We start from the raw sequence: 144179 nt of genomic DNA, 5'->3' as shown, positions 1-144179 counted from the left end.
AATCATATGGTGTTTCTCTTTCTCTTATTTCGCTTAGGATTATGCTCTCTAGCTCCATCCATATTGTTGTAAATGGCAAAATTTTGTTCTTTTTTATAGATGAATAATAATCCAGTGTGTGTGTGTACCACATCTTCTTTATCCATTTATCTATTGATGGATGGTAGGGGTGCTTTCATACTTTGAATATTGTAAATAATGCTGCTATAAACATAGGGGTGCATGTATTGCTTTGAATTGGGTGTGTGTGTGTGTGTGTGTGTGTGTGTGTGTGTGTGTGAGTGTGAGTGTGTTTTGGTAAGTACCCAGTAATGCAATTATTGGATTGTAGAGTAGTGCTATTTTTATGTTTTTGAGGAACCTCCCTACTGTTTTCCACAGTGGCTGCACCAGTTTGCATTCCCACCCACAATCCACAAGGTTCCTTTTTTTCTACATCCTTGCCAACATTTGATCCCTTCTTATGTTGTTGATTTTAGCCATTGTGGAAAGTGTGAGATGATATCTTATTGTAGTTTTTATATGCATTTTTCTGGTATTGAGTGATGTTGAGCATCGTTTTATGTGTCTGTTGGTCATATGGATGTCCTCTGGGGAAATGTCTGTTCATGTCTTCTGCCCATTTTTTTAATTGGGTTATTTATTTTTTGAATGTTGAGTTATATCAGTTCTTTATATATTTTGGATACTAACCCTTTATCAGATATGTTATTTGCAAATGTCTTCTATTCAGTAGGTTGCCTTTTCAGTCTTGTTGATTATTTCCTTCACTGTGACAGAAAGAAGCTTTTTATTTTGATGTAGCCATAGTAGTTTATTTTTGCTTTTGTTTCCCTTGCTTCAGGAGAAATATCTAGAAAGAAATTGTTATGACTAATGTCAAGGAAGTTCCTGCCTGTGTTCTCCTCTATGACTTTGATGGTTTCCTGTCTTGCATTTAGATCTTTCATGCATTTTGAATTTATTTTTGTGTATGGTGTAAGAAAGTGGTCCAGTTTCATTTTGCATGTTGCTGTCCAGTTTTCCCAACACCATTTGTTAGATACTCTTTCCTGCTTTGGCCATATATTTGTAAGTCCATTTCTGGGTTCTCTATTCTATTCCATTGATCTATGTGTCTCTTTCTGTGCCAGTACCATACTGTTTTGATTACTACAGTTTTATAATATAATTTGAAGTCTGGAATTGTGATGCCTCCAGCTTTTCTTTTCTTTTTCAAAGTTGCTTTGGCTATTCGGGATCTTTTGTGGTTCCATACAAATTTTAGGATTGTTTGTTCTAGCTCTGTGAAAAATGCTATTAGTATTTTGATAGGCATTGCATTAAATCTGTAGATGGATTTGAGTAGTATAGATATACTAACAGTATTTGTTTTTCTAATCCGTGAGCATGGAATGTCTTTCCATTTCTTTGTGTAATCTTCAGTTTTTTCATCAGTTTTTGACAGTGTTCAGAGTACAGATTTTTCAACTCCTTGGTTAATTTTATTCCTAATTTTATTATTTTCTGAGCAGTTGTAAATGGAATTTTCTTAATCTCTCGTTCTTCTAGTTCATTATTCGTGTATAGAAATGCAACAGATTTCTGTACATTGAATTTATATCCTGTGACATTCTGGAGTTTATCACTTTTAGTAGTTTTTTTTGGTGGAGTTTTTAGGGTTTTCTGTATGTAGTATTATATCATCTGCAAATAGTTAAAAGATTTACTTCTTTACCAGTTTGGATACCTTTTTTTTCTTATATGATTGCAGTAGCTAGGACTTCCAGTACTATGTTGAATAATAGAGTGGACATGTTGTCTTGTTCCTGACTTTAGGAGGAAAGCTCTCAGTTTTCCCCAAATGAATATACTGTTTGTTGTGGGGTCTTCATATATGGCCTTTATTAGGTCAAGGTATGTTCCCTCTCTCTATTAGGTCAAGGTATGTTCCCTCTCTCCCTACTTTGTTGAGGATTCTATCATGAATGGATGGTGTACTTTTCAAATGCTTTTTCTGTGTCTATTGAAACGATCATATGGTTCTATTTTAATGTGTATCACTTGATTTGTGAATATTGAACCACCCCCACAGCCTAGGAGGAATAAATCCCATTTGATAGTGGTGATGATTTTTTAAATGTATTGTTGAATTCGATTTTCCAATATTTTATTGAGAATTTTTGCATCCATGTTCATCAGGGATGTTGACTCAGTTTTCTTTTTTAGTGGAGTCTTTATCTGGTTTTGGTATCACAGGGTAATGCTGGCCTCAGAAAATTAATTTGAAACTCTTCCTTCCTTTTTTATTTTTTGGAATAGTTTGAGAATAATAGGTATTAACTCTTTAAATGTTTGGTAGAATTTGCCTGTTGAAGCCATCTGATCTTGGACTTTTGTTTGTTGGGAGTTGATTACTTGTTGATTACTGATTAAATTTCTGAGCTGCTTATTGGTTTGTTCAAGTTTTCTATTTTGTCATGTTTCAATTTGGGTTAATATATATGTTTCCAGAGATTTATGCATTTTTCCAGGTTGTCAAATTTGTTGGCATATAGTTTTTCATATTTTCTTATAGTTTGTATTTCTGTGGTGGTGTTTGTTATTTCTCCTCTTTTACTGGTGATTTGGTTTGGGTCCTTTTTCTTCCTTCCTTCCTTCCTTCCTTCCTTCCTTCCTTCCTTTTTGATGAGTCTGGATAGAGGTTATCAACTTTGTTGATCTTTTCAAAGAATCAGCTGGTTTTCTTGATCTATTGATGTTTATTTTTGTTTCTATATTATGCATATATACATATACATGCATTTTGTTTCTATATATATGCTCGAATCTTTATTATTTCCTTCCTTCTGTTGGTTTTGGGTTTTGCTTGTTGCTCTTTTTTCTAGCTCCTTTAGGTGTAAAGTTAGGTTTTTTGAGATTTTTCTTCTTGAGGTAGGTAGGTTTTCATTTTCATTTGTTTCCGTGTACTTTTTTATTTCTTTGATTTCTTGGTTGACCCACTTATTGTTTAGTAGCATGTTATTTAACCTCCATGATTTGCATTCTTCCCAGATTTTTTCTTGTGGTTGATTTCTAATTTTATAGTGTTGTAGTCAGAAAAGATGTATGGCATGACTTCGATTGTGACCTAACAAGTGATCTATTCTGGAGAAAGTTCCATGTGCACTTGAAAACAATGCATAGTCTGTTTTAGAATGGAATGTTCTGAATATATCTGTTATATCCATCTGCTCCAGTGTGTCATTCAAAGCCACCATTTCCTTATTTATTTTCTGTTTAGATAACCTGTCCATTGATGTAAGTGGGACATTAATGTTCTCTATTATTATTGTATTATTGTCAGATACCTCCTTTATATTTATTATTAGCTGCTTTTATTTGGGTGCTTCCATGTTGGGTACATGTATTTTTATACTTGCTGTATCTCATTGTTTGTCCCCTTTATTTTTATATAATGTCTTTCTTTTTACAGTCATTGTTTTAAAATCTATTTTGTCTGATATCAGTTTTGCCGCCCTTGCTTTCTTTTGACATCCATTTCTGTGGTAAATGTTTCTCCATCCCCTTACTTTACTTTCTAATTTTTTTTAATATTTGTTTATTTTTGAGGGGGGGTGGACGAGGAGCAGAGAGAGAAGGAGACACAGAATGTGAAGCAGGCTCCAGGCTCTGAGCTGTCAGCACAGAGCCTGATGCAGGACTTGAACTCACAAACCATGAGATCATGGTTTGAGCCAAAGTCAGATGCTTAACTGACTGAGCCTCCTTGGCTCCCCATTTCCATCCTCTCACTTTCAACCTGCACGTGTCTTTAGGTCTGATATGATTTTCTTGTAGGCAGCATATAGATGGATCTTGGTTTTTATTTTTATTTTTTTTTAATCCATTCTGTCAATCTATGTATTTTTTTTTCAGTCTGTGAAATAAAAAACCTGGAACTTTATTTACATTCAAAGTAGTTATTGATAATTATGCACTTACTACTATTTTGTTACTGGCCCTGTGGTTTTTGTAATTTTTCTCTGATACTTTCAATCTTTCATAGTTTGCAGGTTTTCTTTAGTGAAGGATTTCTTACTCTTATATTTTGCGTATCTTTTTATTTATGATTACCATTAGATGTATATATAACATCTGCATGTAGCAGTTTATATTAAACTGATGGTTGCTTAATTTTGAACTCATTCTTTATTCCCCACCACTATTCAGATATTCAGTATCATATTTTATGTCTTTATTTTGTGCTTTTCTTGACTTATTTTTACAGATATAATTTATTTATTTTGCTTTTGTGCTTCCTACTTTTCTTACTCATGGTTTTTGTTTTATACTCAGAGTCCCCCTTAAAATTTCTTGTAGGGCTAGTTTGGTGGTCACAAATTCTTTTAACTTTTGTCTTGGAAACTTTGGATCTCTCCTATTCTGAATGATACAGCCTTGCTAGATACAATATTCTTGGCTGGAGATTTTTCCCTTTCAGCACTTAGAATACATCGTGCCACTCCCTTCTGCCTTACAGAGTTTCTGTTGAAAAATCACCTGATAGCCTTTTGGGGTTTCCTTTGTATGTAATCTTTGTCTCTTGCAACCTTTACATTTATGTGTCTATCAGTATTTTTTGCTATTTTAATTACCAGGTGTCTTGGTGTAGACCTCCTTGGGTTGATTTTTGTTGGAGGCTTTCAGTGTCTCCTGGATCCTGATTGGTTTCCTTCCCCAAATTCTGGAAGTTTTCAGCTATTATTTCTTCAAGTGCATTTTCTGCCTCCTTCCTCTCTTTTCTTGTTCTGGGATCCCTATAATGCAGCTATTATTACTCTTTATAGTATTTCTGAGTTCCCTAACTCTCATTTGTTATTATTTTTCACTCTTCTGTTCAGCTTGCTTTCATTCCTGTTTCCTCCAGATCACTCAACCAATTCTTCTGCTTCCTTTGGTCTATTTATTTTCTTTACTGTATTTTAAATTTCAGTTTTTCATCTCTGATAGGTTCTTTATGTTTTCAGTCTATTAAGAGTCTCACTGAGGTCCTGTACTCTTTTTTTCAAATCCAGTAAATACCTTTATGATCATTACTTTAAATTCTCTAGCGGGCATATTACTTATGACCATTTTGTTTAGCTCTCTTGCTGTGATATTGTCTTGTTCTTTCTTTGGGACATATTCCTCTGTATCCTCATTTTGTCTACTTCTCTGTGTCTGTTTTTATGTATTAGAAAGGTCAGCTATATCTCCCACTCTTGAAAGTTGTGGCCTTTTGAAGAATAGGCTCTGTTGGATCTTCCTGTGCAAAGTCTCCCACTCACCAGAGACTGGTGCTTCAGGGGTGTCTATATGTGTTGTGTGAGCCCTCTTGTTATGGCTGAGCCACTTTTGTCTTCAGTCATCTGCAGTGGCTTTCTTTGTCATGGGCAGGGTTTGGTCCCTGTTGTTGTTAGTGGGCCAGTGTTGGGCCACTGTGAGCTTGAGTTGAGTCAGACCAGGTATTTGCCAGAGATACAGTAGCACCAAACTACAGGGTGATTTCTCTGTGTTGTCCCCTGAGAAGCTTTTGTTGGTGGGCCTGGCCATTCCCACAGATGTCTGACCCTAGTGCACAGCTGGGTCCACATTTGGACTGTTGTGTGTGGTCATCTTCCCCCTCTACCTTGGACAGGAGTCACTTTGGAGTGGTGCTGCCTCCTGTCAAGGCTGCTTGCACACTGCCAGGTTTGTGGCATCACTTTGCATGGGCTTGGGCCTAGGGTGTATTGGAGGGCTGGGTCCACAAGAGAACACAGGGTGTGGGTGCTGTCAACACGCTAGGCCAAAAGTGTTTGCACTGCACTGGTTCCCATAGGGGGTCCGTGTGTCAAGGCTTGGGCGGGCAGGGGAGGGAAATGGCATCTGGCAGCTTCTTTGTTCCTGGAGAAGCCCCCCAGAGATCCCTGCCCCTCCAGCACACACATGAGATTAGTAAACAAATGTCCCTCCTGTACACCCCTAATGGTTTTCAAATTGCTGCTTCTATGCTGTATCACCATGGTGCCATTTTTTCTGTCTCTTTAAGGGCAGGGACTCATTTTCCTATTGCCCATCAGATAGCCACTCTTCCAGAGTGGAGCCCACTGATTTTTAAACTTCCAGTGTTAAGCCCCACAAATTACACAAACTCAAAATATTAGGCTCCTCTGGTTTTCACAGCCAAATATTACACAGACTCGTCTTATGCAGGTCCCCCCATGCCTGGGGTGCTTGGTGTGAGAGTCTGTTTCTCTTCCCTCTTCATGTATAAGGTGTTCCTCCCTACTAGGGATAGTCCCATGGGTCTATTTAACTCTGGACTCTGTTTCTACCCTTCCAACCCTCTTTTATGTGGCTTCTTCTCTACATTTAGCTTTGGGGAGTCTGTTCTGCCAGTCTGCCAGGTGTTCTCTAGGTGTATCCATGGGATAAGGTGATCCTAGTATCCTCCTACTCTACCATTTTCCCCAGAAGTCAGCCATTTTTAATTTATTTTTGTGTATAGTGTAAGAAAGTGATCCAATTTTACTCTTCTGCATCAGCTGATTTTCTCAGCACCATGTATTGAGGAGAGTGCCTGTTAACCGTTGTGTGTTTTTGCCTCCTTTGTTGGAGATTAATTGACCATATAAACTTGTTATTTCTGTTCTGTATATTTTACTGAAGTATATGTCTCTTGTGTGCCAGTACCACACTGTTTTTGATTACTACAGATTTGTAGTATCTCTTGAAATCTGGCATTGTGATACCTTCTTTGTTCTTTCTCAAGATTGCTTTGGCTGTTTGGGGTCTTTTGTGTCTCTATAAATTTTAGGCTTATTTTCTAGTTCTAAAAAAAACACCATTTGTATTTTGATAGGAAGTACATTCAATCTGAAGATTGCTTTGGGTAGTATGCACATTTTAACAATATTAATTTTCCCAGTCCTTGAGCGTGGTATATCTTTCCATTTGTTTATATTCAGTTTCTTTCATCAGTGTCCTGTAGAGTGTAGGTCTTTCACCTCCTTGGTTAAATTTATTCTAGGGAATTTTATTCTTCTTGGTACATTTACAAATGGCAGTTTTAATTTCTTTCTCCTACACTGTTCATAGCATATAGGAACACAAAATTTCTGTATATTAACTATGTATCCTGCAACATTAATGAGTTTGTTAGTGCTGATAATGTTTGTGGAGCCTTTCAGGTTGTAGTATAATGTCATATGCAAATACTGACAATTTAACTTCATTTCCTTCTTTTTCTTGTCTGATTGCTATAGCTAGAACTTCTAGTAATGTATTGAGTAAAAGTGGTAAGTAGACACTTTATCTTATTCCTGATCTTAGAGAAAAAGCTTTCAGTTTTTCACTATTGAGTCTGATGTTAGCTGTGGGATTTTTGTATATGGGCTTTATTATGTTGTGATATGCTCCCTCTGAATGCACTTTGTTGAGAGTTACTAGCATGAACCAGTGTTGTATTTTGTCAAATGCTCTTTCTCCCATATTGAGATGACTGTATGGTTTTTATCCTTCCTCTTGTTAATGTGATGTATTGCATGGATTGATTTGTGAATATTGAACTATCTTTGCATTCCTGGAGGAATACATTCCACTTGATTATGGTGAACGATCCTTTTCTGTAGCGTTGAATTTGGGTTGCTAATATTTTGTTGACATTGAGCCTTAAGTGTTAATTGCTGTGGGCATACTGGTGGGAAGGACTGGCTGTAATGATCTCCTCTGGATGCTGAAGGTGTATTGTGGACAGGTTTTACTCCATACACTAGTGGCTGAGAGGTCCAGTGCAGCTGCTGTAGGCTCACTGGTGGGAAGAGTTTCTCCCTGTGCTTCTGAGAGGACTGGCTGCATTCACCATAAGCTTGCTCTTGGGCATGACCAGCGCTTAGTCTGGTTGTCTGCAGTTACCTGCTATGATACCAGGGGCAACAAAAGGCAGGGCTGGCTCACTGCACACCCAGGTAAGAGCCCTACCTGCAGGAGCTACAGCCATGTTAGTGTATGGGGTTAGCTACCTACATACTCAGGGCAAGAGTTGTTTTGCAGGGGTGTTGGTACCAGTGGGGTTGCCTGCTGGATGTGGCAGGATAGTAACTGCTTTGGAGGGGCATGTGCTGGGATGAGTTGGGTGGGGTTGGTCATCAGAGGAAGACATGGGCAGGGCATGTGGTGCTAGCAATGTAGATGGAGAATGTTAGAACTAGCTCCTACAAGGTCCAGTTATCTAGGCTGCGGAAGGGTAAGAAAAATGGTACCTGCCAACACTTTTGTTCCTGGAGAAATCTGGAGATCCCTTCCCTTCTACCCCATGTACTTCAGGCACTTTTGAAACTGCTGCTTCTGGGGTTGTCTTGGCATAGTTGTTTAGCATGCTGGCTAAATATGGTGGAAGCTAGATTTCCTGTAGTTTTCAGACACTTTTAGAGTTAAGCCAGACTGATTTTCAAAACTAGACATATGGGGACTCATCTTCCCAGTTCATGTCCTAAGGGTAGTGGTGCCCATTGTGGGATCTGATTCCCTCACTCCAAGCTTGTGATGTCCCTTTTGTTGCAGTCATTCACCCTGGGGACCTGGTTCCCAACCACTTCTCTGCCCCTCCTGCCATTTGTGATGTCGCCTTCCCTCTGTGAGTCGCTGTGGAAGATCTGTCAGTTTTCAGGTCATTTTCGGAGTGAAATACATCTTTGTTGTTCCCTCAGTGTGTCCGTGGGATGAAGTAAGCTCAGGACCTTACTACTCTGCCATTTCCCTTTCTCCCCCACTTTTTAATGTTTTTAATCAAATCTGAGAAGTTTGCAATCACTATTTCTTCAAATGCTGTTTCTGCCTCTATATCTGTTCTGTCCTTCTGTATATCTATTTATGTACATTTTGGCATGCTTGATGGCATTCCACAGGTAGCTCAGGCTATGTTCTTGTTAGAGTTTTTTTTTCAATCAGTTTCTCAAACTGGATAATCTCAGTTGACATATCTTCAAATTTTTTGATTCATTCTTCTGCCAGCTTAAGCTTATTATTGAACTTCTGCATAGAATTTTTCACTTCAGTTATATTTTTCAAATCTAGAATTTACATTCTTTTTCATAATTTCTCTTTATTGATACTGTATATTTGTTAGGACACTGTTCTCCTGGTTTCCTTAAATTCTTGTTCCATGTTCTGTGTTATAAAAGCCTAATAAACAATAAGTGAGTGCTCCAACACAGAGCCAATCTGTAAAAGACTGAAGAAGTATTTTTTCCTCTTTTATTCCTTCCTTTCCTCTTTGTTTCCTTCCTTCATTTCCTTTCCCTCCTCCTTTCCTTTTGTGTTTGCCCCTCCTTCATTCCTCCTTTCCTTTGCTTCCTTCCTTAGGAATTCAACTGACCATGCATTAAAGAAACAGAGACTTTAGAGACTATCCCACAAATAGAAACTTTATCAAGTCACTAAACAAACTACTACAACCAACACTAAGTAACAAAAGCAAACTTTAAAGAGGGGGAAGAATCTGGGGTCCAGAATTACCAAATTATAGTATTTAAAACATACAGTTCTCAACAAGAAAAATGACAAAGCATGCAAAGGAACAAGAAAATATGGCTCACAAACAGGAAAAATTAAGAGACACTGAGCTCCAGAAGCACAGAAATTGAGCTTGCTCTACAAAAACTTTAAATCAGCTATCTTTAATATGCTCAAAAGAGCTACACAAAATCAGGAAAAAGTTTCTCAACATAAAGGATTATATAAAGAAATTATAACATTCTAGAACTGAAAAATACAATAACAAATGAAAAATTCACTAGAGTTTTTAAAGATGATTTGAACAGAAGAGTCAATAAACTTGGTAAGACAACTGAAATGATCAAGTCTGAGGAGCAGAAAGAAAAAAGAAAAGTGAACAGAGAAGAGACCTGTAGAATACCATCAAGAATACAAACATATGGGGGTGCCTTGGTGGCCAGTTAAGTAGCCGATTCTTGATTTTGGCCCAGTTCATGACCTCGTGGTTCATGGGATCAAGCCCTAATTTGGGCTCCATGCCAACAGCATGGAGCCTACTTGGGATTTTCTCTCTCCCCCTCTCAAATAAAGTTTAAAATAAAATATAAAATAAACTTTAAAAAAAGGAATACAAACATATGCATCATAGGACTCCCAGAAATAAGAGCAAGAAAGGGGCAGGAAGAATCTATGGATAAATCATGGCCAAAACTTCCCCAAAGTGATAAAAAAAAAAAATAATGCATCTTTAAATCTAAAAAGCTCAGTTAACTCCCAAGTGTGTAAACCTCAGGGTCCTGCACCAAAACATAAAGCATCAAAAGCTAAAAACAAAAAGAATATTGAAAGCAGTCAGAGTAACATCATATAAAAGGGATCTTCAATAAAATTAAGCCAGTTTCTCTCAGAAGATTGCTTTAGCAAGAGGTAGGATGATAATATATTTAATAATTGCTGAAAGAAAAAAAAACCTGTCAACAAATAATTTTGTATCTGGTGAAACTGTCTCAAAAGTAAAGGAAAAATTAAGGCATCACAAGATAAACAAAAACTAAGGGAGAGTGTGGCTGTTGGATATGCCCTGTAAGAAATGTTTAGGGGCACCTGTGTGGCTCAATGGGTTAAGTATCTGACGCTTGATTTTGGCTCAGGTCATGATCTCAAAGTTCATGGAATTGAGCCTTGCATCAGCTGGGGTAGCACTGAGCAGAGCCTTCTTAGGATTCTCTCTCCCACTGTGCCCCTCTTCCACTCAAACCCTCTCTCCCTCAAAATAAATTCTTAAGGTGTCCTTCAGGTTTACATGAAAGGACACTCGACAGTAACTCAAAGCCATATGAAGAAATAACACTGATAAAGATAACTACACAGATAAATAAAAAATCACTGTAATCAGAAGGAAACTAAGATGGCAGCATAACAGGAGGACCCTAGGCTTGCCTCATCCCTCAAACACAGCTAGATAACTATCAAATCATTTTGACTACTCAACAAATCAACCTGAGTTGGATAGAACAAACTTCACAACTAAAGGGAGAGAAGAGGCCGCTTTGAGGAAGACAGGAAATGCAGAGACATGGTTTGAGGAAGAAATGGATCATGGTGCTGTAGAGAGGAGGGAGCTCTGGTCACAGAGAAAGGCGAGAGAGAGTAGAGAGCACAAGGATAAGCACAAGGAGAGCACTTCCCCCAAAGCCATTGGCTGGGAAAATGACAAGGGCTGATTTTCATGAGTTTTTGCAAGCAGCAGGGCTCAAAGCAGTATCAGAGTTTCCTTAGCTTGGCTGGGATAGAACCCTGAGGACATTGCCTTACTCAAGAGACAGAGGCAGGGCACGCTGTGCAATCTAAGGAACACCTAAGTGGCAGAGGGAGAGCCTGTTCATTCTCTTTAGAGCACAGCTATGAGAGGTAGCATTACCTCTCTGGGGACAAAAGAACTGGTGGGTGCCATTTCCCTACCCTGCCCCTCAGCATAGGTGCACAGACACCTGCTGAGGGCAGCCAACCCAGACACTTGCTTTGCTCCATATTGCATGCCACTGTGCTCTGGCACAGCTGCCCTTCTGGGTCAAACCTGCATCAGTCCCAGCATGGTGAGACCCTTTACCAGAGGATCAGTACAGATACCCACCATACTAGGTCCTGGAAATCTGGAATTTTAAAAGTCAGCTGGCCTGGCTGTGATAGAGCCCAGGGTGCACTGAGCTGCTCCAGGAAGGCAAGCAGCCCAGAGACTGAAATTAGGGATCTGAAAAATGTACAAGGGGAATTTATTAATTCCTCTGAAACTGCCTCCCTGAGAGCAGCCAGCATGTACTCCTCTCTCCAGAGAGAAGCTGGCTAGTGCCATTTCCCTCCCACATCCCTAAGCATAAACCAACTTCAGCAAAGAGCACAGCACCAATACTGGCTGCCTGATCTGCTTACACCAAGTCCCACCCCCTCTGCACTCTTCTGGTACTTTCTCAGGCAAGTGTGCCTAAAGAACAGTGCAGCAGACCCCTCCCCCAGAATACCAGCACACACCCCTGTACATGTTTACAGACCATAGTTCTTCAAAGCTTCAATTCTAGTGTAAGTAGCATCAGGTCTCTCTTAATGAGCAGAGCAGAGCACACCTAGTTAAAACTTGCCACACTCTGGCCAAGGTCCAAATACTGCCCACTTCAGGTAAGAAGAAACTCTGTGGGCAACTTACCTGAGGGATACAGCACCAAAACACAGCAGCAGAGTGTATGCAGGACACTTCCTGGAGCACGAGGCTCTGGACATTTTATCACCTCTTCTTTGTAAAGCCATTACTCTCAGAAGCTGGAAATTAACAGGCTTTCTTAACAGAGAAGAAGACAGACCTAGACAAAATGCCAAGATGGGGGAATTCATGCCAAAAGAAAGAACAACAAAAGGTCACAGCCAGGCATCTAATAAAAACAAATTCTGATCCAGAATTTAAGGCAACAATCATAAGAATACTAGCTGGGCTTGAGAAACCATAGAACACAGCAGAGAGACCCTTACACTTGAGAAACCATAGAACACATCAGAGAGACCCTTACCAGAGAGATAAAAGACCTAAAAATAAATCAAGCCAAAATGAAAAGTGCAATAAGAGTTTTGAAACTGAATGCATGTAATGATCACCAGAATGGAACAAGAATAAGAATCAACACACATACAGGCAAGAGGTCTGAACCAGAATTTAGAGTCAAGATAATAATACTATCTGGAGTTGAAAATAGATTAGAATCCCTTTCTGCAGAGATAAGTAAAAGCTAGTCAGGATGAAATAAAAAATGCTACAACTGAGCTGCAATCTTGAAGGATGCCACGACAGCAAGGATGGATGAAGCAAGAGCAGTGAATCAGCGATACAGAGGACAAACTTACAGAGAATAATGAAGCAGAAAAGAAAAAGGCAAAAGAGTATGGTGTAAGAATTAGAGAACTCAGTGACTCATTAAAAAGAAATAACATCAGAATCATAGGGGTCCCAGAAGATGGAGAGAGAGAGAGAAAGGAGTAGAAGGTTTATGTGAACAAATCATACTGGAAAACTTTCCTAACCTGGGGAATGACACAGATAACAAAATCCAAGAAACAGAATTCCCATTAGATTCAACAAAAGCTGACCATCAACAAGGCATATCATAGTCAAATTCACAAAATACTCAGGCAAGGAAAGAGTCATGAAAGCAGCGGGGGGAAAAAAAGTCCTTAACCTACAAGAGAAGACAGATCAGGTTTGCAGCAGAACTATCCACAGAAACTTGGCAGACCAGAAAGGAGTGGCAGGATATATTCAATGTGCTGAATTGGAAAAATATGCAGCCAAGAATTCTTTATACAGCAAGGCTGTCATTCAAAATAGAAGGAGAGATTAAAAGTCTCCCAAACAAAAATTAAACGAGTTTGTGACCACTAAACCAGCCCTGCAGGAAATTTTAAGGTGTACTGAGGGGAGAAAAGTCGAAAACAAACAAACAAACAAAACACTAAAAAGACAAAAAGGAACAAAGAATAGCAAGGACCAGAGACCACCAGAAACTCCAACTCTACAAGAAACATAATGGCACTAAATTCGTATCTTCCAGTACTCACTCTAAATGTGAATGGACTAAATGTACCAATCAAAAGATATATGGTAACAGAATGGCTAAGAAAACAACATCCATCTACATGCTGCTTATAAGAAACCCATTTTAGACCTGAAGACACCTTTAGATGGAAAGTAAAGGGATGGAGAACCATCTATCATACTAATGGTTGCCAAAAGAAAGCCAGAGTAGCCATATTTATATCAGACAGTCTAGATTTTAAAATACAGACTGTAACAAGAGATGAAGAAGGGCATTATATCATAATTAAGGGGGTCTATCCACCAAGAAGTTTTAACAGTTGTAAACATTTATGCTCCAAATGTGGAGCACTCAAATATATAAATCAATCACAAACATAAACTCATTGATAATAATACCATGATAGCAGGGGACTTCAACACCCCACTTAGAGCAATGGACAGATCATCTAAACAAAATCATCAAGGAAACAATGGTTTTGAATGACACACTGGACCGTATGGACTTAACATATATACAGAACATTTCATTCTAAAGCAGCAGAGTACACGTTCTTCTCCAGTGCACATGGAACATTCTCCAGAATAGATCACATACTGGAACACAAATCATCCCTCAACAGGTACATAAAACATCATGATCATACCACATATTTTCAGACCACAATGCTATTAAACTCAAACCACAAGAAAAACTTTGGAAAGATAAATACTTGGAGATTAAAGAGCATCCTACTAAAGAATGAATGGCCTAACCAAGAAGTTAAAGAGGAAATTAAAAAGTACATAGAAGCCAATGAAAATGATAATACCACAACCCAAAACCTCTGGGAAACAGCAAAGGTGGTCATAAGAGGGAAGTAAATAGCAATCCAGGCCTTCCTAAAGAAGGAAGAAAGATCTCAGATATACAATCTAACCTTACACCTTAAAGAACTGGAAAATGAACAGTAAATAAAACCCAAATCAGCAGAAGACAGGAAATAATAAATATTAGAGCAGAAATCAGTGTTCTGGAAACAAAAAGCAAAACCACAAACAGCAACAACAAAAGAACAGTAGACCAGATGAATGAAACCAGGAGCTGGTTCTTTGAAAGAATTAACAAAACTGATAAACCCCCTAGACAGTTTGATCAAAAAGAAAAAGGAAAGAACCAAAATAAATAAAATCAAAAATGAAGGAGGAGAGATCACAACCACACAGCAGAAATACAACAATAGAATATTATGAGCAACTGTACACCAATAAAATGGGCAATCTGGAAGAAATGGGAAATTCCTAGAAACATATAAACTACTGAAACTGAAACAGGAAGAAATAGAAAATTTGAACAGGCCCATAACCAGTAAAGAAATTAAAGTAGTAATCAAAAATCTCCCCCAAAACAAGAGTCCAGGGATGGATGGATTTCCAGGGGAATTCTACCAAACATTTAAAGAGAAGTTAACAGCTGTTCTTTTGAATCTGTTCCAAAAAATAGAAATGGAAGAAAACTTCCAAACTCATTGTATGAAGCCAGCATTACCTTGATTCCAAAACCAATGACCCCACCAAAAAGGAGAACTACAGACCAGTTACCCTGATGAACATGGATGCAAGAATCCTCAACAAGACACTAGCCTGCTGGATCCAACCATACATTAAAAGAATTCTTCACCATGACCAAGTGGGACTTATACCTGAGATGCAGGGCTGGTTCAATATCTGCAAAACAATCAATGTGATACATCATATCAGTAAAAGAAAGGACAATAACCACATCATCCTCTCAATAGATTCAGAGAAAACATTTGACAAATACCACGTCCTTTCTTGGTAAAAACGCTTTAGAAAGTAGGGATAGAAGGATCATACCTTGAGATCATAAAAGCTATGTATGAAAGACCCACCACTAATATCCTCAATGGGGAAAAACAGAGCTTTCCCCCTGAGGTCAGGAACACGACAGGGATGTCCACTCTCACCACTGTTATTCATCATAGTATTGGAAGTTTTAGCCTCAGCAGTCAGAAAGCACTAAGGAACAAAAGGCATACAAATAGGCCAGGAGGAAGTCAAACTTTCACTCTTTGCAGACGACCTGATACTCCATATGGAAAACCCAAAAGATTCCACCAAAAAACTGCAGGAACTGATCCATGAATTCAGCAAAGTTGCAGGATATAAAATCAATGCACAGAAAATTGTTGCATTCCTATACACCAGTGATGAAGCAACAGAAAAAGAAATCGAGGAATTGATCCCATTTACAATTGAACCAAAACCCATAAAATATCTAGGAATAAATCTAACTAAAGAGGTGAAAAACCTATACCGAAAACTATAGAAAACTTATGAAATAAATTGAAGATAAACAGAAAAGAAAACTATTTGACGCTCCTGGATTGGAAGAGCAAATATTGTTAAATGTCGGTACTACCAAAACCAATCTACATATTCAATGCAATCCCTACCAAAATAACACCAGCATTCTTCACAGAGCTAGAATAAACAATCCTAAAATTTGTATGGAATCAGAAAAGACCTTGAGTAGCCAAAGCAATCTTGAAGAAGAAAACCAAAGCTGGAGGCATCACAATCCCGTACTTCAAGATGTATTACAAAGCTGTAGTCATCAAGACAGTATGGTACTAGCACAAAAACAGACACTCAGATCAATGGAACAGAATAGAGAACCCAGAAATAGACCCACAAATGTATGGCCAACTAATCTTTGACAAAGCAGGAAAGAATATCCAATGGAATAAAGACCGTATCTTCAGCAAATGGTGCTGGGAAAACGGGACAGCGACATGCAGCAAAATGAACCTCCACCACTTTCTTACATCAAAGACAATAAACTCAAAATGGATGAAAGACCTCAATGTAAGACAGGAAGCCATCAAAATCCTAGAGGAGAAAGCAGGCAAAAACCTTTTTGACCTTGGCCGCAGCAACTTCTTACTCAACATGTCTCCAGAGGCAAGGGAATTAAAAGCAAAAATGAACTATTGGGACCTCATCAAAATAAAAAGCTTCTGCACGGTGAAAGAAACAATCAGCAAAACTAAAAGGCAACTGATGGAATGGGAGAAGATATTTGCAAACGGGTTAGTATCCAAAATCTATAAAGAATTTATCAAACTCAAACACCCAAAAAACAAATAATCCAATGAAGAAATGGGGAAAATACATGAGTGGATACTTCTCCAAAGAAGACATCCAGATGGCCAACTGATACATGAAAAAATGCTCAACATCACTCATCATCAGTGAAATACAAATCAAAACCACAATGAGATACCACCTCACATCTGTAAGAATGGCTAACATTAACAACTCAGGCAACAACAGATGTTGGCAAGCATGCAGAGAAAGAGGATCTCTTTTGCACTGCTGATGGGAATGGAAACTGATGCAGCCACTCTGGAAAATAGTATGGTGGTTCCTCAAAGTTTAAAAATAGAACTTCCCTACTACCCAGCAATTGCACTACTAGGTATTTATCCAGTGGATATAGGTGTGCTGTTTTGAAGGGGCACATGCACCCCAATGTTTATAGCAGTGCTATTGACAATAGCCAAAGTATGGAAAGAGCCCAAACGTCCATCAACGGATGAATGGATAAAGAAGATGTGGTATATATACACAATGGAGTATTAGTCGGCAATCAAAAAGAATGAAATCTTGCCATTTGCAACTACGTGGATGAAACTAGAGGGTATTATGCTAAGCAAAATTAGAGAAAGACATGAATTCACCCATGAATTCACTCATATGAGGAATTTAAGATACAAAACAGATGACTATAAGGGAAGGGAAGCAAAAATAATATAAAAACATGGAGGGGGACAAAACATAAGAGACTCTTAAATATACAGAAAAAACAGAGGGTTGCTGGAGGAGTTGTGGGAGGGGGGGGCTAAATGGGTAAGGGGAGTTAAGGAATATACTCCTGAAATAATTGTTGCACCGTATGCTAACTAACTTGGATGCAAATTAAAAATAAATTACTTAATTAAAAACAAAAACCCACAAACCTGAGATCATAACCTGAGCCAATGTTGGATGCTCTACTGACTGAGCCACCCAGGTACCCTTGAATAAAAATATTTTAAATCTTTTATTTTTTGAGAGTTCACACAAGCAGAGGAGAGAGGCAGAGGGAGAGAGGCAGAGGGAAAGCAGGCTTCACACTCAGGGCGGAGCCCGACATGGGGCTTGATCCCACAAACCTGGGATCATGATCTGAGCCCAAATCAAGAGTCAGATGCTTGGGGTGCCTGAGTGGCTCAGTTGGTTGAGCATCTGACTTTGTCTCTGGTCATCATCTCACGGTTCATGAGTTCAAACCCCACATCAGGCTCGCTGAGCTGAAGCTGCTGTCTGTGCAGAGCCCACTTCAGATCCTCTGCCCCTCTCTCTATGCCCCTCCTCTGCGTGCATGTGTTCTCTCTCAAAAATACAGAATTTAAGGGGCGCCTGGGTGGCGCAGTTGGTTGGGCGTCCGACTTCAGCTTGGGTCGTGATCTCACAGTTCTTGGGTTTGAGCCCCATGTCGGGCTCTGTGCTGACTGCTCAGAGCCTGGAGCCTGCTTCAGATTCTGTGTCTCCCTCTCTCTCTGCCCCTCCTCCACTCACTTCTCTCTCTTCTTTCTCTCTCTTTCTCATTTCTCTCTTTCTTCTTTCTCTCTCTCTAAAAATAAACATTAAAAAAATTTTTTAATACAGAATTTAAAAAATTCAAATTAAAAAAAATATAGGTCATTAATACTAAGTGAAAAAACATGGAGAAAACTTGACTCACATGATGAAATAAAGAGCATCAGCAAGTATTAACTACAGAGAGGTAAATATAAAAGACAGTACAAATGTATTTGTTGTTTTTATTATTTTTTGTTAATTTTTTTTTTCAACGTTTATTTATTTTTGGGACAGAGAGAGACAGAGCATGAATGGGGGAGGGGCAGAGAGAGAGGGAGACACAGAATCGGAAACAGGCTCCAGGTTCTGAGCCATCAGCCCAGAGCCTGACGCGGGGCTCGAACTCCCGGACCGCGAGATTGTGACCTGGCTGAAGTCGGACGCTCAACCGACTGCGCCACCCAGGCGCCCCTTAATTTTTTTTTTTCAATATTTATTTTTGGGACAGAGAGAGACAGAGCATGAACGGGGGAGGGGCAGAGAGAGAGGGAGACACAGAATCGGAAACAGGCTCCAGGCTCCAAGCCATCAGCCCAGAGCCCGACGCGGGGCTCGAACTCCCGGACCGCGAGATCGTGACCTGGCTGAAGTCGGACGCTTAACCGACTGCGCCACCCAGGCGCCCCTGTATTTGTTGTTTTTAACCTACTTGATTTTTTTTTTTTTTCAACGTTTATTTATTTTTTTGGGGACAGAGAGAGAGCATGAACGGGGGAGGGGCAGAGAGAGAGGGAGACACAGAATCGGAAACAGGCTCCAGGCTCCGAGCCATCAGCCCAGAGCCTGACGCGGGGCTCGAACTCCCGGACCGCGAGATCGTGACCTGGCTGAAGTCGGACGCTTAACCGACTGCGCCACCCAGGCGCCCCTAACCTACTTGATTTAAAAGAACTGCATAAAGCACCAATCTGTGTTGTTGGCACAAAATATACAAGAGATTTTGTGTGACGTAACAGCACAAAGGAAGGCACAAGGACAAAAACCGTATATGAACAAGTATTTTGGACACTATTAAAAGAATTTGGTGTTAATGCAAGCTAGGTTGTTATATTACTAGTAATTCCCTGGAAAATCAAAAAGAAAACAACTAAGAGATGTAGAGCGAAATAAATGACAAGATTGTGGGGAATAAGCTTAGGAATTCCCTGAGCCTGCACTGATGGGTTAACAAGGGATAAAGAATTACAAAGCTATAGGATGCTCACACCCACGCTTGGGAAACAAGAGTGCCCCCAGAATAGAGTCGGGGGGGGGGGGGCAAAGGCCCCCAATACAAAGGTATATGAGGTAAACAAGATTAGGTATTCAGGACAAAAGTGCACCCCCAATTTAGTACTGTAGTAGAAAGCTGCTTTCACAGGAAGGAAGGACCAAATTAGGCAAACAGGTAAATAGGGCTATAGACCACTGCACTGTAGATGAAACTGCCCAGAGCAGAGCTGATTAGCAAAAGAAAAGGTGCATTGTTAACCCTGAGGTTACTTGCTCTGTCTTATCCCCTAGGCTGGCTAAGACAAACAGATAGGGCACCTCCTGTCTGCTGTTAACAACCATCTGCCCAGAGCCAGGATTTTGTTTCATATTTTTTTTAACGTTTATTTATTTTATTTTTATTTTTTATTGTATTTTTAACAGCATGAAGAGGGGAGGAGCAGAGAGAGAGGGAGACACAGAATCTGAAACAGGCTCTGAGCTGTCAGCACAGAGCCCGACGCGGGGCTTGAACTCACGGACCGTGAGATCATGACCTGAGCTGAAGTTGGACACTTAACCGACTGAGCCACCCAGGTGCCCCATGTTTCATATTGACCCAAACCCCAAACACCGTATATCTTCAAAACCCCCTTTCCCTCATGCCCATGAGTTCATGTTCACCGATTCATTGTCTCTTTGTGCACGCCTACCACGTTTGTAAGCCTTCTGATCTTAATAAATACGGGGTAAGGACCCTTATTTGGGGCTCTTGTCTTTTCCCAGACATTAGCCATCTCTCACTTTTAATCCTGCATCTGCTCTCTTGCTGGCCAAGAGAGAACTTTAGACTTAGAGTCTACAACAGATGGTGACCCTGAGGTGAAAGAAGGAAAGGGGTACTATGGACCAACGTGGGCAAGGAGCCAACATGGCCAAGAGGTGGTGCGACACGAGGACTGCATGATGCTGCAGAACGATTAAGGGGCTCCAAGAAAACAATCGCACCGGATACAGTCTCTATCTGACAAGGTAAGGGATAAAGCGGAACTATATTAGGATTTGCTGCCACAGGATGTTTTGAGAGCTCTACCATGGGAGGCTCCCTAGCCCCTAAACAAAAGTGCTGTATTCGAATTCATCAGTCCCTAGGAGACACAGCATGGACTACTCTAAATTATAAGGCTCTCCTTAGATTACTGCTGACTGTCCAACAAAATTGCCCTTGGTCCCCAGAACAAGGAACTTAAGATCTTGAAGTATGGGAACAAATAAAGAAAACATTGAAGGCCTGGCATTCTGAAAAGGCTAATGTCCCCCCTGAGGTAATCCTCACCTGGTCCATCATCCATATTGCTTTTCTCCCCTTGAGATTGGACAATGTATATGAAGACACAGAGTTATCTAAAAGGGAGGAAAAACCTCCGTCCCCCTATAATCAGGCTGTGCCTCTGGTGCCTGTGCAGCCAAAAGATACACCTCCTCCCCCAAAAGGGTGGGGCGATATCGAGCCTCTAAAAACCTCACCAGCCGGCTCTGATAAAGTCCTTAGCCCAATGAAAAAGTACATTTAAAAAGCCCATGAGGCCAGTAAATTCCAGCTGTTTCCCATTATCAGGAAAAATAGGCACTACATCCATGAAGGCCTGCTCTTTCCAATAGTAAAAGAATTGCAAAAATCAGTTCAGCTGTATGTTCATCACAGCCCTTTTACAATTGGCATTTTAGAAAATATTTGTGGTGCTTATTCCATGTGTGTCTGGGACTGGGGCTCTCTTATGGACATCATTCTGACCCTAGCCCAGTATGCTATCTGTGCCCCAGAGTTTCATGTGCTTGCATGACTCGTGCTATGCAGAACTTTGCTGCTGTTGTTCTGGGGTCTTTTTAACAACTGTCTGGCACAGGGCAATATTCCCATCCAAGGCAGCAAGCCCAGCTTCCTATCATTGTCAGTAAAACAGTCCACTACAATAGTGCAGTGTATTTTACACAGGTTATCCCTAATATAGGAGACTCTAACTCTATCTCTTACTGTTTCTCCCTATACACACTAGTTACTTTTAACTACATGTGAGGGCTTCTCCCTCATTCATTTCCTGGATTAATGAGTATGATGACTAGAGCTAATTGTCTCTGGCTAGTCTATCTCTGGATAGAGATTTTAAGGAATATTCCCAAGCAGCTGCCAAAACTCCTTTTGTTTCGGGGAACTTCCCTGTCTTCTCTGGCCTGACATAGACTGCCTAATTCCACTAGTGGAAAACAAAACAAATAATACAAAACAAAACAAAAATTGATATCTGCTCACCTATCTGATATGACAGGCTTTAGGACCACGTGAACTCTTTTCTCTGCCTTCTGTGCCTTTGTCTGCCTTCAGGCCTCTTGGAGGCACCTTACTTTTTCTGCCTTCCCTTCCCACTCCTCCTGTTTCTGCATTACCTTGGGTGCAGCCTTCAAATCTGGCTCTTCAGTGTCTCATGTAGCATCAGCTCCTCCTCCCCACACTGTCAAAAAGGAAAAAACACCCCCTTAAACTTCAGATTTCCTCGCTGGTTCCACAGGAAGAAAATTAACAATGGTAAACTTTTAAGGGGACACAGATGAGATGTTAAGATAGGCATATCTTTTAAATTATAGATCCTTATTCTATTAAGGTCTATTAAAGGTCAAATAAGCTCATGTTATCTCTGTTCCAATTTGTTAACATAAAGGATGACTTAATGGTTAACTTTTTTTGCCTTATAGTTTTCATGGGTAATTGTTAAGATAGCTTTCAGGGTCTTTGGTAACCTAAGACTTGAACGTTTTGCTTAAATGATAAATTAAGTTCTTCAGACATTTAGGCCTCTTCTAAATCAAATGGAATGTTGAAGCATTTTGTACTTAACATAGGTTTATGCTTCTGACTTAAGTCAAAAAAACTAAGAATATTTAAATCCATTAAAGGGGCGCCGGGTAGCTCAGTCGGTTGGGCGGCCAACTTCGGCCCAGGTCATGATCTCACAGGTCATGATCTCAGAGTTCGTGAGTTCGAGCCCCATGTTGGACTCTGTGCTGACAGCTCAGAGCCTGGAGCCTGCTTCAGATTCTGTGTCTCCCTCTCTGTCTGCCCCTCCCCCACTCACGCTCTGTCTCTCTCTGCCTTTCAAAAATGAATAAATGCTAAAAAAAAAAAAAAAAAAAGATAAATCCATTAAAAAAACATGCTTTATGCTTAATGGATTCATAAGTCTACCACCTAAAGAATTTTCTCATATAACAGACAATTCACAGTTGGTTACTACTTAGTTTTCACTGGAGATTGAAGTTTCTAAGAATTAAAATTTATCTACTAAATGTAGTTAAAACTGACAAAAATAAGAAAAGCAACTCCGTATGTAGAAAAGTAGATATGAAAAAAAGACATAAGAAATGGAAATATAATTTTGTTGAAGGTAAAAGAAAGTAATTTTGTCCTAAATAAGACTGGTTATTTGAAAAGAAATGCCTTGGGACAAAATCTAAATGCAAAAAAAGTTGTAGAAGTTTCGTGAAGAAAAATCTTTAAAAAGAAATTTTACATGTGCTCAGAACAGACTAAGGTTAAAATAAATACATTTTAAAAACACACAGGGTTACGATTAAGATTCCCCCTCCTTTGATCCAAAGTCTGGGAAAATGATGGCAATACTCTTGGTGCCAGCCTCCAAATCCTCCACATTTGTGTTGTTCCTGTTTAGCAGAGGAATGGATAATATATGAAGGGCTTTTACTAAGATACATGGAAGCCATTTTACTAAACATAGCCCATTGTATGCCACAAGTGGGTATCCACATGGCTGAAACATATTTATATGGGCATTGCTAAAAAAGGCAGGGGAATAGACCCTGACTTTGGTCATTTAGCCCCCTCCCCCAATTGCCGATGGATGATCAATATATAAGTTACTGCTGAGCCAAAATAAAATTAGTGCATCCTACGACAACCACAGAAAGATATATTTTTGTTAATGGTAATAAATAAGTAAATAAATAATTTTAACAAAAAGGGTAAAACAACAGGACCACACACCCTTTTGTTTTACTTAAGCCTTGGTTGGAATTCCCCATTCCTTATAATCCACAGGTGAAACAGTTGTAAAATAAGCATATATTACTGTCAAAAACATGTTAAAAAAACAAAAAGGGGGAGATACCCCTGGTTGTCTGCATTACAACCTCAGCTCCTTCTTAATCATACTATGATTACTCTTAGCTTTTTAAATCTTAATCCTCAAGGACTAACTAGCTGAGTGACATTCTTCAAAATAATATAAACCCTCTCACCCTATGGTGCTGTGCAAAACCCTTGAAAGGGGCCCACACGAACTGGGCTCACTAAACTTCTCACCTGGGGTCGAGGATATGCTTGTGTTCTTTCAGATTCCGGACCTCTGTGGATCCCCTCTCGGGGTAAGGTGAAGCCTTACCATGGTATGGTGGAGACCTGTAGGATATCTTCCAATGAATCAAGACTTCCGGAGAATGACTGAGTGAGCGGCCACCGCCCCTCTTTTTCAAGATGGAGGAAGCCTCTTCACGGACTCCTCATCCTGAAGCCAGTCCACAAATGCAAGTCTTTGCCCCTCATATAACATGGGGAAGCCTTAAATGCCTGTCTAACCAGGCCGGCATCCTCTTATAACACAGTGATGTTATATATACACCCCTGATTCACATCTGATGGTCATGATTTCTGTCATTAACAAAAATTCGATTTGTGTAACCCTGATTCTTCTCCTTGCCCTCATTTGTCCAGGCCAAGCTCAATATTCATATTGGGCTCATCTCCTTAAGCCATCTATATTTGATACCTTAACACTCCTAGCCTGAGATATTCCTATTAGCATTAATGACAGAGTTCATGGAAGGAGCCAGTCTTAACCCGCCCTTCCAAACGGAACAAAAACATTAGCTTTATATGCCAAGACTGCAGTGATGGCTTACTTCAGCGTCTCCTATGTGTGTTACTAAGTTCAGCAATTTATCTGCTTGTCTTAAAAATCAACAGGCTTTTGCATATATAGCCCAAACCCTCTACAAGGCCAATTTTACTTTTTTTCTCAGCCATAAGCTTCGATATGCATTCCTGTTATAGCTTGCTCTAGTCTCAAATATTCAGACAACCCCTGGAATAATATTCCTTAGACAACCTGTTATGGAGAGACTGAGCATAACCTTCACTGGGGTAATTGGACTATTATTGACAGGGGTCCTAGAGGACATCTTGAAACAAAATATTCAAAAAAGACCATATCCTTTAACCAGTTTAGTAGGGAGAGTATTTTTTGGAAAGATGGAGGTTTGTCTGGACCTACAATTTCTGCACATAAAGGAAAATTAAAAGGACGTTGGCTTGTTAACTTTTGGAAGCTAGGTCTTCCCTTCTTCATTCGTACCATTAGCCATGGTGAAGTTTATGTAAATCAGCATACTAACCTAACTTGGGCCTCCCTGCACAACAATCAATTAGCATGGACCACTAGTTGTGTCCCTTCTCCCTATGTTTTCTTTGCTACCTCCACTTTACAGATCCAACAACTATCATATCTCTACCTCCCAGAGTTGGTTTATATCCTGCGTAAGTACTGATAACATCACCCAATTAAATATCTCCTCCTTATTAGTAGTTAGCACGTCTCAGCCTGGGTTCCTGTTAATAGCTCTAGAACCCTATATGCATCTATCAGGAGTTAGGTGCGCTTTCCAAGCCTGTTTAACACTGGCATTCTGCTGTAAGGCAAAAAAGATTTGCTGGCCTACTGATCATGGGCATCCTAGCAGCAGTAGGTGTTATTGCCTCTGCCACTGTAGCTGGAGTCAGCCTGCATCATACTATCCAGACAGCCCATGTCCTTAATAAATATGGTCAACACTACCAAAGAATTTATAAGCCAGACTTCCATTGATAAACAAGTTTCAGCCTGCCTTGAAGCTCTTGAGGCTGCAGTGGAATTTATTGGAAAGCAACAGGAAGGCTTGTTCCTCACTCTAAACTGCCCTGTGACCCTAACTACCAGCATATCTGCATGACTGGCATTCCTTATAACCACCCCTAGGCTTGGGATGCTGTCCAGGCACACCTTCGCAGTGTCTTTTCTTCCTAACTCTCTGACAATACAGAAAATTTAGATACGACATTGTGCCAACAGCTACAATATGTAGAAGATCAGCTGAAAAATGGGCTGATTCCTGGGAAATGTGGCACAACGTAAATCCTTTCTCACAGCTAGCACCCATCTCAAATTCTGGATAACTCTGGAAAGTGGAATGCTTTTACCGTGTCTCTTTTTATGTCTTTGCAGAATCACCCTCCAAGCCATCCAAAAGCAAAAGAAGGACCAGGAGCTTGTCATGATGGTCCTCAAACACAAAACTAAAAGAACTAAGAAAAACAAAAAGGGGGCACTGTGGAGAATAAGCTTAGGAATTCCCTGAGTCTGCACTGATGGGTTAACAAGGCATAAAGAATTACAAAGCCATAGGATGCTCACATCCACGCTTGGGAAACAGGATTGCCCCCAGAATAGAGGAGGGGGGGGGGGCACAAAGGCCCCCAGTACAAAGGCATATGAGGTAAGCAAGCTTAGGTATTCAAGGCAAAAGTGCCCCCCAATTTAGTACTATAGCAGAAAGCTGCTTTCACAGGAAGGAAGGACTAAATTAGGCAAACAGGTAAATAGGGCTATAGACCACTGCACTGTAGATGAAACTGCAGAGCAGAGCTGATTAGCAAAAGAAAAGGTGTGTTGTTAACCCTGAGGTTACTTGCTGTGTCTTATGCCCTAGGCTAGCTAAGACAAACAGATACGGCACCTCCTGTCTGCTGTTAACAACCATCTGCCTGGTGCCAGGATTGTTTTATATTGACCCAAACCCCAATCGTATATCCTCAAAACCCCCTTTCCCTCATGCCCATGAGTTCATGTTTACCAATTTATTGTCTCTTTGTGCACTCCCATCATGTTTGTAAGCCTTCTCATTTTAATAAATATGGGGTAAGGACCCTTACTTGGGGGTCTTGTCTTTTCCCGGACATTAGCCGTCTCTCGCTTTTAATCCTGCATCTGCTCTCTTGCTGGCCAAGAGAGAACTTTAGACGTAGAATCTACAGCACAAGATAATTAAAATATGTATTTCAAAATACTTAAAAGATAGATAAAAAGGCAATAGAGGGGCGCCTGGGTGGCGCAGTCGGTTAAGCGTCCGACTTAAGCCAGGTCACGATCTCGCGGTCCGTGAGTTCGAGCCCCGCGTCGGGCTCTGGGCCGATGGCTCAGAGCCTGGAGCCTGTTTCCGATTCTGTGTCTCCCTCTCTCTCTGCCCCTCCCCCGTTCATGCTCTGTCTCTCTCTGTCCCAAAAATAAATAAACGTTGAAAAAAAAAAAATTTAAAAAAATAAATAAATAAATAAATAAAAAAAAGGCAATAGAATATGGAGGAAACACAGAAATATGGCAGAAATCCTATGTTGTGAGTAGTTACAATTACTGTAAGTGGACTAAAACATCAATCTAAGGCTGTTTTCTGCCAAATGTGAAATAGAATCATAAAATCAAAAAATCATTGGTTTACATTATAACAGCTGGCATGGAGATTAAAACAAAAGTAGTAAAAATGTAGTAAAATCAATTAACATCTACAAAAACTAGTCAAAGGACACATTAAAAAGATAAAATATATACATAAAACGGGGAGTAAAACTTCAGTGCTTTTAAAATGTATTTAAGCTTAAGTGATCATCAACTTAATCTAGACTGCTAATCATATAGGATCTATATGAACCCCATGGTAACAACAAATCTAAATCTATACTAGATGCCCAATAAAGACAAATCCAAGAATAATGCTAAAAAGCAGGAAAGCAGAAGAAAGGAACAGAGAACTACAACACACACACACAATTTCGATGGCAGTAAGTACATAACCTATCAATAATTAAATGGAAATGGATTACATGCCACATGCTCCAATCAAGACTTACAGTGACTAAATGGATAGAAAAGACTCATCTACATGCTACCTAAAAGAGAGTCACTACAGACCTAAAGACACATACCGAAAGCAAAAGGATGGAAAAAAGATATTCCATGGAAGTGGGGGAAAAACCCATGGTAGCAATGCTTATTTATCAGACAAGGTAGACTTTATAACAAAGATGGTAGCAAGAAACAGAGAAGGGAATTAACCACGTAATGATAGAGGTCAAACTAAATGATACAACAATTATAAATACTTATCCACCCAAAATAGGAGCATCTAAATACATAAAGTAAATACTAACAGACATAGAGAAATTGACAGTAAAATAATAGTAGGAAAATTTAACACGAATGGATAGATCAGACAGAAAATCAATAAGGAAACAGTGGCCACAAGTTACATATTAGAACAGAGGGGCTTAACAGATAATACATATACACATTCCATCCCCCCAAAACAAAATATATATTCAAGTGCATATGAAACCTTATCCAGGATCATGTTAAGCCTCAAAACAAGTCTCAAATTTAAGGTTAGCATTGTATCAGGAAGCATCTTTTCAGACCACAATGATATGAAACTGCAATTCAATCATAAGGAAAAAAAGGAAAAACACAAACACATGGAGACTAAACAACATGCTACCAAACAACTAATGGGTCAGTGAAGAAATCAAAGAGCAAATTTCAATATACATGGAGACACTTGAAAATGAAAACACGATGGTCCAAAATCTTTGGAACATAGCAAAAGTAGTTATAAGAGGGAAGTTTAGAGTGATACAGTCCTACCTCAAGAAACAAAAATCTTGGGAGGCTAGGAAGGCAGAGCAGCATGGAAGTTCTCTGCCTCTCTTGTTTCTGAAATACAACTAGGTCAGCACCAAACCATTGTGCACACCTATAAAATTGGTCTGAGGATTATCTGCATAACTTGACAGGTACATGGCACAGAGGTGAAGTGGAGGAGAAAGAAGCCACAGAGGGTAGGGACCTGTTTTTGCAGAGAGAGGACAGAGAAAGGGGGTAGAGTACAGGAAAAGCATTCCCAGGGAAAGTAGGTGGAGAGAAAGAGAGTGGAAACACCCACAAGTGAACAAGAAAGGGAGATAGAAGAGGGTTTCAATACCATTAGGACTCTATAAACAGGGGAAGGCAGAGTCAGAAATTCTGCAGCTCAATACCTGGCGGTGCTCTGGTGGGAAGGATGAATCCTCCAGGAGCAGGCAGCGAGGTCTGAGGGGTCCACAAGCCACATGGGGAGAAGCAGTTCCCATGCTAGAAGGGCATTTTGTAGAGGCTGTATGGCCTCTCCCATAGGCAGAGGACCCAGAGGATGCAGCATTGAATACAAGAGAAGCTAATGTCTGGGAGGAGACAAGAGCCCCAAACAGGGGTTTCACCCCCATATTTATTGATCTCTCAAGATCTTACTGCGTGAATGTGAAGAAAACAGATAGTAATCATTAACCTGTGTAAGAAGCAGAACAGCAAAGAAACCCAAAGGCCAGAGAAGGAGAGAAATAATAAAGATTAGAGCAGAAATAAAGAATATAGAATAAAAAAAACCCAGGAGAACACATCAATGAAACCAAGAGCTCAGTTTTTTTAAAAAATAAAATTGATGACCCCCTAACCAAACTCAAAAAAAAAAAAAAGAGGAACCAAATAGATAAAATGAATGAAATTGGACATATCACAATGAACCCCTGAGAAATACAAACAATTATCAGAGAATACTATGAAAAATTATATGCCAACCAACTGGACAACTTGGAAGAAATGGAAAATTCCTAGACACTTACACACTACCAAAACTCAAATGGGAAGAAATAGAAAATTTGAACAGACCATAACCAGTGAAGAAATTAAATCAGTTCTCAAAAATCTCCCAACAAATGAGTCCAGGACCAGATGGCTTCCCTGGGGAATTCTACCAGACATTTACTGCAGAGTTAATACCTATCCTTCTCAAGCTGTTCCAAAAAATAGAAATGGAAGGAAAGCTTCTGGATTCTATGAAGCCAGCGTTACTTTAATTCCCAAACCAGACAGAGACACCACTAAAAAGGAGAATTGCAGGCCAATATCCCTGATGAACATGGATGTGAAAATTCCCAGTGACATACTAGCAAATCGAATTCAACAGCATATAAAAAGAATTACTAACCATGATCAAGTGAGATTCATTCCTGGGCTGCAGAGCTGGTTCAACATTTGCAAATCAATCAGTGTGATATATCATGTTAATAGAAGAAAGGATAAGAAACATATGAACCTGTCAATAGATGCAGAAAAATCATTTGATAAAATACAGCATCATTTCTTAATAAAAACCCTCAAGAAAGTCAGTATAGAAGGAACATACCTTAACATCAAAAAAGCCATATATGAAAACTCCACAGCTATTATCTCCTCAATGGAGAAAAACTAAGAGCTTTCCTCCTGAGATCAGGAACACGACTGGGATGTCCACTCTCACCAGTGTTGTTTAACATAGTGTTAGAAGTCCTAGCATCAGAATTCAGACAACAAAATTAAATCAAAGGTATCAAAATCGACAAAGAAGTCAAACTTTAACTTTTTGCAGATGACAAAATACTCTACATGGAAAACCTGACTCCACCAAAAAGCTGCTAGAACTGATCCATGAATTCAGCAAAACCCTAGGGTACAAAATCAATGTACAGATATCGGTTGTGTTTCTATGCACCCATAATGAAGCAACAGAAAGAGAAAGCAAACCTAACCAACCAAATAATAGTAAACCTAACGAAAGATGTAAAAGATCTGTATGCTGAAAACTATAGAAAACTTGCGAGAAAATTGAAGAAGACACAAAGAAATGGAAAAACATTCCATGCTCATGGATTGGAAGAACAAATATTGTTAAAATGTCAATACTAACCAAAGCACTCTACACATTCACTGCAATGCCAATTGCACTAGCTATCTTCTCAAAGCTAGAACAAACAATCTTAAAATTTGTATGGAAACACAAAAGACCCCAAATAGCCAGAGTAATATTGAAAGAGAAAACCAGGGGCGCCTGGGTGGCTCAGTCGGTTAAGCGTCCGACTTCACCCAGGTCACGATCTCGCGGTCCGTGAGTTCGAGCCCCGCGTCGGGCTCTGGGCTGATAGCTCAGAGCCTGGAGCCTGTTTCCGATTCTGTGTCTCCCTCTCTCTCTGCCCCTCCCCCGTTCATGCTCTGTCTCTCTCTGTCCCAAAAATAAATAAACGTTGAAAAAAAAAAATTTAAAAAAAGAAAGAGAAAACCAAAGTGGGAGGCATCACAATCCCAGACTTTAGCCTCTACTACAAACTGTAATCATCAATATAGTATGATATTGGCACAAAAACAGACACATAGACCAATAGAATAGAGAACCAAGAATTGGATCCACAAATGTCTGGCCAACTAATCTTTCACAAAGCAGGAAAGAGTATCCATTGGAAAATAGTCTCTTTAGCAAATGGTGCTGGGACTACTGGATAGCAACATACAGAATAATGATACTGGACCACTTTCTTACACCGTACACAAAACCTCAAAATGGATGAAAGACCTAAATGTGAGCCAGGAAGCCATCAAAACCCCAGGAAACAACCTCTTTAACCTCAGCCACAGAAACTTCTTGCTTGACACATCTCCAAAGGCAAGGGAATTGAAAGCAAAAATGAACTATTGGGACATCATCAAGACAAAAATCTTCTGCACAGCAAAGGAAACAATCAACAAAACTAAAAGGCAACTGACAGAATGGGAAAAGATACTTGCAAGTGACATCAAAATCTATAGAGAACTTACCAAATTCAACACCTGAAAAACAATGCAGTGAAGAAATGGGCAGAAGACATGAATAGATACTTTTCCAAAGAAGACATCCAGATGGCCACGAAAAGATGCTCAACATCACATCATCAGGGAAATACAAATCAAAACCACCATGAGATGCCACCTCATATCTGTCAGAATGGCTAAAATTAACAACTCAGGAATGAACAGATGCTCATGGAGATGTGGAGAAATGGGAACCCTCTTGCACTGTTGGTGGGAATGCAAACTGGTGCAGCCACTCTGGAAACAGTATGGAGGTTCTTCAAAAATTAAGAATAGAATTATCCTATGACCCAGCAATAGCACTACTAGGAATTTATTCAAAGGATGCAGGAGTGCTGATTCATAGGGGCACATGTACTCCATTGTTTATAGCAGCACTATCAACGATAATCAAAGTATGGAAAGAGCCCAAATGTCCATCAACTGAAGAATGCCTAAGAAGATGTGATTTATATGTACAACGGAATACTACTTGACAATGAGAAAGAATGCAGTCTTTCCATTAGCAACAACGTGGATGGAACTGGAGGGTATTATGGTAAGTGAAATAAGTCAGTCAGAGAGACGTATCATATATTTTCACTCATATATGGAATTTGAGAAACTTAACAGAAGACCATGGGGGAAGGGAAAGGGGAAAATCGTTTCAAACAGAGAGGGAGGTAAACCATAAGAGACTCTTAAATACAGAGAACAAACTGAGGGTTGATGGGGGGGGGGGCAAGGGAGAGGGGGAAATGGGTGATGGACATTGAGGAGGGCACTTGTTGAGATGGGCACTGGTTGTTGTATGTAAACAATCATGGGAATCTACTCCTGAAGCCGAGAGCATACACTATATGTTAGGTAACTTGACAATAAATTGTATTTAAAAAAAAAAAAGTATTGCCCTGGAGGTGCTGGTTAATTGTAAAATTTTTTTAAAATTCTAAAAATATTAGAAATGGATATGTTTGTTGTAATTTCCAAACAGTACCTTCTCCCTTAGAAACCTAAGCATTAGAATTAGCAAGTCAGCATGATTTGAAAATAATATTTGAAGTCAGTGTAACATATTGAGATCAGTGTAATAATAATTAGAAAATATGATAGGAAAATTATCCCATTTGCCACAACACTGGCAACTATGATACCTTGGAATAATCTAAAATGAAAAAAACTTTATGAAGAAAAAACACAGCTTTTCTAAAGGAATAAAGAATAGAGAGATAACCCATGTTCATGATAGAAGAATTACTACTTTTAAGAGGCCATATATTGAAAGCAATACTGATAAAATTGCTACCGTTTAAAAAATAGAATGTAAAAAGATGATTATCTGGTTTATGCATCTGTACAAGAGTAGTCAAGACAATCTTGCAGAAACAAAAAGGCAGAGGAAGGGGTAGACCTGCCCTGTGAATTATGAAGACAAAGTTAAATTTTATCATTGAGACCAGCAGCATCAGTGCATGAATAGACAATAGAGGATCAAGAAACAGACCTATGTATAGTTTGAAATTTGGTATACAATAGGTGACATTTCAAATCAGAATGGAGAAATAATGCTTCAGTAAGTGATCTTGGAAAGACTGGCTATCCACATGGAATGAAGCAGATCCTTTCCTCATACTGTGCACAAAAATAAGTTTTTTATGTGTGAAGGATCTAAACTTTTTTTTAAGTTCTAGGGAAAAAATTAGAAAAGAGTAGGCTTTTTTTTTTTTTAATTTTATTTCTGGGACAGAGAGAGACAGAGCATGAACGGGGGAGGGGCAGAGAGAGAGGGAGACACAGAATCGGAAACAGGCTCCAGGCTCCGAGCCATCAGCCCAGAGCCCGACGCGGGGCTCGAACTCACGGACCGCGAGATCGTGACCTGGCTGAAGTCGGACGCTTAACCGACTGCGCCACCCAGGCGCCCCAGAAAAGAGTAGGCTTTTAAAGCAGGATTAAATAATACAAAAGCAAAACTTACAGCAAAATAGTCTATATAAAGATTTAAATCTTTTGTACAAGTGACACCATAACCAAAATTAAGACATGCTGTCCCCTAAATTAAGCAAAGAGGAAACATAATTTGTAGAAGAAACCAAATCCTAAAGTACAGGATAAAGTGCTCAAAATCATTAGTAATCACAACAAAATAAAACAGTAATGACCTATCACTTTGCACTATTAGGCTGGCAAAAAAAAAAAAAAACACACACACAAAAAAAAAACAAGCAAGCTAGCTGGATGATGCCGAGGATTTGCAGATGCACAGGGACACAGGACACAATGATGGAGGCTGCCTCTACCTGGCTCACATCTGAACGTCTTTGGCCAATCCAAGGTTATGTGTTCCCAGGAGTGCGGGTTCCGTGTAACAAGTGTTTCTTTAGTAAATGGTGATGGGAGAACTGCAGCGTTATGTACAATAGCCAAGATATGTTAAGCAACCTAAGTGTCCATCAATAGATGAATGGATAAAAAAGATGTGGTGTATATATACACATTGCTATATAAAGAATGAGACTCTGCCATTGGTGACAATACGGACAGACCTAGAGAGTATTGTGTTAAGTGAACTAAGTCAGAGAAAGACAAGAACCTTGCCATTTCACTTAAAATTTGACTTTTTACCAAGTCTATAGTCATAGAGTGCTGCAAAGCATCAGTTTTAGGGGAAACAGTATCTAGCTTCCTTTGGGTTTGTTTTTATGTCTCTGGATTTTTTTTTTTCCTGGATACAGAAAGAGCAAATTTTTATTTTCTTTGTTTAATTTTACTTCATCTTTTTCTTCCTTTTTCTGTCAAGCAGACTAAAACCTAGAATCTAGCTTCCTTTATTTATTTATGTTTTTAGCTTTTTAAATTTTATTATTTTTTTGTCTCCAAAACGACAAAACAGAGGAATTCATCCCAGAAGAAAGAATAGGAAGGAATCATGGCCAGGGATTTAATCATTACAGAGACAAGTAAGTTGTCTGAAGTAGTATTTAAAACAATTACAAAGATTCTAGTGGGCTTCAAAAAAGCATAGAAGAACCTAGAGAATCCTTTCCTGTACAAATAAAAGCAAAGTCTAGTCAGGCACAAATTATAAATGTATAACTGAGCTGCAAACCTGAATGGGTGCCACAACAGTGAGGATGGATGAAGCAGAGGAACAATTAGTGATATAGAAGATAAAATTATGGAAAATAAGCTGAAAATGAGGAAACAAAAGTCAGGCATCATGAAGGTAGACTTAGGAAACTCAGCAACTTATTAAATTGGAATAACATTTGATCATAAGAGTCCCAGAGGATGAAGAGAGAGAAACAGGGGCAGAAGGTTTATTTGAACAAACCGTACCTAAAAACTTCCCTAATCTGGGGAAAGATAGACATCAAAATCCGAAAAGCACATAGATGTCCCATTAAATTTAAGAAAAGCTGGTCATCACCAAGGCATATCAGTCAAATTCACAAAATACACAGACAAGGAAAGAACCCTAAACGCAGAAAAGGAAAAAAGTCCTTAATCTAAAAGGGAAGAGAAGATTCACAGATCTGTCCACAAAAACTTAGCATGCCTGAAGGGAGGGGAAGGATATATTCAACATTCTAAATGGGAAAAATATACAGCCAGAATACTTTATCCAGCAAGGCTGTCATTCCTAAGAGGAGAGATAAGAGTTTCTCTGACAAAAACTAAAAGAATTTAGCACTAAACCAGCTCTTCAAGAAATATTAAGGGGGACTCTTAGAGTGGGACAAAAAAAAAACCCTAAAAGCAACAAAAACCAGAAGGGAACAGAGAACATCACCAGAAATACCAACTTTAGACATAACACAATGGCACTAAAGTCGTATCTTTCAGTAATCACTCTGAATGTAACTGGACTAAATGTTCCAACCAAAATACACAGGATATCAGATTAAAAAAACCACAAGACCCTGGGAATGCAAGCTGGTACAGCCACTCTGGAAAACAGTATGGAGGTTCCTCAAAAAGCTAAAAATAGAACTGCCCTATGACCCAGCAATTGTACTACTAGGCATTTATCCACGGGATACAGATGTGCTGTTTCGAAGGGACAATGCACCCCCATGTTTATAGCAGCACTATCAACAATAGCTGAAGTATGGAAAGAGCCCAAATGTCCATGGATGGATGAATGGATACAGAAAATGTGGTGTGTATGTATGTGTGTGTGTACACACACACACACACACACACACACACACACACACACAATGGAGTATTACCCAGCAATCAAAAAGAATAAAATCTTGCCATTTGCAACTACATGGATGGGACTGGAGGGTATTATGCTAAGTGAAATTAGAGAAAGACAAATATCATATGACTTCACTCATATGAGGACTGTAAGGGAAAACATGAACGTTAGGGAAGGAAAACAAAAATAATATAAAAATAGGGAGGGGGACAAAACAGAAGAGACTCATTAATATGGAGAACAAACCGGGTTTACTGGAGGGGTTGTGGGAGGGGGGAATGGGCTAAATGGGTAAGGGGCACTAAGGAATCTACTGAAATCATTGCACTATATGCTAATTTGGATGTAAATTAAAAAAAATTTTTTTTAAACCCACAAGACCCATCTATATGCTGCATATAGGAGACTCATTTAAATTTTTTTTAATGTTTATTTTTGAGACAGAGACAGAGCATGAACGGGGGAGGGTCAGAGAGAGAGGGAGACACAGAATCGGAAGCAGGCTGCAGGCTCTGAGCTGTCAGCACAGAGCCCGACACGGGGCTCGAACTCACGGATGTGAGATCATGACCTGAGCCAAAGTCGGACGCTTAACCGACTGAGCCACCCAGGCGCCCCCAGGAGACTCATTTTAGAACTAAAGACATCAGCAGATTGAAAGCGAGGGGATGCAGAACCAGATTTCATGCTAATGGATGCCAAAGAAAGAGTAGCTATACTTATTATATTAGATAAACTACATTTTAAAAGAAAGACTATAAGGGTGCTTGGGTGTCTCAGTTGGTTAAGCATCCAATTTGGGCTCAGGTCATGATCTCGCTGTTCATGGGTTCGAGCTTTGCATCGGGCTCTGTCTGACAGCTCAAGGCCGGGAGCCTGCTTCAGATTCTGTGTCTCCCTCTCTCTCTGCCCCTCCCCACTCACACTTTGTGTCTCTCTCTCAAGAGTGAATAAGTGTTAAAAGAAATTTAGAAACAAAGGCTATAACAAGAGATTAAGAAGGGCATTATATATCATGCTTAAGGGCTCTGTCCATCAACAAGATCTACCAATTATAAATATTTATACCCCCAACATGAAAGCACACAAATATGTAAATCATTACTAACAAAGAAAATCATTGATAATAATATGAGGGGACTTTAACACCCCCTTACAAATTAAATAAGCAGAAAATCCACAAGGAAACAATGGCTTTGAATGGCACTGGACCTGATGGACTTAACAGATATATTCAGAACATTCCATCCTCAATCAGCAAAATACACACTCTTTTTGAGTGCACATGATCTCCAGAATAAATTATATACAGGGTCACAAATCAGGTTTCAACATCTACAAAAAGATTGAGATCATAGCATGCATATATTTGGATCGCAACACTATGAGAATTGAAGTAAACCACAAGAAAAAAATTTGGAAAGATCACAAATACATGGAGGTTAAAAACAACTTACTAAAGAACCAATCAGTTAACCAGGAAATTAAGAAAAAGTACATGGAAGCCAATGAAAATGAAAACACAACAGTTGAGACTTTGGGGAGGCAGAAAAGACAGTCCTAGGAGGGAAGTATATTGAAATACAGGCCTATCTCAAGAAGCAAGAAAGGTCTCAAAAACACAATCTGCCCTTACACCTAAAGGAGCTAGAAAAGGAACAGCAAATAAAGCGTAAAGCCAACAGAAGGGAAATAATAAAGACTGGAACAGAAATAAACAATGCAGAAACGGACAAGAATAGATCAATGAAACTGGAAGCTGGTTCTTTAAAGAATTAATAAAATTGATAAACCCTTAGCCAGACTTATCAAAAAGAAAAATGACTCAAAAATCACAAATGAAAGAGGAGAGATCAAAACCAACACTTCAGAAATACAATTACAAGAATATCAGGAAAAACTATATGCCCACAAAAAGGGCAACCTGGAGGACATGGATAAATTTCTAGAAACAAACTACCAAAACTGAAAGAGGAAGAAATAGAAAAATTTGAATAGACCATAAGCAGCAAAGAAATTGAAACAGTAATCAAAAATCTCCCAACAGGGGCGCCTGGGTGGCGCAGTCGGTTAAGCGTCCGACTTCAGCCAGGTCACGATCTCGCGGTCCGTGAGCTCGAGCCCCGCGTCAGGCTCTGGGCTGATGGCTCAGAGCCTGGAGGCTGTTTCCCGTTCTGTGTCTCCCTGTCTCTCTGCCCCTCCCCCGTTCATGCTCTGTCTCTCTCTGTCCCAAAAATAAATAAACGTTGAAAAAAAAAATTTTTTTTTAAAAATATAAAAAATCTCCCAACAAACAAAAATCTAGGGACAGATGGCTTCCTAGGGGAATACTACCAGACATTTAAATTTTTTCTTTTTAACATTTATTTTTGAGAGACAGAGTGTGAGTGGGGAGGGGCAGATAGAGACACAGAACCTGAAGCAGGCTCCAGACTCTGAGCTGTCAGCACAGAGCCCAACGCGGGACTCAATTCCATGGACCATGAGATCATGACCTGAGCCAAAGTCAGATGCCCAACCAACTGAGCCACCCAGGTGCCCTTCCATTTAAAAAAGAGTTAATACCTATCCTCAAACTTTTCCAAAAAATAGAAATGAAAACTTCCAAACTCATTGTACGAGGCCAGCATTACCTTGATTCCAAAAGCAAATACCCCACTGAAAAAGAGAATTACAGGCCAATATCCCTGATATACACAGATGCAAAAGTTGTCAACAAGTGCAAAACGACTCCAACAGTACATTAAAAGAATGATTCACCAAAATCAAGTGGGATTTATTGCTGGGCTGCAAGGGTGGTTCGGTATTTGCAAATCATTGTGATACATCACCCTACTAAAAGAACGAATAAGAATTATATGATCCTCTCAATGGATGCAGAAAAAGTATTTGACAGAATACAGGATCCATTCTTATTAAAACCCTCAACAAAGTAGGAATAGATAGAACATACCTCAACATCAAAAAGGCAATATACAAAAGACCCACAGCTAATATCCTCAATGGGGAAAAACAAAGCCTTTCCCCTATGGTCAGAAACAAGACACAGATGTCTACTCTCACCATTACTATTTAACATAGCACTAGAAATACTAGCCTTAGCAGACAACAAAAGAAATAAAAGTCATCTAAATCAGCAAAGAAGAAGTCAAACCTTCACTATGTGCATATGACATGATATTTTATGTAGAAAACCCAAAAGACTCCACCAAAAAATTGCTACAACTAATACATGAATTTAGCAAAGTCGCAGGATATAAAATCAATGTACAGAAATCTCGTGCATTTCTATAAATCAGTAATGAAGCAATAGAAAAAAAATCAAGGAATAGATCCCATTTATAACTGCACCAAAAGCAATTAGATACCTAGGAATAAACCCAACCAAAAGGAAAAAATCTGTACTCTGAAAACTTATAGAAGATGACACAAAGAAATGGAAAAGCATTCTATGCTAATGGATTGGAAGAACACTGTCAAAATGTCTGTTCTACCCAAAATAACCTACACACTTAATGCAATTCCTACCAAAATACCACCAGCGTTTTTCACAGAGCTAGAATAAACAACCCTAAAACTTTTATGGTACCATGAAGGATACTGAATAGCCAAAGCAATCCTGAAAAAGAAAAACAAAACCAGAAGCATCACGATTCTGGATTTCAAGCTATACTACAAAGTTGTAGTCATCAAGACAGCATGGTACTGGCACAAAAACAGACAGATAGATCAATGGAACAGAATAGAAAATCCAGAAATGGACCCACAACTATATGGTCAACTCATCTTTGGCAAAGCAAGAAAGAGTATCCAATGGAAAAAAGTCTCTTCCACAAATGATGCTGGGAAAACTGGACAGCAACATGCAGAAGAATGAAACTAGGCCACTTTCTTACACCCTACACAAAAATAAATTCAAAATGGATGAAAGGCCTAAATGTGAGACAGGAAACCATCAAAATCCTGGAAGACAACACAGGTAGTAACCTCTTTGACTTTGGCCAGAGCAATGTCTTAGTAGACACGTCTCCAGAGGCAGGGGAAGCAAAAGCAAACATGAACTATTTGGACCTCATCAATATGAAAAACTTCTTAACAGTGAAGGAAACAATCAACAAAACTAAAAGGCAGCCTACAGAATGGGAGAAGATACTTTCAAATTATGTATCTGATAAAATCTGTAAGGAACTTATCAAACTCAACACCCCAAAAAGAAGTAATCCAGTTAAGAAATAGGCAACAGACATGAACAGACATTTCTCCGAAGAAGACATACAAATGGCTGACATGAAAAAATGCTCATCACTCATCATCAGGGAAATACACATCAAAACCACAATGAGATAACACCTCAAACCTGTCAGAATGGCAAAAATGAACAACTCATTAAACAATAGATATTGGCAAGGATGTGGAGAAAGGAAACTCTCTTACACTTTTGATGGTAATGCAAACTGATGCAGCCACTCTGGAGAATATGGAGGTTCCTCAAAAAATTAAAAATAGAACTACCCTACAACCCAGCAATTGCATTACTAAGTATTTACCGAATGATAGAAAGATAAAGATTTGAAGGGACACATACACCTCGATGTTTATAGCAGCATTATCAACAATAGCCAGGGGAGCATGGGTGGCTGAGTCAGTTAAGTGTCCAACTTTGGCTCAAGTCGTGATCTCATGGTTTGTGGGTTTGAGCCCTGCATCAGGCTCTGTGCTGACAGCTCAGAGCCTGGAGCCTGCTTTGGATTCTGTGTCTCCATCCCTCTCTCCTCCCCTCCCCCACTTGTGCTCTCTCTCTCAAGAATAAATAAGTAAACATTAAAAAATAGCCATACTATGGAGAAAGCCCAAATGTCCATTGACTGATTAATGAATAAAGATGTGGTGTATATTTACAATGGAATATTACTCAGCCATCAAAAAGAATGAAATCTTGTCATTTGCAGTGATGGGGATGGAACTAGAGTGTATTATGCAAAGCAAAATAAGTCAGGCAGAAAAAGACAAATATATGATTTCACCCATGTGGAATTTGAGAAACAAAACAGATGAACACTGTTGAAGGGAAGGAAAAATAAGATAAAAACAGAGAAGGAGAGAACCCATAACAGACTCTTAACTAAAGAGAACAAACTGAGGGTTGCTAGAGGAGAGGTGGGTGGGGGGATGGGCTAAATGAGTGATGGGCACTAAGGAGAGCACTTGTGATGAGCACTGAGTGTTATATTAAGTGATGAATCACTAAATTCTACTTCTGAATCCAGTACTACACTATATGTGAACCAAGTGAATTTAAGTAATACGTTGGAAGAAAAAAAGAGAATGTTAGTCAGAAAAAAAAAGAATATACTAAAAGGATACTTCACCATGATCAAGTAGGATGTATTCTGGGTATGCAAGGATGATAGTGATTTGCCCCTCAATCAACATGGTACACTACATCAATAAAACAAAGGAAAAATTTATATAATCTCAATAAATTCAGAAAAAGAATTTGACAAAATTCAACATCCATTCATGATAATGACAAAGTGGGCTTAAGGGAACATAACATATTAAGGCCATATATGAAAAACCCATTGGGGTGCTTGGGTGGCTTAGTCGGTTGAGTGTCTGACTTTGGCTTAGGTCATGGTCTCATGGATCATGAGTTCAAGCCTCATATCAGGCTCACGGCCATAAGCACCAAAGCTGTTGGCACAGAGCCTCCTTCGGATCCTCTGCCCCTCTCTGTCTCTCCTTTACTTGTGCTCTCTCCAAATCAACATTAAAAAAAAACATAGCTAACACCATACATACTCTGTAAAAACAGAGGTTTTCTTTAGGATCAGGAAGAAGACAAAGATGTCCACTCTTGCCACTTTTAGTCAACATAGTACTGGACATCTTACACTCAGAAATCAGACAAGAAAAAGAAATAAGACACATTATTGATAAAGAAGATGTTAAAATGTCATTATTTGCATACATCATGATGCTATACACAGAAAACCCTAAACATTCCACCAAAAAGCTTCTAGAATAAATACATCCAGTAAACTTGCAGGATGCAAAATTAATATCCAGAAATATGTACACTAATAACAAATCAGAAAGAAAAATTTCTAAAAATCCATTTACATTTGTACCAAAAAGAATACCTAGGAATAAATTTAACCAAAGAATGAAAAGACTTGTATTCTGAAAAATGCAACATATATATATATATATATATATATATATATATATATGAAATAAATTGAAGCTGACACAAAGAAATGGAAAGATATTCTATGCTCAAAGATTGGAAGAATTAATATTGTTGAAATTCCACACTATCCAAAGCAATATACAGATTCAATGCAATCCCTATCAAACTACCAATAATATTTTTTTTTCTCAGAACTAGAAATAATCCTAAAATTTGCATGGAAGCACAAAAGACCCTGAATAACCAAAGCAATCTTAATTAAAAGCAAAGCCGGAGGTATCACAGCCCCAGGTTTCAAGATATACTACAGAACTGTAGTAATCAAAGCTGTATGGTATTGGCATAAAAACAAACATGTAGATCAATGGAACAGAATAAAGATCCCAGACATAAACCCACACTTATATGGTCAATTAATCTATCACAAAAGAGGCAAGAATATACAATGGGGAAATGACAATCTCTTTTACAAATGGTTTGGGAATCTGGACAGCTACATGCAAAAGAATTAAACAATTTGCTAACATCATACACAAAAATAAACTCAAAATGGATTAAAAACCTAAATGTGAGACCTGAAACCATAAAAGTCCTAGAGGAGAACATAGTAATTTCTCAGACATTGGCTATAGTTAGTGAGATAAACAAAAGCAAAAATGAACTATTGGGACTACATCAAAATAAAAAGCTTTTGCATAGTGAGGGAAGCCAACAAAATAAAAAGACAACCTTGGAATTGGGGAAGACATTTGCAAATGATATATCTGATAAGGGTTAGTATCCAGAATACAACTCATTAGCAAACTCATCATCATCAACATCATCATCATCAACATCACCGTCATATGATTCAAAATGGGTAGAGGACCTGAAATAGCTATTTCTCCAACAGGCTCATGAAAATATTCTCAACATCACTCATCATCAAGGAAATGCAAATCAAAACCACAATGAGATATCTCACACCTGTCAGAATGGCTAGTGTCAAAAGACAAAAAATAACAAATGTTGACAAGGTTGTGGAGAAAAGGGAATCTTAGTGCACTTAGTGCACTGTCAGAATGTAATTTGATACAGCCATTGTGTAAAACAGCACTGATATTCCTCAAAAAAATAAAAATAGAAATACCATATAATCCAATAATCCCACTACTGGGCACTTACCTAAAGAAAATGAAAACATTGGGGCGCCTGGGTGGCTCAGTTGGTTAAATGACCAACTTCAGCTCAGGTCACGATTTCACAGTTTGTGAGTTCGAGCCCCGAGGTGGGCTCTGCGCTGACAGCTTGGAGCCTGGAGCCTGTTTCGGATTCTGTGTCTCCCTCTGTCTCTGCCCCTCCCCTGCTCACGCTGTCTCTCTTTCCTTCAAAACATTTAAAAAATAAACATTTAAAAAATTTTAAAAAGAAAATGAAAACATTAATTTGAAAGGATATATGCACCCTTATGCTTACTACAGCATTATTTACAATAGACAAAATATGGTTACAATCTAATGTCCATCAATAGACAAATAGATAAACTGATAAAGATGATTGTGTGTGCATGAGTGTATGCGTGTATTTCACCTCAGTTTTTAAAGGAAAATGAAATAACACTGAAATATATCAATCCTAAGTTAAGACGGTGGAGAAATAGTGGGACCAGAATTTTCCTGATCCCTCAAACAGCTGTTTTGAGATCGGATCACTTGGAATATCCAGGAAAGTGATGTGTGGAGCAGCATAAGGATCTCCACAGTTGAAGGGAGATAGCTTGGCAGGATAGAGGTGTATGTATGTGAATTGGGGGAGATAATATGGCATAGCCACAGAGGGAAGGAACCCTTTCTGTGGAGAGACAAAAGGAGAGAAAGAGAGGGGTTGTGAAAGTGCAGCATCGAGCTAGCACAAGAATAAAACCTCTCTGGACCACATACTGGGAAACGAGAAGTACAGAGATTGCCAGTTCTTTTTTGTAAACAGCCTTGGGAGCTGAAACTTGGAGGTTTTGGAAGTGGGCAACTTTGTCTGGAGCAGAGCCATGGCATGCACTCCTGGGGAAGAGGGAGCTGGCCCCAGAGTGCATAGCGTGGTGTAGCAGTCTCCAGGACACACTGGGAGAGAACAGTCCTCTTCCCAGAGTACTTTGGGAAGAGAAGTTATTGCCTCCCCAAGGACAAAAGACCCTGCAGATGCCAGCCAAAAGCATTTCATCAGCACAGTGTAAAGGTTCTACTCCAGAAGACAGGGGCAGATCCATGTGGTGCTGGGTCTATTAAGACATCTGGTATTGAATCCTAGTCAAGAACCAAAAGGAAATCTCAGGAGAACTGTGGCATGGGGCAAGCTGACCGCCCTCACTATTCTGTGAAAGCTTCCTGAAACAACGTGGGTTGAGAGTCCCAGTCCAGGGAGGAGAGATTGGAGTGATGGTCATTTTTCCTCCCACCACCAACACAGTGGGCCTTCAGAGAGCAGCACAGCGGCCCCCAGTGAAGGTGGGACCCATTTATATCAAACCCCACCCCTCCATGCCTGGCAAGTGCTTATTTACTAGAGCAAGACTGACTGACCCAAGGCAGCTGGCTTCTCCCAACCAGCACAACCACCAATCCCCAGGCACCAACAGACAATTTTTTTTCTCTTTTCTTTCTTTCTTCCCTTTTTTTTCTTTTAATCAGGCTCATAGTTTCTGATTTTTTGTTTTATATATATATATATATATATATATATATATATATATATATATATATGTAATTTTTTTTGATCAGGCTTTTTACTTCTATTCACGTTCCATCTTTTTTCTTCTGCTTTTATTCTTCTTTTTCTTTCCTTTTAATTAGCCTTACAGTTTTTTGATTCTCTGGTTTTCTTTTCTCCCATTCCTTGTTCTCTTTTTATGGGATCAGGCTTCCCATCCCCCCCCCCACCTTTTTTTTTCTAGGGTTACTTCAACAAATCAAAGCACACCTAGATAAAAGTCCAAACACTCCACCATTGCAAGCAAGGAGGAACTCTTCAGAAGACTGCAGTGGGATTGAGCAGCCAAATGCAAAAGCAGAGTGCATGCAACATATAACAGAAACAATTTCTGGAGCATCAGGCCCCAGACACTGTATGACACCTTTTTAGCAAAGTAGTACTCTCAGGTGCAGGACACATAACAAGCTTTTAAAATACGCAAAAGACAGAAACTTCGTCAAAATGACAAGATGGAGGCATTCTCTCCAAAAGGAAGGTCGAGAAAAAAATCATAGCCAGGGAATTGCCCAAAACAGATATAAACAATATATCTGAACAAGAATTTAGAACAACAGTTATAAGACTAACAGCCAGGCTTGAAAAAAGCATAGAAGACCCCAGAGAAACCCTTGCTGCAGAGATCCAAGATGTAAGAACTAGTCAGGATTAATTTAAAAACGTGGTAACTGAGATGCAAAACTAACTAGATACAGTGACAGCGAGGATAGAAGAAGCAGGGGAGAGAACAGATGAAACAGAAGATAAAATTATGGAAAGTGATGAAGCTGAAAAAAAAGGGAAAAGGAATTACTAGATCACAAGGGGAGAATTAAAGAACTAAGCAATGGTATGAAACAAAATATCTGTATTATAGGAGGTCCAGAAGAAGAGCAAGAGAAAGGGGCAGATGGTTTATTAGAACAAATTATAGCTGAGAACTTCCTTAATCTGGGGAAAGAAATAGGCATCCAAGTCCAAGGGACACAGAGAACTCCCTTTAAAATCAACAAAAACAGGTCAACATCAAGACATATCAAAGTGAAACTTGCAAAATACAAAGATAAAGAGAGAATTCTGAAAGCAACTAGGGACTAAAGGTCCTTAATCTACAAGGGTAGACATGTAGGTTAGTAGTAGACCTGTCCACTGAAACCCGGCAGAACAGAAGGGGATGGCAGGAAATATTCAATATACTAAATACGAAAAATATGCAGCCCAGAATCCTTTAACCAGTGAGGCTGCCATTTAGAATAGAAAGCGAGATAAAGACTTTCCCAGACAAACCAGAACTAAAGCATTTCGTGACCACTAAGCCAACCCTGCAAGAAATTTTAAGGGGGGACTCTGAGTGGAAAGCAGCAAAACTACAAGGAGCAGAGAACATTGTCAGAAACACAAAATCTTCAGATAACATAGTGGCACTAAATTCATATCTTTCAGTAATCACTCTGAATGTAAATGGACTAGACTCTCCAATCAAAAGACATAGGGTATCAGAATGGATAAAAAACAAGATCCATGTATGTGCTGCCTACAAGAGACTCATTTTAGACCTGAGGATACCAGCAGATTGAAAGTGAGGGGATAGAGAACCATTGCATCATACTACGATGTCAAAAGAAAGCTGGAGTAGCCATACTTATATCTGACAAACTAGAGTTTAAAACAAAGACTGTAATAAGAGATGAAGAAGGGCATTATGTCATAACGAAGGGGTCTATCCATCAAAAAGAGATAACGATTGGAAAAGTTTATGCCCCCAACTTGAGACATCCAAATATATAAATCAATTAATCACAAACATAAGCAAACTTAGTGATAATACCATTATTGTAGGAGACTTTAATACTTCACTCATAGAAATGGACAGATCATCTAAGCAAAAAATCAACAAGAAAACAATGGCTCTGAATGACACACTGGACCAGATGGACATAACAGATATATTCAGAACATTACATACTAAAATAGCAGAATACACATTCTCAAGTGCACATGGAACATTCTCCAGAATAGATCACATATTGGGGTCACAAGTCAGGCCTCAACCGGTGCAAAAAAATTGAGATCATACCATATTGTCAAACCACAATGTTATGAAACTTGAAATCAACCACAAGAAGAAATTTGGAAAGCCTTCGAATACATGGAGGTTAAAGAATATCCTACTTAAGAATGAATGGATTAATCAGGAAATTGAGTAAATTTAAAAAATACATGGAAGCAAATGAAAATGAAAACATGACAGCCCAAACCTTTTGTGATGCAGCAAAGTCAGTCCTAAGAGGAAGATACATTGCAGTTCAGGCCTATCTCAAGAACCAAGAAAGTCCCAAATACACAACCTAACTTTACACCTTAAGGAACTAGAGAGGGAGCAGAAAATAAAACCCAAAGCCAGCAGAAGGGAAACAATAAAGATTAGAGCAGAAATAAGTGATATAGAATAAAAAAAAATGAAACAAAGTGATTACTTTTTGAAAGAATAAACAAAATTGATAAAACTCTTACCAGACTTCTCAAAAATAAGTGAGGAACCAAATAGATACAATAACAAATGAAAGAGGAGAGATTACAACCAACACCACAGAAATATAAATAATTTTGAGAGTACTATGAAAAATTATATGCCAACAAACTGGAAGAAATGAACAAATTTCTAGACACTCACATACTACCAAAACTTAAACAAGAAGAAATATAATTTTTGAACAGGCCCATAATCAACAAAGAAATTGAACTGGTATTAAAAATCTCCCAACAAACAAGAGTCTTGGGCCAGATGATTTCTCAGGGGAATTCTACCAGATATTTAAAGGAGAGTTAATACCTATTCTTCTCAAACTGTTCCAAAAAAAAAAAAAAAAAAAAGGAAAGAAATGGAAGGAAAGCTTCCAAACTTATTCTATGAAGCCAACATTACCTTGATTCCAAAACCAGGCCAATAACCCTGATGAACATGGATGCAAACATTCTCAACAGGATACTAACACATCAAATTCAACAATACATTAGAATAATTATTCACCATGATGAAGTGGGATTTATTTCTGGGCTGCAGGGATGGTTCAATATTCACAAATCAATCAACATGATACACCACATTCATAAAGTATAAGAGCCATATGATCCTGTCAATAGATGAAGAAAAAGAATTTGAAAAAATACAGAATCTTTTCTTAATTAAAACCCTCAAAATTAGGAATATAATAAACATATCTCAAGATCATGAAGGCTATATATGAAAGACCCACAACTAATATCATCCTCAATGAGGAAAACCTGAGAGTTTTCCCCCTAAGGTCAGGAACACGACAGAGATGTCCACTCTCACCACTGTTGTTCAACATAAAGTCCTAGCTAGCCTCAGCAATCAGAAAACAAAACGAAAAGGCATCCAAATTGGCAATGAGGAAGCCAAACTTTCACTCTTCATAGATGATATGATACTCTACATGGAAAACCCAAAAGACTCCACCAATAAACTGCTAAAGCTGATACATGAATTCAGTAAAGTCACAGGATATAAAATCAATGTACAGAAATCCATTGCATTTATATACACCAGTAATGAAGCAACAGAAAGAGACATCAAGAAATTGATTCTATTTACAAATGCACCAAAAGCCATAACATGCCTAGGAATAAACCTAACCACTAAACCAGTGAAAAATCTGTACCCTGAAAACTACAGAAAGCTTATGAAAGAAATTGAAGAAGACTGAAAGAAATGTAAAAACATTCCATGCTCATGAATTGGAAGAACAAATATTGTTAAAATGTTGATACTACTGAAAGTAATCTACACATTCAATGCAATCCCTATCAAAATAACACCAGCACTCTTCACAGAACTAGAACAAACAATCATAAAATTTGTATGGAACCACAAAATACCTGAATAGCCAAAGTAATGTTGAAAAAGAAAACCAAAGCCGGAGGCATCACAATCCTGGACTTCAAGCTGTATTACAAAGCTGTAATCAAGACAGTATGGTATTGGCACAAAAAAGCAGACAAATAGATCAATGGAATAAAGAACCCAGCGAAGGACCCACAAATATATGGCCAACTAATCTTTGACAAATCAGGAAATAACATCCAATGGAAAGAAGACCATCTCTTTAGCAAATGGTGCTGGGAGATCTGGACAGCGGCATGCAGAAGAATGAAACTAGACCACACTCTTACACCATACTCAAAAATAAATTCAAAATGGATGAAAAGCCTAAATGTGAGACAGGAAACTATCAAAATCCTACAGGAGAAAAGAGGCAGCAACCTCTAGTTGCTAGGCTATAGCAACTAGCCTATAGTTTCTAGCCTAACCTCTAGTTTCTAGGCTATAGCAACTTCTTACTTGATATGTCTCTAGAGGCAAGGGAAACAAAAGCAAAAATGAACTATTGGGGCCTCATCAAGAGAAAAACTTCTGCACAGTGAAGGAAACAGTCAACTAAATGGGAGAAGATACTTGCAAATAGCATATTGGATAAAGGGTTCATATCCAAAATCTATAAAGAACTTACCAAATCCAACACTCAAAAAACAAATAATCCAGTGAAGAAATGGGCAGAAGACATGAATAGACATTTTTCAAAAGAAGACATCCAGATGGCTAACAGACACATGAAAAAGATGTTCAACATCATTCATCATCAGGGAAATACAAATCAAAACCACCATGAGATACCACCTCATACCTGTCAAAATGGCTAAAATTAACTCAGGAAACAACAGACGCTGGCGAGGATGCAGAGAAAGGAGAACCCTTTTGCACCATTGGGAATGCAAACTGGTGCAGCCACTCTGGAAAACAGTATGGAGATTCATCAAAAAATTAAAAATAGAACTACACTATGACACAGGAATTGCACTACTTGGTATTTATCCAAAGGATATAAAAATGCTGATTTGAAGGGGCACATTGATGCCAGTGTTTATAGTAGCACTGTCAACAATAGCCAAACTATGGAAACAGCCCAAATGTCCATTGACTAATGAATGGATAAAGATGTGGTACATATATACAATGGAATGCTACTCGGCAATGAAAAAGAATGATATCTTGCCATTTACAACAACGTAGATGGGCTAGAGTGTATTATGCTAAGTGAAATAAGTCAGAAAAAGACAAATATATGATTTCACTCATACGTGGAATTTGAGAAACATGGGGAAGTGAAGGAAAAATAAGATAAAAACAGAGAAGGAGGCAAACCATAAGAGACTCTTAAATATAAAGAACAAACTGAGGGTTGCTGGAGGGGTGTGGGTAAGGGGTGGGATACATGGGTGATAGGCATTAAGGAGGGCACTTTTTAGGGATGCCCTAAATGCTCATCATTAGGGATGAGCACTGGGTGTCATATGTAAGTGAAGAATCACTGGGTTCTAATCCTGATGCCAGGACTACACTGTATATTAAGTAACTTGAATTTATATATATATATATATATATATATATATATATATATATATATATATATGAATGGAATGAAAAAAGAGAAAAGAAAAATTGTAATATGTCACCAAAAAATGAATAGTTCTAAGTTTTAAGTATAATATTGATATTTGAAGTACTTAAATACTGTGTGTACCAAAAACCACCATAAGAAGGTTATCAGCAGTCCACACTGTAAGAAATATTAATAACACATATTAAGTCACAAAGGGCTCTTTGCAAGTATATATAAACAACTCCTGAAAATTAATGGAAAATAAGAAACATGGTAGCAAAGTAGGAGACTCAGACAAAAGTAAGGTAAGTAATTCCTATCATGACAGGGAAATTATAATCTCAGATCTATAGTTCCAAAGGTACAATAAAGGGGCACCTGGGTGTCGTTGAGCATCAAACTTCAACTCAGGTCATGGTCTCACAATTAGTGAGTTCGAGCCCTGCATTGGGTTCTGTGCTGACAAGCTCAGAGCCTGGAGCCTGCTTCAGTCTGTGTCTCCCTCTCTCTCTATCCCTCCCCAACTCGTTCGTTCTCTCTCTCTCTCTCAAAAAAAAAAAAAAAAAGAATAAACATTAAAATTTTAATATTAAAGGTACAATAAAACATTCACAAGGATAGTATAATCCCTCCCATAAGTAATATAATGCTTGAATGTCAAATATTTTTAATATTGAGATTCAGTACTATGGAAATAACATACAAAAATACAATCTCACCTCCCTAACCTGTTCTTCATTCCTTTATTTTTTTTCTCTCAAGTTTAGCAAGGAAAACACCTGTCATCATCATTACTCTCTTCTTCAGTATACTAATCCTCCTTCAAAATGGAATGGTCATGGCTCAGGAACTTCTGGGGAAAAAAAAGGAAAGATGTGTATTATTAGCTTTTTTCTTTGAAAAAAAAATCTCATGAAAATTTATATATCTGTGGGCTGGGTAAATTTCATGACAGGAAGAAAAGTGGCTTTCCTGCCCACATAAAATTATAAAAACAAAATATGAACAGCTAAACCTAAGAAAGAATATAAATTCTTGAAGAATTTCAGGGATCATAATGGCAATAAGACAGAGTGCATTTCCAAACTAATGGCAAAGGCAGTGTACAAATGAAACACTCTGATTCAGAATAATTGCTAAGAAATGTATACAAATGCACTTTAATGAAGAAAGTTAAATAACAAACTTCATACCATATGCCTATCCCATACTCTATTACATAATTTAGAACCTTCAAAAATAAAAATAACTACGTGGGTGGGGAGTTATAAGTATCATCAGAAATACAAAACAAAAAGGAGCAATACTCAGAAACAAGAGGATTCTTTCAAATGACCAATACTTAAAGTTTGTATAAACTGTTCACTGACTTTATGGCATCAAATTCAAATAAATTGCTTTACTATAACCACCAATGAAGGGCCATGTGGAGAGTTTCTCTATCTGGGCAGAATGCAAACAAGTGATAAATTAAATCTTAATTGTGGATGTCACTTTGCCTGAAATTTCCTGACACAGTAAACAAAATAAATATCCTTTCAGCTCAGTTTCTTACATTAATGTCAGGGCTTCAAAAATATGACACCTACCAACCCCTGTGATTATTCAAATATGAAAAAAGAGAATTTAATAAATTATCTTGTATACTGGAATTCAAAGCTCTACATTTGTAGGGAAAATTGAAGACTGACAAATAAATTTACATGGAGCAATTTTCCAAACCTGTTAATGTAAAAGGTATTTGGTAAAACATCATCCCTGAATCATCTTGAGCCTCATAATCACTATCATCTTATTTTCACTTTAAAATAAAATATTTTACAATGACTCAGAGTTCTATAATACAAAATAAGCACATGAAAACAAACCTAGGTCACTTGCAGCAGTTGAAAGCCAATTTCTCTCTCCCTCTCCCTCCCTGTTTGTCTTTCTCTCTCTGTCTCTGTCTCTGTCTCTGTCTCTCTCTCTCTCTCTCTCTCTCACACACACACACACACACACACACACACACACACTTTATATTGATATAAAATGTGAATATTTCATAATAGGAGTTAGTGAGAATACTCCCATCTGATAGAGGATTATCATTATTGAGTATTTCTACAGGAATCTAATGTAACCAAGGCTGCTTTGACACAATTTTTGCTCTGAGAGGAAAGATTATCACAGATTATAAAGATTATAAAGCAAATACGAATAATCCATGAATTATCCAATTCATAAATAAATAATATAATAAATTTCATGAAGACAATAACATACAGTCAACACTCAGTATGCTGTCTGTCACAAAATAAGGTTCCTTGCAAAGCACATTGTGTTAAAGTTTATTAGATATTATATTCAACCAATCACAGCATGTGAACTTTGGAGATTCTGAGAATATCCACAAGGTACTCCTTACCTTGGTCATTAAAGTTCAGGCATATCCTGGAAGAGGAGTAAAGATGGTACAGGAATAGGAGGACCCTAGTCTTTCCTCATCCCTTAACCACAGCTAGATAAATATCCAATCATTCTGAATACCCAAGAAATCAATCTGAGGACTTATGGAGCAAGCTGCACAACTAAAGGGAGAGAAGAGGCCACATTGTGGAAGGTAGGTGTGGAGGCGTGGTTTGGGGAAGAAATGGATCACTGGTGCTGTGGAGGGGAAGGGGCCCTGATCACAGAGAAAGGTGAGGGAGAGAACATATAGGGGAACATACAAGGAGAACACTTCACCAAAGTCATTAACTGGGAAAATGAGAGGGGCTTATTTTCATGAGTTTTTGCAACTAGCAGGGCTCAAAGACTGGAGTTTAAGAGGCCTGCAGTGTGGCTGGCATATAGCCCTGAGGGTGCTGCAGTGCTCCAGCAGAGGAGGCAGGTAAGTAACCCAGGGACAGGTGGCACAATCAGGATCACTTAAGATACACTGGGAGAGATTGTTCCTTCTTAGAGCACATCTGAGAGAGATAGCATTGCCTCTTTGGGGACAAAAGAGTCAGTGGGTGCCATTTCCCTTCCCCAACCCTCAGTATAGGTGCAGAGACACCTGCTGAGGGTGGCTAACCTGGACACTGGCTGCTTGCTCCAAATCCCATGCCTCTGTGCTCTGATGCAACAGATCTTCTGGGTCTTTATCAGTCTGTATCAGTCTGATCAGTTTGATCAGACTGTATCAGTCCCAAATCAGTGAGACCCTTTCCCAGAAGACCAGCACAGCTCCCCACCATACTAGGTCCCTAAAGTTTGGAGTTTTTAAAGTTAGCTGGCCTGGTTGGGATAGAGCCCAAGGTGCACCGAGCTGCTTTAGGCAGGCAAGGAAACTGGACACAATGTGAAAAGAGCAATCTTAAAAATGTCTAGGAATGGGGCGCCTGGGTGGCGCAGTCGGTTAAGCGTCCGACTTCAGCCAGGTCACGGTCTCGCGGTCGGTGAGTTCGAGCCCCATGTCAGGCTCTGGGCTGATGGCTCAGAGCCTGGAGCCTGTTTCCGATTCTGTGTCTCCCTCTCTCTCTGCCCCTCCCCTGTTCATGCTCTGTCTCTCTCTGTCCCAAAAAATAAATAAACGTTGAAAAACAAATGTCTAGGAAGAACAAGGGGAAATTATTCACTCTTCTGGGAGGGCCTCCCTGACCACAGTAAGCATGAACTCCCCTCTCCAGGGACAAAGGAGACGGCTGGTGCCATTTCCCTCCCATCCTCCCCCTACCCACTACCCCGCATAGACAAACTTTAGTAAACAGCACAAAGCCAATACTGGCTGCCTGCTTACACCAAGTCCCACCCTCCCTGTGCTCTGCTAGTGCTGCTTTTCTCTGGTAGGTGTACCTTAGGACGAGTGCAGCAGGCCTCTTTCCTAGAAGACCAGCACAAACCCCTGCACAACACCATGTCTACTGGTCACAGAGTTCTGCAAAGCTTCAGTTCTAGTGGAAGAGCATCAGGTCTCTTTGAAAGCAGCTCAAAGCACACCTAATTAAAACTCACCACCATGAGTCCAAGGTCCAAACGCTCTGCATTGCAGAAAAGAAGAAACTCTGCAGAGCCACTGGCCTGTGGAAAAGAGCAGCTGTAATATCAGCAGAGTGCATGCAGCACACACCAGAGACACTCCCTGAAGTTCCAGGCTCTGGATAGTATATGACCTCTTCTTCATAAAGCCATTACTCAGGAGCAGGAAACATAACAGGCTTTCCTAACACAGAGAAGAAGGCAGAGACCTAAACAAAATGCCAAAATGGAGGAGTCCATCCTAAAAGAACAAACAAGAAAAGGTCACAGCCAGGGATCTAACTGAAACAGATAGAAGTAATATGCCTGATCCAGAATTTAAAGCAACAACTATACGGATACTAGCTGGGCTTGAGAAAAGCATAGAAGTCATTAGGGATTCCCTTACTGCAGAGATAAAAGAGCTTAAAACCAATCAGAATGAAATCAAAAATACAATAACCAACATTTGAAACTGACTGGATGGAAAGACCATGAGGGCAGAAGAAGGAGAGGAATGAATAAGTGATACAGAAAATAGAATTATGGAAAATGATGAAGCTGAGCAAAAAAGGGAAAGAAAAATCTTGGGATCACAAAAATATACTTAGGGAACTCAGTGACTCCATCAAATGTAATAGCGTTCAGATCATAGGAGTCCCAGGAGGAGAGAGAGAAAAGGGGGGAGAAGGTTTATTTGAGGAAATTATAGCTGAAAACTTTCCTAATTTTGTAAAGGAAACAGATATCCAAATCCAGGAGGCACAGAGAACTCAGAAAAATCAACAAAAGCAGGCTAATAAACAAAAGACATATTGTAGTTAAATTTGCAGAATATAAATAAAAAATCCTAAACACAGCAAGACAAAAGAAGTCCTTAACTTACAAGGAAAGACCTATAAGTTTAGCAGTAGATCTCTCCACAGAAACTTGGCAAGCCAGAAGGGCTTATATAGAAAATGATATAGAAAATGTGCTGAATGGGAAAAATCTGCAACCAAGAATACTCTATCCAGCAAGGCTATTATTCATAATAGAGGAGAGATAAAGAGTTTCCCAGACAAACACAAATTAAAGGAGTTCATGACTATTAAACCCACCTGCAAAAAATATTAAAGGGGTCTCTTTCAGTGGGAAAGACCAAAAGCGACAAAGACTAGAAAGGAAGGGAGAAAATCTCCAGAAACAATGACGAAACAAGTAATAAAATGGCACCAAATATATATCTATCAATAATTACTCTGAATGTAAATGGACTTAATGCTCCAATCAGAAGACACAAGGTGAGGGCGCCCTTGTGGCTCAGTTGGTTAAGCACCTGAGTCTTGGTTTCAGCTCAGGTCATGACCTCATGGTGAGATTGAGCTCTGCAAATGGCTCTATGCTGATAGCACATAGCCTGATTGAGATTCTCTCTTCCTCTCTCTCAAAATAAATAAATAAAACTTAAAAAAAGACATAGGATGTCAGAATAGATTTTTTAAAAGACCCATCTAAATGCTGCCTATAAGAGAATTGTTTAATTCACTTTAGACCCAAATACACCTGCAGACTGAAAATGAGGGGATGGAGAAACATTTACCCTGCAAAAGGATATCAGAGGAAAGCCAAAGTAGCCATAGTTATATCAGACAAACAGGATTTTAAATCAAAGACAATAACAAGAGATGAAAAAGGGCATTATATCATAATAAAGACGTCTTTCCAACAAGATCTAGCAATTGTAAATATATATGCCCCCAACTTGAAAGAACCTAAATATATAAAACGATTAATTGCAAACTTAAAGAAACTTATTGGTAATAATACAATGATATTAGGAGACTTTAACACCCCACTTACAACAATGGACAGATCATCTAAGCAGAAAATCAACAAGGAAACAGTGGCTTTAAATGACACACTGGACCAGATGGACTTAACAGATATATTCAGAACATTTCGTCCTAAAGCAGCAGGATACACATTCTTTTCAAGTGCATATGGGACATTCTCCACAACAGATCACATACTAGGTCACAAATCAGGCCTCAACAAATACAAAAAGATTGAGATTATACTATGCATATTTTCAGAACACAATGTTATGAAACTTGAATTCAGCCACAAGAAAAATTAGAAAAGACCACAAATACCTGGAAGTTAAAGAACATCCTACTAGGGTGGCTCAGTTGGTTAAGCACCTGACTCTGGCTCAGGTCATGATCTCATGGTTTGTGAGTTCAAGTCCCACATCAGGTGAGCTCCTGCTTTGGGTGAGCTTGAGCTCCATATCGGGTGAGCAGGAGCCCTGCATTGGGTGAACTCCGCTTCTCTCTCTCTCTCTGACCTTTGTTAGATTTCTCTCTCTCTTCCCTCATTCATTTGCATCCTGTCTCTCCTCAATAAAAAAAAAGAAAGGGGCGCCTGGGTGGCGCAGTCGGTTAAGCGTCCGACTTCAGCCAGGTCACGATCTCGCGGTCCGTGAGTTCAAGCCCCGCGTCAGGCTCTGGGCTGATGGCTCAGAGCCTGGAGCCTGTTGCCGATTCTGTGTCTCCCTCTCTCTCTGCCCCTCCCCCGTTCATGCTCTGTCTCTCTCTGTCCCAAAAATAAATAAACGTTGAAAAAAAAAATTTAAAAAAAATTAAAAAAAAGAAAGAACATTCTACTAAAGAATAAATAGAAATTAAAGAAGAAATTGAAAATCACATGGAAATCAATGGAAATGAAAACATGAGAGTCCAAAACCTTTGAGATGCAGCAAAAATGGTCAGAAGAAAGAAGTATATAGCAATATAGGTCTACCTCAAGTAGCAAGAAAAATCTCAAATACACAACCTAACTTTACACATAAAGGAGTTAGAAAAAGAACAACAAATGAAGCCTAAAGCCATCAGGAGAAGGTAAATAATTAGAGCAGAAATAAATGATATAGAAACAACGACAACAACAACAAAACCCAGAAAACAATAAAACAGCAGTGAAACCAAAGCTGTTTATAAATTAGTAAAATTTATAAATTTCTGGCCAGACTTACCAAAAAGAGAAAGGAAATTGAAAATAAAATCACAAATGTGAGAGAAATCACAACCAACACCATAGAAATACAAACAAATATAAGAAAATATTATGAAAAATTATATGGCAAAAAATTGGAAAATCTGGAAGAAATGGATAAATTCCTAGATACACATAAACTACCAAAACTGAAACAGGAAGAAATAGAAAACCTTAACAGACTGATAATCAACAATGAAACTGAATCATTAATTAAAAAGCCTCCCAAAATACAAAAGTCCAGGGCCAGGTGGCTTCACAGGGGAATTCGACCAAACATTTAAAGAAGAGTTAATACCTATTCTTCTCAAACTATTCCAAAATATAGAAATGGAAGGAAAACTTCCAAAGTCATTGTATAAGACTAGCATTACCCTGATTCCAAAACCAGATAAAGACTCAAGTAAAAAAGAAAACTACAGGGGCGCCTGGGTGGCGCAGTCGGTTAAGCGTCCAACTTCAGCCAGGTCACAATCTCGCGGTCCGGGAGTTCAAGCCCCGTGTCAGGCTCTGGGCTGATGGCTCAGAGCCTGGAGCCTGCTTCCGATTCTGTGTCTCCCTCTCTCTCTGCCCCTCCCCCATTCATGCTCTGTCTCTCTCTGTCCCAAAAATAAATAAACGTTGAGAAAAAAATTAAAAAAAAAAAAGAAAAAGAAAACTACAGACCAATATCCCTGATGAACATGGACACAAAAAAAATCTCAACAAAATACTAGGATATCAAATCCAACCATACATTAAAAGAATCATTCACCATGAGGACCCTGGGTGGCTCAGTAGTTAAGTGTCTGACTCTTGATTTTGGCTCAGGTCATGATCTCAAGGTTTGTGAGTTCACATTGGGCTCTGTGCTGACTGTGTGGAGTCTTCTTGAGATATATTCTCTCTCTCTCTCTCTTTCTCTCTTTCTCTCTCTCTCCCCTCCCCTACTCTCCCTCTCTCTCTCAAAATAAATAAACTTAAAAAAAGAATCATTCACCATGATCAAGTGGGATTTATTCCTGGGTTGCAATAGTGATTCAATATTTGCAAATCAAACAACATGATACACCACATTAATAAAATAAAGGATAAGAATCATATGATCTTGTCAACAGATGCAGAAATAGCATTTCACAAAATACGGCATCCATTCTTGATAAAAATCCTCAACAAAGTACAGATAGAGGGAAACATACCTCAACATCATAAAGGCCGTATATGAAAAACCCACAGTTAATATCATCCTCAGTAGGGTATAAGTGAGAGCTTTTCCTCTATGGTCAGGAGTAAGACACAGATGTGTACTATCAACACTGTTGAGAGGTTAAAGAACATTCTATTAAAGAATGAATGGGTTAACCAGGAAATTAAAAAAGAAATTAAAAAAATACATGGAAGCACATGAAAACAAAACATGACAATCCAAATCCTTTGGCATGCATCAAAGGCAGTCCTAAGAGGCAAGTATATTGCAATGCAGGCCTATATCAAGGAGCAAAAAAGTCCCCAGTACACAACCTAACCTTACACTAAAGGAGCTAGAACAGGCAAAGCAAATAAAGCCTAAAGCCAGAAGAAGAATGAAATAATAAAGATTAGAGCAGAAATAATGATATACAAACAACAACAAACAGTAGAAAAGATCAATGAAACTAAGAACTGTTCTTTGAAGGAATAAACAAATTGATAAACCCTTAGCCAGACTTATCAAAAAGAGAAAGGACACAAATAGATAAAATCACAAATAAAAGAGGATAGATTACAATCAATCCCACAGAAATACAATTATAAGAGAATACTATGAAAAACTATATGCCAACAAACTGGGCAATCTGGAATAAATGCACAAATTCCTAGAAACTGATGCATTGTCAAAACTGAAACAGGAGGAAACAAATCTGAACAGACCTATAACCAACAAAGAAATTGAATCCATCATCAAAAAACTCCCAACAAGAGTCTTGGGCTAGATGGCTTCCCAGGGGAATTCTACCAGCTATATCTATATATTTATATATCTATATCTATATGTATCTATATATCTATATCTATATTTATATATCTATATATCTATTGTGTATTCATTTTGAGAGAGAGAGAAAGAGAATGTGTGGGGGAGGGAGAGAGTGGGAGAGAATCCCAAGCCAGCTCTGCACTGTCAGCACAGAGCCTGACTCAGGGCTTGATTCCATGAACTGTTAGATCATGACCTGAGCCAAAACCAAGAGTTGGAGACTTAACCGACTGAGTCACCCAGGCTCCCCTACCAGATATTTAAAGAAGAGTTAATACCTATTCTTTTCAAACTGTTCCAAAAAACAGAAATTTCAAACTCATTCTATAAGGCAAACATTACCTTGATTCCAAAACCAAAGACCCCACTAAAAAGGAGAATTACAGGCCAATATTCCTAATGAACATGGATGCAAAAATTCTCAACAGGATACTAGCACATCAAATTCAACAGTACATTAAAAGAACTATTCACCATGATTAAGTGGGACTTATTTCTGGGCTGCAGGGATGGTTCAGTATTCACAAATCAATCAACATGATACACTACATTAATAAAAGAAAGGATAAGAACCATATATATGATTCTGTCGCTGGATACAGAAAAAGCATTTGAGAAATACAGCTCCATTATTGATTAAAAACAAACAAAGGAGAGATAGATGGAACATACCTCAACATCAAGAACACTATATACGAAAGACCCACAGCTCATATAATCCTCAACAGGGAAAAACTGAAACTGAGAGCTTTTCCCCTATGGTCAGGAACAAGACACAGATTTCCACTCTCACCATTACTTTTTAACACGGTACTGGAAATCTTAGCCTCAGGAATCAGACAAAAAGAAATTAAAGGCATCCAAATCAGCAAGGAAGAATTCAAACTTTCACTATTCAGATGACATGAAAGCTTATGTATAAAACCTGAAAATCTCCACCAAAAAACCCTGCAAGAATACATGAATTCAGCAAAGTCACAAGATATAAAATCAATGTACAGAAATCTGTTGCATTTGTATACACCGATAATTAAGCAGCAGAAAAAGAAATCAAAGAATAGATCCAATTTGCAATTGCACCAAAAGCAATTAGATACCTAGGAACAAACCTAACCAAAGAGGTAAAAGATCTGTACTCTGAAAACTATAGAACACTTATGAAAGAAATTTAAGAGGACACAAAGAAATAGAAAAGCATTCCATGCTCACGGATTGGAAGAACAAACATTGTTAAAATGTCTGTACTACCCCCAAACAATCTATACATTGAATTCAATCCCTATCAAAATACCACCAGCATTTTTCACAGAGCTAGAATAAACAATCCTAAAACTTTTATGGTACCGCAAAAGACCCTGAATAGCCAAAGCAATCCTGAAAAACAAAAACAAAACTGGAGGCATCACGATTCTGGATTTCAAGCTATACTACAAAGCTGTAGTCATCAAGACAGTATGGTACTGGCACAAAAACAGACACAAAGATCAACAGAACAGAAAAGAAAACCCAGAAATGGACCCACAACTATATGGCCAACTCATCTTTGACAAAGCAAGAAAGAGTATCCAGTGGAAAAAAGACAGTCACTCCACAAATGATGCTGGGAAAACTGGACAGCAACATGCAGAAGAATGAAACTAGGCCACTTTCTTACACCATACACAAAAATAAATTCAAAATGGATGAAAGGCCTAAATATGAGACAGGAATCATTCAAGGTACTAGAGGAGAGGACTTGCAGCATCTCCTGACCTCAGCCATAGCAACTTCTTACTAGACAAGTTGCCAAAGGCAAGGGAAACAAAAGCAAACATGAACTATTGGGACTTCATCAAGATAAAGATGTGAAAGTGAAAGAAACAACAAAACTAAAAGGCAGCCTACAGAATAGAAGATAATTGCAAATGATATATCGGATAAAGGGTTCATATCCAAAATCTATAAAGAATTTATCAAACTCAACACCCAGAAAACAAACAACCCAGTTAAGAAACTGGCAGAAGACATGAATAGACACTTTTCAAAAGAAGACATCCAGATGGCTAACAGACACATGAAAAGATGCTCAACGTCACTCATTGTCAGGGAAACACAAATCAAAACAACCATGAGATACAACCTCACACCTGTCAGAATGGCTAAAATTAACACAAGAAACAACAGATGTTGGTGAGGATTCAGAGAAAGGGGAACCCTTTTGCACTGTTGGTGGGAATGCAAACTGGTGCACCCACTCTGGAAAACAGTATGGAGGTTCCTCAAGAAACTAAATATAGAACTACCCTATGATTCAGAAATTACACTATTAGGTGTTTGTCCAAGGGATACAAAAATACATATTCGAAGGGGTATATGAACCCCAATGTTTATAACAGCATTATCAACAATAAACAAAATATGGAGAGAGACCAAAGGTTCATCAACTTATAAAGAAGATGTAGTGTGTGTGTGTGTATGTGTGTGTGTGTGTGTGTGTGTGTGTGTGTATACACACACATACTATGGAATCTTTTACTCAGTTATCAAAAAGAATAAAATCTTGGGGCACCTGGGTGGCTTGGTCGGTTAAGCATCCGACTTCGGCTCAGGTCATGATCTCACAGTCCATGAGTTCGAGCCCCGCGTCAGGCTCTGTGCTGACAGCATAGAGCCTGAAGCCTGTTTCAGATTCTGTGTCTCCCTCTCTCTCTGCCCCTCCCCTGTTCATGCTCTGTCTCTGTCTCAAAAATAAACGTTAAAAAAATAAAATAAAATAAAATCTTGCCATTTGCAACAACATGGATGGAGCTAGAATATATTGTGCTAAGCGAAATAAGTCAATCAGAAAAAGACAAATACCATATGATTTCACTCATGTGGAATTTAAGAAAGAAAAGAGATGAACATATGGGAAGGGAGGCGAATCAAGGACAGAAGTAAACAAACCACAAGAGACTCTAAATTTTTTTGTTTATTTATTTGAGATAGAGAGCATGCGTGCACATGTACGTGCGAGTAGGGGTAGAACAGAGAGGGAGTGAGAGAATCCCAAGCAGGCTCCACACTATCAGCACAGAGCCTGATGTGGGCCTCAAACCCAGGAACCATGAGATCATAACCTGAGCCAAAACCAAGAGCCGGCCACTCGACTGACTGAAGCCACCCAAGCGCTCCCAGATTTTTTTTATTAGCAATGTTTCTTGATAGTTTCTTTTATATTTTCCCTGGAATGTTTTATGTCCTTTGTCGGTATGCATATTGGGTCTTTGTCCTTGTTTGTAATAGTCTTCTGCTTCATATATGTTGCAAGTACTTTTGTTTATAGTAGGCTTTCTATAAAATTTATGGTGATTTTAAGTATGTCCACAAATACTTTGATATTCCTCCCTTGGAGAAATTGATCTTATTAATCCCTATCTTTCAGCACGACTGGAGTGTGAATGACTTCCTTTTTTGCACAGAATGTGGCAGTGACACTGTCTGACTTCCAATACTAGGTAATGAAAGGCACTGCAGACTTGTCCTCTCTCTCAAATCACTCTCTGGAGAAAGCCAACCATCACATTGTGAGGACACTCAGTCCTTTGAAGAGGCCTGTGTGGTGAGGAACTGAGACTTCCCACCCACAGCCATGAGAGTGAGCTATCATGGAAGTGGATTCCAGTCCCAGTCAGATGATCACAGCCCTAGCCAGTACCATCCCCAGAAGCCTGACCTTCAGAAACTGTGTGAAATAATTAATATTTGATTGCTTAAACTGTTAAATATTGTGGTGATTTGTTATACAACGGACTACATACAATTTTAAACTTTGTAGTGAAACTATGTACAGAGAAATGGATAAAACATAGATGTACAGTTTAGCAAAGTATTATAAAGCAAACACTAATGCAATTACTACTCAGGTTAAGAAATAGAAAACTGCAGGTCCCTAGAAAGAACATATGTGTTCTTTCATGATAAAAACCCTCTTAATCCACTTTATATGTAATCACAATCTTGAATCTTGAATTCGTGGTAATCAATTCTTTGTTTTGCTTCATGGTTTTACCCCCTATGTTTACATCTGTAAGTAATACCATTTCATTTTGCTTATTTTTGAATTGTATCTAAGTGTAACTGTACTAGATTTATTCTTTTATATCTTACTTCATTTGCTCAACCTTCTGTAAGATACATCAGTGTTGTTGCATGTAGCTGCATGTAGTCTGTTTATTTGTATTATTATTCCTGTTGTGTAACTCTGCCATAGAATATTTATTTTATTTTTGAACTCCTGGGGTTTTTTTTTTCTAATTTGGGGCTACTGAACACTTTTATGAAAAATCTTGTTCATATGTCATGGTTCACATGTGCAAAAGCTTCTAAAGATATATATTCCTAGGAGTGGTGATATGAGTACCTCTGACTTTACCATTTAATAAACATTTTTCCAAGGGGAGATACTAATATGCACTCTAGTGATGAATGAGTTCCTGTTGTGACATATCTTCAACATTTGTTACTTTTAAGCTTTCTAAGTTTCTTGCCAATCTGAGGGTTTAGAGTGGTATCTCACCATACCTTAATATACATTTCCTGAATAATAATTTTAAGTAAATTTTCATATTTGGCAATTCTTATTTATCAATTCCCATCTATTTTCCATTCTTTGCCTGCTCTTTCTCATTGAAGAGACTTTTTTAAAAAAAATTTTTAACGTTTATTTATTTTTGAGACAGAGAGAGACAGAGCATGAACGGGGGAGGGTCAGAGAGAGGGAGACACAGAATCTGAAACAGGCTCCAGGCTCTGAGCTGTCAGCACAGAGCCTGACGCGGGGCTCGAACTCACAGACTGCGAGATCATGACCTGAGTCGAAGTCCGCCATTTAACCAACTGAGCCACCCAGGCACCCCGAGACTTTTAAATATATATAGTCTACATTTTAACCCTTTGTTTATATATGTTGGAAAAATTTGACACCCTTACTTTATCTCTTCAAGTTTTAAGTGGTGCTTTTAATGCACAGAATTTTTATTTTATTTTTTTTTTTTTTCAACGTTTATTTATTTTTGGGACAGAGAGAGACAGAGCATGAACGGGGGAGGGGCAGAGAGAGAGGGAGACACAGAATCGGAAACAGGCTCCAGGCTCTGAGCCATCAGCCCAGAGCCTGACGCGGGGCTCGAACTCACGGACCGCGAGATCGTGACCTGGCTGAAGTCGGACGCTTAACCGACTGCGCCACCCAGGCGCCCCCAGAATTTTTAAATTTTAGTGTAAATTATAAATCTGTTCCTTAATGGGCAATTCTATTATGACTGATTTAAATAATTCTAACATACCACACAGTAAAAACAAACAAACTCTTCCATATGCTCACTCTTCTAAATGCTTTATAGTTTACTTTCCATGTGTCATAGAGTTGATCCTTGCATATGGTTTGAGGAAGAATTCGTTTTTTTTCCACATGGCTACTCAATTATCCCAACACTATTTATTTCTAAAAATTATCCTTCCTTCCCATTGCTCTTCAGTGTTACTTCCTGTTCTGTTGTGTTACTATGTCCATGGATCTGTTTCTGGGCTCTCCCTTCTTTCCTTGATCTCTCTCACCTTCCTCATCCCACTACCAACACTGTACTATCTTAATCTTCTTCATAACAAGTGTTCATATTACACCTTAATTTCATTTTTTTTATATGAAATTTATTGACAAATTGGTTTCCATACAACACCCAGTGCTCATCCCAAAAGGTGCCCTCCTCAATACCCATCACCCACCCTCGCCTCCCTCCCACCCCCCATCAACCCTCAGTTCTCAGTTTTTAACAGTCTCTTATGCTTTGGCTCTCTTCCACTCTAACCTCTTTTTTTTTTTTTTTCCTTCCCCTCCTCCATGGGTTTCTGTTGAGTTTCTCAGGATCCATATAAGAGTGAAACCATATGGCTTTCTCTGTATGGCTTATTTCACTTAGCATCACACTCTCCAGTTCCATCCACGTTGCTACAAAAGGCCATATTTCATTTTTTCTCATTGCCACGTAGTACTCCATTGTGTATATAAACCACAATTTCTTTATCCATTCATCAGTTGATGGACATTTAGGCTCTTTCCATAATTTGGCTATTGTTGAGAGTGCTGCTATGAACATTGGTGTACAAGTGGCCCTATGCATCAGTACTCCTGTATCCCTTGGATAAATTCCTAGCAGTGCTATTGCTGGGTCATAGGGTAGGTCTATTTTTAATTTTCTGAGGAACCTCCACACTGCTTTCCAGAGCGGCTGCACCAGTTTGCATTCCCACCAACAGTGCAAGAGGGTTCCCGTTTCTCCACATCCTCTCCAGCATCTATAGTCTCCTGATTTGTTCATTTTGGCCACTCTGACTGGCGTGAGGTGATACCTGAGTGTGGTTTTGATTTGTATTTCCCTGATAAGGAGCGACGCTGAACATCTTTTCATGTGCCTGTTGGCCATCCGGATGTCTTCTTTAGAGAAGTGTCTATTCATGTTTTCTGCCCATTTCTTCACTGGGTTATTTGTTTTTCGGGTGTGGTTTGGTGAGCTCTTTATAGATTTTGGATACTAGCCCTTTGTCCGATATGTCATTTGCGAATATCTTTTCCCATTCCGTTGGTTGCCTTTTAGTTTTGTTGGTTGTTTCCTTTGCTGTGCAGAAGCTTTTTATCTTCATAAGGTCCCAGTAATTCACTTTTGCTTTTAATTCCCTTGCCTTTGGGGATGTGTTGAGTAAGAGATTGCTACGGCTGAGGTCAGAGAGGTCTTTTCCTGCTTTCTCCTCTAAGGTTTTGATGGTTTCCTGTCTCACATTCAGGTCCTTTATCCATTTTGAGTTTATTTTTGTGAATGGTGTGAGAAAGTGGTCTAGTTTCAACCTTCTGCATGTTGCTGTCCAGTTCTCCCAGCACCATTTGTTAAAGAGACTGTCTTTTTTCCATTGGATGTTCTTTCCTGCTTTGTCAAAGATGAGTTGGCCATATGTTTGTGGGTCTAGTTCTGGGGTTTCTATTCTATTCCATTGGTCTATGTGTCTGTTTTTGTGCCACTTAATTTCATTTTTGACTGTTACAGGGGTGCTTGGGTGGCTCAGTTCGTTGAGCATATGACTTTAGCTCAGGTCATGATCTCATGGTTCATGAGTTCAACCCCTCCGTCAGACTCTGTGCTGACAGTTCAGAGCCTAGAGCCTGCTTCAGATTCTGTGTTTCTCTCTCTCTCTGCCCCTCCCCTGCCTGTGCTCTCTCTCAAAAAAATAAACATTAAAAAACAAGTACCGGGGTGCCTGGGTGGCGCAGTCGGTTAAGCGTCCGACTTCAGCCAGGTCACGATCTCGCGGTCCGTGAGTTCGAGCCCCGCGTCAGGCTCTGGGCTGATGGCTCAGAGCCTGGAGCCTGTTTCCGATTCTGTGTCTCCCTCTCTCTCTGCCCCTCCCCTGTTCATTCTCTGTCCCTCTCTGTCCCAAAAATAAATAAACGTTGAAAAAAAAATTAAAAAAAAAAAAAAAACAAGTACCATTTTTTACTGTTCCTTAGCTATTCTCAGCCCTCTGCATTTCCATGTTGTCAAATTCCAGACAAAAATGTATTGAGATTGTGTTGGGATTGCATTGGGGGGAAATATATAAACTGAGGATATTGATATATCCAGAGTCCTCTGATCCAGGAACATAATATTCTGCACTTACTTGGGTCTTCTTTAATAAATCTAATTAAAGATTTATAATTTCACTTAAAAAGACTGTATACACATTTTATTACATTTATTCCTAGGTACTTAAAACTTTTTAGTGCATTGGGATGCCTGGGTGGCTCAGTCAGTAGAGCACCTGACTCGATCTCTCTTAGGATTGTGAGTTCAAGCCCCACATTGGGTGTGGAGCCTACTTAAAAATAAAACTTTTTATTGCATTGTAATTAGTATCTCCTTTATTTTGTAAATAATTGGCATGTAGACAAACACTAGATTTTTATTTACTCATTTTTTATCTAGCAAAATTGTTAAAATGTCTTATTGATTAAAATAGTTGACCTGAAGTCTATTTGGGATTTGATACATATATTATCATCTTATTTCCAAAAAGGATAGTCTCTTATTTCATCCTTTCCAATCACTATACACTTATTTTTATGTACCTTACTGCTCAGGCTCAGTTCTCCAATAAAAATGTTAAACAGCAAGGAGCAGGGAGCCAACATGGTGGAGAAGTAGGGGGATCCATCCTTCCCGTCTCTCAAACAAAGAAGTGTAGAAGCCAAAGGACTTTGAACACCAGAGCTCAGGAGGAAAAGAGACTGAATCTACTAGGAAGAAAATGGGAAAGCTGGAAAAAAAGATAGGTGGGTAACTGCGAACTGGGGGAGATTAAAAAAAAGGCTGCGTGGACACAGAGGGGAGGAACCCCTTTCTGTGGAGAGACACGGGAGGAGAAAGAGTGGCTAGGGAAGTGCAGGGCCATATCTGGACAGGAGAAAGACCTCAACAAGATACTAGGCAAATCGAATTCAACAGCACATAAAAAGAATTATTCACCATGATCAAATGGAATTCATTCCTGAGCTGCACAGCTGCTTCAATATTCATAAATCAATGTGATATATCACATTAATAAAAGAAAAGATAAGAACCATATGATCCTCTCAATTGATGCAGAAAAAGCATTTGACAAAATTCAGCATCCTTTCTTAATAGAAACCCTCAAGAAAGTTGGGATAGAAGGAACACATTTAAACATCATAAAAGCCATTTATGAAAAGCCCACAGCTAATATCATCCTCAATGGGAAAAACCGAGAGCTTTCCCCCTGAGATCAGGAACACGACAGGGATGTCCACTCTCACTGCTGTTGTTTAACATAGGGTTGGAAGTTCTAGCATCAGCAATCAGACAACAAAATGAAATCAAAGCCATCAAAATTGGCATAATGAAGTCAAGCTTTCACTTTTTGCAGATGACATGATATACATGGAAAACCCAATAGACTCCACCAAAAGTCTGCTGTAACTGGTACATGAATTCAGCAAAGTCGCAGGATACAAAATTAATGTACAGAAATCAGTTGCATTTTTATACACCAATAATGGAGCAACAGAAAGACAAATAAAGAAACTGATCCCATTCACAATTGCACCAAGAAGCATAAAATACCTAGGAATAAACCTAACCAAAGATGTAAAAGATCTGTATGCTGAAAATTATAGAAAACTTATGAAGGAAATTGAAGAAGATACAAAGAAATGGAAAAACATTTCGTGCTCATGGATTGGAAGAACAAATATTGTTAAAATGTCAATACTACCCAAAGCTGTCTACATATTCAATGCAATCCCAATCAAAATTGCACCAGCATTCTTCTTGAAGCTAGAACAAGCAATCCTAAAATTGTATGGAACCACAAAAGACCCTGAATAGCCAAAGTAATATTGAAGAATACCAAAGCGGGAGACATCACAATCCCAGACTTTAGCCTCTACTACAAAGCTGTAATCATCAACACAGTATGGTATTGGCACAAAAACAGACACACAGACCAATGGAATAGAGACTCCAGAATTGGACCCACAAACGTATGGCCAACTAATCTTTGACAAAGCAGGAAAGAGTGTCCAATGGAAAAAAGACAGTCTCTTTAACAAATGGTGCTGGGAGAACTGGACAGCAACATGCAGAAGGTTGAAACTAAACCACTTTCTTACACCATTCACAAAAATAAACTCAAAATGGATGAAGGAACTGAATGTGAGACAGGAAACCATCAAAACCCTAGAGGAGAAAGCAGGAAAAAACCTCTCTGTCCTCAGCCGCAGCAATTTCTTACTTGACACATCTCCAAAGGCAAGGGAATTAAAAGCAAAAATGAACTATTGGGACCTCATTAAGATAAAAAGCTTCTGCACTGCAAAGGAAACAATCAACAAAACTAAAAGGCAACCAATGGAATCAGAAAAGATATTTGCAAATAACATATCGGATAAAGGGCTAGTATCCAAAATCTATAAAGAACTTACCAAACTCCACACTCAAAAAACAAATAATCCAGTGAAGAAATGGGTAGAAGACATGAATAGACACTTTTCTAAAGAAGACATCCAGATGGCCAACAGGCACATGAAAAGATGCTCAACGTCACTTCTCATCAGGGAAATACAAATCAAAACCACATGGAGATACCACCTCACGCCAATCAGAGTGGCTAGAATGAACAAATCAGGAGACTATAGATGCTTGAGAGGATGTGGAGAAATGGGAACCCTCTTGCACTGTTGATGGGAATGCAAACTGGTACAGCCGCTCTTGAAAACAGTGTGGAGGTTCCTCAAAAAATTAAAAATAGATCTACCCTATGACCCAGCAATAGCACTGCTAGGAATCTACCCAAGGGATACAGGAGTGCTGATGCATAGGGGCACTTGTACCCCAATGTTTATAGCAGCACTTTCAACAATAGTCAAATTATGGAAAGAGCCTAAATGCTCATCAACTGACAAATGGATAAAGAAGATGTGGCTTATATATACAATGGAATACTACTTGGCAATGAGAAAGAATGAAATCCTGCATTTTCAGTAACATGGATGGAACTGGAGGGTTCCATGCTGAGTGAAATAAGTCAGTCAGAGAAAGACAGACACCATATGTTTTTACTCATATGTAGATCCTGAGAAACTTAACAGAAAACCAGGGGGGAGGGGAAGGGGAAAAAAAAGTTACCGAGAGGGAAATAGGCAATCCATAAGGGATTCTTAAATACTGAGAACTGAGGGTTGATGAGGGAGTGGAGGAGAGGGGGAAAGTGGGTGATGGGCATTGAGGAGGGCACCTGTTGAGATGAGCACTGGGTGTTGTATGGAAACCAATTTGACAATAAATTATGTAGATATAGATGTAGATATAGATATATAAAACGTTAAACAGAAGTGGATTGTTTTGTTCCTGATTATAAATAGAAAGATTTCAATGTACCAGTAAGGATGTTTTGTGGCAGGTTTAATATAGACACATTTCTCAATATAAGTTACCGTTTATTCCTTGTTTGCTAATTTTTTATTAAAATAAATTTTAAATTCTACTGAATAATTTTTCTGCATCTTCTGAGGTGTAACATGATTTTTATCCTTACTTAATCTGTTAATGTGGTAAGTTCCATTGATAGGTTTTCTAATATACAAACCTTACATTCCTAGAATGAACCTATCTTGACTATGATATATTGTCTGTTTTTAAAATATATCACTGGATTTGTTTTACTGACATTTTGCCATTTTGTATCCATGTTTATAATTATAAACCTATAATTTTCTTTTCTCTTTATGTCTTTGTCAGGTTTCATTATCAAGTTATGCTAGCCTTGTAAAATGTTGGGAATATTCACTTATTTCTATTCTCTGGGAACGGTATAAGATTTAGAATTACTTTTTCATTGAATATTTAGCAGAACTCACCAGTGAAGCCTGAAGCTTCCATTTTGAGGAAGTTTTTTCCTTTTAAGTCAGGTTTATGTACAGATCATTGAATTTGGACAAATGTACACATCATATACCACTACCACAAGATGTAGACCATTAACACCAACCAAAAATCTTTTCATGCTCCTTTGTTTTCAATCCTCTCTCCTTACCCAGGCCCAGGAAACTGCTAATTTGGTTTCTATTCCTATAGTGGAATCAACCAGTATATAGCCTTTGTGACTGGCTTCTTTAACCTAGCATAACGCCTTTGAGATTCATCCATGCTTGTGTATGTATCAGGATTTTGTTCCTTTTTATTGCTGAGTGATATTTCACTGTGTATATAGATGAACTACAACTTGTTTATCCACTCACCAGTTGATGAACATTTGGGTTGTTCCTGTACCTGGCTGTTTTCAATAAGCTCCTATAAACATTCACACGCAAGCCTTTGCACGGATATGGCAGTCACCTTGCAGAGGCAGATTTGCCAAGTTTGGTTTGGATGTCCAGACTGATGATGCTAGCACAAATTAAGAAAAGACTTCTTTTTGTAAAAAAAAAAAAAAAAAACATTTGTTTTAATGTTTATTTATTTTTGAGAGAGACAGAACACAAGCGGGGGAGAAGCAGAGAGAGAGAGAGAGAGGGAGACACAGAACCTGAAGCAGGCTCCTGGCTCTGAGCTGTCAGCAGAACCCGATGTGAGGCTCAAACTCACAAACTGTGAGATTATGACCTGAAATCAGATGCTGAACCAACTGAGCCACCCAGGCACTCCAAATTAAGAAAAGACTTCTTACTCACTTTTTCACATACGGAGGCTTTCTGGGGAGAGCAGAATGCCTGACAAGCAGGCCCAAAAAATGACTTAGAAGATCAAGGAAAGGAGACTGGCTTGGAGTTTTATGGGAGTGGGGCTGGAGGAAGGTTCCAGAGCATGGGCAGGGACTTGTGTGGTTTGAGCCTCATATCTTCACGAAAGCAGTGAGAGAGCACCTGTGTTGAGGTATTATTAGCATGCTTGAAACTGGGAAGAAGGGGAAGAGAGAGGTGTTAGGCTTAAAAGTTGTCCAAAAACATCAAAAGATGTTAGACTCGGGGCGCCTGGGTGGCGCAGTCGGTTAAGCGTCCGACTTCAGCCGGGTCACGATCTCGCGGTCCGTGGGTTCGAGCCCCGCGTCGGGCTCTGGGCTGATGGCTTAGAGCCTGGAGCCTGTTTCCGATTCTGTGTCTCCCTCTCTCTCTGCCCCTCCCCCGTTCATGCTCTGTCTCTCTCTGTCCCAAAAATAAATAAACGTTGAAAAAAAAAAATTAAAAAAAAAAAAAATAAATAAAAAAAAGATGTTAGACTCTTTCTTATGGTACACATGTATTTTTTTTTTTTACTCTTAGGTAAACACAAGAAATGGGATGGATTGCTGGTCTGTTAAGTGCATGTGTAACTTGGTAAGAAACTGTTTAACCATTTTCAAAAGAGGATGAACCATTTTGTCTTTCCCACAGCAGGCCAGGAGAGTTCCTACTGCTCCACATCCTGGCCAACAATTGTTATTTTCCACTCTTACCTTTAAATTTTTACCTATACTAGTAGCTGTGATTGTAATTTGCATTCCACAGTAACTAATGATCCTGAACATTTTTCAAGTGCTATTTGTCATCTACATATCTTCTCTGTTAATTTCTGAGGAAACTCTCAACTCTGTTCAATTCTTTTTTTAAATGAATATAGGACTCTTCAGCTTTCTGACTCCTTCTAGCAGGGTAATACTTTTGTAGGATTCATCCATGTCATCCAGATTGAGAATTTACTGGCATATCATTATTCATGATATCCTCCACACTCTCCTTAGTAATGTCCTCTTTCACATCCCCACTGTTGGCTTTTTGTGCTGTTTCTTTCTGTTACTTAGTCTTCGTAAGGAGTTGTCAATTTTATTAGTCTTGTCAAAGAGCCACATGTTAACTTTTGTTGTTCCTTTTTATTATGCATTTTTTTGTTTTATGAATTCATTGTTTTTATTGTTTCATTTCCATTTTTGTTTTCCTGTTATTTTTTATAACATTTTAAGATGGATTGGAAGCTCATTAATTTGTAGCTTTTTTTTCTTTCCCAATATAGGGCCTTATGGCTATAAAATTCAACCTCATCCTGAGTTGGCTGCACTTTGCAGGTTTTGATTCATAGTATTTTTTCATCATTTGTTCAAAAGTAATTTCTCTTTCAACGTGCTCTTTGACATGTGGTTATTTTGTAGTAAGCTTAATTTCAAAACATGGAAATTTCTGATATTTTTGTCATTTATTTCTAAAATAATTTTATTGTGGCCAGCGAACATACTTTGAATAATAGTAATTCTTTACTATTTACTGAGACTTGATTTATTTCCCAGTATATTTCTTTTTTTTTTTTGTAAATGTTCTGTGTACTTGCAAAGAAAACATTCTGTAGTTGTAGATGTGATGTCCATATTGGGAAGTAAACTGTGTACCTCCTTATATTCTCGAGAACTCCTGCTTCTTTCTCTTGGTCAGTGACCTACTTGAATTAGTTTACCTTCTAGTACTTGGATGAAATTCAATATCATGTCAGTTTACAAAAATTAAATGACAGTCATTCTCCAACTTAAGAAAATATCTGAAAGCCAGAGAACTTTATCTTCTGTCAACACAGGGTGGAATGCAAAGGAGTTTACATTTACAGCCTCAGCAGGTTTTATGTGAAAATCAGGCCCAGATGCAGGACGAGTAATACTCTAATATTTGGGATTGGGATATTTGGAAGCAAAATCTGATCATTTTGATACCCCTCCCCCTCATGTCCCTGAACACTTCCTGATGGCAGAAACAGCGTTTTCCACATTAGCCTCACCTGAAGTGGATGCCTTAAATGATGATGTTTGTCCTTCTCAGGACCTACCTGCCCCTCCATTCCCCCAACTCCTCATTGTCTCTGTGTTGATACCAAGAGTCAGGTACCAGCACAGCCTGGGGAGAGAAATAAAAAGTCCTCCTATGAGAAAAAAATGCCTATATAACAAAAGGTATTCCAGGAGCTGCCTAACAATAGGGCCTGGGGGGTCTGTGTAAAAGTGGATCCTGGTGTTAGATAAGCGAATGTAGAATTTAAGAGCAGAGAGATCATTTATTGACCCGGGCACTCACCTTTGATTCATGACTTTTACTTAAGCACAAATACCTAAAGCCATCTCAGCGGACTAAGGACAGGCAAAGTTGGAGTGGCAATCAAGATGGTTCGATCTGCAGGGATCTCAGGTGGTGGCTGATACCACAGTTCTCCAGGGTGATAATTTATTTACATAAACAAGCAAACAAAATAAATAAATAATTAGCTGTTTGCTACCTTAATGGAAAATCAGGGTCCCACACCCAGGGCTCAGCTCTAAATTTACACACTCAGAGTACATGAAGTGGAAGGTCAGTCCCCCTTTAGTAACACTCCTGTAACTCCACACAAATGTACACAGTAAATATTCCTGCAACCATTTCTCAAAGGAGCTTATGGCTATTTCCAGGCACTGGGTAGATCAAGGTCAGGTAGGGATGTTTCTTCACAGGTGATGGGCAAGCTGCTGCACTTGAAATATCTCTCCACTTAAATAAAAACAATGAAAATAATACATTGTGTGTCTCTTTGGAATTTGAATTTGGAGGAAACAAGTACCAAAGTTGGGAATACTCTGATTCATTTATTGGATAACCCCAGAGGCTGCCAAATTCCCAAGGGTCCAGAGAAGATCCCAACTGTGGCACAAGCTGCCCTCCTTCTTGATCCTAGAACTCAGCAGGTCGGAAGTTGCTCGTGAGATCTACGGTTGGTAAGGACGTTGTTTGGAATCTGGAAAGCTCCAATAGAGAAAACAGAACAGAGAGGTATGATTTGGAGTAAACTGATACCCTCTACAGAGGAGCACCAGTCATTTGAAGAGCAGCTCTCATGCCCTGGTAGTTACAGATCACCCCACCACAGGACACAAAGTGACAAGTGATCTGAATTTGCCATCATAAACTAGATATGATATGATCCATCATCACAGAAATTGGTGTGTACAGCAATGATCAATCGTGTAATGGTAGTGGCCCATTTGGGACTGGGCTTAAGCGGAGCCATAAGGCCCAGGTAAATCACAGGAACAGGTGGCCCGGACTCCTACCTGTGCTGCCTCTCCCTCAACCAGCACCCATGTTTCACGGGGGCTTCCTATGACTAACCAGCATGAAGAAATGACTCAGAGTGAATCACAACTAGGCTGGCTCATTATGTGGGTGTTGGCTGAAATGGTCTGCTGCTGCACCCCTGCCTCATTAGAATGCCACTTGGGACATCCCTGAAAGACACCATGAAAGGAAGTCCTTCAGGTGAGCCAAGCTTGGAGTGGCTCTGTTAGTAATTCATTCATATGAAAGAAAATGACTAGAGGTACAGAGACACATGGACTTTTGACAGTGGCAGATGGCTTGTCTGGTCAGGGGCCTAGAAGGGTCTGAGGTCTGAGAAAGAGATGTGCAGTAGGGCAGACAGCATGAGATCTTTGTGTGTTACTTGAAAGCCTGCCAGAGACCACACACTGCAGAAAAGGCTCTCAGTATTACTGGTAACAGGATGACCATCTTTTGGCTGCCATGCCAGACAGACTATTCTTGACAACCCAGTCCTTGTGCAAAGGCCCGTGAACAGTGTCAGGGGTGAGAGCTAAGCACAGGCCCAATGGCAAGGGCTTCCTATGTCAAGACTGACATAGTTGCCACCATTGCCAAAGGCCCATCTAGTCGACAGCAGACTGATGCTATCAACTTGGCACCATTAATCAGAAGGCAGGATTTTGTCCTTATGACCCCTGCCCATGGTTGTACCGGCACATCACCCAGACACCTGCAGAATGCCTTACCTGTGATATCCCACAGTCCTGCCTCAGAACAAAGGGCCCATTTTACACCAAAGGAGGTGTAACCATGAGCTCATGACTATGGAATGCATTGATCTTGTCCCCTACCCATCATCCAGAATTAACTGGTCTGATATGATGGTGGGATGCCCTATTGATGGTTCCCCTAAGGTGCTGGCCAAGAGTCAATACTTAGTGTGGCTTGGATACCATCTTCCAATCCAGGATGTGGCATACATTCTGAATCAATAATGACTGATGACCAATAGTGCCACTATCACTAGAATACACGAGTCTGAGAACCAACAAGTATAGGGGTGGCCCCCTCTCTTATGACAGACCGCAACCCTACATATTTTTTTGTTTCCCATTCATGCAACCTTTGGCTCTCTGGGATTACAGGTCCTAGCGCCTGGAGATATGAGTGGAGACACTTCTTTCAGGGTCACAGCAAACATTCCTCTTAAGTGGAAGCTATGACTACCACCTGACTATTCTCTGTTCTTGGCCAGTGGCCCAAAGGTAAAGAAAGGATTGGCTCTGATGATTGGGATTGTAACTGACAAGCATCAGGGACTAGACTGCTCGTAGAGAATCAAGTAGAGTGGAGTGTGTCTATGTAAATAACTGGGTATCTCTTAACTGTCATACCCAGCAATGACTTTCAATGAGCAAGGAAAACCACCACATCACCCTGGGGATGAAGGTCTGGATCACCCCACCAAACAAGCAACACACAGAGCCCAAAGTGCTGCTTACAGTAAAGGGAATCCAGGAGAAGAACTCTTGCTCATTTTGCTAGTGCTCTGGCACAGGTGTTCAGATTAGAACAGGTCATCATCAACTTGGAGACTCCAATGACACTTGCAAAGAGTAAGGATGCCTTTGTTCTCAGTCAAGGGAGGCTCGGGGATGGCAGGCCCCACAATGTGTATGAAAGCTGTACACAATGGGAGTGATGCAAACGGTGGACTAAACTGGGACACAAAGCTTGTACACCTTCTCCAGTTCCTTCAACCAGTTCCTGCTCTCCTGCGATTGGCACCCCATCTACCCCAGGCTGCCCCAAACTTGGAACTGACTGAGGTATATACTGCAGGGCATTTGGAGCTGGCTCTCTGTCAGCCACCTAGGTGCTGGATGTGCCTAATGGAGGTGCACAGGAGTCAGCCTCACACTGAACTAGGACTTCAAAAAGCTATACCCTCAGAGCAAAGAGATTAGCATCTAAGTCTGCCCCTCCTGCCAGATGCAGGGAATAGTAGAGAATGCAGCCTTCTGATGATCAGAACAGGGGATGGGCAGGGACATGGTGGGGAGCTGAGACACTGTTACCCGGAACCCACACTACTGGGAACACATACCTTGGATTGGCCAAAGACGTTCAGATGTGAGCCAGGTAGAGGCAGCTTCCATCATTGTGTCCTGTGTCCCTATGCATCTGCAAACACTCGGCATCATCCAGCTTTCTTTGTTTCTTTTTATTGGCCAGCCTAATAGTACAAAGTGATAGGTCATTACTGTTTTATTTTGTTGTGATTACTAATGATTTTGAGCACTTTACCCTGTACTTTAGGATTTGGTTTCTTCTGCAAATTATGTTTCCTCTTTGCTCAATTTAGGGGTTGCTGTCAACAGCATGTCTTAATTTTGGTTATGGTGTCACTTGTACAAAAGATTTAAATCTTTATATAGACTAATTATTTTGCTATAAGTTTTGCTTTTGTATTATTTAATCCTGCTTTAAAAGCCTACTCTTTTCTAATTTTTTCCCTAGAGCTTAAAAAAAAGTTTAGATCCTTCACACATAAAAAACTTATTTTTGTGCACAGTATGAGGAAAGAATCTGCTTCATTCCATGTGGATAGCCAGTCCTTCCAAGATCACTTACTGAAGCATGATTTCTCCATTCTGATTTGAAATGTCACCTATTTTATACCAAATTTCAAACTATACATAGGTCTGTTTCTTGATCCTCTATTGTCTATTCATGCACTGATGCTGCTGGTCTCAATGATAAAATTTAACTTTGTCTTCATAATTCACAGGGCAGGTCTACCCCTTTCTCTGCCTTTTTGTTTCTGCAAGATTGTCTTGACTACTCTTGTACTTGTACAGATGAATATAAATCAGATAATCATCTTTTTACATCCTATTTTTTAAACGGTAGCAATTTTATCAGTATTGTATTCAATATATGGCCTCTTAAAAGTAGTAATTCTTCTATCATGAACATGGGTTATCTCTCTATTCTTTATTCCTTTAGAAAAGCTGTGTTTTTTCTTCATAAAGTTTTTTTCATTTTAGATTATTCCAAGGTATCATAGTTGCCAGTGTTGTGGCAAATGGGATAATTTTCCTATCATATTTTCTAATTATTATTACACTGATCTCAATATGTTACACTGATTTCAAATATTATTTTCAAATCATGCTGATTTGCTAATTCTAATGCTTTTTTTAGGTTTCTAAGGGAGAAGGTACTGTTTGGAAATTACAACAAACATCCATTTCTAATATTTTTAGAATTTAATTTTTAAAAATTTTACAGGGGCGCCTGGGTGGCGCAGTCAGTTAAGCGTCCGACTTCAGCCAGGTCACGATCTCGCGGTCCGTGAGTTCGAGCCCCACGTCGGGCTCTGGGCTGATGGCTCGGAGCCTGGAGCCTGTTTCCGATTCTGTGTCTCCCTCTCTCTCTCTGCCCCTCCCCCGTTCATGCTCTGTCTCTCTCTGTCCCAAAAATAAATAAAAAACGTTGAAAAAAAATTAAAAAAAAATTTTACAATTAACCAGCACCTCCAGGGCAATACTTTTTTTTTTTTTTAATACAATTTATCGTCAAGTTACCTAACATACAGTGTATACTCTCGGATTCAGAAGTAGATTCCCATGATTCATTGTTTACATACAACAACCAGTGCCCATCTCAACAAGTGCCCTCCTCAATGCCCATCACCCATTTCCCTCTCCCTTGCCCCTCCATCAACCCTCAGTTTGTTCTCTGTATTTAAGAGTCTCTTATGGTTTACCTCCCTCTCTGAAACTATTTCCCCCTTCCCTTCCCCCATGGTCTTCTGTTAAGTTTCTCAAATTCCATATATGAGTGAAAATATATATCTGTCTCTCTCTGACTGACTTATTTCACTTACCATAATACCCTCCAGTTCCATCCACGTTGTTGCTAATGGCAAGATTGCATTATTTCTCATTGTTAAGTAGTATTCCGTTGTACATATAAATCACATCTTCTTAGCCATTCTTCAGTTGATGGACATTTGGGCTCTTTCCATACTTTGATTATCATTGATAGTGCTGCTATAAACAATGGAGTACATGTGCCCCTATGAATCAGCACTCCTGCATCCTTTGAATAAATTCCTAGTAGTGCTATTGCTGGGTCATAGGATAATTCTATTCTTAATTTTTGAAGAACCTCCATACTGTTTCCAGAGTGGCTGCACCAGTTTGCATTCCCACCAACAGTGCAAGAGGGTTCCCATTTCTCCACATCCCCATGAGCATCTGTTCATTCCTGAGTTGTTAATTTTAGCCATTCTGACAGATATGAGGTGGCATCTCATGGTGGTTTTGATTTGTATTTCTCTGATGAGAAGTGATGTTGAGTATCTTGTCATGTGTCTGTTGGACATCTAGATGTCTTCTTTGAAAAAGTGACTATTCATGTCTCCTGCCTGCCCATTTCTTCACTGGATTGTTTTTGGGGTATTGAGTTTGGTAAATTCTTTATAGATTTTGGATACTAACCCTTTATCTGATATGTCATTTGCAAATATCTTTTCCCATTCCATTTGTTGCCTTTTAGTTTTGTTGTTTCCTTTGCTGTGCAGAAGATTTTTATCTTGATGAGGTCCCAATAGTTCATGTTTGCTTTTATTTCCCTTTCCTTTAGAGATATGTCAAGTAAGAAGTTGCTGCGGCTGAGGCCAAAAAAGTTGTTGCCTGTTTTCTCTTCTAGGGTTTTTGATGGTTTCCTGCCTCACATTTAGTTTTGACTCACATTTAGAGTTTACTTTTGTGTATTGTATAAGAAAGTGGTCTAGTTTCATCCTTTTGCATGTTGTTGTCCAGCTCTCCCAGCACCATTTGTTAAAGAGACTCTCTTTTTTCCAATGCATACTTTTTCCTGCCTTGTCAAAGATTAGTTGGCCATACATTTGTGGGTCCAATTCTGGGTTCTCTATTCTATTCCACTGATCTATGTGACTGTTTTTGTGCCAATATGATACTGTCTTGATGATTACAGCTTTGTAGCAGAGGCTAAAGTCTGTAGTAGAGGCTAAAGACTGTGATGCCTCCAACTTTGGTTTTCTTTTTCAACATTACCTTGGCTATTTCGGTCTTTTGTGGCTCCATACAAATTTTAGGACTGTTTGTTCTAGCTCTGAGAAGAGTGCCGGTGCAATTTTGATTGGGATTGCATTGAATGTGTAGATTGCTTTGGGCAGTGTTGACATTTAAACAATATTTTTTCTTCCAATCCATGAGCATGGAATGTTTTTCCATTTCTGTGTGTCTTCTTCAATTTCTTTCATAAGTTTTCTAAAGTTTTCAGCATACAGATCTTTTGCAACTTTGGTTAGGTTTATTTCTAGGGATTTTAAGGTTCTTGGTGCAATTTTAAATGGGATCAATTTCTTGATTTCTCTGTCACTTCATTATTGGTGTATAGAAATGCAACTGAATTCTGTACATTGATCTTACATCCTGCAACTTTGCTGAATTCATGTATCAGTTCTAGCAGTTTTTTGGTGGAGTCTTTCGGGTTTTCCATGTAGAGTATCGTGTCATCTGTGAAAAGTGAAAGTTTAACTTCTTTGGCAATTTGGATGCCTTTTATTTCATTTTTTGACTGATTGTTGAGGCTAGGACTTCCAACACTATGTTAAACAACAGCAGTGAGAGTGGACATCCCTGTCATGTTCCTGATCTCAGGGGGAGAGGTCCCAGTTTTTCCCCATTAAGGATGATATTGGCTGTGGCCTTTTCATATGTGGCTTTTATGATGTTAAGGTATGTTCCTTCTATCCCGACTTTCTTGAGGGTTTTTACTTAAAAAGGATGCTGTATTTTGTCAAATGCTTTTTCTGCATCTGTCGACAGGATCACATGGTTCTTATCCTTTCTTCTGTTAATGTGATGTATCACACTGATTGATTTGTGAATGTTGAACCAGCTCTGCAGCCCAGGAATGAATCTCACTTGATCACGGTTAATAATTCTTTTTATGTGCTGTTGAATTTGATTTGCTAGTATCTTGTTGGGAATTTTCACATCCATATTCATCAGGGATAATTCTTTTTAGTGGTATCTCTGTCTGGTTTGGGAATCAAGGTAATACTGGCTTCATAGAATGAGTCCAGAAACTTTCCTTCCAGTTCTAGTTTTTGGAACAGCTTGAGAAGAATGTATTAACTCTGCTGTAAATGTCTGGTAGAATTCCCCTGGAAAGTCATCTGGACCAGGACTCTTATTTGTTGGGAGATTTTTGATAACTGATTTAGTTCAAATTTTCTATTTCTTCCCGTTTGAGTTTTGGTAGTGTGTGTGCACCTAGGAATTTGTCCATTTCTTCCAGGTTGTCCAGTTTGTTGGCATATAATTTTTCATATTCAATAATTGTTTGCATTTCTGTGGCATTAGTTGTGATCTCTCTTCTTTCATTCATGATTTTATCTATTTGGGTTCTCTCTCTTTTCTTTTTGAGAAGTCTAGCTAGGGGTTTATCCAGTTTGTTTATTCTTTCAAAAAAAACCTCTTAGATTCATTGCTCTGTTATACTTTTTTTTTTATTCTATATTATTTCTGCTCTAATCTTTATTATTTCTCTTCTCCTGTTGGCCTTGGGCTTTCTTTGCTGCTCTGCTACTAATTCCCTTAGGTGTGAGGCTAGGTTTGTATTTGGGATTTTTCTTATTTCTTGAGATAGGCCTGGATTGCAACGTATTTACCTCTTAGCACTGCCTTTGCTGCATCCCAAAGGGTTTGGACTGTCATGTTTTCATTTTCATTTTTTGTGACCCCGTATGTGATCTATCTTGGAGAATGTTCCATGTGCACTCAAGAATGTGTATTTGGCTGCTCTTGGATGAAAGGTTCTGAATATATCTATCAAGTCCATCTGGTCCAGTGTACCATTCAAGGCCATTGTTTCTTTATTGATTTCCTGCCTACGGGATCTGTCCATTGTTGTAAGTGGAGTATTAAAGTCACCTACAATTACTGTATTCTTATCAATAAGATTACTTGTTTGTGATTAATTGATTTATATATTTGGGTGCTCTCAAGTTGGGGGCATAAACATTTACAGTTGTTAGCTCTTCTTGATGGATAGACCCTGTAACTATGATATAATGCCCTTCTTCATCTCTTGTTACAGTCTTCAGTTTAAAACCTAGTTTGTCTGATATAAGTATGCCTACTCCAGCATTCTTTTGACTTCTAATAGAATGATAGATGGTGTTTCATCCCCTTACTTCAATCTGAAGGTGTCCTCAGGTCTAAAATGAGTCTCTTGTAGACAGCATATAGATGGATTTTTTTTTTAATCCATTCTGATACCCTATGTTTTTTGATTGGAGCATTGAGTCCATGCACATTCAAAGTTATTACTGAACGATAGGGACTTAATGTCACTGTGTTATCTGTGGGTTTCATGTTTGTGGTGATGTCTCTGGTCCTTTGTAGTCTTTACAGCATTCCACTCAGAGTGTCCTTTAGGATCTCTTGCAAGGCTGGTTTAGTGGTCATGAACTCCTTCAGTTCTTGTCTGGGAAAGCCTTAATCTCTCCTTCTATTCTAAATGATGGCCTTGCTGGATAAAGGATTCTTGGCTGTATATTTTTCCTATTCAGCACATTGAATATTTCCTGGCAGTCCCTTCTGGCTTGCCAAGTTTCAGTGGACAGGTCTGCTACTACCTTTATGTGTCTATCCTTATAGGTTAAGGCCTGTTTTTCCCCAAGTGCTTCCAGAATTCTCTTTATCTTTGTTTTTGCCAGTTTAGCTATGTTATGCCATGTTGAAGACCTATTTTTGTTGATTCTGAAGAATTCTCTGTGCCTCCTGGATTTGGATTGATGCTCCCTTACCCAGATTAGGTTAGTTCCCAACTATAATTTGTTCAAGTAAACCTTTTGCCCCTTTCTCTCTCTCCTTCTTCTTCTGAACTCCTATGATATGGGTATTATTACATTTCACTGAATCAGTTAGTTCTCTAATTCTCCCTTCATGGTCTAGCATTTTCTTATCTTTTTCTCAGCTTCATCATTTTCCATACTTCATCTTCTATTTCACTTATTCTCCCCTCTGATTCCTCCATCCTTGCTGTCATTGCATTGTTTATTTTGCACCTCATTTACAACATTTCTTAATTTGTCATGACTATGCCTTAGCTCCTTGATCTCTGCAGCAATAGATTTTCTGCTGTCTTCTATGCTTTTTCAAGCCCAGCTATTAATCTTATGACTATTATTCTAAATTCTTGATCAGTTATATTGTTTTTATCTGTTTTGAGCAATTCTCTAGCTGCCATTTCTTCCTGGAATTTTTAGTGAGAGTTACGTTTTTGTCATTTGGGCTAGTTTTCTATCTTTCATGTGTTTTAATAGCTTGTTATGTGTCCTGCACCTACAAGCACTACTATATTAAAAAGGGGTCATACACTGTCCAGGGCCTGACCCTTCAGGAGGTGTTTTTGGAATGTGTTGCGTGCTCTCTGTTGTTGTGACTCTGGTTGCTTTCTCTTCTTACTCATAGTGGCAGTTTGGATCTTCCACCAGTTGTGGTTTGACTTGTTCATTGAAGTAACCCTGGAAAAATTTTAAAAGGGGGGGTGTGGGGCGCCTGGGTGGTGCAGTCGGTTAAGCGTCCGACTTCAGCCAGGTCACGATCTCGCGGTCCATGAGTTCGAGCCCCGCGTCAGGCTCTGGGCTGATGGCTCAGAGCCTGGAGCCTGTTTCCGATTCTGTGTCTCCCTCTCTCTCTACCCCTCCCCCGTTCATGCTCTGTCTCTCTCTGTCCCAAAAATAAATAAACGTTGAAAAAAAAATTTAAAAAAAAATTTTTAAAGGGGGGGTGGTGGTGGAAGAAGCCTTATCCCATAGAAAGAGAGAAATGATGGTGGTGAGGAAAAGAAAAGAAAAAAAAATTGACCAGGCAGAGAATCAGAGAAACTACATGGTTTAATCCAGAGAGAGAGAGGAAAATAAAGGAGATACAGAATACGTGTAAAAAGACTAGATTAGAAGTGTTCTGCTTAAACAAACGGACAACCAGAAAAGAGAAGGGAAGAAATGAGGAAGAAAGAAATGAGGAAGAAATGTGTGCGTGTGTATATATACACATACATATACATATATACACATATATATGTACACACACACACATACATATATGTGTATACATATAATAATATATATGTATATAATCTATAATAAGAATTGACCAATAATATCAGAAAATGCAAAACCACTGGACCAATATATGACAGTGCCTTGGAGTCGGTGGCTGTGCTGGTCTGGAGGAGAGGCTGTCTGATTTGTCAGCATCAATCCCGCTCTTGTAGATACGCAGTTACCAGGCATGGAGGGGCACAATTTGTAGAGGTGAGTCCCGCCTCCACTGTGGGCCTGCTGTCCCTTCCCTGAAGCCCCACCTTGTTGGATGGGGAGAAAAATGGTGAAACCCCAGTCTCTCCTTCCCGGACTGGGTGTCCCAGACCACTCTGTTCAGGTTGTTCTCACAGTGCTGCGGGGGCACAAACAGGCCAGTTTGTCCCACTCCACAGTCTCCCACACCTCCCACGCACTCGGCTGGGATTCAAACCCTGATGTCTTAAGGGATCCCACTCCACAAGCCCCAGTTCTGAGGTCGTGCCACTCCACCCAGCCAGATGACAAAGGGCTTCTGGCTGGTGGGCACCTGCAGGGTCTTTTGTCCTTGGAGGCTATATACCTTCTTCCCACAGCACTCAAGGGACAGGACTCCTCTCTCTGACTGTACCTCTGAGCTGGCTACTGAGCCCAGGGCTGGGCTCTGCCTCCCCCTTCCCCCAGGGCACGTGTGTAGGGCAGCAGACCCCAGTCCAGAGAAAGCCCTGCAACCCTGGATTGTGTTAGGAATTTGTTCCTTCTCTGTTTTTTTCTGTTCCCTAGTCTATGGTCTGGACGTTTTTCTTTTGTCCAAATACAATCCTACACAGTCTCTTCCTTTTGTCTCTCCACCGAAGGGGATTCCTCCCCTCCATGCCTACACTGTCCATTTTCTCTCTCCCAATTCACAGTCATGCACCTATGGCCTGCCAAGCTATCCTCATGGGCCCCTGGAGATGTTTTTGTCACTCTGTAGCCTGGAATTCCAAGTCTTCTGGCCTCAATACTGCTATGTTTGAGGGACAAGGGAACTTTGGGTCCCCCTACTTCTCCACCATGTTGACTCCTCCCCCTGTAGGGCAATACTTAATTATGGTGGTGATCAATGTCACACTTACCTTGTTTCTAGCATCAGTGGAAACATTTCTGACTACTCATCATTAAGCATATTTGCTCTTTTGTATCCCCTTTATCCAGTTAAGAAAATTATCTTCCATTCTTATTTTGTTATTTTGTACTTTCTACTTAACCCATCAATTACTTAAAAGTGAATTTTAGGGGCGCCTGGGTGGCTCAATCAGTTAAGCACCTGACTCTTGGTTTCAGCTCAGGTCATGATCTCACAGTTTGTGTGTCCAAGCCTTGTGTCAGACTCTGCACTGACAGCATGGAGCTGGCTTGCGATTCTCTCTCTCTTCCTCTCTCTCTCAAAATAAATAAAAATAAACTTTAAAAAAAAAAAGTGAATTTTAAGAGTGACTGTCTTTGTGGTAACTGTCTTTTTAAAAAGGCATTATTATAGTTAGTAATTAATATTTTAGAAATTGTTAAGATGTCACCTGTGGCCAAGAACTAGGGAAATTTTTTCAGTATTTTCTGTACTTATACAGAATATCTTGGGCGTTGCACCTGCAGTAACAGAGGCTCTGAGGAAGGTTGAGATTTACCTGCTGGCAGGAATCAGAGGTGCTGCTAAGGCCTTCATGCTCCCTGGCAGCATCAGCCCTCAAAGGGAAAGAAGCCTCAGAACTTGGATTTACAGTACCTGGGAGCAGGAGGCACTTCCTGTGTTTCCCCCAGGCTGTGGCATCACACCTCATAGATGTTGCTTTTCCCTAAGGAGCCCATCTGCCAGACTCAACACATGGTTTCTGCAAGAGTCTCCTGTGCTCGAGTTAGGGCAACTCTCTCGCTAAGCCTCCCGCACCACAGAGCTGTCCTTGGGCAGGGCCACCACACCCAGACGTGACACCATTTAATGCTGCTGCCAGCACACATGAGGCCCTGGTGGGCTGCCTTCCCTAAGAACTGACCACACTGCTTCCCCAGCTATCACATGTCCACGCCTCTCGGGTGGCTTGTACCCTCACCATTCGCTTATCGGACCTCCCCTCTTTTGCCAACATTCCAACCCCTTTCCCGTGTCTTCAGCAAAAACTCCTCTATCTCAACTTACCTGAATCTTCCCTTTATCTTCTGAACAGCTATTTCCTTTCTTGCTGTGTCATGTGTGTGTGTTTTTCAGCGAATTTTTTGCCTCCTCTCCCTTCCCCCATGGCTGTAAGCAGGATGCACTAGGACCGCTGAACACCCGGTAGGACTGTGATGGGACAAACAGAGAGCTCTGACTTCAAGCTGACAAAGACTCTGGGTTTCCAAATGCCCACCTTATGTAAGGTATTCACACGAGGGGAGGCTGAGCAAAAGACATATGGGGATCCACTGCCCTGTTTTTGCAACTTTTCTGTAAATGTAGAATTATCCCAAAACAAACCTTAGATTTTAAAAGGGGGAGGACACAGATCTTCTCTTGGGTAAATAACTGCGTCTGGGCTTCTATGGGACACGGGTGCTATGTTGGGTGTGAAGTGCAAGTACTGGGCAAGGGGGTATCGGTACTGGACAGCTGAAGTGGCAGGCTGCGGTAGCGAGCTCTTCATCCTCATTGTCTGTTTCTCAGGAACTTTTCCTAGTTTTGAAGAATTTCTCACAGTGTGAGTCTGGACTGGGAGCTGCTCTATTGAAGCTTAAAGGGTCAGACTCTCCCATCCTGGCCTGGATGGTGGGGGCTTATGGCAAAGTCAGAAAATCACACTCACATCCTGGTGTTCCTAGCCTTGAAGTCACCCTTCCCCAGAAGCAGCTGGTAAGTTTTCAGACGGTGTCAGTGCCACAGATGCAGTGGCAGCAGCGTGGAAGTGTTGGGGAAAACAGGGACGGTAGGCCAGACGCTGCTGGAACAGGCCCTGCTTCCTATGGTTCCAGATCTGTTTCTCCAGCCTCCCCACTGACCCGGCACACTTCTCTATCTCCTTCCAGTAAATTGCTTTCTTGGTGTTAGTTAGCTAGCTTTCTGTCCCTGCTGCCTGTAGCTGAGAACCCCAGTGACCCACCCACCAAAGCAGCCAGGGCCTCCCTGTGGACCAACTCCAGGGATGCCATCTGTACAAGACACAGAATGGCATCCCTAGAGCTGGGCAGCATGGTGCCACACAACCATTTATTAACGTGTGCCTAAAGCACATAACAGAATGGGGGGGAAACCATTTCCTTACTTCGTTACGTATCTAACAACAAAATAATCATGGTACAAGCCCAGCCCCATGTACTTGGGCCTTCTGGCATCCACTCCTCTCTACCACTTACTATCTGAACAAGCTTAGGCAGGTGGCGTGGCAGCTGGACAACAGGCCAATAATGGGTTACTCTCCCATTACTGGTCCTGTTCCTCATGTGAAAAACAGAGACATCATACCTCTTTAACTGGTTTGTGAGGATTAAAAAAAAGTCACATAGCACAGTGCCTGGTCCATAACAGGTATCTGAGAATTGCTCATTTCTGTCTCAATGGTGATAAGTCATCATTTAGTCTGTATGTAGACAAGCTCTTCACCAAAGTGAGATTATCTTCAATTGATGCAGTCATCTGAGCCACGCTGCACTTTGAAGCAATAGGACCTCAGAATACTCGTCCCAATGTTTCTGGCTTCCACACCTACAATGCTCATACTGTCGCCTTCCACATGGGTGAATCCACTGTGAAAGGAAGGGACAGGTTGCACGTTAACTTGAGGAAGAGACATGTGGTTAAGTAGCTAAGCCTTTACACAGAGAATGGAGTGCAACGTCCTGACCGTCTCCAGCCAGCGCACCCCATCTGTGTTGAGACCTGTGTTCACTCTAACAGATAGCAAGATGATCACATTCTGGAGTGGGGATAACAGCTTGGGGCCCTCCTGACAGTAGCTGCCTGAATCACAACGATTCCAGCTGGTCTAGAAACATCTCCTGATAGAGAAGAACGGGTATCTAATCCAATCTTGGCGGGGTAGAGTCATTTCCCTGGAAGTGAGAATCAGCCCATCAACTCCTGACCAGTCTCAGTGAAAGATAAATGCAGGAGCTAATGGGGCCATCATTTTCTACAGTGTTCTCTTCACCTAGAAAGACCAGACAGTGCTGCTCTGAGCATGACAGAGAATGAGCTGGTGAGAGAACCAAACCAACCGAACCACAGAAGGGATTGGAGTTTCCTCCAGAAGCTGTTTCTGGCTATAGATTGCTTCTAAAAACACTGGCACTCTGACTTTTATGAAATACCTTTTAGCTTGGAGTAAATTCCACACTGACTTACTGAGTTTAAGTAGCAACTGAAGTTCTACTTAACTTAGAAATTAGTATCAAGAATGCAAGGTGGCATCTCCAGACTCAGAAAACTGCAGCGTTGGATAGTCTACACTGGGGCTGGGCAGGAAGCAGGCAGCATAGTCAGTCAGCCAGTGGTCCTCACGGTTTGTTGGCAAGAAAAGTTGAATCAGCATCTGCTTCCTTTCTTATTCTCTTTAGAGAATTCCTTAGTCTTTTTTCGTCCATTGATTTTTAGTAAGTGTGCAGAGTTGTGCAACCATCACCACTATCCAGTTTGGATTTCCATCACTCCAGAGGATCCGTGGGGCGCGTCGGCAGTGAATCCCCTCCCACGCCCAGCCCCAGGCAGCCTTGTTTCTACAGTCTGCCTTGTTTCTACAGACTCGTCTTTTCTAGAAGGGTCATGTAAATGGAATCACACAACGTGGTCTCACACATCTGGCTTCTTTCATGTAGCACGTTTTTGTGGTTCACCCACAGTGTCCGTGTCAAAAAGCTGTTCCCTGTCACTGTGGAGTCAGATTCCCGACTGAATCTATCCATTTACCAGCAGGTGGGCACTCACAGTATTTGCACTTTGGGGGTATGTTGAATAAAGCTAAGAACATTCATGTACAAATCTCTGTGTAGACATAAGTTTTATTTCTCTTGGGTAGATACCTGGGAGTATGCAGCTAGGTTGCTGGTAAATTTATATTTAACATACTTGTCTTCCCTGTTTTCTTTAGAGAATCAGTAGGTATTCACAGATGATAACATTTTGGGAAACTGAAAAGCTCTCAGAAAGTACTGGTTATGTCTTGCAGCATTCAAAAGATGCTGGAAAAAATTTATGGGGAACAGCATGAAACAAGATGGCAGGATTTCTTGTTGTCAAATGAAGCTCCCCAAGAGAAATTACCACTCAACTAAGGATTTCCTGAGGAATCTGTTTTCAATTAGGAATGGGGCATAATTCATTATCATGATTCATTCCAGGGTCCTGATTAAAGCACATTTTTTATTTTTATTTTTTAATTTATATTTATTTTCTAATTTTTTTAATATTTACTTATTTTTAATTTTTTTTAAATGTTTATTTATTTTGAAGGGGAGAGAGAGAGATGGAGCATGAGTGGGGGAGGGGCAGAGAGAGAGGGAGATACAGAATCCAAAGCAGGCTCCAGGATCCGAGCTGTCAGCACAGAGCCCAACATGGGGCTCGAACCCACAAGCCGTGAGATCATGACCTGAGCCGAAATTGGACACTTACCACTGAGCCACCCAGGTGCCCCAACATTTATTTATTTTTGAGAGAGAGAGACAGAGCACAAGTGGGGAAGGGGCAGAGAGAGAGAGAGGGAGACACAGAATCTGAAGCAGCCTCGAGGCTCTGAGCTGTCAGCTGGTGCAGGGCTCAAACCCACCAACTGCGAGATCGTGGCCTGAGCCAAAGTCGGATGCTCAACAAACTGAGCCACCCAGGTACCCCTAAAGCACATTTTTAAAAAGATATTTCTTAGTGTCCTACTTACTTGTCACATTGAGAATGGTGTCATTTCAGTGAAGGATGTATTCACCATTCTACATCCATGTAATTCAGTGTGTAAAAACACATATGAAAAAGAAGATTCTAAGAGTGCTACGTGCTCAGCATGAAAGAACAGGGTCATGTCAGTGAATGGATGTGTTGTGTAATGCATGGGTATGTGTTTTAAAAGACATGCAAAAAAGAAATTTCTAAAAGTGCCACTTGCCTGCTAAGTTGAGAACAGTGTTATTTCAGTGAGAGGCTGTTCTAACCACTCAGTAATGATGTAGAGAATTCTTTAAAGACGCGTACAGAAAAGGGAGGACAAAAAGTGTATTTTGAGGCTGACATGGGAGCACAATCCCTGGCAGGCAGCCTCCCCACCCAGCCTCCTTTCAGCGACCATGAGGACAAGTGTGTGTGCTGTGTGTCCCTCAGAAGACAGAGGCTTTCCTGCCGCTGCAGATGGAAGCCATCACAGACAGTCCGAGTGTTTGCGGCCTATAAATCGGGACCTCCCCAACCTGAGAGGCTTGTCGCAAAGGCCTCTCTGGTCACTCGCAGACTCAGCACCACAAGGCCGCAAGACCCCCACGCTGAGGGCAGGGGCCTGAAGGGGTAACAGCACTGGGGCATTAACTAGCAAAAATACAGCACCTACAGATGTGAACGTGGCCTTGAACTTCAAAGGAATTTAAGGAGGAATCCTGAGTGAAGAAGCAACTGTGAAGATGCCAAGTCCTCAGAATGAGAGCATCTGGTGGAGGGGGGGGCGGGGGGCGCAGTGGGCCTGGGTGGCTCAGTCGGTTGAGTGTCCAACTCTTGCTTTCACCTCAGGTCATGATCTCATGATTTCATGGGATGGAGTCCTGCATCAGGCTCTGTGCTGACAGCACGGAGCCTGCTTGGGATTCTCTCTCTCTCTCACTGCCCCTCCTCCACTCATTCATACTCTCTTTCTCAAAATAAATAAATCAACTTTAAAAAACAATAAGACAGAGAGCATCAGGCTGTCCAGTACAGTTTGTTTAGAAATTTAAGAGAGAGGGTTAAAACCGACTTACAGGCCAGTTGTCGTTAAGATTTAAGTTGACTCTCTAGTTAATTCTTTACCTTATCAGAAAGTTGAGTTGTTTACTAAAAATGAAGATTCTTCTGTGTTAATTAGGAGTTTGCTTTAATAATTATCTTCGAATGACAACTAAGTGAAAACTCAGAAACGAAGTAGGTTATAGAAATCTAGTTTTTAAAATATTTGGTTTTGGGCTTAGTGTTTTTTCATTTACGAAGGTTAAGATGTTTGCCCCAGGAGGTCGAATTTACCCCAGACCTCATACCAAGTAACTGATGGCTGTCAGCGCTCTTGTCATGAGCAGGCCGGGGGAGTAAGATCCACGGCCTGTCTACTTTGTAGAACTCACTGTGGCAAGAAGAAACATAAGTGATTCCAAACACTACTTTTAGAACCCAAAGCAAAACTGCCTTCTTCGGGACTTTCACCATCTCAGTCCCACTGACTCCACCACCACCTGTACGTGGTATATGGTTTCGGAATCACATGAGAGCTGGACTGCAGGGCGGTGCTGGGCCCCCCTGGGCATCACTACGCGTCCCTGGGGGACTGTGAGCAAAGTATCCACATCCCAGAGCCTCTGTTTCATCTGGAAAAGTGGGTAACACCAACTTCAGGTGGTGGCTTTGTACATTAGAGGAGATAATGTACACGATGCTTAGCATCTTTTTTTTTTTTTTAAGCAGAGTAGGAAATAGCATCTGAGCGGTGACTTGCCTCGGGTGCCCAGACAGTGAGGGAATGGCGGAGCTAAGACCCAAGCCGCAGTCTCACCCTTTCCAGTGGCCATCTTACAGATGCCGCTGGCAGGCTGGGTGAGGCCACTGTGAAGGAAAGTGGAAGCAGTTACCTGGCCCATCTGTGGGAGCCCCCAAGCAGGTGATAGCAGCTCTTGAGGACGGGAGGCTTCGTTTCTTTATTCCACACATAGACTCGCAGGGAGAGGTCAAAGGAAGCGGTGATGACTCGGCTCTGGTCCTTGAAATGAAAAGCCAGGTGAGGTGGGGCCACGGGCTCTTCAGGTGGGGGTGCAACACAGGCAAGCCCACACTCACCACCCACATGGACGTGATGGGCCTCTGGTGGTCCTGGAAGGCTGCCAGCTGCACCCCGTGGATGGTGAAGAGCGCCAGCTCCGACCCGGACACCAGCAGGATCACCTGAGAGCCGTGGCCCTTCATGAGGTGAGGAGGTATCATGGAGCTGGGCAGGAGGAAACTTGCCATCTGTTGTACTTTGCGAAAGAAAAACACACAGACTGTCATCTTGTGATAGCAGCTGGGGGTCCGGAGCACACGGGCCTCACCGAACATGCCGTGCGTGGCACTGAAAAGAGCAGCACTTTTGTGGTCACGCCTACGTTCAATCCCAACCCAAGCATTTACCCCCTGGAGCCTCCCGTTCACCAGCTCTCCAACACCGATGCCAACACCCTAGTTACGGGCACTACAAAGATTTGAGGCAATATGCATGTGGAAGTGACCATATCTGCACACATACCCTCCTGGGAATGGGGTCCCCCGTGCTTCCCCATCTACGGCAGGGTGAGGTAAGAAGTGGCTACATGAGAACTATGACATTCACAACATCTGCGAAAAACTGCTGTTGACAATACTATCTTTTATATTGTATGGCGTTCCTCATTTAAAAACAATTAACTGGATCATTTCCTTATGGTGTTTAGCACCAGGAAAAAAAATTACCTCTCTTTTTTTTTTTTAACGTTTATGTATTTTTGAGAGAGAGAGAGGGAGAGAGGGTGAGCGAGCATGAGCAGGGGAGGAGCAGAGAGAGAGGGAGACACAGAATCCGAAACAGGCTCCAGGCTCTGAGCTGTCAGCACAGAGCCCGATGCAGGGCTCAAACCCATGAACTGTGAGATCACGACCTGAGCCAAAGCTGGACGCTCAACCAACTGAGCCACCCAGGCACCCCAAAAATTACCTCTCTTGAAGAATGCATGCTTGTATCAGACAAGGGATTATATTACACATCCCACTTCCCTTTTTTCCTGAGGTGCTAGGAAGCTCAGAGTAAAGTTTATTGTCAAATGATGATATGAAAACAAATGAACATAATATAAGAGAAAAAATGCTAAGGGCCACAGGGCTGGCCAGGCACAGTGACATGTGGTTTGGGAGACAGAGAAGGCAGAAAAGGAGATGACTGTCGGTCTTATTTGCCTGCTGGCCTAGGAGCTCCTTGAGGAAGAAATGGTTGTGGCTTTTAGTCACCTCTCTGCACACTGAGGACTGAGTGCATTTGTCAGAGTTGTGACAAGACAGTGAGGAGGCGAAACTACGTGGCCAGCGGTTACTGTCTGGCTTCCAGGGCCACAGAGAGGGCCCTGCCCACAGCAAGTGCTCAGCCACTCGGCCAGGACCTACGATCACAAACAACAAAACAATTGTTGGGCCACTGTATTCACTGAGAGGGAAGAAAAGTGGCCCGAAGGAAACCTGAGCAATCTGTGCTTGAAGCACCACAGCACAACGGTGACAGTCCTGGTACGGGGATCCTTACCCACGACGTCTACCCCTTCCCGTGACTGCTTGGTCCTGAGCTCGTAGGTGGTGATGACCAGCTGCATACCGTTGTCATTTCTGTGCGTCACCATCAGCCTGGCTGTCTCGTCAGGGGCCCAGCAGGCTCTGGAGGTCAGCCAGATGGGTAGAGTGGTGGAGACGGGAGGCTCATCCTCCACCAGACACAGCAGGGAGCGAGTGTGGAACACCTGGGGAAACACCATCACATGGCCCATGCCGCTGACAACCACCCAAGGGCACCGCAGACCCACACCCAGTGACCTCACTCTGTCTTACGGGGTTGCCGGAACCACCTGTGCACCCCCAGACGCTGGGACCAGCCCGTCTGGTCTGGCGGGAAATGCCTTGCCCACCAGTCCCGCGTCGGTCAGTGTACCAGGACAACCGAATCAATGACTCTGGTGGTTTGGGGCAGCGCCTGTCCCTGACATGCCTCTGCTTTCCTCTCCTATCTGCTTGCAGTCTGCTTCAGATGCCTCCTCTGTCCCTGGACCATCCCGTCAAGGTGCCGGTGCTGTTGGCGGGCTTGGTCCTGCACCGGAAGCCACCCTCCTAGACGCATCCACAAGCCTGGGCACAGGACCCACCGCCTTATGCGCACAAAGCCAGGCCCCCCGAGCAAGGGACATAGCCCACCACTGACCTTCGGGCCCAGGTCTGAGTTCTGGGTTGAAGCAAACACCCACTGGCAGTCAGGAGAGCAGAGGAGACTGGTGGGGCTGCTCGGGAACACGCGAGTCCTGGACCGCAGCTGCAGCTGGGGCACCGTGAGCGCATACAGGAAGCCCTCGGCACAGGCCACCTGCAAGGCAAGGGCCACGGTCAGCACGTGGCCTCACCCCAGGGCAGAGGTCAGCTGCCTGCCCGCCTCCCGGCTGAGGCAATGCCACCTCCTCACACCAGAAACAGGAACGTCCGAGCAGGAGGTAAGCCTCCAGAGGGAACCCTCCGCCAGCTCTTTGCAGCCTCCGGGCAGGACCTTCAGTGATTCTTCTCTGTGTGAGACTCAGGCGCTGTCTGCAGACGGCCTTTCTGCCTGTAATACTCCCCGGAACTATTTCTTGTCAGAGGAGACTTCCCATGACCTTCCACTTTCTCTCACTGCGGTGGAAATGTGAGCTGTTCACAATTCTGGCCACTGCAGCACCGAGCACTCCTGTGCATAAGCTTTGTGCACCGACACGAGGATTTCCTCCTGAGAGATCCCGAGAGTGGCTTTATTAGGTCAAAGAGCATCAGACTGAAGACTTTTAGCAGAAGAAAACCAACAAGCTTTTCAAAAAAGATCAACCTGGGGTGCCTGGATGGTTCAGTCGGTTGAGCATGTGACTCTGGATTTCAGTTCAGGTCATGATGCCAGGGTGGTGGGATTGAGCCACACTCAGTGTGGAGCCTGATTAGGCTCTTTCTCTCTCTCTCGCCCTCTGCCCCTTCCCCACTCATGCTTTCTCTCTCTTTCAAAGTAAATAAACATTTGTTTTTTAAAGCTCAATCTGGGGCACCTGGGTGGCTCAGTTGGTTAAACATCCAACTCTTGATTTCAGCTCAGGTCATGATCTCACGGTTTGTGGGTTCCAGCCCACATTGGGCCGACAGTGCACAAAGCCTGCTTGGAATTCTCTCTCTCCTCTCTCTCTGCCCCTCACCCTGCTCACATGTGTGCTCTCGCTCTCTCTTTTCACAAGATAAACTTAAAAATTTTTTTGAAAAGAGCTCAATCTGTGTTCTTATGCATGTACAAAAAATACCTTTTTCTCATCCAACTCATTACAATGCTAATCTTTGAAAATGTTTGCTCACCTAATAAGTGAAAAAAAAAAGCCTCAACCTTTTTTTCCTATTTTTAACTTTCTTTCCTCAAATTTTTGAAAAGCCTCATCCTAATGTCACTTACCAGTTAGTAATTACGTATTATTGACCATTTGTGCTGTTTTTTTCACCTACACTCTATGCTTCATATCATCTGCTATCGGTGCTTTGTTAAAGAAGATACAGTGTTTACTCACGACTTTTCATGGATCTTAATATTATTCTCTGGTTCAGATGTTTTGGTAATCTGAACAGACTTTTAGGTAAATCAAACCTGTGTAATTTTTCTTGACTCAAAACCATTTGTGTATTTCCAGATACCTTTATACTCTTGCCTTCTGCATTAGTTTTTAATTATTCTAAATATATTTCTACTGAATGACATGGGAATAACTTGTTTTCTCTTCCTGACCAAGTCTTCAGTTTCTCAAATAGCTTCTCCTTCACCTATGTCTTATTTTTTTTTAATTTATTTTTTTTTAATTAGCATTAGGTGCAACAATGGTTTCAGGAGCAGAATCCAGTGATTCATCGCCGACACATAACACCCAGTGCTCCTCCCTGCAAGTGTCCTCCTTATTGCCCCTTGCCCATTTAGCCCATCCTCCCACCCACAAACCCTCCAGCAGCCCTGTTTGTTCTCTGCATTTAAGAGTCTCTTATGGATTTCCCCCTCTGTTTTTATATTATTTTTGCTTCCCTTCCCTTATGTTCATTTGTGTTGTATCTTAAATTCTACATGAGTGAAGGCATATTTGTCTTTCTCTAATTGTGCTTAGCATAATACACTCTAGTCCCATTCACATTGTTGCAAATGGCAAGATCTCATTCTTTTTGATTGCCGAGTAATATTCCATTGTCATACATATACCACATCTTTATCCATTCATCTGTCAATGGGCATTTGGGATTTTTCCATACTTTGTTATTGTTGATAGCACCGCTATAAGCTTTGGGGTGCATGTGCCCCTTCAAAACAGCACTCCTGTATCCTCTGGATAAATACCTAGCAGTGCAAATGCTGGGTCGTAGGGTAGTTCTATTTTTCATTTTTTGAGGAACCTCCATACTGTTTTCCAGAGTGGCTGTACCAGTTTGCAATCCCACCAGCAGTGCAAAAGGGTTTCTATTTCTCCACATCCTTACCAACATCTGTTGTTGCCTGAGTTGTTAATTTTAACCATTCTGACAGGTGTGAGCTGGTATCTCATTGTGGTTTTGATTTGTATTTCCCTGATGATGAATGATGTTGAGCATTTTGTCAGCTGGCCATCTGGATGTCTTCTTTGGAGAAGTATCTATTCATGTCTTTTGCCCATTTCTTCACTGGATTATTTGTTTTTTGGGTGTTGAGTTTGGTACGTTCTTTATAGATTTTGGATACTAACCCTTAATCTGATATGTCATTTGCAAATATCTTCTCGGTTTTTGCATACCATTCCATTGGTTGCCTCTTAGTTTTGCTGATTGTTTCCTTTGCCGTACAGAAGCTTTTTATCTTGATGAGGTCCAAATAGTTCATTTTTGCTTTTGTTTCCCTTGCCTCCAAAGACATGTCAGGTAAGAAGCTGCTGCAGCCGAGGTCAAAGAGGTTGTTGCCTGCTTTCTCCTCGAGGATTTTGATGGCTTCTGGCCTTACATTGAGGTCTTTCATCCATTTTGAATTTATTTTCTGTATGGTGTAAAAAAGTGGTCCAGGTTCATTCTTCTGCATGTGGCTGTCGAGTTTTCCCAGCACCACTTGCTGAGGAGACTGTCTTTATTCCACTGGATATTCTTTCCTGCTTTGTCAAAGATTAGTTGGTCATATGTTTGTGGATCCAATTCTGGGTTCTCTATTCTGTTCCTTAGATCTATGTGTCTGTTTTTGTGCCAGTACCATATTGTCTTGATGACTACAGCTTTGTAATACAGCTTCAAATCTGGAATTATGATGCCTCCAGCTTTGGTTTTCTTTTTCAGGATTGCTTTGGCTTATTTGGAGCCTTTTCTGGTTCCCTACAAATTTTAGGATTGTTTGTCCTAGCTCTGTGACAAATGCTGGTGTTATTTTGGTAGGGATTGCATTGAATATGTAGATTGCTTTGGGTAGTTTTGACATTTTAACAATATTTGTTCTTTCAATCCATGAACATGGAATGTATTTTTTTTTTTTTTTTGGTGCCTTCTTCAATATATTTCAGAAGCTTTCTATAGTTTTAAGTGTACAGATTTTTCACCTCTTTGGTTAGGTTCATTCCTAGGTATTTTATAGTTTTGGTGCAATTGTAAATGGAATCAGTTCCTTGATATCTCTTTCTGTTGCTTCATTATTGGTGTATAGAAATGCAACCAATTTCTGTACATTGATTTTATATCCTGCGACTTTGCTGAATTCATGGATCACTTCTAGCAGTTTTTTTGGTGGAATATTTTGGGTTTTCCACATAGAGTATCATGTCTTCTGCAAAGAGTGAACGTTTTGACTCCCTCCTTGCCGATTTGCATGCCTTTTATTTTTTGTTGTTGTTTTCTGATTGCTGAGGCTAGGATTTCCAACACTATGTTGAATAAGAATGGCAAGAGTGGACAGTGTTGTGACTTTATGCGGAAGCTCTCAGTTTCTCCCCATTGAGGATGACATTAGCGGTGAATCTTTCACATATGGCTTTTATGATCTTGAGGTATGATCCTTCTATCCCTACTGTCTTAAAGGTTTTAATCAAGAAAGGATGGGGTATTTTGTCAAATGCTTTCTCTTCATCTATTTAGAGGATCATGTGGTTCTTATTCTTTCCTTAATGTGGTGTATCTCATGGATTGATTTGCAGATATTGCCTTGCATCCCAGGAATAAATTCCACTTGATCATGGTGAATAACCCTTTAAATGTATTGATGGATCCAACTGGCTAGTATCTTGTTGAGATTTTTTGCATCCATGTTCATGAGGGAATTGGTCTGTAGTTCTCCTTTTTAGTGGGGTCTTTGTCTGGTTTTGGAAATAAGGTAATGCTGGCCTTGTAGAATGAGTTTGGAAGTTTTCCTTCCATTACTGTTTTTTGGAACAGCTTCAAAAGAGTAGGTGTTAACTCTTCTTTAAGTGTTTGGGGGCACCTGGGTGGCTCAGTTGGTTAAGCATCCAACTCTTGATTTTGACTCAGGTCATGATCTCAAGGTTTGTGAGTTCAAGCCCCACATCAGTGCAGAGCCTGTTTGGGATTCTTTCTCTCCTTCTCTCTGCCCCTACCTCACTCTTTCTCTCTCAACATAAATAAAATAAAACTTAAAAAAAAATAAACGTTTGGTAGAATTCCCCTGGAAAGACATTTGGCCCTGGACTCATTTTTTTGGGAGATTTTTGATTACTAATTTGATTTCTTACATTTTTTTAAATGTTTATTTATTTTTGAGATAGAGACAGAGCATGAACAGGGGAGGGGCAGAGAGAGAGGGAGACAGAGCACCCAAAACAGGCTCCAGGCTCTGAGCTGTCAGTACAGAGCCTGACACGGGACTCGAACCCACAAACTGTGAGATCGTGACCTGAGCCGAAGTCAGACGCTTAACCAACTGAGCCACCCAGGTGCCCCACTAATTCAATTTCTTTGCTGGTTATGGGTCTGTTCAAATTTTCTATTCCTTCCTGTTTCAGTTTTGATAGTTTATATGTTTCTAGGAATTTTCCCATTTCTTCCAGATTGCCCATTTTATTGGCATATAATTGCTCATAATATTCTCTTATTACTGTTTGTATTTCTGCTGTGTTGGTTGTGATCTCTCCTCTTTCATTCTTGATTTTATTTATTTGGGTCTTTTCCTTTTTCTTTGTGATCAAACTGGATAAGGGTTTATCAATTTTGTTAATTCTTTCAAAGAACCAAAGAACCAGCTCCTGGTTTCATTCATCTGTGTTTTTTTTTTTTTTTTCTGGTTTCAATACCATTGATTTCTACTCTAATCATTATTATTTCCTGACTTCTGCTGCCTTTGGGCTTTACTTGCTATTCTTTTTCTAGTCCTTTAAGGTGTAAAGTTAGGCTGTGTGTCTGAGACCTTTCTTCCTTCTTTAGGAAGGCCTAGATTGCTCTATACTTCCCTCTTATGACTGCCTTTGCTACATCCCAGAGGTTTTTGATTTCCTCTTTAATTTCTTGGTTAACTCATTCATTCTTTAGTAGGATGTTCTTGAATCTCCAGGTATTCGTGGTTTTCCAAACTTTTTCTTGTGGTTTATTTCGAGTTTCATAATATTATGGTCTGAAAATACGGATGGTAGGATCTCGATCTTTCTGTACTTGTTGAGGGCTGATTTGTGTCCCAGTATGTGATCTACTGTGAAGAATGTTCCATGTGTACTTGAGAAGAATGTGCTTTTAGGATGAAATGTTCTATTATCTATTAAGTGCATCCGGTCCAGTGTGCCACTCATTGTTTCCTTATTGATTTTCTGCTTACAGGATCTGTCCTTTGCTGTAAGTGGGGTGTTGAAGTCCCCTATTATTATGGTATCACTATCAATGAGTTTCTTTATGTTTGTGATTAATGGATTTATATATTTGGGTGCCTCCACTTGGGGGCATAAATGTTTACAATTATTAGATCTTCGTGGATAGACCCCTTAATTATGATATAATGCCCTTCTTCATCTCTTGTTACAGTCTTTATTTTAAAATCTAAATTGTCTGATAGAAGCATGGCTACTCCAGCTTTCTTTTGTCGACCATTAGAATGATAGATGGTTCTCCACCCCCCTACTTTCAACCTGAAGGTTATCTTCAGGTCTAAAATGGGTCTCTTGGAAACAGCATATAGATGGATCTTGTTTTCTTACCCATTCTGTTACCCTGTGTCTTTTCATTGGAGCGCTTAGTCCACTGACATTTAGAGTGAGAACTGAAAGATATGAATTTAGTGCCATTATGTTGCCTGTAGAGTTAGAGTTTCTGGTGATGTTCTCTGGTCCTTTCTAGTCTTTGTTGCTTTTGGTCTTTTTAGTTTTGTTTCATCTTTCTCCACTCAGAGTCCCTTTTAAAATTTCTTGCAGGGCTGGTTTAGTGGCCATAAACTCCTTTAGTTTTTGTCTGGGAAACTCTTTATTTCTCCTTCTATTTTGAATGAATCCAGCCTTGCTGGATAAAGAATTCTTGACTGCATATTTCTCCGATTAAGCACACTGAATAAATCCTGCCACTCCTTTTTGACCTTCTAAGTTTCTGTGTGTAGGTCTGCTGTGAACCTGATCTGTCTTCCCTTATAGGTTAAGGATTTTTTCCCCTTGCTGCTTTCATAATTCTTTCCTTGTCTGTGTTTTTTGTACATTTGACTATGATATGCCTTGTTGATGGTCAGTGTTGTTGAATCTAGTGGAAGTTCTCTGTGCTTCTTGGATTTTGATGTCTGTGTCTTTCACCAGATTAGGAAAGTTTTCTGCTATAATTCTAACATAAACCTTCTATCCTTTTTCTCTCTCCATCTTCTGGGACTCCTATGATTCAGATGTTACTCCTTTTAATGAGTCACTGAGTTCTCTAATTCTTATATTGTGCTCTTTTGCCTTAGTTTCCCTTTTTTTCTGCTTCATTATTCTCCAGAATTTTGTCTTCTATATTGCTGATTCTCTGCCCTGATTTGTCCATCCTTGCCACCATGGCATCTATTTGAGATTGTATCTCAGTTACAGCATTTTAAATTTTGTCCTGACTAGATTTTACTTCTTTTATCTCTGCAGTAAGCGATTCTATGCTTTTTTCAACCCCACCTAGTATTCTTATTATCATGATTCTAAATTCTAGTTCAGACACCTTATATTTGTGTTGACTGTCATTTCTTCCTGTTCTATCTTTTTGGGCGAATTCCTTCATTTTGTCATTTTGGAAGAAGAAAAAAAGTTAATAAAATAAATAAAAATTAAAAACTAAAAATTAAAAACAACACAAAAAATCAAATAATGGAAGCTAGATCCTAGGTGTGTTTTAGTCTGGTTGTTGAAAGAAGCTTGATGTAATAGAGAAAAAAAGGGAAAGAAAAAAAAGAAAATTAAAAGAAAAGGTAAGAAAAAGTTTAAAAATTAAAAAAATATATATAATAAAATAGAATAAAATGAAGAAAGTGAAATAGAATTTTAAAATTTAGAAAAAATAAAAAACACAGTAAAAAGAACTTTAAAAAAGAAAAAAAGAAAAGAAAAATAAAATTTTCTCTTTCTGTATCCAAGAAAAAGGAGAAAAAAAATTTAAACAAAGACAGGAGCAAAAAGAAACAAAAGAAACAAAAGATGAACCAGCAAAGAGATTGAAACCCAAATGAAGTTCCATCCAGTTTCCCTAGAAATAAAACTATGAAGCACTCTATAGTCTGTACACTAAGCAGGCAGAGTGACTTGTGCTGGTCTTCTAGGGGGATGTGCCTGGAGGGTACAGTTGGGCGGGGTTTGGTGTAATGGCTCCATGCTCCATTAGATGTCACTGCTTAGCTTATTGAGGTGGATCAGCGTGATGTACATGTGTATGTGTGTGTGCGTGCGTGTGAGTGGGGTGGGGTGGAAATGGCTTCACCTAGCTTCCTAGCCTCTGGCACAAGAACTTTGTGCTCTCACCGACTGGTAATCAAGCCCCCTGCTTTGTCTCAGGCTTCTGTCCGCTCCCCACTTCTATCCTGTCCGTGTTCAAGCTGTCAGCCTGCCAGGTGCCCCTCCCTTCCAAGTTTTAGCTCAGATGGGGCTGTATCTCCAAACCCCTCACTTCAGAAAACCCTAAGGCTTGGATGCCCCCTGACACTCTGGGGGAGGGTCTCGCTGAGCAATGGCCAGGTGCCAGCTTGCCCCAGAAAATGTTCAGCAATCACACTGCAGCAAGAGGTTGAGAGATTGTGACAGATCACAACACACAGCCAGCATCAGGTTTCACCACACTGTGGCACCTTTGTCCCAATACCAGCAAACATGGCTGCTCTCCAGGGTCGGCTGGGACTTTTGCCTGTGGGGAGGCTGTATGGCCTCTACCAAATGCACTCCAAGCAGGGGAACCGCTTCTCATGTGGCCCACAGACCCCTTGGACCTCACTGCCTGCTCCTGGAGATTCATTCCTCACCAGAGCACTGCCAGATATTGAGCCCCAGAATTTCCAACTCTATGCTCCACCGTTTATAGAATCCTAATGGTAGTGAGACCCTCTCCTTTCTTCCCATGAATGTCTTTGGGGAACAGATTTATTGTTCAATCCTTTGTAAGAGTTTCCACTCTTTCTCTTTCTCGCCAGCTACTTTCAGGGGAGTGCTTTTCCTGCACGATCCTGGTGTGCCGCACTCCTCCCTTTCCCTTTCTCTGCCCTCTCTTTGCAAAAACAGCTCCTTACCCTCCAAGGATTTTTCTCTACCAGTTCACCTCTCCACCTCACATACCTGCCAAGTTCTGTGGCTCAAGTCATGCAGATTGTTGTGTTAATCCTCAGATAAAATTTCCTAGGTGTGCAAAATGGTTTGGTGTTGATCTGGCTGCATTTCCGGGATGAGACAAGCTGAGAACGTCTATGCTGCTCCGCCATCTTGGAAAAAAGCCTTCACCTACTGTTTTAAAAGGACATCTTTCCACAGGCATTTACACATGGAACTCTCTCCGGACTTTGTATTCTGTTCAACTTACATAAAGATACCTATTCCTACTGGCCAAGAAAACACAAAAACTTCACAATGTGCAGAAAATGGCAGGCAACATTCAAAGTCATTAGAAGGAAGAGAAAGTAAGTGAGAAGCAAAACTTTTTAGCTGATTCCCCAAAGAACAACTAGGAACCAAGATACCGGTAGCCACACCCCAACATGAATCAAATTATCATAAAATAAGCATGTGCAGACATGAAAGAACACCCTGAATCAGACATTTTACACTCAGACCGAAATGGACAAAAAGCCAAGATGTGAAATAAGAGTTAAATTAATTCAGGAAAGATTATGAAGAAAAAATTATCTTAAGAATCGCAATATGCCTAAGGGAGAATACATTCTACTGGACCCATAAGGACACTAAAGGGAAGAAGGAAAATGGGCAAGAGAACAAAGACGGAATAAAGAGTTAAGATGCATCCAAGAGCAGGTGTCCAAGAAGACAGGCAAAGACGACCTAGTAAAAAGACAAGTGAAGCTCCTGCAGGAAAAGCAAACAATTAACAGACGAATACTTAAAACTCATGTACAATGAAACTTTCTGCAAATAAACCTGAATCCATATACTGAAAGAGTACATATGTTCCTGGAAAATTCAACTCCAGACAGTCACCATAGACATCTCACAACAAAACTACTACCCTTTAAATATTTCAAAACTCGTATGGGTCTTTGATTTAAAAGTCCCAAGTGTCTAACAAGGAAAAGTCAAGGTCGGAGTAGACTTTTCAACAGACACATACACAGTGAAATAATATTTTCACAAAATTCAAGACAAGTATGAGCCAGGGATTTAAGGCCCATCCAGGCCATCCTTCAAGCCTCCAGGCTACAGAAAAGCAGTGTCAGGCCCACTGGGATCTGCACAAGGATGCATCCACGAGACTTCCTTGGGGATCTACTAGAGAATGGGTCCCACCAGATCACAAGATACAGGGAAAATGTCACCAGAACTGGTGTGGCTACTATGTACAGTACACTATGGGTCAAAGAATTTAAAAAAGAAAAAAAAAAAAAAAAGGAGACAAGGAAAAGGTGTGTAAATGTTGCATGTTCTCAAAAAGGTGGGAATAATGGATCTTCAAAAGTGGGAAGACAAAGGCGAAGTATCAAAGTAGAATAAGTTCACCGATTGCCATGGGAGGTAAGTGGTATCATTTAAAGCCAACAAAATAGTACATAGGCTTGAATAGAGAAAATGGAGACAGAAAGTATTAAGACAAAGGTAACCACCCCCACAAAAATACAAACCTTTCTAAATAACATAAGATATCACCACTACCCAAAAACATGTAAAAATGGGAAAACATATTCAGAGAAAGGAGCTCAGTGATGGGCCACATCACACCCTAAATATGACATAAAACAAAAGTTGAGATCAGGCACATAAGTTACACTGTTCAATATAAATGGCTTAACTCACTTTGTTAGAATAAAAAGATGATCAGATTGATGAACAAAAGAAAACATGGCTGAATATTCAAGAGGCTCAATCAAAACAGAAAGTTTAACCATGATGGAAGGGTAATGGTGTGCCAGGCACACACAAATCCTTGGAAAGCAGGTGAAGTGGGCCTGATACCAGAAAAGGGAGGACTCAGGCCCAAAGCAGGAAATGCAACAATAGACACTTCCCCACACTGTGAAAATAAACAAAAGGAAACCTCATTTGGAATGGAGTCCAGGGCACCTGGGTAGCTCAGTTGGTTGAGTGTCAACTCTTGGTTTCAGTTTGGGTCATGATCTTACAGTTTTTGAGTTCGAGCCCTGCACTGGGCTCTGTGCTGACAACATGGAGCCTGCTTGGGGTTCTCTCCCCTCCCTCTAGCTCTCTGCCCCTCCCCGACTCGTGCTCCCTCTCTCTCAAAAAAAATAAATTAAAAAAAAATAATAATAAAATAAGATGGGAGTCAGGAGGTGGGCATTGGGAGTGCCCATGCCAAACACTGGTTGTTACTTGTAGACCCAACAAGAAGAGAAGGAGCTCACAGGTGGATGCTACTGTACTACCCCAGCAGGAGGGAGGAAGGTTCCTTCCTCACCAGTACAGCCTAGCCAATGAGAGGCAGGCATAGCTCAGCCAATGAGAAGCCACTCAACTTCCGGCTCCCAGTTTACTCCAACAGACTTTTAGTTTACAACAGCTCCTCCCTATTCCCGCTTCATAAAAGAGCCTCTCTCTCCTTTATTTTCTGGACTCAGCTATAGTTTTGCCATGACCAGCTTGTCTTAAATTGCAATTCCCTGCTATTCCCAAATAAACCCATTTTTGCTAATAAAATAACTGGAAGTTTTATTTTCAAAGTTAACAATATTAAAGGCTGTAATTCACAACAAAGAAATAAAACCTATTACACCTATTAAAGAAACACCCCCAATAATCTTTATGAAGCAGATACAAGGAGAAACAGAGTGAAACACAATAATACTTAAATATTTATGGGGCGCCTGGGTGGCTAGGTCGGTTAAGCATCCGACTTCAGCTCAGGTCATGATCTCACAGTTCGTGAGTTCGAGCCCTGCAGTGGGCTCTGTGCTGACAGCTCGGAGCCTGGAGCCTGCTTCAGATTCTGTGTCTCCCTCTCTCTCTAGCCCTTCCCCTCTCGAGTTCTGTCTCTGTCTCTCTCTCTCTCAAAAATAAATAAACATTAAAAAATAATAAATAAATAAATAAATATTTATGAATATATTATGACTTTTTGAGAGGGGGGAAGAAAAGAGAGAGAGAGAGAGGAAGGGAGAGAGAAGGAAAACCCCAAGCAGGCTCCATGCCCAGCACAAAGCCCCACATGGGGCTTGATCCCACAACTGTGAGATAATGACCTGAACTGAAATCAAGAGTCAGTTGTTTAACTGACTGAGCCACCCAGGTGCCCCAGAATTAAATATATTATTATATAAAAATAAATAGTAACAATGCTCTCAGTCTAAGGCAGGCCAAGTAGACAAACAGTAAATAAATATAAGACCTAACAATATAATTAATGACAGAATTTGGATCTTTGCGTCATAATAATGGAGACTACCCCTTCCCTGCAAGCACACACAAACTTTCACAGAACTTGAATATATCATCACAAAGAAATCTCAGTAAATTCTATATGGTAAAGTAATACAACAGTCCCTGATCACAATGAAATGAAATGAAACTAGAAATTAATGGAAATATTAAATAAAATAGACAAGGTGCCAGCTAAAATAAGCACAAAAAAATGGGAAAAAATCACATATATACAGAAAGAAATGACAAGGGGAAACAAATATTCAAACAGAGGAAATTTAAGGGAAGAATCTCTAAAGAGCATTCTAGACAACTGTATGCATAAAAAAGTTGAAAGCCTAGATACAGTGGGTAGTTTAATACAATATATTAAAATTTGATCTTAGCAGAGAAAGAAAAGCTTGAACAGACCAATTTCCATAGAAGACACTGAGAAAACTGTTTTAAAACTTCCCCACAAAAAAAGCACCCAGCACCAAATAATGTCAAAAATAAATTCTACCAAACTGAAAAACCATATAATCCCAATGTAACTTAAATTGTTCCAGGGCATTAAAAAAGAATAAAAACGTGCAGATTCCTCAAATGAAGTATAGCATTTATATGTAAACCTGATAAAGGAAGCTACAAAAAACTAAAGACCTACTTCACATAGATGCAAAATCCAACTAAAATACTAGCATTTAAAAAGCACTTTAAAAAGAAATATATGGGGTGCGTGGGTGGCTCAATCGGTTAAGTCTCCAACTTTGGTTTGGGTCATGATCTCGCAGTTAGTGAGCTTGATCCCAGTGATGGGCTCTGTGCTGGCAGCTCAGAGCCTGGAGCCTGCTTTAGATTCTGTGTCTCCCTCTCTCTTTGTCCCTCTCCCACTCGTGCTCTCTCTCAAAAAAAAAAAAAAAAAAAAAAAAAAAAAAATATATATATATATATATATATATTTAAAAAAGGAAATATGTGATTTAATACTTTAAAATCTAAAAACATCACCATAATAAACCTAAGAATAAAAGTCCTGTAATTATATCTGCATGCTGAAAAAGGCTTTCACAAAATTCTACACCTTATCATGATCTTTAAAAACTAATAGTGAAGTTGGTGGGAATGCAAACTGGTGCAGCCGCTCTGGAAAACAGTATGGAGGTTCCTCAAAAAATTAAAAATAGAATTACCCCAGGGGCACCTGGGTGGCTTGGTCGGTTGGGCGGCCGACTTCGGCTCAGGTCATGATCTCATGGTCCGTGAGTTTGAGCCCCGCGTTGGGCTCTGGGCTGACAGCTCAGAGCCTGGAGCCTGTTTCGGATTCTGTGTCTCCCTCTCACTCTGCCCCTCCCCTGTTCATGCTCTGTCTCTCTCTGTCTCAAAGATAAATAAACGTTAAAAAAATTTTTTTTTAAAAATAGAATTACCCCACAACCCAGCAATAGCACTACTAGGAACTTATCCAAAGGATACAAGAGTGCTGCCTCATAGAGATACACGTACCCCAATGTTTATAGCAGCACTATCAGCAATAGCTAAATCATGGCAAGAGGCCAAATTCATCAACTGATGAAAGGATAAAGAAGATGTGGTTTGTATATAATGGGATACTACTTGGCAATGAGAAAGAATGAAATCTTGCCATTAGCAACAACAGGGATGGAATTGGAGGGTATTATGCTAAGTGAAATTAGTCAGAAAAGGACAGATATTATGTTTTCATTCATATGTGGAATTAGAGAAACTTAACAGAAGACCACAGGGGAAGGGAAGGAAAAATAACTTACAGAGAGGGAGGCAAACCATAAGAGACCCTTAAATACAGAGAACAAACTGAGGGTTGATGGGGGTGGGGGAAATGGGTGATGGGCATTGAGGAGGTCACTTGTTGGGAGGAGCACTGGGTGTTGCATGTAAGTGATGAATCATGGGAATCTATTCCCAAAGCCAAGACTACACTGTATATACCGTATGTTAGCTAATTTGACAATGAATTATTTTTAAAAATACGCTTTTATATAGTTTTAAAAAAATCTTTAAAAAACTCTGAAAGACTGTTTTATTTGATACTTGCTGCCTGGTAATTAATTTGTAATGGTTATTTCTATTATCTAAAAGGTGTAAATATCTGGAGAGTTTTCAAACCAGAAACTGTCGCTTCTCTCTTCCACTCACATGCACATCTAATAAAACTCATGGACTCTTTTTGAGAAAAAACTAATAGTCAAATAGTCATTGATGGCTTTTTCATTAACATCATTCCTGAAGCCAGCATCCCCCTCCCCCAGAGCGAAGCTCTCCAGGTCGGCCCACTATGCTCAGCTACATGGAGAAATGGCCACCAGTGCCAGCACTAATTAACATTTCCTGGAAGTATTAGCCAGAGCAGTCAGAGAAAAGAAAGCTGGATGCCGAAGGCTTGGAAAAAATAAGTATCTCTACTTTTGGATGATAAAGTATTTACCTAAAAAAATGAAGAGAATCCACTCATGCTCTGTCACTCTCTGTCTCTCAAGAATGAATAAATGTTTAAAAAAAAATTGGAAAAAAAAAAGGGGGGTGCCTGGGTGTCTCAGTCAGTTGAGTGTCCGACTTCAGACCAGGCCGTGGTCTCGACTTCAGATCAGGCCTGCAGCTCCTGAGTTCAAGCCCCGCGTCGGGCTCTGTGCTGACAGGTTGGAGACTGGAGTCTGCTTCAGATTCTGTGTCTCCCTCTCTCTCTGCCCCTTCCCCACTCATGCTCTGTCTCTCTCTGTCTCTCAAGAATGAATAAATGTTATAAATTAAGAGAATCAATTATAAAATAAATGCAAGTAGGAGAATTCAATAAGATGACAGAATATAAAACGAACAACAACATGGGAATGCGAGCTGGTGCAGCCACTCTGGAAAACAGTATGGAGGTTCCTCAAAAAACTAAAAATAGAACTACCCTTATGACCCAGCAATTGCACTACTAGGCATTTATCCACGGGATACAGGTGTGCTGTTTCGAAGGGACACTTGCACCCCCATGTTTATGGCAGCACTATTAATAGCCAAAGTATGGAAAGAGCCCAAATGTCCATCGATGGATGAATGGATAAAGAAGATGTGGTATATATATATACAATGGAGTATTACTCGGCAATCAAAAAGAATGAAATCTTGCCATTTGCAGCTATGTGGATGGAACTGGAGGGTATTATGCTAAGTGAAATTAGTCAGAGAAAGACAAAAATCATATGACCTCACTCATATGAGGACTTTAAGGGACAAAAACATGAACATAAGGGAAGGGAAACAAATAATATAAAAACAGGGAGGGGGACAAACCAGAAGAGACTCATAAATATGGAGAACAAACTGAGGGTTACTGGAGGGGTTGTGGGAGGGGGGATGGGCTAAATGGGTAAGGGACACTAAGGAATCTACTCCTGAAATCATTGTTGCACATATGCTAACTAATTTGGATGTAAATTTTAAAAAATAAAAAAATAAAATTAAAAAAAAAAAAAGAACAACAGCAGCCTTCATTTAAACAAACACCACCTGGTTAGAAAACAATAGGACAGAAAATACTCTCACATATCAGTGGAACAAAAACAATAAAATACTTTGGAATAAAGTTAACAACAAGAAATGTGCTAAACTAATCTGAGGAAAAATATAAATCACTTCTGAAGAACAAAAAAGCAAACCTGAATTCATGGAAATACATCGTTTATTCTTGGACAGACTTTGCATCATAAAGATGTCCATTTTCTCCATGTTGGTATTTAAACTGAACTTGGTATCAATGAAAACATCATTTTCTTTTTAGGAGATAGAAAGTTCATATGAAAAATAAACATGAAAGTAGCTAAGGAAACCTTGAAAAAATAAAAGGGGAAGCAGACTTATGAGATATCACAACCATAATCCAGTTCTGCAATATCTCCATCATCTAAAAAGTTGTGTCCTTTATCAGTCCCTTCCATACCTAAGGACCACCAGTCTGCTGACAGTACAGATTATTCTCTTGGGACTGGACTTTCCAGAAATAGAATCCTACAGTATATCCATACTCTGTTGTAGCTGGCTTCTTTCACTTGGCACGTTTCTGAGTTTCATCCACGCTGCTGCACAGATCCACAACCTTGTTCTTTTTCCATGCTGAGTAATATTCCACTGTACACATATACCATTTTTATAAATCCATTCACCTGTTGATAAGTACTTGGGGTGCATCCAATTTGGCTATTATTACTAAAACTCCTACAAATACTTGTGTACAAGTCTTTTTGTGTAAAGATTTTTGTATCTCATGGGTAAATACCTAAAAGAGAAAACTGCTGGAAAATATGGTAAGCATTTTTTAATACTAAAATAATTGTCAAACAATTCTCCAAAGTGTTGTGCCACATCTTTGTAAACACGTGTTTAATTTCAGCTCTTTAGGACAATATGGTGCTGGATCTCACCACGGTTCTAAGTTGCATCTCACTGATGACTGATGGAGCCTCTCTCTCCATGTGCTAATGGCTGTTTATATTCTTTTGTGAAGTGTTCAAATCTTCTGCCTAGTTTAAAAGTGGGGCTGTCTCCTACCTACTGAGTGATAACAGCTCTTTATATATTCTAGACAAAGTCCTGAGACAGTTTGCATTATTATAAATTTTTTCTCCTAAGTTTTGCCTTTTGCTGAACAATGCTTTCAAAGAGCAAAATTTCTCAACTTGATGAAGTGCAATTTATTTTTTTCTTATACAGTCAGTGCTTTTTGTTTCCTAGGAAAATTTTCTAGTCCACCAAAAAAAAAAAACCTATTAAAATTAAAAAACAAGCTTAGTAAGGCTGCTAGATACAAAATACACAAAATTCAAATGTATTCCCATGTATGTTTATATAGAAATAATTTTTATGTGTGCTATAGTATGTAAAGCAATTTATAAATGCAAAACCTTGCATTTATAAATTATTTACACATTTCCATATATTTCTATATATGCTATATTCTAGCAAGGACAAATTGGAAAATTATTTTTTTAAACAATAACATTTAAAATAGTATAAAATACAAATAAGTAATTTTAATAAAATATATGCAAGCCCTCTTCACTTAAAACTACAAAACTTGGTTGAGAGACATAAGTAAAGTCCCCTCTAAATGGATATGTTTTGGGGCGCCTGGGTGCCCCAGTCCGTTAAGTGTCTGACTTCAACTTGGGTCATGATCTCACAGCTCGTAGGTTCAAGCCCCGTGTCAGGCCTGTGCTGACAGCTCAGAGCCTGGAGCCTGCTTCGGATTCTGTGTCTCCCTCTCTCTCTGCCCCTCCCCCACTTGTGCTCTGTCTCTCTCTTGCTCTCTCTCTCAAAAATAAACATTAAAAAAAAACTTTATAAGTAAACAGAGACATATATGCCTTATTTATGACTTAGATTACATATTTAGATGTCAGCTGTCCCCAAATCAATCTATAGATTCAATGTCATGAAAATCTCAGTAAGCAGTTTAATAGAAATTGACAAGCTGACTTGAAAATTTTTACAGAAATCTAATTTTGAAATAAGAAAATGCTAGAGGGGGCGCCTGGGTGGCTCAGTCAGTTGGGCACCAGACTTCAGCTCAGGCCATGATCTCGTGGCTCATGAGTTCAAGCCCCGTGTCAGGCTCTGTGGTAACAGTTCAGAACCTGGAGCCTGCTTTGGATACTGTGTCCCCCTCTCTCTCTGCCCCTCCCCTGCTCATGCTCTGTCCCTCTCATTCTCCGAAAAATAAACATTAAAAAAGAAAGAAAGAAAGAAAGAAGCTGCTAGAGATCATGACTTACTTTAACGAGAGCCTGTGTCTTTCTCAAAGACAGACACACAGAGCAGTGAAATCGATTCACACATGATGTTGGTATACTGACAAACAAAAGTGCTGATGTAATTCAGTGAAGAAAGGATGGCCTTTCCTACATGTTCCGGATATCCATTTGTAAATAAAAATGAACCTCAATGCTGACCTTGCACACACATATAATTTAACTTTAAACGATCTACATGTTGCACTTCCAAGTAATCCTTGGGTAAGAGAAGTCACACAAAGCTGAGTCTAGGTGCCAGGGTTTCACCTGGGGGCCCACTAGGGTTGTTGGCAGCTCAATCCCTTGTGGCTGCAGGCAGAACCGAAGTCTCCCTGGTGGTGAGGGGTGGGGCGTTCCAGGTTCCCAGGCCCCCCCCAACATGGCAGCCAATGACCAGTTCACGTGAGTTGCCCCCCCGGGCTCCAGCCTCTGACTTCTGTGTCCAGCCAGAGAAAACTCTCTGCCTTCAAAGCACTCATGGGATTTCAGTGGGCCCACCCAGATCATTTTCCTTTAGCTGTGTAACAAACTTCTCATAATGCCTGTAGATTTGACCAGTCTCCTTGAAATCCCACAAATTTTGTTCTATATAGTTCAGGCCAATTTTGAGGTGCATCCAAAATTAGCTTTGCTGTATCTTCCTAGGAGGCTGATCTAATTATTATTGCAAAGCGTCCCAAATATCTAGCAATGACTTTTATCTTGAAGTCTTCTGGCCTAACATTAATAGCTTATCAGCCTGCTTTTGGTTAGCATCTCCAGTGCGTGTCCTCTTCTCATCCTTTTCATTCCAAACGTCCTTAAGTGTTTTTTGTTTTTTGGGTTTTTTAAAAGATTTTATTTTTAATAAATCTCCACACCCAATATGGGGCTTGAACCTACAACCCTGATATCAAGAGTCGCACGCTCTACCAAATGAGCCAGCCAGGGGCCCCAAAGTGTTCCATTTTAGAGTCTTATATTAACTTCTTAGGGCTGCAATAACAAATCAGGTGGCTTAAAAAAACAAAACAAAACAAATCAAAAAACATATATATATATATTTAATTCTCTCATGGTTTTAGAGGCTAGAAGCCCAAAATCAAGGTGCTGGCAGGGCCCTTTCCTTCTAAAGACTCTAGGGCTTTCCTTGACTTGTCTGCCTCAGTGTGCACAGGGCTTTCTCTGTGTGTCTGTGTCTTCTCCTCCCTTTATGACAGCCCAACCTAAATCCAGGATGATTATACCTGAGATCCTTAACCAGACACCATTTCCAAATAAGGTCACATTCTAAGGCTCTGTGTAGACATGAATTTGGGGGGGTGGTGAGTGGGGATACCCTTTACCATCCTCTCCCGGTACATGTACAGAATTAGCAATCTCCAAATCTGAGCCAAATCTCGGTAGGGAATTGACCCTGCCCCATCCTCCTACAGGGCAACCCAAAAAAACACAAGTGCTTGTGGCCAAAGCCTGCTGTCCACACAACAACCCATCCAGCGAATGCTGCCGGCCGCATCTGGGCCCTGTGGTGTGGCTGGTGCTCAGAGGGCCTGAGCCCCCGACTTCCCAGGGAGGCGTTATGTCTTGGGGATGTGGGGGCAGCACCTTGCAGGCTCAGCACAGCCACAGAAGCCTCCCTGTTGACCTAAAAATGGCATCCTCAGGACCCAGGCAGGCCTGGGTCACGTTGGGCTTTCCCTCTACACAAGGAAGGAGCTTCCTGTTGTCCTCAGATCCGTGTCACATGCAAGGACCCTGGAGAAGGCCACCCTCCAGATACACAGGAAAGAGCGATCCCGCAGTGCACAGGCCGCGCTGCTGCCATCGCACGCGAAGGGCCCACCACTGCAGCCCACCTGCTAACGGGAACATCCCTGATAAATGTGGACCTAACTTCGGGCGGTCACCTTAGCCCGGGAAGCCCCAGGTAAGGACCAGCCACAGATGCACATTTACACTCTCAGGCCATTGCCAGCGCTGCAGCCATGTGGCCAGAAACAAAGCGTCTCGTCCAAAATTCTCCCTCTTGTTGAAGACCTCAGGAACCCTGGACTCCCCGCCCCCCCCCCACAAGACATAAATGGCCATCACACATGTCTCCACACATAGCAGACACCGCCTCCCCTCTGGAGACCCAGACATACCAACAGCGACCAAGGTACTCACTTCACTTCTCAAATACACAACACTCGAGCTCCCGAACGAACCTTATGAGCCTCATGGGGCACCGCACAAATGGCTGGCTCACACAAGCCCTGGTTCAAGGAGAGAAAAGCTGCACATTTCAGCCATCGGCCCGAAGACAGAATTACAGTAAAGTCATCAGAAGGGAAGCATATTGGAGTCCGACTCCACCTTTGATGTTTGGTTGCTGACAGCTTTTAGGCCTGGTGGTCCCCCGGCTCTGTTCCCAACCAGGCCGAGCAGATAAAGAGCACCTGCCGAGAATTCGACCCACAGAAACCCGGCCCCTGCGCCTAGCCCTCCCACCGCCTACTCCACCCACAGGAAGAGTAAGCCAGTCACTTGCTGGCCTCCAGCCATTCAGACCAGCCTCCTGGGAGCCGCTGTCCCCAAAAGCAGATTGTCATATGGCAGTTACCTCTTCATATCCTCTTGGGGCTCATGTGGCTTCATCAGGCTTGATAAGCCGAATTTGGTGCCAGAGTTGATCCTACCCCTTTTCCTCTCACGATGTAAAGGTTGCACGCTCCTCCATTTCTCTCTGCTACATGCGGCCTTGCCTTACAGACGTCCCTGCCCATCAGTACATGACTCAGCCCGCCCAATTCAAGGATCTTGGGCTGTTTAGTGCTCCCTAACCTTCTCCTAATGTAAATGCTGCCGTCACAAATTTCTTTTCTGCACCTAAGTTTAAAATCCACGAGACATGGTTACTGCTACGGTCGGTCCCCTCAGATCTCCTTGCCTCCACCAGTGCTGTTCACCAACGTCTCCCGACACCCTGGGACACCAGCTTTGCTCATCTTCCTTCTGCTTCAAGTCCACGCGTGTCCTTCCCACTGGTGGTGTGGCGGGTGCTAATTCTCCATTTGATCTGACATGCCTTCATTCCCCTTCATTCCTGAAGGACACTTTCTCTTCTAGAATTCCTGGCCGGCAACTATTTCTTCCAAGATACCATTCCACTGTCTCTGAGGTCCCATACTTGCTGTTAACAAGTCAGAGGCTGAAGGCAGTCTACGTCCCCAGGCTGCTTTCCTGGTCCTTGGATAATCTTCACTCTGTTGGTCCTTGGATAATCTCAGTTCACTCTGACAGGCCCGTGTGCAGATCTATTTTGGTTTATCCCCCTTGGGTTCACAGGCCTTCTTGATTCCAGAGATTAACGTCCTTAGTCTACTTTAGGAAAACGTCTGCCGTCACCTCTTCAAATGTTGCCTTTGACCCATGCGCTCCCTCACCTGCTCCTGCTACCAAATACCAGAATTTGTCATGGGTCTTCCTCTATGGCCTTGCTACTCAAAGTGTCGTCTGCGGACTGGCAGTACCAATACTACCAGGAAGCTTGTTAAAAAGTCAGAATTTAGTCACCCCCAGGGACTCACCGAATCGGAATCTGCATTTAAACAACATCTCGGTGGTTCACAACCCACCAAAGCCTGAGGAGCACTGTCTACATCTCCTCCCCTCTCTTCCCATTCACCTCACTTGACATCCCCATGTCACTCCAGGTAACCTCTCTTATGAACTTTTCACTGATGCAGAAAACACATAGATGGAAAAGTGCACAAAACACAAATATAGCACTCCATACATTGTTACAAAGCAAATATTCACGTCACCATGCAAGTAAGAAACAGGATGTTGCCAGAGGCCCACAAGCTCCCCTATGTCCCCCATCCTAGAGTGATTCCACTGTCCACCCTGCTATGACCCCCAGCCCCCGAGCTAACCTTTGTGCCCCATTTCTCTGTTCTGGAATTTCTACTTGGCTCTTTTCTAAATCTGTTGCGTCATTTTTCATAGTTCTGAGCTCTCTGTTCAAAGTCACCTCGCTGGACACAGAGGCCACAGCTGTCTCAGTGTGCAGCAACTGCAGCGTCTGAAACCCTGTGGCTCTCCCGACGTCACCCGCGGTTCACCCAGCCACTGTGGCTGGTACTAGTTCCTCTCTCGTGGTCCCCTTAGCTCTAAGTGTGTGCTGAATGCTACATTTGCAAACGGAAATAACATGAGGTCTCGGTGGTGTTATCCTGGCTCAGAAGGGATTTTCGCAAACTCCTCCCAGGTGGCCGGGGTGCCAGGCTGCAGCCAGGGCGGGCAACTGCCAACCTTCACACCCTCCTCTTGGGCCGTACCACTTGACAACCCCCGAGTAAAAGGGGAGGCACGGGGCCTGACCCTCAGTGGCCCCGCACCCCAACTCGTCCCCTCAGCTCTCAAAGGTCTGTGGCCTCTCGGCTGCCTGGGGAAAGCGTCTCCAGGGCAAAGCAGCCGCAGCGTTGGGCTCAGCACTTGGTCTCCGCCGCATCTCCTGAACCTCGGTCCAGACCCTTTTGTTGCACCTAGCTCTCTGCTCTCCACTACTGTGTGCGCTCTAACTTCTCCAACTGCCCTTTGCAGACAAGTAACTGGGCATCACACCGTCCACCACTCCCAGGGACAGCCCATGGCCTCCTCATTTGCGTGACAGATTCTCAAACGCATCTGGGGATACCAATCACATTTACTCTAAAGTCTTCAACAACTGCAGAGTGGTTTATGAGAAATCTGTTTCACTAGACATTACTTGTTTTGTTTGCTGAGCTTAGTCCCTTTCCATTTGATTCCGTGCGCACGTAAAGCTGCTCCAGGATACCCACTCCTCCTGATATTTGGGACACCAGCCTGCCCGTCCTTTCCAGGGCCTCCTCCCCACAGGTGGGGACACTGCCTCCAGCCAAGAGCCACTTCGTCCACCTGCCACCGTAAACCCACTTTCCTGGTTTCTTCTCGCCAAACCCTCCCGATGCCTGAGTCACTTCTAAATGGACATCCTGGTAACAGTAGCCTTTGGTGTCCTGGGCAAACGCTCATGTTTTGTCAAACGTGCCTCAGCTTCTCCTGAGTTGGACCATAGCTGGGACTTGAAACAAGGGAAGGAAGGGTAAGAATGCAGAAGAGAGAAGGAACTGCAGGGAGAAGAAAGAATACATGCAAGGTCAGGAGGCAGAAAGCAAGGGCACAGGCAGCCCACGACCCGGTCTCGCTGACGCCTGGGGACTGGCAGAGGGGGGCCAGGGAGACCGGCTGTGCGGACAGCAGAATCATTGCCTGGTCTGCCACAGCGAGTGCCCAGCTCCAGGCGCCCCCCCATCACAGTGTCCACGACCCTGGGGGACGGCTAGGACACGCAGAGGCTCCTGAGAGCCAGTCACTCACCAGCAGGAAAGGGCCCTCTGGATGGTCGCAGGCCTGCAATGCAGACGAGAATGTAGGCAGGCGGAAGGAGGCCTGCTCCCATCCGTTCTCCGCTCCCCAAACCTTGATGAGGCCCTGCTCATCCACGGTGATGGCCAGCTGGAGCCGAGGGAAGGTCACCACGTTCACCAGAGCAGCGGGCTGCAGAGGGCTTGACCAGATCTCTGTGCCCTGGGCAACAACAAAAGGAACACAACAACTTACTTGGGGGCTGTTCGTTTCACAAACGTACTGTTTTTGTTCGTTCAACAATCACTCCCTAGTGCGCACAGGGGATGCACAGGGGGGAAAGAGCAGGGTCCCCACCCCTCACGGGATCCACGCAGCAAAGAGCACAACACAGACGTTGGAGAGCAGTGGCTAAACTGAGGGTGTGTGGAAACTCCCCAGGGCTGAGAGGCACCACCGGCACTGGGGGGCGGGGGGCCAGGCGTGCACACGGTGGTTACCCAGCTCCACTGAGGAAGGCCGGCCAGGGAGCGCAGCCTGGGCCACTATGGCTGCGTAGGGAGAACTTCTCGCCTGTCCTCAGGCAGCCCCGTTTAGATCAGCTAACTCAGGCTCGCAGGTTATATTCACAGTCTGCCCTGCGCAGAGCACCCCCTTTCCAGTGGCGTGCCCTGGCCGAGGCCCGAGCTGGGTGATTCCACAGCCTCTCCCAGGACTGTACAACTGGAATCGGTGGTAAAGAGTCAGTGCCAGCAGGCCCAGGGTACTTGAAGGGGGGCAGAGAACCATCCACTCTCCACTGTCCCAGGGTCCAGTGCCAGGTCATTACGACCTTGTTCTAGCACACGTTCATTGCGCCACGATCTGTATCTCTTTCCAACCAGATGTCTGACTCCTCTATGGGTTGCTTTCTCAGCTGATTTCTGTTGCTCAAGCAGCAAGGTGATGACCATCATCAACCAGCAAGAGCTCAGCGAGCAGGAGCTGGGCACCAGTGATGGGGGAAGGGCAGGGAGTGTTGAGGAACACAGCGTCAGTGAAGAAGGCACGAGACTCCTGGTTGCAGGAGGTCGGGGGACAGAGTGCAGGAACGCGCCAGGGACCACAGGCCACACACCTGCCACAGGAAGGAAGGGGGCTCTGCTGGTGGCACCAAGACTGATGCCAGAAAAAGACAAACTCTGGGGCGCCTGGGCGGCGCAGTCGGTTAAGCGTCCGACTTCAGCCAGGTCACGATCTCGCGGTCCAGGAGTTCGAGCCCCGCGTCGGGCTCTGGGCTGATGGCTCGGAGCCTGGAGCCTGTTTCCGATTCTGTGTCTCCCTCTCTCTCTGCCCCTCCCCCGTTCATGCTCTGTCTCTCTCTGTCCCAAAAAAAATAAATAAACGTTGAAAAAAAAAAAAAAAAGAAAAAGAAAAAGACAAACTCAAACCCTAGAATTCTCCGGGGGCAGTGGATACAACCGGATGGACAGCCGGATCAGACACCAGTATCACCAGTCAAAAATGTGGTCTCAACAGATTAGGAATATTTATTCACTTCCGGAAAAGCAAAATGTTAGTTCGCCTCTTGGCTTGGTATGAACAGCTTTTACACAATGATTGTAATACTAAGAATACACGTTATTATGTGGGGACGGGAAGGTTATCCTGTGTGGATGTTGGAGGAGGAAAGAGGGGTCGTCTTCTACAAGAGATTTGCTCGTGCAGAGTACTGAGGTTGTGCAACCAGGCAGAATGTGCACAGACCGCTCTGGAACAGGCCCATGATGGAAACACAGACCACACGCAAGTACAACTTGGCCCACTGCCCATATTTGTATTTTGGTGGAAAAAAAAAAATCAAAGGAATACTTCATGACACATGGAAACACATGCACCTGTCCATCAGCCGCATCACGAGCTCAGCCAGAACACAGCGTATCTCTCTTTGCTCTCCGCTCCTGCAGGGCAGAGCTGAGTGGTTGCAACGGGACCACAGGGCTCTTTCCAGAAAATGTCGGCCGAGCCTGCACCAAAGCACTCTCCCCTTTTTTTTTTTTTTAATGTTTTTATTCCTTTTTGAGACAGAGAGACAAAACATGCGCAGGGGAAGGGCAGACACAGAATCCAAAGCAGGTTCCAGGCTCTGAGCTGTCAGCACAGAGCCTGACGCAGAGCTCGAACTCACAGACTGTGAGATCATGACCTGAGCCGAAGTCGGACGCTTAACTGACTGAGCCACCCAGGTGCCCCTAAAAAAATTTTTTTTAATGTTTATTTATTTTTGAGAGAGAAAGAGAGACAGAAAATGAACAGGGAGGGGAAGAGAGAGAGGGAGACACAGAATCCGAAGCAGGCTCCAGGCTCTGAGCTGTTAGCACAGAGCCCGACGTGGGGCTCAAACTCACAAACCACGAGATCATGACCTGAGCCGAAGTCGGATGCTTAACTGACTGAGCCACCCAGGCACCCACCCCTTTCAAGTTGAGAACCATGTATCTGGGCAGCGCTGGGCCCTCCCAGCCACCGGGTCTCCTGCCGGGTCCCCACCCGGAGCCACACACCTCGGCTAGGGGTCTGCAGCTGAGGCGGGTCCTCAGAGAAGGCACAGGGAGGCGGGCAGCCCCCCACATCGGCACACGCAGGGCCCTCCCACGAAATGACCCTAGAAACCAAGCACAAGAAAGAGGAACCCACCAACAACCGAAAACCTGACCACGGAGCAGAGAGAAAGGACACAAATGACTCTGGACCCTTTAAACAAAACAGAACAATAGGGGATAAGAATGGGGACCTGGAAACTAGAGAAGTTTCTGTAAAGTAGGCAGACAACATGTCCTCCGAAGCATGCAGATCAAGAAACCGAGTCTACTAACACAAACACTGGTGAATTGAACCGGGAACCGGTTCAGACAGCACTTGAGCAGTGGTCACCTCTGGGAAGAGCTGCTGAGAACAGGCAGGGAGAACTATTTCACTCATGAAATATCTCCTAGTCCTGACCTTCCCAAACCCTCAACTGTTTCACTTTCATGATTCAAAAGCAAAATAAATTGTAACTAACCACAGCCCATCCCCAAAGTCCCCCCACCCAGCACCACCCGCCTCTGTCCCCAGACCCTGCCCCAGCCCCCTGGCCCTCAGGATCTGGCGAGAGCCCAGCTAAGGCTTTTGAGGCTCACTCACCACCAGGAGCCTCGGGTGGCCTCTCAAGCGTCCCCATGTGGCCAAATGTGGTGCACACCCACACTTACCAGACTCTAACGTGACATCTGGGCAGAGCAGTGACCCCACGGCTAGCATGGGGGCGCAAAGACGCAGCTCCCAGTGGTCTGCTTCCCTCGCGCACTGACAAGGAAGTTTACTGAGTCAGGATGCCCTGTTCACAGGGGCCAGGGGGGTCAGGGGAGCCCCTCTGCTCTCTGTGCACGAGGCTCCCATGAGCAGGACCGGGCACTTCCAGCAGACCTGACCGACGGGGACACGAGCAGGCTCCCTACCTAGTGTAGCAAGGACCTGGAAAATCTTGAGTTGATCTGTAGTTATCCAGGAAAAAGTCCTTTATAGGAGGTTGGGTTCTGTCTACATGCACAGAACCCATGGATTTACAGGGAACCACATGATTCAAGACTCTGAGACACCTTCCCTCTTGGTCTCGGACTGACGGTCTATAAAATCATGATGATAACAATGCACATATTGCTTGGCTGCTGTGAGAACCACGTGAGAAAATAAGACCAGGAAGCTTTTTAACTGCGACAACCAAGCGTGAAAACACCGATCGTGTTATCAAGGTCTCAACACTTAATTGGTATACGACGGTAACTAAAAGTGGCAATTGTCTGGGAAAAACCACCCAGATTGGGCACTGGCTCCAAAGTAGTTGCCGCAGGTCCGGGACTGGCACTGAGGCAGGTGGCCACCTCTCCGAGGCAGGCAGCACAGAGTCAAAGGCAGATCAGGCTCCATCTGCGATCAGACCTGAGTTCCGAGTGTGACCAGGTCTCCTGCAGCTCAGAGTTCTCGTCCGTACCACGGGGATCCCACCACCTCCAAGCTGGCCAGGAGGCTTAAATAGCTGGCAAAAGGGAAAGACCTCACAAAGACCCAGCGGGTCACACCCTGGCCCCTCCGCAGGCTCACCTCCTGCACATCCCAGGCACGGACGGTGCTGTCCGAGGACACGGTGCACACCATGGACTTCTCTTGCCCATCAAACCGGCACTCCTTGGTTGAGATGTAAGCCAGCTCGTCTATCTCTCCTGGAAGAGAACACAGACTGGCCTTGAATGCATACACAGATGCCTGGGATATGGACACTCAGACTGGGGAAAGACAGGCAGGACACGCCTTCCTCTTGCATTCTCAGAAGCACACAGGTGCTCGTTAGGGGTGAGCAGTGGACAGAAAGAACTAGGGCTTCACACCCTGGACTGCCCCTGTCCACCACCCACAAAGACACAAACAAGTGCCTAATATCTCACTTTCTTTCTTTCTACTCTGAAATAAATGTAACAATTCCTTCTTCACAGGATTACCACAGGCACCAAGTGACACGACGCAAATACAGAACGCAGCAGGGCACGTACTCATCAAGTGTCGCCTTCCTGCTCAATGGCTGAACACCAAGTCCCACGACACTCGACCAGGAGGAGTGAGCAGTGGGAAAGCACACAGGACTACATTCCCCACCATACCTGTGTGCCCGGCAATGGCTTTGCAGATGAAGTCCTTCTCTGGCCGCCCACATTCCATTCGGAACTCCAGCTCGGATCGGCAGAGATAGTACTCTTTCCATGTTTGTGTGCCCAAGGTCATCTGGGAGGTTTTACATGATGACCAGCGTCTCAGACACAGCTGCCTGGAAAACAGACCCATGATCCCAGGCAGGACATGACACACGTTAGAAGAAGGTACTGTGGTGTCGACAGGTCTAGCTTTGATTCCTGGCTTCACCATCTAGTAGCTTAGACAACTCACTCTGCCTACCTATGCCTTAACTGTCCCCACCGTAAAATGGGGAAAGCAAGGAAGTGACAATGAGTAAGCGCTCACCACCATCAGGTGTCAGTGTTTCTTGTGTATTAGCCAGTTTTCCTGACACCCCCATGAAGTCTACCTGATCCCCTTGTACATGACAGGGAACTTTAACAATTGACCCAAGGCCAAGGGCATGCAGCTTTGGTCATGCGACTGCCATTCAAGAGTATTTCTTGAAGTCTCCAACTCTTACTGCTGAATTGCCTATTTCTCCTCTCAGTTCTGTCAGCCCTTCGTGTATTTTGTTGCTGTTATTAGGTGCATATGTTTATAATTTTTTGATCTTCGTGGATAGACTTATCATGAAATGGCATTCTTTCTGTAGTAATGCTTTTTTGTCTTAAAGTCTATTTTGTCTGATATTAGCATGGCCATTCCAGCTTTCCCTTGGTTACTGTTGCATGGCATATCTGTTTCCATTCTTTTAATTTCAATTTATCTATGTCCTTGAATCTGAAGTATGTCTCTTGTAGACAGCATAAAGTTGAATATTGTTTATCCTTTCTAACAACCTCTTTCTATTGGAGTGTACATTAAATACACTTAATGTAATCAATGATAAGACACAATTTATGTGTTATTTGGCTACTTATTTCTGTAAGTTTGATGCATTTTCTCTATTATTGCCTTAGTCTTTTGTGTTAAATATTTTCTTTTTTAATTATTTTTATTTTTGTGAAAGAGTGAGAGAACAGGTACAAGTGAGAGAGGTGGGGAAAGGGAGGGACAGAATCCCAAGCAGGCTCCACACTTAGCCCAGAGCCTGATGCAGGGCTCAATCTCAGGACTGTGAGATCATGACCTGAGCTGACATTGAGAGTCAGATGCTTAACCAACTGAGCCACCCAGGCACCCCTTAAATATTTTCTGATATACTATTTTAATTCCCTTGTCATTTCTTCTATCATGTTTTTTGAGTTCTTAGTGGTTGCCTTGAGGACTAATCTAGTTTTAATTAATATCGATTTAATTTCTTTTTCTTTTTTTTTTTTTTTTTTCCCGAGCAGGGGAGGGGCAGAGAGGAATCCCAAGCAGGCAGGCTCCATGATGTCAGTGCAGAGCCCAACACTGGGCTTGAACCCACAAGTCATGAGATCATGACCTGAGCTGAAATCAGGAGTCAGATGCTTAACCTACTGAACCACCCAGGTGCCCCAACAGCAACTTAATTTCAACATTATTCAAAAACTTTGCTCTTTTGTAGCGTCATTTCCTGCTCCTCTCAACTGTGCCACTACATCTACAAATTACATTTTACATGTTAAATATACATGAATAGAGACTTACAGTTGTTTTATGCAGTTGTCTTTTAAATAATACAGGAAAAAAAAAGACTTAAAACAAATAAGAAATATATTTATACTGCTTTTTCTATATGCCTATAGAGTTACTTCACTAGTGTTTCTTTATTTTTTAATGTGGATTCAACTTCCTGCCTAATGTTCTTTCATTTCAATATGAAAGATTCCCTTTAGGATTTCTTGTAGGACAAGCATATAGCAACAAACCCTCTGAGCTTTTTGCTAATCTGAAAAGGTCCTCATTTTCTCCTTCATTTTTCTAGACATACAATTCTTAGTAACAAGCTTTTCTTCCTATACCTTCAATATGTCATCCCATTACCTTCCGGGCTTCATGGTTTTTAACTGGTCATCTCATTGGGGTTCCCTTCTACATGAGGAGTTGCCTCTCTCTTGCTGCTTTCAAGATTCTAGGTCTTCAGCTCTCCTTTGATTATAATGGCTCCTTTTAAATATTTTATTTTTAAAAGCAATCTGTACACCAAATGTGGGGCTTGAACTCATCACTCCAAGATCAAGAGTTGCATGCTCTACTGATCGAGCCATCTAGATGTCCCTCAAATGTGTCTTGATGTGTAACTCTTTGAGTTTATCCTACTTGCAGCTAATTGAGCTTTTGCATGTATAAATTAACATTTTTCATCAAATTTGGGAAGTTTCCACACCTTATTTCTTTAAATATTTTATTCCTTCTCCCTTTCTCCTCTCATTCTGGGACTCTTGTTATACAATGTTGGCATGCTTGATGGTGGCCCACAGGTTTCTTAGGCACTGGTGACTTTTCTTCCTTCTTCATATTCATTCTATTCTTCAGATAATCTCCACCGACCTATCTTCAAATTCACTGATTCTATCTTCTATCTGCTCAAATCCTGAGTTTTTAAAATTAAAAAGGTTGGGGTGTCTGGGTGGCTCAGTTGGTTAGGAGTCCAACTTCAGCTCAGGTCATGATCTCGTGGTTCACAAGTTCAGGCCTTGCATCGGGCTCTGTGCTGACAGCTCAAAGCCTGGAGCCTGCTTTGGATTCTGTCTCTCCCTCTCTCTGTCCCTCCCCTGCTCATACTCTGTCTCTATCTCAAAAATAAATACAACACTTAAAAAACTTAAAAAGGTCAACAGCATACTTTTCTACTCTATAATTTCTATTTAGTTATTTTTATAATGATTCTTCACTGATATGCTCTATTGGATGAGACGTTGTCCTACTTGTAGTTCTTTGTACATGGTTTCTTCTAGTTCTTTGAACATAATGAAAATAGCTGATTTAAAGTCTTCATCTAGTAGGTCCAAGGCCTGGTCTTTCTCAAAGACAGTTTCTGTTGTTTGCTTTGTTTCCTGTGTAGAAGCTACACCTTGTTACTTTGCATGACTCATTACTTTTGTTGAAAACTGAACATTTTAAATAATGTGGAACTCTGGAAATCTGACCCCACCCCTAAATTTGTTGTTCCACCTCCTCACTGTTATTATTGTTTGTTTAGTGATGTTTCTGAATAGATTCTGAAAAGCCTGCATTCTTTGTTACCTGTGGCCACTGAACTCTCGCCCAGTTAAATTAGTGCTCACTAATGATTGGACAGGGATTTCCCAAACACCTAGAACCACCAACTCTCCCAGTCATCACCAAAGGGCTTCTGTGCATGTTGGGGCATGCACTCAACACCCAGTAAGGTAGTTGGCCACTCTGCCCTAGACTTAACTTCCTACTTGCACAGAACCTCAGGGTTAGCCAAACATGTGAGTGTAGAGCCTTCTTAGGTCTTCCCTGAGTTTGTGCACAACCCTGTTACACGTGCCTGGGCTTTTTAGGAATGTGACAGCTTTTCAAGGTCCAAGTCCCTAAAGATGTCATGTCCTCGGCTTTTCCTTTTAAGCTTTTCGGTTAGCCTACTTGTTTGCTCAATTGCTGCCCATCAGCTCTGACAATCACAAAGCTCGTCAATTGTCTGTTATTATTTGGACAAAGGTCCCAAAGAAAAGGCTTTTCATACTGGGTGAACTCGAAGTCAGACCAAATAAAAACAGTGTGCCCATGGGGTCTTCCAAGAAATACCAGACAGGTCAAATAATGACAATTTTCCAGGAACGAAAATCCAATCCCATCCTTCTCCCTCCAGTGACTGCCAGGCTCCTGGTCTCACTGTGATTGTGCGCTGATGACATTCAAGGCTAACACAGAACTGGAGGGCTTTATGGGAACAGGGCAAGAAAACCTGGTGTTCTAAGACTCAAATATTTCTTCTTGAACAAACACTTCCTAAGCTACTACAAGTCTCTTGTTAATTTCCAGAGCCCTGAAAAAGTTGATTTTGACAATCTGTGCCAGTTTCCTCGTTGCTTTTAGGGAGGAGAAAAACTTCAAATCCACCATTTCCCAAGAGCCTGCATTCTGCGCTTCCGTGCGACTACTGTCAATTCTCTGACAGCACCTCTCTCATGAGACTTTTCAGGAGAGAAATGTTAGCTCAGCCACACTGTAGAGAACTACAGAATCCCCACCCGGTCTGTGGGCACCAGAGCAAGTGAGACATGGCTTCTGCCGAGGGCACTCTCAGCCAGTGATTGGGAGGAGGATGAGCAGAACAAAAGTGTGGGGGAGAAACGTGGCGTTTCAGGAGAGGCAACATGTGGAGCTATGGGAACTGAGCACCAAGAGCGGATGTCCGGCCGGGAGGGGGCTGGGGAGGCTTCGCGGGCAGAGGCTTCCAGCATTTACAGTCCCCACAGCTGAGGTGGCATCATGTGGCTCCAGCCCAGCACTCCTACCTCACGGAGAACACAAGGTCAGGTGGGAAACGCGGGGCTCACGGTCCGTGGCCTCAACAAGTACCACACCCAGTCCTCATGGCGTCTCCACTCACCGAGTACCTCCACGCGAGGCCTGTGCTAGGCACTAGGGACCTTCTAACACACGGAGAAGGATCCACCACCTGCGCTCCAAACGGGTTTTACTGTGTTTGCTGGAACTCTAGTCCTTCTATCAGAAGCACCATATTGGCAGCCTGTGGGCAGAATGGACCCCCAGATTATTCTGTTTGGCTTGCACAGGATTAGCCCAGTGAACTAGCTGCCGACACTTAAAACTCTTGAGTTTTCACATAAAAATCAGGAAAAGGCAGGGGGTCTGGTTATGCTGAACCTAAATTCCCATCGGACAAAAGGGATCTGGAGCCACATGAAGCTGAGCCCTTCACACAAGAACGAGCCCTCGGCTTCACCGTCTCTCTTCTCTTCTGGGTGGTGAGACCGAGACACCTCAAACCACCACCCCTGTTGTTGGCTTTGAGTTGAAATAAGAAGACAGGGAAATTTCTTGCACCCGCACCTCAATCTGAAGAGTGGGAAAACAAAAGCTAGACCAAGAAAATAATGTGGCTTAAGCAAAAGAGGAGAAGGCACATTTCTTTGTGGAAGTTAAGTCTATTTCTACATATTACACACTCAAAACTTAAGTAGGACCTATGAGCAATACTGAGAAATGAAAAAGTGATTTGACAAAAATGAAGGCAGACCATCAAAAAGGTTGAAGTATGAAGATGAATAAATTATGTGATATGCTTCTGAACTGCAATATATCAAGTGAAAAAAATACTGATACCAAAACTTTTCAGATAGCAACTAATGACAAAATAATCTATTGTACACAATAGAAATTACGTACCTTAAACAAAAGCAAATATTTGCGATTTTATTTCGAACCAAAACATAATGCTTACTGTATTGAAGAAACAGAATTTAAAAGGTCCTGAGGCATTAAAAAAAGGACCTTGCAGCATTTCCAGCTAAAATTACACAATACAGGGGCATCTGGGTGGCTCAGTTGGTTAAGGGGCCAACTCTTAATTTCAGCTCAGGTCATGTTCTCATGGCTCATGAGATCGAGCCCCACGTGGACCCTGTGCCGACAGCACGGAGCCTGCTTGGGATTCTCTCCCTCCCTCTCTCTGCCGCTCCCTAGCTCGCAGTCTTGTTCTCTCACTCACAAAATAAATAAACTTTAAAAAATTAAAAAATAAAAGAAACAAAATAAAATTATACAATACATATTAAAAATACATGACCAGTTAACTACATTAATTTACTGTGTCCATGAGAATTTCTAACGGGCCTGGAGAACTTTGGGGCCTGGTCCTCATGATAAGACACAGCATCAGAAATGACATGCATGTGACCACAGATGACAATGCTCCTGAAATGCTGTTGTCCCAGCTCCAGAAACATAAACTCAGTGTTTTTTGTTTTGTGTGTGTGTGTGTGTGTGTGTGTGTGTGTGTGTGTGTTTAAGTTTGAGAGAGAGAGAGAGAGAGAGAGAGAGAGAGAGAGAGCGCGCGCACACATGAGTAGGGGAGGTGCAGAGAGAGAGAATCCGAAGCCTGATGTGGAGCTTGAATTCAAGAACTGTGAGATCATGACCTCAGCCAAAACCAAGAGTCAGATGCTTAATCGACTGAGCCACGCAGACGCCCCTAAACCCAGGGTTTTTAGAACACAGTCCAAGGATACAATTTTGAGGAATGACTTTATGCTAAAAGTTCAGCACCAATTATGAAACAGTGATGAACTGAAACCACTCTGTGACTTGGTTTGCAAACGCCAAACCATCTACCCAAAGCACCTGGAGGCACAACGTGGTAACACACACGTACGCGCAGAGGTCAGGTGACAAGCCACAGAAGACAGTTTCTGAGCTGTGGGAAGGAACTCACTCCCGTCACTCAAATTCCTTCCTGGCTTCTCAGGAGTCAATCCATTTATTTCCCAATGTCATTGAGAATCACATTTGGGAAGACAAAAAATCTTGTCCACTCCCCTACAGAGAAATCAACGTCCAGAACTGAATGTTCTCTCCAGAGACATTCCCCAAAGTGCAGAGATGAAGACTGGAATCCGATAAAAGCTCTCTTCAAGACTAACTGAAGAGATCAGCATCATTTTTCTAACAAATATTAGCAATAAGAAGTGGATGAGAAGCAACAGATGCCACAGAACACCGAACACGGCAGTGGCAGGCCTGGCATCCAGAATCCTCAAGGACCACAACTGCAACATTACCCTGAAAGCAAAACCCATCAAGCAGAGATTCCCTCCAAGCGTGGAAGATTCTTTGTGTGTGAACAGCTGTTTCCCATCATAAGTGGCTAAAACTAAACACAGCTCCTAGTGGACGGCCAAGGCCACAGCCTGTCTTATGTTCAGCAAGAGAGAGAAGATGTGAGACTCCTCTCTTGGGCCAAAAGGAGTCAGGTTCCAAAGGAAAAAAGAATAAGAAAAAAACTTAATAAATTAATGATTAAGATATTTTTTATTTTCAACTTTAATTTTTTAAATTTTTAAAAATTCTGATACCATATGCGTTCATACACAGCTATGTTGTTACACCAAAGATGAGTTAAAATAAAAGTGATGTGGAGGCGCCTGGGTGGCTCAGTCGGTTGAGCGTCTGACTTTGGCTCAGGTCATGATCTCACAGTTCCTGAGTTCGAGCCCCGCATCGGGCTCTGTGCTGACAGCTCGGAGCCTGGAGCATGCTTCGTATTCTGTGTCTCCCTCTCTCTCCGCCCCTCCCCTGCTCGCACTCTGTGTGTCTCTCAAAAATAAACAAACATTTAAGAAAATTTAAAAATAAAAAAATAAAAGTGGTTTGTTGATTTGTCTTCTATCAGCTGGCCACATGCATCTGCTGTACATATCTGCCCAAGTTTGGTACTCCTGATGCATGTCAATCTCCCATTCAATTAATAAAATCTCTTATATTTCGATATACTACAAAAAAAAAGTATTCACTACATGCATGACAGGAGTAGTTCCCCACTGACAGGTGCTACGGATTGTCCTTTCTGATGTACTCAGTAGAGCCAGACACACGGTGCTCTAAACACTTACACGCTACACCCCTCACCTTCGCAGGACCCTCTCCTGCCCACGTTTGGCTCTTCCTTCACTTACCTCCACAGTTCCTTGGTCCCTGAAACCTCATTCCAGACCTAGAACAAGAGGACAGAGAAGTCTGGTCAGTCTGTATGCAGTTGGCACCTAGCCTGCCAGGCACCGTAGACGGGACAGAGAGCTAGATCAGACTCAGTGCCTGTGGGCAAGAAAACTCACCCTGGGGAATCAGACATATGTGGACGGCCCAATAAAAACAATCAAGAGTGAGAAAGGAGAGTATAACAATGTCGGTGGGGCTGAGGGGCTCAGAAGTGATTACTGACAAAATCCCCAATAGCTGAAGCCTTCCAGGGAGAGAGAAAACTACTGGAGCAAAGACTGTGAAGTGAGAAGAAACCAGTGAGCATTCTGCCTTAAGTGGAGTAAAGGGTTCTGGGGAAAGGAGCTGGAAATCTGCTTAGAGCCAACTAGCAAAGTCGTAATGGCAAAACCAGTGAGAAGCCACTTGGCAATTGTGAATGAGGAGTGGCGGGGTAGCCTGTTCAGTTAGATCACTGGCTCCTTCGAGAAGGAAGAATTGGAAATGCGGGCAGGGCAACAGGCTCCAGAAAGGCTGCCGCAGCGGAGTAACTACAGGCACTGGCCTGGAGGGTGTCCCAGAGACGCCAAGATGGTAGAACAGCCGTCTTGGGAGACGGTCAGCCCTGCTCCCATAAACCGCCCCCTGCAGAAGTATTTGAGAGAGGCTCGGGATCAGTCACTCCTGATCTGAGGGAACCAGAGTGTCATGCCTGCCCTCACCCAGACCCACAGCTGCGTCCTGGGACGCCCTGGCCTCTCCAGCCAGGCCGGCCTGGATCCCGGAGCCCACACAGATTCCGAGGGAACCACTCTGGAGAGTTGCGTGTGGTCCAGACGCACTGAAGGCCCCATCCCAGAACCTGGCTGGCCAGTCCCTGGCAGAAGCAAACACCATCCTCGCAGCCCGGGCCCCGCTCACACAGCCCTTGCTCACCTGCCGGATCAAAGTGCCTCGGTCTTTTTGGCAGGAATGTAAAGTTTATAATTTGCAGAAATCAAGCCAAGACAGTCAAGAGGATTTACGCATTTTCCTTTTATGGAGTTCCCAGTTCAAAGCCTAACTGAGACCTTATTTCCCAAACACAGAGTATGATGTGCAATATAATCTGAAAAATGAATACTACCCACCCAGAGGACCCCTCTGTTAGATGCTGGCCTTCACGACAACACAGTGACGCAAGGATAACTGACTTCATCTTCCCCGGCAGGGAAACCATGTCCCAGAGAAGCCTGTGCTGCCCAAGGGTACAAGTCGCCCTCCTTCCTAACTCTGCCCCTGCGCCATCCCTCGCCTGCTGCAGGGTTCCAGTCCCAGCCCTGTATGGGACTAGCTGGGTGGGACCGTCTCTTTATTGGTAAAAAAAAAAAAAAAGGGGGATGAAAACCCGGTATTTTACCTGACACATTTTAAATATAGTTATTGAATTCAAACACGAATGTTTATTGATCTTTCTGTAAAACGATACGATAATGTGTGACAATTAATAAGGAAAATCTTCAGGAGGGCCGCCTCGCTGGCTCAGGCAGTTAAATGTCTGCCTTGGGCTCAGGTCATGATCTCATGGTTTGGGAGTTCAACCCCACACCGGGCACTCTACTGTCAGCACAGAGCCCGCTTCAGATCCTTTCTCTCCGTCTCTGTCTGCCCCTTCCCCCTCACGCTCTCTCTCAAAATATACATAAACCTTAAAAACGAAAAAAGAAAAAGAAAATCCTCTGGAGGCCAGCAGGGGGGCTCTCAGGGCACAGCCCTGGTCAGTTGCAGACCCGGCCCCTTGCAAACCAATGCTAGTTTAGCTACTCCTTCACTGCCTCAGAGGGAGTAAGATTTCTCCCCACCCCACCTCCCAACAGCCCAGCAAAGGAGACTGTCACAGCCCAGCCAGGGAGAAGCCACCACACTTCCAGTCCCCAAATGACTGCAATGGACTTTTAGTTCACAACAGCCCTCCCAGCCTCACCTTCCTCTGTAAAAGAGCCTCTTCAGCTTTCTTCTCTGGACTATTGTTTTGCCAGGCCCCGATGGTCTTAAATTGCAATTCTCCGTTATTCCCAAACAAACCCATTTTTGCCGGTAAGATAACTGGCAGTTTTCTATCTAACGTTAACAAATGTATTTTAGGTTCCTCTATGAAATTCCCTGACTCGACAAGTATTTACAAAGGGCACGCTGGGTGCCAGAGACAGGATGCTGGCTGTCAGGCACGAATCCAGCGGGGGGAAAGCGGACATGAACTACATACACTATACCAGCAGTTAAGCTGTGCGGAGCCCTAGGAGGAGCCGGCGCAGGTGCACACGGGGCGGATGACAGCCAGGACCCAGGGGTGCGGGCGCCCTGACCCCAGGGGACTCACCACTCACAGGAAACTCTTGGCTTCCCAGACAAGACCCAGAGGGAAATTATAGAATGTTCCAGAAGAGGTGGGAGGGGCAAGGAAACAGGCCCCCCAAGCCCATCCAGGCAGTGAAAGCTGATGGCAGGGGGGCCGCAGCAGACCAGCGAACAGGGCTCTGGGAGTCCCCGGGGCGGCGGCTCGCAGCACCCACACAAGCCTCCGGGTCACCACCGCGGCCTCAGCGCGCTCGGCCCACCACGGAATTGGCCGCCGGACGCCGCCGCCCAAACGGGGAAACTGAGGCCCAGAAAAGGGCCAGCCTTGGACACGCAGGAACCATAAAGCCAGCCCTGCCTCCCGGACAGGGCGCGCTACCTTGTCCACCTGGGCGGCGCAGAGCAGGTCTCGGGCCTCCAGGAAGGAGAAAACGTGCAGGAGCTCATGGAACCCAAGTTTCGGCTCCATCTCGCCCGCACCGCCCAGCCTCCGCCCTCCGGCCACGCCTTCCACGCGCTTCTGGCCTTCCGGCCAAACCCCGCCCATCCCTCCACGCTTCCGCCCCGAGGGCCAGACCCCGCCCATCACGCCGAGCTTCTGGCCCGCAGGCCGAGGAGCACGCCAAGATGCTTCCTTCCGCTCCGGACGACCAAACCCCGCCCATCCCACCCCACTTCCGCCCCGCAGACTACACCCACCCAGTGCTCAATGCTTCCGTTCTGTTGGGTCAATCCTCTGCCAGCCTGCCAGCCCGCCAGCCCTCCGCCTTAAGCTGGAGCCAGCGGCCCCGCGCCTCCCTGACCTTCCACTTGCCTCTGACCACCCTTGGCTCTCGCTCTGACCTTCACCCCTGCACTGACCCTCACGTTGGACATTGTGGTGGTCTTGAACCCAGCCCCTCCCAAGCCCTTGCTCTGGCCTTTGACTTCACTTTTGACCTGTCCTCCATTTCGGACCCTTGCCGCTCTCAACCTGGCCTTTGACATGGGCCACTCATTTACCAGATTCAGGCCTGCCCCTGGTCCTGACACTCACCCTTGACCCTGACCCTCCTCCAACCTCGCCCTGCTCACAACCCTCAACCTTGCCATCCACGCTATCCTGAATCCCTACCCTCGACCCTGACACTCACTGTGACCATCACTGGGATCTTCACCCTGGCCTCACCTTTGCTTTCACAGTGACCCTCAGCCTCACTCTGACCTTGACATTCAAGGTGAGGTCAGGTTCAAGGGCAAGTTTAGAGTATCCTGTGGATGGAGTTTGTGGAGGGTCAGTGATCCAGACGTGGGTACAGGCTCAAATTTAAACGGAGCTGAGAGCTCCCAGAAATTAGCTAGACTGGAGCTTGGCATCGACAGAAGATGTGGCTGGACAAACAGGCAGAGGACAGATCCCTAAAACATCAGACCTCTCCCTGAAAGCAACGCTGTGTCTATTGTTTTGTATTTCCCCAGAAGCTTGGAGGCAATGCCTGGCAGTGTCACCTGTGCTCAGGGCTGACACGGGTTTAGCCACATGAAGAACAAAATGCACATTTTAAGAGTAAGAGATTGCTAAGGATATGTTTGTTTCTCTGGTCCGTTTTTAACTCTTCCTGAACCAGGACTGCACTGTCTCAACAGGCCCTATGAAAAGTCTTAGGTCTAACAGTGAGTCCTTCCCTGGTTTTTCTCTTCTGCCTTCTCTTAACCCTTTCATTTCAGTGTAGATTATAGAATCAGCTGATCAAAATTTATTAAGCAAGCAAACAAGAGCCAACTGGGCTTAAGTATTCGGATTTACTGAATTAACAAATGACTTCCAAGAATGCCTATCTCCTCACTTGCTCTGTACCTGAGTAAGGAGGTGGCACGTCTGGTCCTGGCTCACCCTTGTCCTCAGGGTAGAGATGCTGGTAAGCGGCTTGACCCCGATCGGTCCTGGGGCTTGAATTCTGCCACTGCACCTCCAAATGGGAGCCCCACTGCGTGAAGCCCCCAGGACCGGAGGAGCCGTGAGTGGAGCCACATTCCTGGTGACCACAGAGAAACAAGGGCCAGGAAACGATGCCTGCCACCTTGGCCACTTCCCTCGGTAGGAATGGAGGGGGGCTGACACCAGGCAGAACTACCTGGGCTTTTTACAATAAACCTCCAAAGTGAACTAGCTTTCAATGCCTCTGAAAACAAAATCAGTTTGCCCTCCCACTCGTGTTCCCACGTGAGGACACCTTACACTCTCTGCTCCCCTAGATGGCTCCACCAGGGCCATCCCTGACCGGGAAGGCAGGGCCTGCAACCAGCACCACAGCAGCCACAGCCACGGAGCTCACGGTCTCCCTCTGATGGGTCAGTTGGCAGCACGCACATGGGAGGCCAATGGCACCGGCTGTAGGTCCCCTCTGCTGGAGCCGGATGTCCTCATCCCCAGCCTGGGAGCAGACCAGGTGAGGGGTGGACCTAGTGAGGCCGTGTGGAGGCCACAGGAGGTCGGGTCAGGCTCAGCAGAGAAACAAGAAGCCCAGGGGGCTCTGGGGGACAGGACGGCAGGGCGGGCCCAGCGTCAGCCCTCCGGGATGAAGGGCCGAATCAGCTCCGGGTTCAACAGTGACTCTTCGAGAGGCCGGTCCACGTGGAAGTCATGGACGTGGGGGGGGCCCGGGTGGGCCTTGGGGGTGGGTCCCCCTGGGCGCTGGGGAATCGGCAGCTCCGAGGGGTGGGCAGGCAGGGGAGCCGTGAAGAAGTACTGATGCAGGAGGGCCTGCGGGCAGCAAGCAAGGGACAGAAGGCAATGAGTCACCTCCCCGTCCCAACCTCAGCTCACCTGCCTCTGAGGGAGGATGGAGCACTGCCCTGCCAAGGCTCGTTCCCACACCTGCTCCACAGCATCTCCACGTGCTCAGCACCTGAACAGCGTTACAGGTTCTCGGGAGCCAGCAGGGGGCAGAACACAGAGCCTCCCCGTGAGTCTTCCCCAAGTCAGGGGTATGGGTGACAGACAAGACAGAGGAGAAAGGGACAGGGAGCGTCAGATGACTAGTGCTGTGTCAGAGCGACAGCGGAGATTGAGGGGACCAGAGAGGCTGCGGGCCTGTAGAGCAGTGCGGGCGAGCTCCAGGGAGGGGTGCTGGAGCAGAGATCCCAGAGGCGCACAGTTAAGGCCTGAGGACACACAGCAGGCCCGGGGCCCGGGGGCGGGGGGAGAGTGGCCAGGAGGGTCACAGAGGTGATGTCCCCCAGCATGTGATTGCTCGGAGAGGGAGCCACAGGAGAGCCCTGCTGGGGTCTGAGCTGGCCTGCCAGGGGAGGGTGCCCCGAAGAGACACAAGCAGGATCTGAGAGGCAGTGGCGTAGACAGGGAGGCGGGCAGGTGGCCTTGGTCCAGCAGCCTTGGTCCGCTGAGACGGCTCACCAGGGGCCTGCTAGTACTGGGGCGGGCAGGGCATGGGGACGGTGAGGCTGCGGCCACGGGTACACCCGAGAGAGGCTCCCACGTCCTGCCTCTCCTTCCCAGCCACAAAACCCCCTTCCAGGTCCCCCTCGCCAGACCTCTGCTCACCATTTCTCCCTGAAAAACGCCTCCCCAAGCTTAAACTGGCACCCCCCCCCCCAGAGTCAGTCCCACCTGCCCACCCCCAGGGCCCAGGAAGATGCCAGGCGTGTGCAGACGCAGAGTAAATATCCACTGGAGGGATGAGGCAGCCGGTCACCCACAACCCAGGCGCGCTCTCCGGCAAGGTGGCCATGCCTTCTACTGGGGTCCCCGCCTGCCCGTGGCCCCCCGGGTTCTGGTGCCAGCCTGTCACAGGGCCCCGAGTGAGGAGGGTCAGGGAAACGGGGTCACCCTACCTGGGAGGCTGAGATGCGCTGGCGCGGAGGGTAGAGGAGGAACAGCCCCAGCAGGTCCAGGGCCTGGGGAGACGCGTCGGGCAGCACCTCCTCCAGGGGCACAGGCGCCTGCTCCTTGAAGGAGATCTTGTTGTAGTCGGGCAGCTCCGTGATCTCCTAGGACCATGGTCATCAGTCCGTGCGGCCGTGGCCCACCTGCTCACCGGTCATCCCACCCCCCACCCCCCCACGTCTCAGGCATGTGCACAAAGTGCCAGTGTGCCGGCAGGAGGGGAGGGACAGGACCCGGCTTCCTGCATCCAGCAGGGCAGGATGGGAGGAGCCGCCAAGAGAGGCCAGAACAGTGGTCTGGGGGGAGGGGAGGGGGCCAGGGAGGTGTGGAGCCACAAGGGAAAAGGCACAGAGGGTGGTCCTAGCTGTTGGGGGGAAGGAAAGACACCTGCCCCCACCCGTTCCCCGCTGGGAACCCCTGCAAACCGGCCAGACTTGAGGACTGGGGGTGCCCAGGATTCGAAGCACACAGCAAAGCTGCTCGATGTCATTCTCCCCAGGGAAGAGAGGGGATCCGTTCAACAATTCCCCCAGGATGCAGCCCACAGCCCTGCAGACACAGACCCAGACAGCTCAGAGATCCCACACCAGTTCGATCGCCTCACACTATGACACAGATCTCCCCACACTGCACCCACACCCCATACTAGGGCCAAGGAACCACAGAATAGCACAGCGGCTGCGTACCTGAGGCTACAGACTCGTACACAAAACCCACAAGCCTAGAACACAGACCACGTCCCCCTCGCCAACAGCTCACTGGCCTCAACCCTAGAAAACATAGCAACCCCCTCAGTGGTTCTGAGACTTCTCAGAGCCTCAGTTTCTGGGACACGCAGCCACCGTCTCCCACTCCTCACTTTCTGGGACAGACCTCCAAAATAGCCCCTAAATCTCAAGTGCCTAGGCATGGACAAACCATCCTACCCAAATAAAGGCTCAGAGCCTTCACACCCGGGCATATAACCACCCCCTGCCTACCAGATTAGAGGATCCATGCCTTGAGCCTCAACTACCTCCCTGACTCCAGCCCAGATGCTTCCCGCTCCCATCACACCTGACCCCCACCCAAGTGAAAACTGACCCCAAACTCCTCAGAGACTCCCCAACGAGGGAACACACCCCCAAGGCAACCTAGAGCTCACAGCACGAAGACGCCCCCAAATGGCTTAGCAACCCCACATTCCCCCGTGCCCAGCCCACAGAAGTCTCACCACAGGTCGACGCCCTGGTCATACTGGCGGGCACCATACAGGAGCTCCGGGGCTCGATACCACCTGGGAGGAGGGGGTGGGCACAGCCAGCTCGCTCGTCTGACGGAGGCTGCCCAGAAAGGTCACCCCCGCCCCACATCAGCCCCACAAGCAATGTCTGAACAGAAGGTCCAGAAGCATCTCATCCCGGTGAGAAGGTTGGGGCCTGTCCTCTGCCAACTCCTGCCTGGGAACTGGCCCTCCCTACCTGGTGGCCACCTGGTGTGTGTAGAGGCGGCTGCCATCTGGGGAGAAGACCCGGGCCAGGCCAAAGTCTGCTATCTTGAGCTGGCCTGAGGCACTGATGAGCAGGTTGGCCGGTTTCAGGTCCTGAAGACACCAAAGGGGGCATCAGTTCCTCCACACCCCTGGAGGACCTTGGGGCAGGAGGATGTGGCAGGCTAAGCACCCGGGTCAGCCCAGGCCCCACCCTCTCCAGGGCCACTGAGTCTGTGGTGTGGCCACACCACGGGTCCTGCCCCTCTGACCCCTCTTCAAGGGCTGGCCCGCAGGTCCCGCCGCAGCCCGTGCTGACACTGACCCGATGCACGATGTTGTTGGCGTGGCAGAATGCCACACCCTTGAGCAGCATCTGCAGGTAGCTCTTGACCTGTGCCTGGCCCAGGGGCCTCTGGGCGTGGCGCACCACCTCGGCCAGATCCGACAGCATGAACTCGAAGGCCAGCACAAAGCCTGCGCCGTGCGGGAACACGGCCTTCAGCTGCACCACCTGCGGGCAGGCATCCCGTCAGCCCTGGGACCCACATCACTCAGACCCGCTGGGGGACCCCAGCCCCGCCCCAGACAGAGGACCAGGCGGGTGGGTGATGTGAGACCTGAGCTCAGAACCAGGGATGCGGAACCCCCAATTGTTCCCCTCTCCAGAGAGAAGATGGTCCCCATCTAACACTCCACTCACTCACTCAGGGAAGAGGGGGTGGGAAGGTCACCCAGGGCAGTGACTGGGCATCCCCCCAGCCCAGGAACTGGAAAACCACCTGCAGTGTCCCCCCCTCCCACCCCCCGCCCCTCACTCACACTCACACACACAATACACACAGCGCACAGGTCTCCTCTGGGCTCCTCTAGGGCCACGAAACCCCAGCACCAGGACAGCTGGACACACGTCACATACACTTCCTAAGGGACCACGGGTCAGAGGGGCCAGGCTGCACAACACGGAGCAGGAGCAAGGCCTGGCAGGGCCTGTGCTGTGCTCACGGCACAGGGAGACAGACAATTGAGCGAGCCAACGGCTGGGGTGTCCCGGTTCTGACGAGGACAGACAGAGTAAATAGGGCGAGGGGAGTCGGTAAGGCAGGGATGCGGGAAGGAGCACAGACAGAGGAGCACCAAGCACAAAGCCCTGGGGGCAGAGGGGACAGTGAGGCGGCAGGAGGGACACGGGCATGTAGGGTCCTTTATGGGAAGGACGTTGGCCCTGTGCTGAGGCCCGGACGGTACCCGTCACAGGGGACGCTTCAGAGGTCATGTAGGATGAAGAGGGGCTGCAGCTCTCGGTGTGAAGAAAAGCCAGTGGGCTTTTCGAGCAGGGAAGTGAAGGGTTTCATCCACACTTTTGGACGGTGGGGGGGGAGCACCAGCAAGGAAACGGCGCGGTCATTCGGGTCGGAGATGAGGGCAGCCTGGGCTCCACGCTGGGGCATCTGAAGGTGGGACCTCCAGGGCTGCTGACTCACAGGTGGAGGGCCCGTGTCACCCTCCCATGTATGGGCTGTGTGTGCAAGCCCGTGGACCTTTTTTTTTGTTTAATTTTCTTAATGTTTGTTTACTTTTGAGGGGAGGGGGAGGAGCAGAGAGATGGAGACAGAGGGTCTGAAGTAGGCTCTAAGCTGAGAGCAGCAACCCCGTACGTGGGGCTTGAACTCACAAACCGTGAGATCACAACCTGAGCGAAGTCAGACACTCAACCGACTGAGCCACCCAGGTGCCCTGAGCCCGTGGACTTTTATTGCTGGTTTTCAGAATTTGAAGATAGCACCCAATCATTCCCCAGGTCACACACATATACTCAAACACACAGAATTATAAAGAAAAAACAACAGAAGAAAAACCCTATCACCTACAATCAAACTTACAGCACATTCTAGCCGACTTTACAACAGACAGGGTCCGTACAATCCCACACTCACATATAGGTACACATGTTTGTACAAAACTAGGGCGCAGAGTTTATGTGTTTTACAAGCAGTTTACAAAGTGCTTCTGTTACATAACCAACATGTCATGGACATCTCCAGAGGATAACAAGCAAGTCAGAGCAGGACAGGATACACCAGTCACCTGCCAGGGATGAGAGAGAGCACCGTGAAGAGCAACGGGGCTGGGGGGAAGTGCCCCTCCTCGCGTGCCCACAGCGCCTCCCAGCCCCATGGAGCAAGCCACGTGGGCCCTGCAGCACTTAAATCATCAGAAGTCCGCTCGGGGCCAACGCCCAGCACAGGGTAGGGCCCATGAGAGGACCCAAGGTTAGAACGTCCTCGATCAGACCCTGACCAAAGCCTCCCGGGACCAGCCGAGCGCCCACAGCTGGCAGAGGGGAGATCCTGAAACGGGCCTGGCCGAGCAGCGGAGAACTCAGAATGACAAATACCTGAAACAGTTAACCCAGCCTGTGACCAGAACAGAAGCTCAATGGGTGGCAGTGATCATTATCATTAAAAATCACTAAATGCTTTATGGAAAGAAGTCAGTGAAGAAGAGAATGAGTAAGGGAAGAAAATCAGTGGGTAAGAGGGATGAGTGAGGAGTGAAGTTGGTGGGTGGATGAGGTGGACAAGGGAAGGAGAGGCCCTCCAACCCCAGCCCCACTCACGTGCTGATTGTCCTCGATCTCCTGCAGGGCTTTGATCTCCCGCAAGGCCTGGTTGGGGATGCCATCCTCCAGCCGCCGCAGGGCCACTTTCTTGAGGGCCACGATCTCCCCAGTCTGTGCAGGACAGAACGCAGACACTGCCACCCATCCCAGGCTGGGAAAGGGGCCGCGGGGACGGGAAAGGCGCCACCTGGGTGGGACGCAGAGGCCCAGGGGCCTCGTGGGGTGGGAAGGGAGGGAAATCAGGTACAGCCCGGGACCAGCTGTCCCAGCGCCGCGCAAACAGCTAAGAGGCTTTCAGGCCACGCTCCTCGGGCACTCTAGGCATAGCTGCTGTGGCCTCGCGGGTGGGTGGGAAGCTTGCAACCCGGACAGCCCCCACTGATGGGGGCCAAAGTGGTGGGCGCACACCACGAAGCGGGGCGAGGAGACAGGCGCAGCGGTGCACACGCGGTCAGGGGAAACGGTGGCGGGGGGTGGGGGGGAGCGTCCCTCGGCCAGGAACGGCTGCAGGCGGAGATCCCACGGCCCCGCTCACCTCCACGTGCTTGGCCTTGAAGACGATGCCGTGCGCGCCCTCCCCGATGCGGCCCAGGATGCAGTACTGGTCCATGCAGACCCTCCGCACGCCCCGCCCCTCCCCGCTGGAGCGACGCGGTTGCCTAGCAACGGGCTGCTTCCGGGAGCCGGGCCCGGCGGCCGACCGGAGCTGGGGACGGTGTCCGGGCGTCGTCTGCGCCTTCGCCGGTTCCCCGCGGTCCGGCCGCAGCGCGCTTCATTCGGGGGAAGCCATTGTGCGCGGAGGGCGCCAGCGCCCGGGCGGGGAAACAATGGCGGACGGCATTACCTGCCCGCAGCTTCTGGACGTCACGTGACGTGCGACGCCAGGGACGCAGAGGGGGCGGGGCCGCATGGTCATGATAGGCGGGGCCGGGGCGGGGCTACGCGTCGGGGGCGGGGACTCCTGGTGACTGGGCGGGGCCAACTCCTCCCCAGCCGGCCAGGGTTCCCCATCTGTAGCTGGAGATGCCAGCTTCAAGCTTACTCAGGAGTCAGTAAGGAAGGGAGCCCGGTTCTGGACCAAGTTGTGGAAGGAGCATCAACGGGGCCTCCCTTCTGGACGGTCAGCTGGGACCTTTTAAAAAGTTCGAACTCTGACCAGGAAGCCCAAGTCTAAGGCTTCTCATGAGGAAACATTAGGAGGAAATTGCAGTGAGCGATTTTAAAGAAGTGTATACAAAGGATTTTGACAAAAAACACAAGTTGCGAAGTTAAACTTCGGAAAAGATGCGCGATCTCACCACGATGAAATAAATGCGAAATAATCTGCAATTTTCCACCTATCAAATGGCTAAAGATCCCAGATCTAAAAGGCCATTAGTCAGGGGCACCTGGGTGGTTCAGTCGGTTAGGTGTCTGACTTCGGCTCAGGCCATGATCTCGCGGTTCGTGGGTTCGGCCCCGGGTTGGGCTCTGTGCTGACAGCTCAGAACCTGGAGTCTGCTTGGGATTCTGTGTCTCCGTCTTTCTGCCCCTACCCCACTCGTGCTCTGTCTCTTTGTCTCTGTCTCTCTCTCAAAAGTAAATAAACATTTAAAAAATTAAATAATAATAATAAATAAATAAAAGGCCATTAGCCGGGCTATGGGAAAACAGGAACTCTTACCCTTTGCTTGTGGGAGTGTAATTTGGCGATGCTGATCAAATGACAGATGCATATCAGATGCATATCCCCTAGGACCCAGCAAGTCCACTTCTAGAAATTCCCCCAACAGATGTACCGCACACATGTAAAACGGCATGTGCAAAGTTACTCATTGTAGCATTATTGGAACAGCAAAAACTGGAAACGTTCCAGATGTCCATCAGTAGGAGACTAAGTGGCGGTATACCCTTCCAATGGAATATGTGGCCTCGAAAATGAATGACGATGCTTGTTTATGTGCAGTAATAGGAAGACTTCTAACATACATTGTTTAGCTAAAAAGTCAAGATGCAGAACAGAACATACAGTGTGCCACTAGCTATGTTAAGAAAAACATGTAACTAATGCTTGTTCATCCATTATAAGGTTTCTGCAAAGATACTCAAGATTTCATGACTGCAGTTACCTGGTGGAGGGACTGGAAGGATTGGTAGGAGGTGAACTTTTCACTGGGCCTTTTTGTATTCTTTCAGTTTTGAACCATATCATTTATTAATTTTCAAAAAATGTTTTCTGACTCAGAAGTTCAGTTCCACTTTTAACAATTGCAGAAGAATGCCTTGATCTCCAAAGATGTTCATGCTCCTTGATGATAGCAGAGGCCGTGGCAGATGGTAAATAAGTAATGGGAGTGACTTAGAATGGAATCCTTTATAGCTATTACAAAGGGCGAGGATAAATACAGTGTGGCTTGGGAAAAGGATGGTTTTCAAAAAATAGGACAGAGTCATTTGAAAAGTCATATGAAGAAAAAAATGTACACCGACTCAAACCTCACACCATACACAAAAATTCATTCCAGGTGTACTGCAAAACGAAATATGAAATGTAAGCAATGAAGCTTGTAGATGAAAACAAAATATCTTAATGACTTTGGGTTAGGTAAAAATTTTATTTGTTTACTTATTAGCAGTTTTTCACTTCATTATTGCTCAAAGTCCGTGGTCTACATCATTCTTGGTGTACATTCCATGAATTTTGACAAATGCATAATGACACGTACCCACCATTATGGTATTATATTATAGTATATAGTTTCACTGCCCTAGAAATCCCCTGAGTTCATCCTATTCATATCCTTTCCCCTCACCCCTGGCAAGCACCAAACTTTTTACTGTCTCTACAGTTTAGGCTTTTCCAGAATGTCACGGAGTTGGAATCACACAATATGTAGCCTTTTCAGAGTGGCTTCTTTCGCTCAGTAATACGCATTTAATTTTCCTTTATGTCTTTATGTCTTTTCATGGTTTGATAGCTCAATTTTTATTTTGTTATTTCAAAATTATTTTAATTTAGAAATACAAAACATCTGGAGGAAAAAAATGATAGAAAAACCCAAAACATACAGGCAAATTTTTACTCCATGAGCTTCTTAAATTCTCACTTGTTTACCAATCCCCAAGATGAAAAACTCTTCTTAAAAGATATTCAGCCACCAACAATGATGTTATTGATAGGAATATGCATCGATTTCACACAAAAAAGCCAATGAATCCTATTATAGCATATCTTATTGCTGTTGCCATGACAATCTTCTGGAATTCTTTCCTGTCGGGTGTAGTGCATCTTTTAACCAGTCAAACTGAGCCCTTCACAAACTGGCGACTTGGCTTTATGCACTCCATTACCTGATCCATGGTGCCTGCCTGCCAACACCTCAGTTGCCAAGGACATGTACACAAAAGTGGACGAGCTCATCTCTTTTTAGCACGTCAGTAATATCCCACCGTCGGGATAGACCAAGGTTTATTTATGCAATCACCTACTGAAGGAAACCTATGTTGCCTTCAGGTTCTGGCAATTATGGAATAAAGTTGCTATAAACATCCATCTGCAGGTGTGGTATAGACATGAGATTCCCAGTCCTTTGAGTAGACGCCAAAACAGGAGAACAGTTGCTGAATTGAATGGTAAGAGTATGTTTTTTTGTTTTGTTTTTTGTTTTTAAATTTTTTTTTAACGTTTATTTATTTTTGAGACAGAGACAGAGCATGAACGGGGGAGGGGCAGAGAGAGAGGGAGACACAGAACCAGAAACAGGCTCCAGGCTCTGAGCCATCAGCCCAGAGCCCAACACAGGGCTCCAACTCACAGACCGCGAGATCGTGACCTGGCTGAAGTCGGACGCTTAACCGACTGCGCCACCCAGGCGGCCCTAATTCCTAGAGTTTCAAAAATGTTGTTTCTGACCATTTTTTTCCAGGTTTCCTGTGGCTCTTGTGTTGGAGAGAAGTTTTGGAGGGCCTGATGAGTAAGCACACTGGAAGCAGGAAGGCAAGTCTTTCCTCCTCCGTGCTCCAGCATGGTCCACTGGCAGAGATTCATACCTATCATGACAGGAGGGAAAGGAAAGGGCCAGATCAGCTGTCCACTGTCCGGAACAGGCAAGAAGGGTGAATTTGAAGCTGAGAAGCAACAAACTGACAAATCGGCAGAAGCTGCGTGGCTACAGAAGGGGACAAAGTAGCTTGATTTCAAAACAGTGAAGATGTGGTGAAAATCCCACACTCTTATCACTCAGAAAACAGTGCTATTGTTCTTTTACATTTATGAAATTTTGTACTAACTAGGAGTATGTATTTCATGCGTATGTATAACACATTATAGGAGATACAACAGTTAAACGGACGTTTTAAGCAATTAGGATACTATTTATAAGTGGATACAGTACATCATTTACATAATATTATTCATAGACTGCAACATGGTTTTCTTTTCTGGATGACAGAAATTTCACAGCTATTAATTGATTTGCCTAGAGCACCATAGCTGGGTTTACAGGTTTTTTTTTTTCTTGTAATTTTACCATTCACTCACCTGCTACTATCTAAGGGGGATGGACAAGCAAAGGGAGGAACTTGTTATTTCCAGCTGAGGAACTGGAAAGAGTTCTATGAGGAAGGTGATAGAATTGACTTGCACTTGAAGGGGGGCTTTACATGCCGTGGGATAATTTGAATAAAGATTAAAGAGCCCAGGTGTGGGGGTACAGGGTCTCAAGGTGGGCTGGGAGGTGAGGGGGTAATCAAGTGTGTGGGTAAGGAATGGAAGGAAACTGAGAAACTGGTGATAGAACCAGGTGTCTAAGACTGTGACCTCTTTGGAAGGAATGTAGACTTCTTCACCTTGTAGGGCAGGCAACATGGCCCCCACCTATCTGACGTTTTCAGCTGGGGCTGTTTAACATAAAGACAGGTTAGCA

General features: G+C 42.6%; 2 protein-coding genes, 1 long non-coding RNA gene and 1 pseudogene across 4 annotated transcripts; 1 reads left to right on the top strand and 3 right to left on the bottom strand.

Annotated features, from left to right (window-relative positions):
- The first annotated feature begins 20259 nt into the window (after nucleotides 1-20259).
- Nucleotides 20260-24539, top strand: LOC125150969 (uncharacterized). Its single transcript, XR_007146558.1, has 2 exons — nucleotides 20260-20464; nucleotides 23840-24539. It is a non-coding gene; the product is annotated as an uncharacterized LOC125150969 (long non-coding RNA).
- A 61475-nt stretch (nucleotides 24540-86014) lies between these two features.
- Nucleotides 86015-131803, bottom strand: LOC125150394 (F-box/WD repeat-containing protein 12-like). The gene is made up of 10 exons (XM_047830276.1): nucleotides 131681-131803; nucleotides 128943-128980; nucleotides 121353-121516; nucleotides 120799-120917; nucleotides 116689-116898; nucleotides 93724-93882; nucleotides 93058-93268; nucleotides 91590-91768; nucleotides 91385-91512; nucleotides 86015-87340 (listed from the first exon to the last, which is right to left on the bottom strand). The coding sequence occupies exons 1-10, from the start codon at nucleotides 131768-131770 to the stop codon at nucleotides 87214-87216; spliced, it is 1425 nt and encodes a 474-aa protein (XP_047686232.1). The 5' UTR covers nucleotides 131771-131803; the 3' UTR covers nucleotides 86015-87213.
- A 1261-nt stretch (nucleotides 131804-133064) lies between these two features.
- CDK20 (cyclin dependent kinase 20) lies at nucleotides 133065-140143 on the bottom strand. Of its 2 annotated transcripts, none has more exons than XM_047830279.1 (8): nucleotides 139811-140143; nucleotides 139273-139386; nucleotides 136978-137166; nucleotides 136645-136766; nucleotides 136398-136460; nucleotides 135582-135733; nucleotides 135133-135288; nucleotides 133065-134044 (listed from the first exon to the last, which is right to left on the bottom strand). In XM_047830279.1, the coding sequence occupies exons 1-8, from the start codon at nucleotides 139883-139885 to the stop codon at nucleotides 133923-133925; spliced, it is 993 nt and encodes a 330-aa protein (XP_047686235.1). In that variant the 5' UTR covers nucleotides 139886-140143; the 3' UTR covers nucleotides 133065-133922. The 2 variants fall into 2 exon arrangements, with proteins under 2 accessions (XP_047686235.1, XP_047686233.1); XM_047830277.1 differs by having other exon boundaries at nucleotides 135610-135733.
- Nucleotides 140144-142405: 2262 nt separating this feature from the next.
- On the bottom strand, nucleotides 142406-142614 carry LOC125150396 (protein transport protein Sec61 subunit gamma-like; annotated as a pseudogene).
- Between the last annotated feature and the right edge of the window lie 1565 nt (nucleotides 142615-144179).

Source organism: Prionailurus viverrinus, chromosome D4 (genome assembly GCF_022837055.1).
Source record: "Prionailurus viverrinus isolate Anna chromosome D4, UM_Priviv_1.0, whole genome shotgun sequence".
Taxonomy (NCBI): Eukaryota; Metazoa; Chordata; class Mammalia; order Carnivora; family Felidae; genus Prionailurus; species Prionailurus viverrinus.
This window is presented reverse-complemented; position numbering and strand designations above follow the sequence as displayed.

Bases quoted from the DNA above. Each gene is read 5' to 3' on its own strand.
- LOC125150394 (XM_047830276.1), bottom strand. From the start codon at position 131,770: ATGGAGCCGAAACTTGGGTTCCATGAGCTCCTGCACGTTTTCTCCTTC. The intron at 116,899-120,798 runs GTGAGCCTGCGG...GTTGTTGCCCAG, and splicing joins GTGCCTGGGATGTGCAGGAG to GGCACAGAGATCTGGTCAAG. The intron at 93,269-93,723 runs GTCAGTGGTGGG...GTGTTTCCCCAG, and splicing joins ACTCAGACCTGGGCCCGAAG to GTGTTCCACACTCGCTCCCT.
- CDK20 (XM_047830277.1), bottom strand. From the start codon at position 139,885: ATGGACCAGTACTGCATCCTGGGCCGCATCGGGGAGGGCGCGCACGGC. The intron at 137,167-139,272 runs GTGAGTGGGGCT...GCCTGCCCGCAG, and splicing joins AGATCGAGGACAATCAGCAC to GTGGTGCAGCTGAAGGCCGT. The intron at 135,289-135,609 runs GTTTGCAGGGGT...CCATGGTCCTAG, and splicing joins CCAGTCCTCAAGTCTGGCCG to GAGATCACGGAGCTGCCCGA.